Source organism: Adiantum capillus-veneris, chromosome 28, assembly GCF_014529385.1.
Source record: "Adiantum capillus-veneris isolate H3 chromosome 28, ASM1452938v2, whole genome shotgun sequence".
Taxonomy (NCBI): domain Eukaryota; kingdom Viridiplantae; phylum Streptophyta; class Polypodiopsida; order Polypodiales; family Pteridaceae; genus Adiantum; species Adiantum capillus-veneris.
The window spans coordinates 9,542,929-9,687,107 of record NC_140958.1 but is presented as its reverse complement, the minus strand read 5'-3'; the positions used below and the strand labels follow the sequence as shown (position 1 = coordinate 9,687,107).

Sequence of the window (144,179 nt, the reverse complement as noted above, 5' to 3'; positions counted from 1 at the left end):
CCAACCTATAAGTCTATATCTTAAAGGTTATTCTTTCTTATCACTTGGAGTGACCATGATAGGTTTTATATGGGGGTTTGGTTCCAAGCTCCACCACTTGTCCAAGCTAACTCTATTGAAACAGAGAGAGAAGCAAAGTTCCACCACTTTTCCAAGCTAGGCTCCATTGAAACATGGAGAGAAGGATGCTCCACCATTTGTCCAAGATAGGCTCCATTGAAACATGACGAGAAGCAAGTTGCACCATGTCTCCAAGATGCTAGGCTCCATCGAAAAACATTAAACCCATGATATGTCGTAGATGAGGGGTTTACATTCAAGGTCCAACACTTTTCCAAGCTATTATTGGTAGTAGCCTGAGTGGTTTGGTCTCAAGATTCACCACTTTTCCACTCTATGTCATTATATTAAGAATATGTGGGTGTTAAGGTCCAGCACTTGTACAACCTATAAGGCTACATCTTAAAGGTTATTCTTTCTTACCACTTGGAGTGACCATGATAGGTTTTACATGGGGGTTTGGTTTCAAGTTCCATCACTTGTCCAAGCTAACTCTATTGAATTATAGAGAGAAGCAAAGGTCCACCACTTGTCTAAGCTAGGCTCCATTGAAACATGGAGAGAAGGATGCTCCATCATTTCTCGAAGCTAACTCTATTGAAACATGGGGGGTTTACGTTCAAGGTCCACCACTTGTCCAAGCTATTACCGCTAGTAGCATGAGTGGTTTTGTCTCAAGATTCACCACTTTATCACTCTATGTCATTATATTAAGGATATCTGGGTGTTAAGGTCCACCACTTGTCCAACCTATAAGGCTATATCTTAAAGGTAATTCTTTCTCACGACTTGGAGTGACCATGATAGGTTTTACATTGGGGTTTGGTTCCAAGGTCCACCACTTGTCCAAGCTAACTCTATTGAAACATAGAGAGGAGCAAAGGTCCACCACTTGTGCAAGCTAGGGTCCATTGAAACATGGAGAGAAGGATGCTCCAACATTTGTCCAAGATAGGCTCCATTGAAACATGAAGAGAAGCAAGGTGCACCATGTCTCCAAGATGCTAGGCTCCATCTAAATACCTTAAACCCACGATATTTCGTAGATGGGGAGTTTACATTCAAGGTCCACCACTTGTCCAACCTATTATCGCTAGTAGCATGAGTAGTTTGCTCTCAAGATTCACCACTTTTCCACTCTATGCCATTATATTAAGAATATCTGGGTGTTAAGGTCCACCACCTGTCCAACCTATAAGGATATATCATTAAGGTTATTCTTTCTCAACACTTGGAGTGAGCATGATAGGTTTTACATGGGGGTTTGGTTCCAAGGTCCACCACTTGTCCAAGCTAACTCTATTGAAACCTAGAGAGAAACAAAGGTCCACTACTTGTCCAAGCTAGGCTCCATTGAAAGATGGAGAGAACGATGCTCCACCATTTGTCGAAGCTAAGTCTATTGAAACATGGGGGGTTTACGTTCAAGTTTCACCACTTGTCCAAGCTATTATCGCTAGTAGCATGAGTGGTTTTGTCTCAAGATTCACCACTTTCCCACTCTATGTCATTATATTAAGAATATTTGGGTGTTAACGTCCACCACTTGTCCAACCTATAAGGCTATATTTTAAAGGTTATTCTTTCTCACCACTTGGAGTGACCATAATAGGTTTTACATGGGGGTTTTGTTCCAAGGTCCACCACTTGTCCAAGCTAACTCTATTGAATCATAGAGATCAGCAAAGGTCTACCACTTGTCCAAGCTAGGGTCCATTGAAACATGGAGAGAAGGATGCTCCACCATTTGTCCAAGATAGGCTCCATCGAAAAATGAAGAGTAGCAAGCTGCACCATGTCTCCAAGATGCTAGGCTTCATTGAAATACCTTAAACCCAGGATATTTTGTACATGGGGGGTTTACATTCAAGGGCCGATACTTGTCCAAGCTATTATCGCTAGTAGCATGAGTGGCTTTGTCTCAAGATTCACCACTTTTCCACTCTATGTCATTATATTAAGAATATGTGGGTGTTAAGGTCCACCACCTCTCCAACCTATAAGTTTATATCTTAAAGGTTATTCTTTCTTACCACTTGGAGTAACCATGATAGGTTTTACATGGGGGTTTGGTTCCAAGCTCCACCACTTGTCCAAGCTAACTCTATTGAAACAGACAGAGAAGCAAAGGTTCACCACTTGTCCAAGCTAAGCTCCATTGAAACATGGAGAGAAGGATGCTCCACCATTTGTCCAAGATAGGCTGCATTGAAACATGACGAGAATCAAGTTGCACCATGTCTCCAAGATGCTAGGCTCCATCGAAAAACATTAAACTCACTATATGTCGCAGATGAGGGGTTTACATTCAAGGTCCAACACTTGTCCAAGCTATTATTGGTAGTAGCCTGAGTGATTTGGTCTCAAGATTCACCACTTTTCCACTCTATGTCATTATATTAAGAATATGTGGGTGTTAAGGTCCACCACTTGTCCAACCTATAAGGCTACATCTTAAAGGTTATTCTTTCTTACCACTTGGAGTGACCATGATAGGTTTTACATGGGGGCTTGGTTCCAAGGTACACCACTTGTCCAAGCTAACTCTAATGAAACATAGAGAGAAACAAAGGTCCAGCACTTGTCCAAGCTAGGCTCCATTGAAACATGGAGAGAAGGATGGTCCATCATTTGTTCAAGATAGGCTCCATTGAAACATGACGAGAAGCAAGCTGCACCATGTCTCCAAGATGCTAGGCTCCATCGACATACATTAAACCCACGATATTTCGTAGATGAGGGGTTTACATTCAAGGTCCACCACTTGTCCAAGCTATTATTGCTAGTAGCCTGAGTGGTTTGGTCTCAAGATTCACCACTTTTATTAAGAATATGTGGGTGTTAAGGTCCACCACTTGTCCAACCTATAAGGCTACATATTAAAGGTTATTCTTTCTTACCACTTGGAGTGACCATGATAGGTTTTACATGGGGGTTTGGTTCCAAGGTCCACCACTTGTCCAAGCTAACTCTATTGAAACATAGAGAGAAACAAAGGTCCACTACTTGTTCAAGCTAGGGTCCATTGAAACATGGAGAGAAGGATGCTCCACCATTTGTCCAAGATAGGCTCCAAGAAGCAAGCTGCACCATGTCTCCAAGATGCTACGCTCCATCGAAATACATTAAACCCACGATATTTTGTAGATGAGGGGTTTACATTCAAGGTCCACCACTTGTCTAAGCTATTATTGCTAGTAGCCTGAGTGGTTTGGTCTCAAGATTCACCACTTTAATTAAGAATATGTGGGTGTTAAGGGCCACCACTTGTCCAACCTATAAGGCTACATCTTAAAGGTTATTCTTTCTTCCCACTTGGAGTGACCATGATAGGTTTTACATGGGGGTTTGGTTCCAAGTTCCACCACTTGTCCAAGCTAACTCTATTGAAACATAGAGAGAAACAAAGGTCGACCACTTGTCCAAGCTAGGCTCCATTGAAACATGGAGAAATCGATGCTCCACCATTTGTCGAAGCTAAGTCTATTGAAACATGGGGGGTTTACGTTCAAGGTCCACCACTTGTCCAAGCTATTATCGCTAGTAGCATGAGTGGTTTTATCTCAAGATTCACCACTTTTTCACTATATGTCATTATATTAATAATATTTGGGTATTAAGGTCCACCACTTGTCCAACCTATAAGCCTATATCTTAAAGGTTATTCTTTCTCACCACTTGGAGTGACCATGATAGGTTTTACATGGGGGTTTTGTTCCAAGGTCCACCACTTGTCCAAGCTAACTCTATTGAATCATAGAGATCAGCAAAGGTCCACCACTTGTCCAAGCTAGGCTCCATTGAAACATGGAGAGAGGGATGCTCCACTATTTGTCCAAGATAGACTCCATTGAAACATGAAGAGAAGCAAGCTGCACCATGTCTCCAAGATGGTAGGTTTCATCGAAATACCTTAAACCCACGATATTTTGTACATGGGGGGTTTACATTCAAGTACCACCTCTTGTCCAAGCTATTATCGCTAGTAGCATGAGTGGTTTTGTCTCAAGATTCACCACTTTTCCACTCTATGTCATTATATTAAGAATATGTGGGTGTTAAGGTCCACCACTTGTCCAACCTATAAGTCTATATCTTAAAGGTTATTCTCTCTTACCACTTGGAGTGACCATGATAGGTTTTACATGGGGATTCGGTTCCAAGGTCCACCACTTGTCCAAGCTAACTCTATTGAAATAGAGAGAGAAGCAAAGGTCCACCACTTGTCCAAGCTAGGCTCCATTGAAACATGGAGAGAAGGATGCTCCACCATTTGTCCAAGATAGGCTCCATTGAAACATGATGAGAAGCAAGTTGCACCATGTCTCCAAGATACTAGGTTCCATCGAAAAACATTAAACCCACGATATGTCGTAGATGAGGGGTTTACATTCAAGGTCCAACACTTGTCCAAGCTATTATTGGTAGTAGCCTGAGTGGTTTGGTCTCAAGATTCACCACTTTTCCACTCTATGCCATTATATTAAGAATATCTGGGTGTTAAGGTCCACCACTTGTCCAACCTATAAGGATATATCATTAAGGTTATTCTTTCTCACCACTTGGAGTGACCATGATAGGTTTTACATGGGGTTTTGGTTTCAAGGTCCACCACTTGTCCAAGCTAACTCTATTGAAACATAGAGAGAAACAAACGTCCACCACTTGTCCAAGCTAGGCTCCATTGAAACATGGAGAGAACGATGCTCCACCATTTGTCGAAGCTAAGTCTATTGAAACATGGGGGGTTTACGTTCAAGGTCCAGCACTTGTCCAAGCTATTATCGCTAGTAGCATGAGTGGTTTTGTCTCAAGATTCACCACTTTTTCACTCTATGTCATTATATTAAGAATATTTGGGTGTTAAGGTCCACCACTTGTCCAACCTATAAGGCTATATCTTAAAGGTTATTCTTTCTCACCACTTGGAGTGATCATGATAGGTTTTACATGGGGGTTTGGTTCCAAGGTCCACCACTTGAATCATAGAGAGAAGCAAAGGTCCACCACTTGTCCAAGCTAGGCTCCATTGAAACATGGAGAGAAGGTTGCTCCACCATTTGTCCAAGATAGGCTCCATTGAATCATGAAGAGAAGCAAGGTGCACCATGTCTCCAAGATACTAGGCTCCATCAAAATACCTTAAACCCACGATATTTCGTAGATGGGGGGATTACTTTCAAGGTGCACCACTTGTCCAAGCTATTATCGCTAGTAGCATGGTTTGGTCTCAAGATTCACGAGTTTTCCACTCTATGTCATTACATTAAGAATATCTTGGTGTTAAGGTCCACCACTTGTCCAACCTATAAGGCTATATCTTAAATGATATTTTTTCTCACCACTTGGAATGTGCATGATATGTTTTACATGGGGTTTTGCTCCAAGGTCCACCACTTGTCCAAGCTAGATCTATTACATATATATTATACATACAATATTCAAATAGATTCCCTACCTATCATGTCTAGTAGCATGGATGTTGTAGCTTTAAGGTCCACCACTTGTCCAACCTATACTCTCTTATGTAAGAGAGATCTCGCTATAAATTCAAAACCTTCCCGCCTAAATTTAAAATTCAAAATCTGATTACCTAAATTTAAAATATCCCTCCCAAATTTTAAATATCCCGCCTAAATTTTAAAATATCCCGCCCAAATTTTAAAATTCAAACTTTTTTATAAAAATTTAAATTTTACCACTTAAATTTAAAATATTACACGCGAAATTGATTAAAATTCAAGTTTACCACAAAAAGATATCATTAAACCACCTAAATTTAAATATGCAAACCTCAAATCAATATATTGTACATAAATTCAAACAAATTCAAATTAACAAGCCTAAACTGATATTAGTTTGCATAGATATGAATTTATCACACCTAAATTATGTCACCATGTTAGAGAGAGTGGTTAGAGAATTTGAACAAGGTCCACCACTTGTCCAACCTAGATACCGAGAAGGATTGAGTGTACAAGGTATTGTTTGGAGGTCCTTATAGTCCACTGGTCTCAAGGTCCACCACTTGTGGTAAGGGTCACCAAAAAGTGTATATATTCATCCAAAGAAATACACGTATTTTTGGTCTACATGTCCTAGTTTCAACCATTTATGTCCATTAGGTATATCACTAAACAACACTACTATTTTTGAGAAACAGAAGTTACAATCATATCTACAAATGGATTAGAGGAAAATCAGCTCAGAATACATCCAGAACTCGCTACAAGAATCGACTTTAACAGATCACGCAAGTAAGTCTTCCATTCAAGTTTACTAGTATTACAGTGTGTTAGCTATTTGTGATATTTATGTATGTATATATACTATGTGTGCATATCGTAATTAAGTGTAATTGTGTATCTGCATTATGTATGAGTATTACAATGAAATAACACAAATATACATACATACACATAGATAACACAGACGCACACATACATGAGCATGTATTTTCAAGAGAGAGATAGCAAGATACAGAGATAGATAGATAGAGAGAGAGAAATACATGTTTTCTAGAGAGAGGAGAGAGAGAAAGATAACAGATTTCATTGTGTTTATGTATGTGGAAGAGAGGAAGACGATGTATGGAAATATGTGCACGTATTTTCAAGAGAGAGACAACAAGATAACAGATTTCACTGTGGTTATGTATGTGGAAGTGAGGAAGACGATGTGTGGGAATATGTGCATGTATTTTCAAGAGAGAGACAACAAGATAACAGATTTCACTGTGGTTATGTATGTGGAAGAGAGGAAGACGATGTGTAGGAATATGTGTATGTGTGCGGGGATATTTTTAAACTACGTATCTCTGTCTTTTGACGAGAGAGTGTGTGTGCAAGAAGAGTTACAGAGAACCATCTTCTCTATATGGAGAAAGACAGAGAGTGAGAGAGAGAGAAATACCTGTTTTTTCTCTATTCGTGAGGTGTGCAATGTCTCCTGAGAAGAAGCTATGCCCGATCTTGCCCTTCTGGAAAGCGTTGCGTACGCTGCTGTTTCTTTATCTTGTGCGCGAACTTTCAATCCTGTGCGCTCCACCTATGTGTTGTGTACGATGCCGGGCATGCTCCTCTACGTGCGCGTATACTCCAATTGTGTGCGATCCGTGTGCGATTTCTGTGTGTTTGCTGCTCGCCTGCTTTCTCTGTGTGCGTTGCTCGTGCGCTCTCTCTGTGCCTAATCTTGATAGGGTTTATTAGAATGCCACGTATGCTACAAGTCCATGTTTTATCACAGGATTAAAAAAAACAAAAGCAATATAAAACATTAACCAATTCACACAGCCAAAATTAAAGAAATCATGGTTGAAAATATGCAAAACATGTGTAACTCTATACTATGAATTCACTTTTAAAAAAAAAAAATCTTTGGGCGCTGCCCCTCGACCCCGCCCAGCAGTCGCGCTGAGAGGCGACAAGGGGCTGCCGCCCCTTGACCCCTCCCGGGGCGCTGCCCCGGACCCTGCCCAGAACAATATCCCAAAATCAGCCTCCCAAGCCCCTCCATCGAGAGCGCTATATTCCACATCCCCATCAAGAGCGCTACCCCCAAACCTCACGTGGAAGCGCTGCCTTGTCACCCCATTGTGGCATTGCCCTAAGACCCCGCATCTGGAGTGCTAAATGGGAACATTCTTCATTAGTGAAATTTTGAACATAAATTATATTTAGCATATACTTAAATATAATACAAATATTAACATATTAACTATCCTACTAATTTACTATAGCAGTTCTAGATTATGTCCCATACTATATTTAAGGTGCCAAAGGTTTGGCCTTATGGTCCTAGATTTAGCCAAGTGGTCAACACATATAGGACCAAGTGCACACTGTGCCACAAAACTTGGCCACCACTTCACTTGCCAAATTTTAGGCCACATGGTCAATCCTAAGTTTCCAATGTTCTTATTATGTCACCTTTTGCCTCGTGGAAAACCTAGGCTTGTTTTCACATACTCAGGCACTTCAAGCCATAATAAATTTTCATTAATCTTCGGCAACCCTTTTGTTCAAGTCTTTGACAAAACGTTGCTTAAGGCCACCCTAAACCATTTTCATTTAGGGGTGTCTAAAACTAGCTTTTTGGCAATTCGAGAAGAAAATGGTCAAAGTTTTATACTTAGTTTTAACCACTTGACCAATTCAAATATTGGAAAGCAAGGTCTTGTAATACTTTTCTTTGGACATCACACATTAAAACTAGGTCCCTCACTTGTCCAAGCTATGCTCTAATACAATAAAGGGCTTTTGGTTTCAAGATGCACCACTTTCCCAACCTTGATTCCATTAAAGAAGCTAGCTCTACTTAGACATTTAATAGCAAGGTCCTGTAGCAATTCACATTGAACATTTTCCATGGCAGCTAGGTCCACCACTTATCTAAGCTATGCTCTAATACAGTAAGGGGGTTTTGGTTTCAAGATCCACCACTTGTCCAAACTTGATTTGGGAAGCAAGGTCCTATAATAGTTTGCTTTGAACATTCACCATTACAACTAAGTCCACGACTTCTCCAAGCTATGTTCTAATACACTAAGGACATTTTGGTTTGAAGGAGAACCACTTGTACGACTTTGTTTTTGGAAGTAAGGTCTTTACATAGTTCACCTTGGACCTTGGACATTGGATACTACAACTAAGCCCACCACTTGTCCAAGTTATCCTCTATATATAGCCAAAGGGTTTGGGTTTCAAGATTCACCACTTTTCCAACCTTTCTTCCATTAAAGAAAGGAGGGGAATTATAACTAGGTCCACCAATTGTCCAAGATATGCTCTGATATAGAAAGGGGATTTTGGTTTCAATAATCCACCACGTGTTCAACCTTGCAAGACTCAAGGGATACTTGGACATTGGAAAGCATAGTCCTATAGTAGTTGATAGGTGGCAATGGGTATAACAACTAGGTCCAACCTATGCTCTCATATAGCAAAGAGGCTTTGGTTTCAAGGTCCACCACTTGTCCAACCTTGCTTCCATTAAAGAAATGAGGGGCTACGTAAACATTGGCAAGCAAGGTAGAAAGGTCCTAAGGTATTTCACCTTGGATATTGGGCATTATAACTAGGTCCACCACTTCTCCAAGCTATGCTCTGATATAGAAAGGGGATTTTCGTTCCAAGGTCCACCACGTGTTCAACCTTGCAAGACTCAAGGGATACTTGGACATTGGAAAGCATAGTCCTATAGTAGTTGATAGGTGGCAGTGGGTATTACAACTAGGTCCAACCTATGCTCTCATATAGCAAAGAGGCTTTACTTTCAAGGTCCACCACTTGTCCAACCTTGCTTCCATTAAAGAAATGAGGGGCTACGTAAACATTGGCAAGCAAGGTAGCAAGGTCCTAAGGTGTTTCACCTTGGATATTGGGCATTATAACTAGGTCCACCACTTGTCCAAGCTATGGTCTGATATAGATAGGGGATTTTCGTTTCAAGGTCCACCACGTGTTCAACCTTGAAAGACTCAAGGGATACTTGGACATTGGAAAGCATAGTCCTATAGTAGTTGATAGGTGGCAGTGGGTATTACAACTAGGTCCAACCTATGGTCTCATATAGCAAAGAGGCTTTGGTTTCAAGGTCCACCACTTGTCCAACCTTACTTCCATTAAATAAATGAGGGGCTACGTAAACATTGGCAAGCAAGGTAGCACGGTCCTAAGGTATTTCACCTTGGATATTGGGCATTATAACTAGGTCCACCACTTGTCCAAGCTATGCTCTGATATAGAAAGGGGATTTTCGTTTCAAGGTCCACCACGTGTTCAACCTTGAAAGCCTCAAGGGATACTTGGACATTGGAAAGCATAGTTCTATAGTAGTTGATAGGTGGCAGTGGGTATTACAACTAGGTCCACCACTTGTCCAACCTATGCTCTAATATAGCAAGGATGCTTTGGTTTCAAGATCCACCATAATTTCCAACCTTGCTTCCATTAATATAGCAAGGAGGATTTGGTCTCAAGGTTCACCACTTGTCCAACCTATGCAAACCTTTTCCATGTTGTAGCATGATTTTTTGTTTGAAGAGTATTTTTCTATAACTATGGATTTAACAATGTAATCTTTTTCACTTACAGGATGGACTTTGAATCTGGGGAGAAAGTACATATGAAACTTGACAATGAAATTGTTGGTATTGGCTGTGTGTGTAGAACAGATCCAGATTCCACTTGTGGTGGTACAAAGATAGGGCACGGAAATGTCTCCATACTAGTGGAGGAATGCTTGAAGGATGTGGTCCTACCTTTTCCTACAATGGATACTTCATCTCTCCAAGGCTCATTATGGAGTGCTGTTCGATGGTCAAAGCTTCTTTTGCAATCTTTTGTATTAAATGGGAACTTAATTGATCCACAGGAAAGCTACAATGGTGATGAAGAACATGATCATTCTGATCCTCTAGTTACAGATGCAATACCTATGACAAGCCCAGAATTTGAAGCAATGATTCGAGAGTCTTGGAGAAATCAGAGGGTCCTTTTAAAAGATGACACAATGATGCAAACCATGAATGAAGGGACCATCTTATATGTATTTCCACATGATTATGTCAACTTTCAGGAACTTGGTCCTGATTGTGTGGGTGTGGGTATTGAAAGAGAAAATGCAAGCATTGATGATGTGGTTGAAGTGGGTAGCATCACTTTGCTAAAGTGGCCCATCAAGCAGACAACAATGTTGAATGGGAGCCCATTACAACGATTTGTTCCTGTTGATGGCATGCATGCTACATATGAGGATGTATCCAACGATGACAATGTTGGAAAAAAACTTGATGGGAGTAATGTTGTCCAGTTGTCAAGGAAGAGATGATACACTTTCATGAACAGGACTCAAAAATCAAAAGCAGCACCAGCTTCGACTTTTTACCTTTCAAACAAATCAATTCAAAGGGTATCATGCATTGATTGTTGTGCACAAAAATGTTGCCAGTTTGCAGATCGTGATATGGTGACAAGGTTACGACAATAGTTTTTGGGAGAGTCTCAAAAATCACGCACTAATTATGTTTATGATGTTCTTTCTATATGTTATCAGAAAGATGAGAAGTCACGATACCAATTCAGGCTAAATGGCTCTATTGTTTGTTGTAGAGCATGGTATGAGCTACATGGAATACCAAAGACATCACTTTATCGATACAAGGAGAACTTTGAAAATGGTGTGCGCCAATATGTACATGGGAACACATGTACATTGAGAAGGGGACTTCAACATACTAGTTTAGCAAGAGCACTACTAAATGAGTTTGTGGAAAACAACTCTGAGAAGATGCCACATAGAAGTAAAACATTGCTAGATGGCTCAAGAGAGACTCAATTGGTGATTCCATCAACATACAAACAAGTGGATATTTTATGTGAAATCAATACGACACTTGACCAAATGGGCTATGAGAAGAAGCTATCCCAATCTTCTTTTGGTAGAATTTGGAACAAAGAGTACCCACATGTCACTTTAACAAAGACGAGTGAGTTCTCTAAGTGCAATATTTGTAGCTCAATCAAGGCAAGGTTAGAAGCTAAACCTTCTCTTGAAGAGAGAGCTCTTCTCTTGAGGGAGAGAGAAGTTCACATGGCACAACAAAAGAGTTGTAGAAGCCTATATTATGCATGGCGCACGTATTCAGAAACTCAACCACAAAAATATGTATGCATAATCCATGATAAGACGGATCAAAAGAAAACTGCCATTCCTAGATTACGCATTGTTCCCAAGGGTGTGGATTCATGATATAATCTGCAGGTGGCATTGATTGGCATGATCACTCATGGACATGGAGAAGGTCATTACGGACACTTTGTCTTGAATGGTTTATGGCCAGCTGATCCAAATCTTACAATTGGCTCAATTGCTAATTGTTTACATAACCTAGAGAGGATAGATAAGCATCCTCTTGGTGATCTAGTAACAAATGGACTTCCAAGGAGCAATATTTCACTACTACATGCTTTGAACTCAAGGGATGCTTTGGACTACCATAACTTGAGTGATGGAAAAGAGCCCATTGTGCAGTCGTCAGAAATTGCAGAAGAGGAATTGGGGTCAACATTTCGCAGATTGCCAGAGAACTTGTTGCTACGATTGGATAATTGTACAGGGGAAAACAAAAATCGATACTTATTTGCCTATTTGTCAATGCTTGTTGCAAGGGGTGTTTTCAAAACCATCCAGCTGGGATTTTTAATGGTTGGGCATACACATGAGGACATAGACGCCATGTTTAGTAGGTTTTCAGAGAAGCTGAGAGTTACACAAACCTATACTTTGCCACATTTGATGGATACATTACGAAACAGCTCATCTTCATCTCCAGCTCCATTTTTTCTCACAAAGATCCCCGATTTCAAGAAATATTGTGATGGCTATCTTTGTGATGGACAAGACATACTTGTTGGACATTCCAAACCACTTCAGTTCAGGTTCTTTATGCAGGATGAGACACCAATGATGCAATATAAGGCACATGTAGGTGTATCAAGTTGGAGTGGAAGTATTCGCCTTTGGAAAACAGACACAGAAGGCAAGCCAATGTTACCACATGGAGATCCACCTCTAGTACAAATGGCGGAGTATGTCAAGGCCCACGAAGAAGTCATTTTGGGGCTAAAGAACTATATAAAATCTTGGAAAAATTTAGGGAATGGTTCAAGTATTCCGCGATATTATAGACCCGTGATAGATTATTGGAGTAAGGTAATTGAAGAGATTGGAAAAGCAATCATATCATAGGGATTCTTGTATGAAATGTTTTGGCCAAAAACTCAAGAATATTCTCACCTACAAAGCACTACAATGAATTTGCAACAAGGAGCAGAAAGATTCCTAGGCCTTGAAGAGTTGAACGATCATTTTTGTGGGCCTCAACGAGATAGGCCAAGGGAAGAGTTTGACCCTATGTCTGATGTGCAGCAAGGTGACTTTCTTATGCTTGTTCCGAGTGACACAGAAATCTATCCAGTGTGGCTTGCAATGGCTTTATCTGACATTGATAATGAGCCTACATCACCAAACTACAGAAAACTCTTGATTCAATATTGGGCACCTTGTGCGAGAAAAAGTGGGATGACAGATACTCAAGCTTACAGCAATTGTTGGAAGGGTTATTGGGCTGTCAACTATAAGGACCCACAAGTGTGGGAAACTGTAGATGCAATTGTTTGGTCCTGGAGACCCAACAAAGAAGGACCATTTTCTAGAATAAAGATTCCAGAAAGGCATGCTCTAAAAGCCAAAGAAGGCCTCACTCGTGCACATCAACCACACTTGGATCAAAGTTCAGATATGGTATCAAATGTGGAGTAGAATTATGTGGAGCTTCTATTGTGACTATACTAGTCAGTTTGTAAACAAAATCTTTTTTGTATCTTCCTTTGTTTTATGTAATTTATATTTATTATTCAAATCCATGTGTTGTACATCCTCTTGACTTTTGGTGTTTATCAACACCACAATCCTATGAGATTTTCACTTTATTTACTAACCACACACCTCAATTTTTCCCACTTTAAGTGGAAAATTCCCAAATTACATGAATTTAGTCGATTTGGAGATTCCCATAATGTGAGATTTTTACCAAAATACCTAATATGGTCTTTGAACTCAACCTAAGTATAACACATCAATTCCAAATAAGAGTATTTTATTTGAATCTTTGAAACAATTGATCTAGATTACATTTACAAAGGGTTTTTCATTGCATTTTGGAAAAGAACCAAAAAATTTCTTGAGAAAAATATATATCAAAGTATGGAACAATAAGTTTTTTTATGACCCTTTGAGCGCATGTGATATAGATGATTGCTTTAGGTGAACAACGATGGGAGGCTCATGATGACCTGGTATTTGGACGAATCAATTAGATGGGCAATCTCTCTCTCTCCCTGTGTGTGTGTGTGTGTGTGTGTGTGTGTGTGTGTGTGTGTGTAACAAATTTACCTCAAAGAATTGATGTAATGTTTTTTTTTAATCCCATGGGTCATATCTGACCTTCGTGGACGATAATTAAATCTCTCTCTCTCTCTCTCTCTCTCTCTCTCTCTCTCTCTCTCTCTCTCTCTCTCTCTCTCATTCCCTCTCAGCCACTTTTTGACCTAGTAGATGCAATTCACTCTTTTTATTATAACTTCTTCATTTGAACTCCGATTTAGGTGATCTATAGCCTCAATCGAAGAGCATGACACCCTCTACGCATTGATGTAAAGAAAAAAAAATTGTGCAATGAAAGTCTTTGTTGTAACAGCATCTCAGAATTGAAAAAACTGTCAAAGATTTACGTTTTTGTTTCCGACTTAAAGGCAATGTCGGACAAAACTCGCAAGGGTGGAAAATCCATACTCGCCATGGAGAATCATACAAAATCCCCAAGGAATTTGGATGATAATCCAACCACATTGTTTACAACGAAAGCAATGATCATGGCTTATTTGGTCTCATTACAAGAAACTGTCAACAAGCAAGGTGAAGAGTTGCGCTCACTTGCAATGGAGAATGGCACTTTAAGAGTTCTCGTTGTGGAGAATGAGCACCTCAAGAAGGTTTTTGAAATGCAAACAACATGCTTGATGCATCTTGAAAATGAAGTTCAAGAATGTAAGCGCTCTCTTATTGACATGAATGTATTGAAAGAGCGCTTGAACAAAGTTGAGAGTGATCATGTATTGAAAGAGGAAACGATAGATACAATATGCCATGATGTATGTGAGATGAGAAATGCATCCAAATCATGGGCTGATATATGTAAGGATACTGTGGTTTCTACATCTCCGATCACGCAATCCGTTGTCCAAGTAAAGAATGTAGAGAACGTGGACACTCAAGAATTGCATGAACGGAAAAAACGCTCAAAGAACATCGTCATTCGTGGAATCAAGGAGGAAAGCATGGAAACACCCCAATCTCTTGTGGTTGCTATTGAAGAGTTTTTTGTTACATAGTTTGGCATGTCTGGAATCATGGCTTATGGTGCACATCGAGTTCGAAAACTAAGAGTCCTTCGTTCGGGAGAAAGACCTATTGTATGTACCATGGCTGATGAGGTAAAGAGAAAGATCATCCTTGACAATAGTTTGATCTACCTCAAAGGAACGGGTTGTAATGTTTATGAGAATCACACTCTTATGCAACAAAATGCACGTCGCAAAGCATATGAGGAAAGAAGCAAGAAGTTTAAGATGTCATCTCAAGAAGAAAAGTCACTTGTGGATGATACAAGTCCACCCAACAAATAGGGACACATGATCTATGAAACCAACTCACGCTTGAGAATAAATTGTAATGGGTATCCATGGAATGCGGGAATTTGCATTGATGAGCTTACCAATGACTCCGAATGTGATACTTCTTGTCGAAACATGGTAGCATGATGCGCAATGAATTCTTGGATTTGACAAATATGATGTGCATTCTTTGATGTGGACCAAAAATGCAAAGCAACGTAGAGGCCAAGGAGGCGTAGCATGTATGATAAAAAAGGGTTTGAAAGATGTTTCCATTGTCAAAGAAGATAAGTATAAATGCTACTTATGGCGAAAATCAGTCCACCAAATGGTCAACTCATGTTTGTGGCTTGTTGCTACATTCCTCACTATGACTCCAACTTTTATGCTCGCTTGGATATTGATAGAGATCGGCCCTTTGTTGAACTAGAGGAAGACATTGCTCATTACAAAGACCAAGGTGAAGTCATTGTCTTTGGAGATATGAATGCTCGCACATTGTCTTTGGAGACATTGTCTTTGGAGACATTGTCTTTGGAGACATTGTCTTTGGAGACATTGTCTTTGGAGACATGAATGCTCGCACAAATACATTACAACATGACACACAATAAGTCAACATGCCGTAAGTCTCAAGAAGAATAGATGACTCATACATGTATAATCGAAGTTCTAATGATGCAAAAGAAATGAATCACTTTGGAAAGTCACTTCTACATATGTGCAATAGTACCGGAATTCTCATTGCAAATGGTGTATCTTTATGGCAAGCCACCAATGACTTTACATGTAGAAAGCACAATGGTGATAGCGTGATTGACTATATGTTGTTTTGAGAAGCCTCTACAATGCATACAAAGATTTACACTTGGTGAATGGAATCCGGAATCGGATCATAGAATGTTATGTATTGACCTCAAGTGTGGTAAAAGACCCGAGCATGTAGCCTCCAGTCATGATGTAAATCATTCGTACCTACGTCTAGACTTCAAACGAGCACTTATATATGCTGATATGATGGACCAAATGTTAAGCATGATAAAGCATCAAGAGAGCCAAACATTAGAATGCAAGTGGAAAGTTTTCAAAGAAGTAATTTGCTCTTGTGCGAAGAAATGCTTTTCGGTGAAACACATGTCTTGCAAAAGGTCTAAGAAGGGTAGCACCAAGAAGAAATGGTTTGACATGGAATGTAGTCAAGCCTGAAAACACTTGCTAAGTTTGGATGCAAGCAAAGACAAGGAAGTTTACTTGGAACGTTCACACGCATACAAAGCACTTGTTCAAAAAAAGAGGAGAAGGTGGGAAGTCAAAAAACAACTTCTTTTAGCGCAAGAGAAAGCACATGCATGTGCCAAGTTTTGGTAAAATCTAAAAGGCAAGCGTGTGGAGAGCTTTGGTGACTTGACTCTTGAGGATATGTATACACATTGCAAGAACCTCTATGGGCAACCCAATGTTGATAAGATGGAGTGTTGTAGCTCCCTTCCGTTTATGCCTCCCTTCTTTACCATTGAAGATGTATGTCGTGCGCTTGAGAAATTTGCTACTCGCGAGGCAGGGGACCTTCAAGGTGTCAAGGTTGAAATGATTAAATAGACAAGCAAGAAAACACGATATTGGATACGTGATATATTTAACCTTGCACTTCAGCATGGCATGCCTCATGATTGGAGTGCCAACTAGATCAAACCTTTGCGCATAGGAGGAGATGTAAACAATGTGAACAACTATCGCACTATAATGGTTGGTTCTTTCATAGCAAAGTTATTTGGATGTATCATGGAGATGAAAATAAGTGAATGGGCTGAAAATAATGGCAAACGTGCGCTTGGCCAAGCAGATTTTTGAAAGCATCATAGCACTATTGATCACCTTGTCAATCTTTGAGTTCTTATGGAAGCGTCTTGATTGAAAGGAAAAAAGTTGTATTGTTGCTTTGTGGATTTCAAGAAAGCTTTTGACATGATACCGCGAGGAAATCTTTGGAGGCGTATGCAAAGCCTTCAAGTGTCGAGAGAATTTATGCATGCAGTCTTTCACATCTAGCAAAAAGTGATATGTCGACTACGTATGGGAGATGGAATTTCAGAATTTTTGCAAGCACCATTGGTGTCAAACAAAGATGCCCACTTTTCCCAACCCTCTTTGGGCTACTCATTGATGAATTGGAATGCATGGTTCATAGTTTTGTGCAGCAAGAAGGCATAGAAGAGGTCAAGATCGGAAATGCGGTGATCATGCTTTTGCTTTATGCCGATGATGTAGTGCTCTTGGCACATACTTTAGAAGATGCACAAAAGCTTATGAGGGTCTTGAAACGCTTTTGCCTACATAGCGGGCTGATCGTGAATGGATCCAAAACCAAGGTTATGCTTGTAAAGACCCTCGCTGAAAGAAATCCATACATTATATACAACAATGAGAAACTTGAAGTGGTAGATAGCTTCAAGTACCTTGGCCTTGAGGTTTCATCTAATCATAAATGGAAGGATTGCGCAATGCGTCGCTTGGAAGCCGGAAAGAGGGCTTATTATGCATTTGAGAACATGTGCAATTCTAGAGAGATCAAGTGTTGGGCTCTTGAAAAGTACCTCTTTCACACATTGGTGACACCGGTGTTTCTTTATGGAGTGGAGGTGTGGGGTGGTAGCATCGAGAAGTCTACTTGGAAAGAGTTTGAGAATGTCCAAAAGCATTTTCTAACCAACTTTCTCCAAGTCAAGACACAAACACCTTACATGCTCTTACTTCTTGAGTCTGGATCGCTTCCCATTGAGGTCTTGGGCATGAAAAGGGTTGTGGAGTACATGCGTAAGACACAACGTAGCCCTTTGTATCGACTTACTAGAATCGCATATGAAGCAAGTCAAAAGATCCAAAAGACATGCAAAAGCAAAATACTAAGTTTGGGGTGGATTTTTGACATCAACAAATGGTTTGGAAGATGGGATGCATGTCACTTGGTCAAGGATGCGTCGATCGACTTCCAAGTTAATGAGGCCTTCTTACAACGCCAATGTATCACTGCTTGGGAGAAATTCGGAGACTCTCGCTTTAGCCATTACACCACACACGTTACCCCAAACTACAAATCTCTCTTCTTCTCCGAACGAGGTAACCAAACCCATCCCTACATCCTTGAGCCCATCCTGCTGAGTGCGATCCGCACCATTACCTCCATTCATCTTAGCTTCCATTCTCTACATTCCGAGACAAGACATTGGGGCACTGGCGAGGAGTCTCATCGACTTTGCACCTTATGCCCTCGTCAAGGTGAGAGAGTGAGTACCACACACTACTTGAGTGCTCAGCTTTTGACCACATTAGGTCCTCTTTTCCCCATATATTGAGCCATGAGCTCTCCCTACATACCTTCCTCTCCCAACCACGATGTGGACTCTCTATTGTGAATGCTCATTTCAGCCATTTTTGAGCATCGAAAGTCACTTATGAGCTCCACTCACACCACGTGACATGGTCATTTGGTCCCATAGGTTATATTTGACCTCCGAGGACGATAATAGAACTCTCTCTCTCTCTCTCTCTCTCTCTCTCTCTCTCACACACACACACACACACACACACACTCACACACACACACAAACACACACACACACACACACATACACACCCCAAGCCACCCAGATACATCACATCCTAGACACTTTGTTGGTTGTATACTAATCCATTTGAGTATCTGATTTGAGTTCATGGCTCAATCAAATAATCTTGTGGGGTCTCATGAGTTATTGCTACCACTCCTCTTCTCTTCTCTTTTTCTTAGGGCCTAGGATGGCTAACAATCAAGACTACCATGGCTTCTTTAAGAGTTTATGCTATACCTATGAGAAATTGGGAGGAGCCTTGGTCATTCATTTGATGGGAAAATGTTGTGTGAATGATGAGGTACACACCATTTATCACACATGGTGGATATAGCTTGGAGAGGGTTTGCTTCATTAGGCTCTTAGATAATTGCTTTGTTTGTGAATGTTGAACTTTGCTCAAGATGAGTGCTCCGAACTGTCCTCAAGGGTTCCTTTTACTTACGGAAGGGAGAGCTTTCCGTTCCTTTAGTGAGAGAGTGTAATGGACACAAACAAAGTGGTGAACACTGTGACTGAAGGTGCATGGAAGAATACGACACTAGAATGTTGCCAAACCCTCCTTCAAAGGCCCCACTCTCTATGGCGAGAGCGGTCTACTATTGATTGCACAAATCTCTACAATGCTTTGGACTTGCCGACGATGTCGCCGACGATGAGGACGACGATGAGATGGGCTGAAATCTGGAAACGCTATGGGCTGAAATTTGCAAATATTTATCTGTTGAATTCTGACTCTATGTCGGTGATGATGTCGATGACGACGATGCGACGACAACGCGCTGAAAACGCAAATGCTAAAATCTACGTTTTTCGGGCTAAATCGGTAAACTACGCTGGATCTGACCGTGCGGTGTTAATCCTCACGGCTCACGGACACCATATCACCTACGACGGACGTTGTATTATTTACTTGGTAGAGTCAAGTATCGGGCTTGTCAGTCCAAGAGGAAAAGGGTAAGAGTGATCGCTGATGAGAGGCGCACTCTAACTAGAACATTCAAGGGATTAGTTGGCTAAGCATGGGTGCCCAAGTGTGAATGGAGTGAGTTCATATAAAGGTCAACTAAACCCAAAATTCACTCATTCTCTCATTTGTGCAATTGAAGAGTGCTCTTGCTCCATCTCCATCTTCTTCTTCATCATCTCCTTGTGTGTGTATGCGTGAGAGAGAGAGAGAGAGTGTGCGATCGAGCATTGTGGCAGCACGACGATGGCGAGGCGGTTGAGCGCGGCGTAGCGGCGTCTCCCTCTTCTTCACGGCGAGGAATCCTCCATGAAGCAAGAGTAGAGCGGTGAGTGATACACTATCGTCATCTTTGAGCTTACTAGTTTAGGCTTGTTGTGTGCTTGGAGCCATTTGTGGCTTGCACGCGGTGTATCGGCAAGTTCCTTGCATTGACATGTGCAACATACGCGCACATTTTTGGCACCGCTGCCGGGGAATGCCATACACTAAGCTTGAATGACACTCTGTGCTTCTTTCGTGGTGCAATTTCAATTGTAGAAAGGGTAGGGAAGGAGTGTGTGTGTGTTGAGAAGAAGGATTTGGCGTTGTACTGTGTATTTTTTTTGTTAATAGAGTTTTCAAAGGTACTGTGTTTATTCTGTGTATTAAGGTTGTTAGTTTTCTTTGTTAATGGAGTTTTCAAAGGTACTGTGTTTATTCTGTGTATTAAAGTTGTTAGCTTTATGTGTACAGTAGTAAGTAGGAAGTAGATCTATGAGAGCTAATAGACTGTGTTAGTGTGTAACAGTAGGTGTATTAGTTAGAAGTAGGTAGATAGAGTGTGTGTGTGTGTGCTCTCGCGCGGGCTGCGACGACCTTATCCTTCTTTTTTCTTCTTTTTTTATTTAAAAAAAATTAAAAAAAATTAAAGGTAGGACCGGGATCGGGAATATCTCCCAGACCCAAGCCCAAGCTCACGCTCAGGCCTAGGCCTCAGTCGCCTTTTAAAATTACGAATTTTAGCTTCACACGTAGTTAAAAATCAATTTTTTGAGGACCAACAGAACTTTAAATGCCCAAAAATTGTACCTGTAAAGCACACAGCGACCCTCTAAGTGATACGCTCGTGTCGAGCTATCACACACTTTAATCAAAAAAATAAAACATTAAAAAAATATTAAAAACGTAAAAAACACGAGTGAAAACGGACGCTTAAAAAAGGTAAGCGGTTAACCTTCAAGGTTATCGCTGATGCTTGTAGGGTGTCAAAGGTACATGCATCTGCGCTCTGGTCGTGTGCTAGAGACGGAGCAACTAGAGAGAATTTCGATTTACGCAAGTTCTCAATATCCACCTACTTTAGGTTCCGGGCCCTCGGCGGGGACCCAAAGTACAAACCAAGACCCGAACATAGCGGCTAGTGACTCTTCCTCTGACTACGATGTCATGAAGGGTTTCCCAATGCCTAATCCCGATAGATCAAGCCAAGACACACATGCCATGGGCCCGCGGTCCGGGCCGAGCCTGCTTAGCCGCTTGAAGGAAACCTTTAGTAGAGACACTCGCTCCGAACATGGAGCTAATGATGTAAATGAGGGGGGTGGGGAAGTAAATTCTCTATTCGTGACCAACATAGACCCTATATCCTTAGAGAATGTGCACGTGAATACTTCATTCACTTCACCTCCTAACTCTTCAGAGTTATTTCCCTCCGAGGTCATATTACCCGATGGTAGAAGCCTTGCCGAAGTGCAAGAGGTTGAGCGATATATCCTTGCAGCAAGGGAAAAGGAAGTCGAGATCTTATTATGTAAGGCAGAGCACCAAAGAGAGTTAAAAGCAAAAGCTCCTATGTCAATATCCTTGCTAAGAGAGCAATCGAGTGCTCCTAACTTAGCAACCGCTAAGGACCAACCCCCAGAAAGCAACATTGCATCTAGCTCAAAGGACACCCCTAGCACCTCAATCCTAGATGGAGTGTTCCTAAATGAGAACTCAGAGTACGAAGTACAAACGGAAACTCTGACCGACCTATACACAGGTCACACCTATCACGTGGGTTGTTTAGATGTCCTACAATCCACAATGGGCGCTACTAGTGTGGAGGATCAACAACAAAGAGTTTGTGAGGTCATCCATAGGGTCATTGAGTTAGAGAGACAGAACAAGGGGATCAACATGCCTTCAATGAGTCTCATGAGATTCTTGGATACAGGAAAGGCTAAACAACCGACCTTATCGCAAATGGAGACTCCCTCAGTAAATCCGATGGATCCTCCATATGTTGTTTCGCCAGGGGTCTCAGTGCAGTCTGAGCCCACAAGTGATAGCTTCACCTTTCCAAGTCTAGCTCATCTTTCCCTTGATGACACCACGGCTACCATGCCTACCCCAATGATGGGCATACCAAGAAACATGCCATGGACCTCATTTGTTAGTAAAGAACCACTACATGGTAGCTCAATGCCTGCAACAGTACCTACAAGTGTGTACCAATCGTATGCACCTATGGGTCATCACACTCATGTAGTCCCTACCCCTTCCATTGCCTCAACAACCTATGCTCCACAACCACAACACCCAAGCTCTTATTTTCATGGGACTATACCGGCTAGCATTAGCATGTCACATCCGACGTCTGCTATGCCTAGGGCCACCCATATGAACTATGGACCACCGCATGGCCAACATTGTACCCAACGTGGAACCCAAGGGCTTCGTATGCGCCAAGCCCGATGCCAATACCTACTCCACATGTAGTCTCTGGAGCACCCCACCCACGGTGCCTGCTCACTTAGGCGACTTGGCAACATTTGCTCAAGCTATCGGTCGATCTATTGCTGAGAATGTGTAACGCGCCTGATAGAGAGCCTAGAAGTAAGGCAGTACAAATAGCCAAGCTCACACAAAAATTTAGTGGAGACGAGGATGTGAGAAAGCATATCGAAGTGTTTGAACAAATATGCGATTCTCTAGGAGAACACAATGACCTACATAAGATCAATGATTTAAGCCTAACCTTAAGTGGAAAGGCAGGGGATTGGTATAGAACCCTAAGGGTGGAAGAAAAAACGATTTACCCTACTCTTAGGAGACTGTTCTTAAAAGAATACATACGAGAGAGAGTACTTTGGGGTGTAGCCTCTTAGCTCCAGAAAGCCCAACGAGAGGAAGGAGAGTCGGTGAGAGACTTTATTAGTCGCTTGAAGCATTTGAATTCTTGATGCAATCCAAATGAGTGTTTCAACAATAACCAATTGCTTGATAGATTCATTAGGGGATTACGACATGAGGATATCTACAATGGCCTAGTCATTAGAGGTATCACCACTTGGGAAGTAGCCACCACCAATGCGATCCAATTGGAGGATAATTTAATGATTCAAGGAGAAAGAGTGTCTGTTGAGTTTAAATCTATTAGCTCACAAGCATCAGGGCATCAGCCAATGACCCTAAAGCCTATTGCTAAGGAGCCAAAGATATCTGAGATGACTTTAGCAGATCTCACCAAGGCTATTCAAGAGAGTCTTAGTGACAATCGTGCTCCGTAGAACAATCATATGTATCCAAGAAGGGAGCAACAATGGTTCTCAATATGCTATGGACCACATAATACCAGTGAATGCCCTACTTTTAGAGTAAAATTCAATGGGAATTGCAATGCATGTGGAAGGTATGGTGATCAAGCTAAGGATTGCATAGTATTTAAGCGCGCGATGGCCAATAGACCAACCTTAGCATGGACAGACACACCTCGAGCACCTGCATTGATGTCGGCCCCACCTCTTGAACAAACATCACAACACATGGTCCCTAGGGCCCAAAATGTTGTTCAAACAACACCTTTACCACCTCCAGTGCTACGACCGCAACCACCACATCCGAGAATCACTTCTATGAATCAAGTGGGTTGTGAGTCATCTATTGCTGTCTTCAGAAGTTAGAACCACCATCATGTCCAAACTATATAAAGATCATGAGCTAGTCTCAGCTCTTCGAGCCTTCCTCAATGGAGAACTAAAGTTTGGGCTACCACAATTTGCACAGATGGATGGAGCTGGGGAGATGCCAATAGAGGAGGAACACTTAGATCCACAATCCAACCTAGATGAGAACCTTGTTATAGAAATACCTGTTAACAAGTTGGGACAATACTTTGAGGGTGATGAATCCAATGTGACCATACCAATCACTACTAAGGGATTAACTGTGAATGGAATCCTTGATGGTGGCGCTGGGGTTAGCATTGTGACTAAAAATTGCTGGGAAACTATGGGATGACCTCACCTTGCGACCACAACCATAGTAGTGAAGATGGCCAATGGGTCTATTGTTAAACCTATTGGGATGCTAGAAGATCTCAAGATCAAGGTCTTTGGACATAAAATAAGGATTACCTTCATTGTTATGGATTTATCCAAACATACTATGGCATCGGAGATGATCTTAGGACGTCCTTTCATGAGGGAAGCAAAAATGTGCATGACTAGTCTAAAAACCATGTCTACTTGCAGTTCCAAGATTCTGTTATTCGAGTGGATCTTGTTTACTGGTCGAGCACATCCTCTAGGAAACAGGTTTATAATTGATCATAGATCTGACACCACAGTTCACTCGGCCCCATTGCAGTATTGTTACGCGTGTAAAGCAGACACTGATGTTGGGGAAGATTCTCCTTATATGGATGCACTACCTGGGATGACTGAGTCGGACAATGTGGATTGGGTCCACCTAGCAGCAACCATAGACACTTGGGGAAACAGGGGGACGACCTGGGTAACACCTGAGAGGGATGAAATGCCACCACTCGTACCCTTAAATATGCTAGAGGCAATGCATATAGCTTCTTTCAAGACTCATCCATATATAACAAAGAAAACATACAAGTGGATCCCTAAAGCTTCTTTAGCGACCATAGCTAGTGCTAAAAAACAGAAGCCTTGTAAGAAACGTCCCACTCGCTCCAAGAAAAGTAAGAAAATGTTGCAATGGATTCCTAAACGACTATTGGAAGCCCAAGGCTACTATCAAGGAAATGATCAAATCTGGGTGCCAAAACGTAGATTGAATTCTTACTTGTCACCTGACCCATGTGAGCCCAAACCTGTAGCTCCAAAAAGAATTGACAATCGCAGAAAGAAAAAAATCACAGAATGCTACACACCCGCTCCAGAGCTAGTTTGGGTACCGAAGAAAGAACGATTTGTTCCACCTAGCTCAGGAAGGGGGGAGTCCTATGAAGCTTTTAGATCCTCATGTAATGCATCCATAGAGGTAAAAGCTTCTCCACAGCCTCCACCTACAATATTGGACCTCCATAAAGCTACAAAGAAATCCACACCTCCCAGTGTTCAAGAATCACCTGATGAACCACTTCAAGTTCGATCCTGGGAGAGTACCTCACCACCCTTGCAACTCGACGAGGCACCTAAGGTAATAGAAAACTACTGGCAAAAATCCTCACCTATTACCAATTGGAACGATTGGTTTCAAAGGGTGACAAGCACATTTCAAACGGTATGATCTACCCAAGGAAGGGGGGAGTGTTTGCTGACAGTCATCATTCACTCACTCCCCTCTCAACCTTCCTCCCTGACCTCTCAATCTCCCAATCTTAGGGAATGTACATATAAAGCCTTATACTCACAAAAAACAAAAATAATAAAGAGCAAGAGCAATTAGCAAATGAGTATGCACAATAAAAGTCAAAACATTGACCCAGACCTACACATTCACATCCGGTACACTGAAACAAAGACCTATGTCATTAAACACCTTTGATCCTCATCACTCGAGTGATGCAGGGTAGGTAGAATTAGTACGATAGAAGTGTTTCTGTTTTAGAGTTGAGTAATTAGCAAAGTCCTTTTTCCCACTGATGTGCCTCCTAGAGGTATTCTTTGTGTTTCCTAGTGTGTACAGGAACGTGTTGCTGTTGTTAGGATTTGGACCTTCATGGGATATTTCTCTCATTCAAACTTCAAATCAAGCGCGACCATCAACACAAACAGGTGTTTCTTGTCCATTAGCATTGCCCCTTATCTTTTTTGCATCCATGTTTGTCTGCTTTGATTGTGATTGATAGCATAATATCCAGCACATTTGCTTAGTAGCAAACATTTAATTCAATGTAATTTTTTGTCATAATCACTTGTCTAGGTTTAAAAATCAAGCAAGTCCGATTAAACTAGTTTGACCAAGTTAGGTGTTAGAGATCTTCTCTTAATACCATAGGGAATGCCTTCCTAATAATTAATGGTTACTTAGGTTCTTAATCCGATTTAGGCAGCATTGTGTGAAATGTACTAGGGCTTTCTAGTGGGCTTGACCCTATTGACCTTTAGCTTAAGTATTATAAAGGGAGTTTACTAGTGTGATGAGCCTGGGGAGGTGTAACACTGTTATATGACCCCCCAAAGTTACAAAATTAAAATGCTGAAAACGAAAAAAAAAAATCAAAGTGCCACAATGTAAAATCTTAAGCTGGAAGAGAAATCTCAGCTTGATTGGATACTCCACTCACATGTATCGCCTATGGTACTAGAGCCCTAGAGGTTCCCAGTGTAGGCGCTTTTTCTTGAAAAACCAAAACCCAAGACATACAAAATAAGCACACACATCAAAATTGAATCACTGTGAAAAGACTTTGGGGGGTCAAAGAAAAGGTAATCAGTCAGGCGATGATTTCATGAGAAATTCCTTTTATCGTAGCTTAACTACAAGGTCTTTTAGGTATAGCCTCTAGCCAGCCCTCGAACGTGAAATACTTGGCTCTCGTGATTAAACAACTTAATTGACCAGAGAAAATTAAGAAGCTTATCCATGGTATTAAAAGTCAATCTCTAGTGCCTTTCGATCGTTAAATTTGCAACCCCAGACTTGTTTAATTTTTTACCTTTACATATGTTTATGCATTTGATTATATTGCAATTTAATCTTTATTGCTGACAAATGGTTTAAAATTCTGTTACCAATCACATTGTTTGCCTACAACTGCATATTCTTTTTAATTCTATATGAGAATGCAATTACTGTGCCAATGTTGTTTGATTTTGCAGTGACTGAAGAAGGCTAAGGACATTCATCTCAAATGCTCTTCCGTCTCGACAAATGAGCTTCAACTCAATAGCTTTCGACGACCGAATCTACATCAGGAAGGGGGGCATGTTAACCCTCACGGCTCACGGACACCATATCACCTACGACGGACGTTGTATTATTTACTTGGTAGAGTCAGGTACCGGGCTTGTCGATCCAATAGGGAAAGGGTAAGAGTGATCGCCGATGAGAGGCGTACTCTAACTGGAACATTCAAGGGATTAGTTGGCTAATCATGGGTGCCCAAGTGTGAATGGGGTGAGCTCATATAAAAAAGTCAACTAAACCTAAAATTCACTCATTCTCTCATTTGTGCAATTGAAGAGTGCTCTTGCTCTATCTCCATCTTCTTCTTCTTCATCTCCTTGTGTGTGTGTATGCGTGAGAGAGAGAGAGGGAGTGTGCGATCGAGCATTGCGGCGACACGACGACGGGCGAGGCGGTTGAGCACGGCGTAGCGGCATCTCCCTCTTCTTCGCGGCGAGGAATCCTCCACGAAGTAAGCGTAGAGCGGTGAGTGACACACCATCGTCATCTTTGAGCTTACTACGTGGGGGTCCTGCTGAGAAGGTGCATATTGAACACGCGGTTCCTGCTGCCTCTTCTGCCCATAAGTGCCAATGCTAGATTTCTTATGTATTGACTTAGTGAATTTGCTCTACCCAGTTTTCCAACAAAAGTCACTTAAGAATAATATGTGAAAATTGATTAAAATAGGAAAAATAGGTCTATGCACTGTAAAAATGCTCCTAATACATTCTGATGAAAATCTGATGATCATGCTGTGTGCAACCAGAGAATATGCATCTACTCTAAGTGTCTGGGCATGCACGGTCTGCGAACAGACTCACAAAAGTGTCAGAACACTTCCTAAGCTAGGCTAACTGAACAGGACTGAACCCATGTCATGAAGTAGCTTGTCCACGTACACATAGGGTTAGATGTGCACGTGACATCCCCTCCTTTTCAAAGTGAGGTATTTGTACCAAACTGTATGGTGTTGAGAGAGATCGCCAACAGCGTCTGGAATCCTGGAAAGGACTCTTCGTCGGTCCGCTCTGATGTGTGGGTCATGCGATACTTGAACTTCATAAAGGTCTGCAACGCTTGCTTCTTTGGGTCGTGCCGAAAACGACACAAAGTCATATGTAGTTGCTTTCATGCTTTAACTTCGTCCATAGTCATGCGTCTACCTTCTTCAAGAATCTCCGAGGCTGAAAATTCCTAAAACCACTTCCAACACAAAAACATGAACATACCCATTCCATGTAAAGTGACTGGAAAAAAACTATTCTTTCAAAAAAACTGTGCATGCAATGCAGATGAACACAGAGACGGAGTGTCAAACCGTTCATCAAACACACGCAAACCATCGATTCGAAACTTGACTTTCTAATCTAGATCAATCAATTGTGGTAAATCACAATGAAAATCCCTATGCGTGATGCTCAATCCTTCTTGTGCTCTTCTTTATACTGTGTCATGTCAAGGAAGAGACATGGAATATGAATTCCTTGAATGCAAACATTTCAGTTTTTCATGAGTAATCCGCATACATCCGTACTCATTCATGAGTGAATCATGTTCATCATACAATATGGCATGCCTGTGAAAAGGAATCACATAAGGATGGTGACTGAAATACAAGAAAGCATCATGAATGAAACACTCAAACAATGCGTGCTGACTAATCATTCGAACACAGAATACTTCTTATTGGGGTTCTTTGGAACTCGACTCGAGAGCCAAGATCGGTTCGTCGTTATCTATCGAATCTGTAATGAGGTTAGCTTCACTAGACAAAGTATCAACTAAACCATCATCCTTGTGAACAATCACATCATTATCCTGCAAATTATCATGCTCGTGAATAATCACATCTTGCTCATGTAAATCATCATGCTTATCATTATCATGCAAATCATGTGTGTCATGCTTTGGAAAAGAAGAGACTGAGAGTCTCCTTTTCCGGATTCTTTGCAATCTTCGCCTGCACATTAGAAATGAGAGATGAAGAATGAACAACTTTCTCTCTACGAATGATAAGGGGAGAGTCACTTTTGGCATTGAAAATGAACGTATTTTCCGTCCAATCAATGAGAGGGTTATGCTCATGAAACCATCGAATGCTCAAAAGCATATCACATCTTGAAAGAGGAGAGACTACAAATTTTCTGCGGAAGGACACTTGTTGAACAGTGAACAAAACATCAAGGCACTCTTGCGTGATGAGAGAGTCCATACCGGGAGAGAAGCCTAACACCTCAAAAGAGATGTCTTGCTAACCTCCAAGCGGGCTCTTTCGACAAGAGAGTCACTAATCAAATCATGCATACTGCGTGGGTCAAACAATATGACAAAACGTTGACCCTTCACATGACCATAACACTTAATGAGAGACGAAGGATCATGAGAAACTTGGGTTACACTCGTGTTCTCATTTATTGCATTGACAGAGAAAGTGGGTTCTGTGGGTTCTTTAGTTTCATTAGATTTAAGCTTAGGACATGTTCTTTTTATGTGACCCTTAATGTGACAACGAAAACAACGACCTTCCTTAAAATAAATGCTTTGTTCTTCCGACGTGATGTATGCTCCTAAAATTCCTTGTTCTGCCTTTTCATATGGAGTGAGCTTAGGTTTAGTAATTGTATTAGCTTTACCCTTAGGTTCATTTGGAGAGTTCTTTTTTGAGAGACTATTGGAAGATTGGTTAGAAGAATTATCGTTCTTACCATTCTGAGGGTTCTGAGAAGTCTGGGAGGTACTTTGAGACGACTTGTTTTCCTTAGGCTTGCCCTTTTTGCGCTTCATCTCTTGGGAGAGAGCAATAGCTACCACCTCGTTGAGATCCGTGGGGTCGAAGACTTTCTACGTTAAACTTTCGTCCAACCCAAAAAGGAAAGCCTCTTTGCGCTCATCATCCGATTTGCGTAATTGGGTGCCGAGCTGCAAAACACGGTTAGAAAAAGACATGACTGGCATACCATTCTGCTTGAGATTGCGCCAATCCTCTTTCAACCGCGCTAGGTACCGTGGTGGCATAAACCGCGCCTTGAGCTTGTCTTGGAAGCCGGCCCAATTGAAGGAAAGGGGCGAGTCTTTGTCGGCTTCCTCTAGGTGCGCAGCCAAATATGCCTCTTGCCATGCGTGGTACCAATTGATGGCATCACGGGCAAGGTACATAGCTGTCGTCAAAACCTTGCTATTTCTTGTCTTCTTAGTTGACGCAAAATAAGCATTAAATTGATGGAACCAAGAATGAATAATATTAGCATCCATCTTACCATCATACTTACTAAACTGAATCTTCTTTGTGACAGGGTTGTTGGAGTCCCAATCTCGGCTTGCGCCACTTGATGAACTATCAACATCTTTGACTGGCTCGGACTTCAAAGTGAGAACCTGTCGGACCAACTCTTGTATGCGTAGTTCTCTCTGTGCCTCACGCTCTGTTTGTCTTTCTTCGGCCGTCAAGCGCGCTTGCTCCATGGATGCCTGTCGTTCTGCTTTTCTTTCTTTTCATTCCTCGGCCGCCAAGCGCACTTCGTGATCCAAGGTTTCTTGTTTGTTTTGGCGTTCACGCTCCACAACTTCCTGTCATTCTGCTTTTCTTTCTTGTCGTGCCAGCGCAACGTGATTAACTTCTTGTTGTTGTGCCATCATGTCCATCATCGACTTGACCAAAGCCTTGATAGGAGTTGGTGCAATCCGTGGCATAGATGGAGAAGGGGGAGGGTCAGAAAAACCTCCTGGTGGGGGAAATTCTTCTTCGCCACTGCCATGCTCATCACCTCCATGCGAAGTATCCATTCTGCTTCGGTGATGACCATACACCGAGATCTTTGGTTCTTAAGTTCACGAGTAACTTGGGTTCAAATGGGTTTTGGGTTCTTGGGTTCTTGAGAGTCTTGGGGTTCTTGAGGTTCTTGAGGTTCTCAAGTCTTGAGGTTCTTGAGGTTCTTTCTTCACTTGCAATCTGTGTTAGAGAAGGATTTTCTCTTACCCAAGCTCTTCTCTTTCCCATGGGCGTGCACCCCTTGGCGGCCTTGTGCTTACACCAAGGTTGCTTTTTTCCACCTCACACCGATTGGCCAGTCGCTAAGTGCATTGTCCGCTCTCAATGAGTGAAAAGAGAGACAAGGGGAGGCTGTACAAGCCCTTCTTTCTTGGGATTCCTGTCACGCTTCAAAAACACGATTAGGAATCGACACGCTCAAGAGGACTTGGGTTACGTGTGACCTCAACAAGCAAAAAAATTTATGTGGTTCTTTCCTTGAGTGATACAGAACACTGTCAAAGCTCTAATACCAATGTAAGGTGCAGCGAAAGTGAATGTTGAACTTTGCTCAAGATGAGTGCTCCGAACTGTGCTTAAGGGTTCCTTTTACTTACGGAAGGGAGAGCCTTCCGTTCCTTTAGTGAGAGAGTACAATGGACATAAACAAAGTGATGAACACTGTGAATGAAGGTGCATGAGACTGAGAGATAGAGAGAGAAAAATACGACACCAGACTATTGCCAAACCCTCCTTCGAAAGCCCCACTCTCTATGGCGAGAGCGGTCTACTATTGATTGCACAAATCTCACAATGCTTTGGACTTGTCGATGATGTCGACGACGATGAGACGGGCTAAAATCTGAAAACACTAAGGACTGAAATCTGCAAATCTTTATCTGCTGAATTCTGACTCTATGTCGGTGATGATGTCGATGACAACGATACGACGACGACATGCTAAAAATGCAAATGCTGAAATCTACGCTTTTCGGGTTGAATCGACAGACTACGCTGGATCTGACCTTGCAACGAGGATCTGCTGCGGGAAGGTGAGATCTACGAGGTTCGAGACTTCTACTACGGAGTCTTGATGCTGAAAACTCAAAACGTTGGTGCTAACTAAGGTTCTGTCGCGATGAATCTGCAAAACACTGCGTGGTCAGGCTGATCCAAAAACAGACTGAATTTTGTGTTGATATGCAAAAACGTTATCGATCTGCTGGTGCAAACTGCCAACGCTAGGACTGATTTGCTATCTAATGTCGCCAAGTTGCTACCAATGCAAAAATATTGGGCTTGTCTACAATGCTGAAAACACTAGGTTGCTGATGCAAAAAACACTAGGTGTCCTGCCTGAAAAATGTTAGGTGTCCTGTGGGGGTCTTGCTGAGAAAGCACCTGTTGAACACAAGATTCTTGTTGCCTCTTCTGCCCATAAGTACTAGCGCTAGGTTTCTTATGTATTGGCTTAGTGAATTTGCCCTACCCAGTTTCCCAACAAAAGTCACTTAATAATAATAAGTGAAAATTGGCTAAAATAGAGAAAATAGGTCTATGCACTGTAAAAATGCTCCTGACGGGTTCTGATGATCACGCTGTGTGCAACCAGAGGATATGCATCTACTCTAAGTGCCTGGGCATGCACAATCTGCAAACAGACTCACAAAAATGCCAGAACACTTCTTAAGCTAGGCTAACTGAACTGAACTGAACCCATGTTATGAAGTAGCTTGTCCACGTCCATTTGCTTAAATTATTCAAAAAGATAAGTTCTCTATATTCCAAGAAATGCATAACATACATCGTTTGCATTGAGGATTCTTCCAAATTTTGTGACTTCCGTATATATTTTATAGAGTTGTATTTACATACTCGACAATTGAATTTTTGGTGACGTAATAATGTGGAAAAAGCATTTCCAATTGCAGCTTAAGAGTAGGCTAGTATATATATATATATATAAACAACCTACGAATCATTAAGTTTCAGATCTCCACATCAAGCACAATTTGCTTAATGGCTTCACGAAAAACTATGGACTTTCAACCACCCATCAAGGTCCAGGGTCAGGGGGCAATGCATCTAAAGTGTTCATTTATTTGCCATTAAAAGGCGTAATCTACCACTTGAGCTGCTGGATCTCTGGCAAGTCAGCATTCATATTTTTTGCGCTGCAACAGGAAGATCTTCATGCTCAGAGACCACTCTTTGGCCTATCTCCTCTAGACCTTGACGGCCGGGAAAGGTCTTTTCCTTCCGCAATCACTACTCCTGCACGGCTCCCGGCTCCTCACCGATTGCCATGCAGTGGCAGTGATTATGGGGGAAGGTCAGTAAAGGACCTTTCACTACTCCATACGATGTACACACATTTTTTGTCCTTCGCATAGAGTTTATTCTTACAGGGCTAGAATTAAGCCTAATTGACAGCCACAAGTGGCATGGTTGGGCCTACCAATGATGTGCCATTGAGACTGCCCCAGTTCATGTTATTGAGGATGCTGTGTGTGTGTGTGTGTGTGAGAGAGAGAGAGAGAGAGAGAGAGAGAGAGATTCTTGGCATCTGTTCACTGGATTCCAAAGAGGGCTCGCTAGAAAATGCTCGCCAAAAAGACACTTTGGTAAGAGTGCTTACACCATACATGACTATAAACACCTCTAGATAAAAACTTAATGTTTTGAAGAAAAACTCACAAAAAATAAATCAGTGAGAAATGATTCTTAGCATACAATTTACCAAAAATAAAATTACAGCATGTACAGCGAAAGAATTGATCTAAAAATGATCTGAATGGCGCATCCATGTAGAGCTAGTGCTTGACTGCCTCATGTCGCCTGTCAAATGGCCTTGCGTAACATCAGCCGTCACCTCATGTTTCTCTCGTGCATGCCCTCCAAGTGATTCAAAATGCCTGATCTTCTCCAGGACAGGAGATGTCACAGCCACTGGTTTACCACGGCTTTCCTCCCAACCTTTTGTGATGAGTTGTTGGTTATTCTTTCTAGATTTAGAGTATCTTTCAGGCACCTGTGCTTCTTGACTGGAATTTTCATGATACTTATCAAGCAAAGTTCGCCTTGGCATGATCGAGTTCACAATATGTTTAACATCAGAGCGCATATCTAACTCCGCTTTCGGAAAAAAAGAGATATTCTCTATGTTCATGTCATGCAATCTAGAAATCTCCAACTCTGTTCTACCAGGAGTATCACTATCATGCACATAGCAATGCAGTCTAGTGATCTCCGGCTCTGATGCTGCATCATCTCCCTCCACATTGACAAATGAAGTGGCTATTTTTCTTTCTAAAACTTCATAATTTTTCCCTTCTGTGCCTGTCTCAATTTCCTTCATGATAACATAATCAGGTATATCAATGCCTGCCCCTTCCTGCCAGTACATGGATTCACCCATCGTGTTCATGGCATCCAGTGGGCTTTGAAACAAGGGGGGTGCAGATAAGGATGCTCTATTGCTCCGGGGGCTCGTCATCTCATGTACATAGATATCTGCCACCAGATCAGACGAGCTCGTCGCATCTAAATAATTGACTCCTGTAGAAATAGGGGGATCTTGGAATGATTGAAGGAGCTCCACATTGCTTTCAGTAACTTCTGGCACAGCAGCCACAAGAAAATTATTTGTATTTACATGGGCTCGATAACAGGAAGACAAACAGAAAGAGAAGTTATAGAGAAATTTTCAAGGGGCCAAAAAACGACAAAAACTGTTGGGACTAAGCTGTCCATGAGAGCAGATTAGATGAAAGTAGTAGCTTCTAATGTCCAATTCCATGGTAAAATGTGGCATAATGATAAGGCATAACACTTCATAAACCACCCCCCCAACCAAAAGAAAAAAGCAAAACAAAGTATTATAAAAAATAACCATCAGATTCAAAGTGGAGGTCACATGCACACTGGCTCCCCCTGGCATGTGGATGCTAAACCTACTTCAGAGCCATGGTATGGTCGGAAATCTGAGGGGATCTTAGTCTCACAACCTTGTGAGCCAGTTCACAAGACCTGCACAGCCCAGCAGATCCATTATATTAGTGTTCTTCAATGTACAAGAGTATTAGGCTGTTGTTACAGCTCTGTGGGTGTCCAACACATACAACACGTCTCCCATCTTGAGCCAATCAAAGTAGTCATCCAGACGATAAGCAATTATGTGCAGCACTAAAAGGCGTATTAGGTATAGTTACAAGGAATGGCCATTTTCAAGTCCCCGTTCCCATCCTGATTTCCCGTTCTGGATCCCCGTTCCGTGTTTCTTACGTGAGTATACGCAACAGGGAATGGAATTTCATGCATGTTGCCGTTCCCCGTTCCCCATTCCGATTTCCCGTTCCGGGTAGCTGAGGTATTAGGGTGTTGTTACAGTTCTGTGCGTATCAAACACGTACAACACGTCTCCCATCTTGAGCCAATCAAGTTAGCCATCCAGAAGATGAGCAATTATGTGCAGCACTACACTTGTTGGTACCACAGTTTTTCCATGCATCCGACTCAGACAGTGATAAGTACGGATCAGACCCCTTGACAATTCCATACGTTGGATTCCAGACGGCACACTAAAAACAGCCTCATATGTCACTTAAAAGAATACAGAGGCCCACAAAACCATAGATTGCAGTGGAACACCATAGAAATTTTAGAATCTAGGCAAAGAAGAAACTGAGGCCGCCAAAAAATGGAACCTCAACGTGAAAAATGGAGTCTTAAGATGGTAAAGTCCGAAAAAACCAATCATACATCAATCACACCCAGACCCAGAAATTTTCTGGGTGTAATTTTCAGCACATAACCTGAAAATGTTACTTGAGCACGTTCTAATGCCGAAATAGAGACCTTTTTCGCAATGAAATCGCACCAAACTTTGTGTACGCGTAGTGTAGGTAGAGAAGAACTAGATTCTATGAGTGCTTTGCTTAAATTCACCCTAACATAGATGATTAGGGACTGAAAACAGAGAATTTGCAGCAGCTAGGCGTGAAAGAATGAGAGTTTCCTTCTACTTTTTCGCGATGAATCTTCCCCCACAGCAGCCTATGATCAAGAGAAACCTTGTTCTAGGTGATGGGAGCTCCAAGACTCCACATACACCACAAGGGCCGATTCTCTAGCTTCAATGGAGAGCTTCGATGCGTAGAGCACGCTCACTTTTGGGGGGGTAGGTGCATTGCCAACCTGTGAAGAGGGGGAGGGGATGCTCCTAAATAGCCAGCAGGAAGAGGGGATGCTAGAGAATGAGGGAGGGTTGAGAGTGAGAGTGAGAGTGAAAGAGTCACTTTGCATTGATAAGTGGCACACTTTCTTAAAAACTTAAAAACCATTCAACTTTCACATTTTAAAAGTCCCTAAGCTATTAATAAAATGTGCAAGTCAACTCACAATTGTATACATAGATGCTACTAGTGAAATGTTAGCTGCTCCCCAAGCACAATGCCGTAACGACACTGCTCTGGCATTACCTGTTCGCACTTGTCCAGCCATTTGGTCCAGCACAAACCATTTAAAATATTTTAATTGACTTATCCTAAGGCCGTAAAAATAATTCAGGCCTTAATTCCTGTGCTTGCAGTGACGCGCGTAATTTTCTGAGCCTAAAATCTGAGGCTCCTATTTATCCCTTTATTGAAGACCCGATTTCCCAATCACTAGGGCTTCAGGGTATTTTCTGTTAGGGTCTCCCTGAGGTGCTCTAGCCCAAATTTGGGCGCACCTGAGGCCCTAGAACTGCTAGTTCTATTTTGATGTGCACACAACTAATTAGATAATTATTTTCTCGTAAATAAATTTATTATTTACAAAGTCTGACATTATTACATCCTCTGTTCCCCACCATCGAATGCATCAAAAGAGAGAGACCGTTGCGTTGCTGCATCGTGAGAAGAGAGAGACTCCACGTGGGATTCCAAAGAGAGAGAGCGCTGCCAACGTGGACGATTAGCGTTTTGCTAGAAGGCTACGCACGATGCAAACTCCTCTCTTTCCACGCGTTGCTTGCTGCAATATTGGCCTTTGCAATGTTGAGGGCTTATGTCTCTCATAGGCAGTCTCATTGGGAAAGGTACCTTCCACAGTCCATTCATGCTGATGTAAGAATTTGAGTCTGAATCCCCTACTGCTATTGGCTTAGAGAAATTCAAAGATCGCCAAGCCCGAGATTTCTTGTTTAATATGCAGAAAATGCTTGAATTGGCTAAGGACGGCTCGTGATTGAGTTACCACTTATGCTATTCAAAAGAGATCTGTAAGAAATCTGAAGATACCCAAGGATTCCAAGACTATGCGGACTGAAAAGCATTATAAGCTTTCAGCTAGGTTTTTTTGTGGTCCCTTCTTGATCACAAAGGAAATTGGCCAAGTTGCCTATAAATTGGCTCTTCCTTTGGATGTTAGAATACATTCAGTGTTTCGTGTCAACCGCCTTAAAGAAAAATTAGGTGAAGTCGACACTGTTGTGCCTATCAAGGAAAATGTATGGCAAGATATGAAAACTGAGTATATTTCTCGAGAACCAGAGGCTGTTCTAGATCATTGTACTGGTCATTCGTGCCGAAAAGCTTATGATGAGTACTTAATTAAAGGGAAGGGTCGATCTGAAAGGTTTGCTACTTGGGAATCAGTTACAGCTTTGAAAGCTCAGTATCCCCACTTCATTGATGAGGACATCAATGGTTTTTAAGGGGGCAAGTATGTTATGTCCCGTTTACAGGAGAAGGGATAGTCTAAGACACCGTCGGGATGGGGGTCCGCTGTCTGGGAAGACAGTGTGAACCCGGCCAGTGTGGCCGGCCACTTTTATGAAAGGGAGGCCAAGGCCTCATTTGTATCTATTGAACCCCACTGGTAGAGTGCCAGTGGTTAGCCCGTGAGGCTAGGAGTGCGCAAGGTCACCTCGAGGAGGTGAGGCCAGATGGTATGGGACACTTGGTCTTACAGGTGTACGCCTACGTCCTCGTGCGTTGGCCCCATTACAGGGGTGCTACCGGATGGTGGCTATGTCGCGTGGTTCGTCCGACGCGTATCTATAGGTGGTCCATGTAGCAAGGAGATCCTCTCCGCTTGTTCATTTCAGATAGAAAGATCATTTTACGTCTAATAGGGGCGAAAGTCGGCCTATGAGACAAATCAAATATATATGGGAGAGTGTCCTCCATCTATCAAGAAAGGAAAAAAATACAAAGTAAAAAAACGTGGTCCTATGGTAGGGAGGGAGGCGGTGATCCATGGGAAGCTAGGATACAAGATACATGGTATATGTTGGGAAGGAGGGGGAGGGATAGGGACTGCACGTATTATCGCGGTTGGGTCAGTCAACTTCTGAGCTGATCTCTCTGGGCTGCCTGGTGGTCGTGAGTCTAGAACTCCTGGATCTGTATGCGAGGATCAGTATGCGATGGAGTCTTGGTGCTCTGTATTTTATGTTTGCGAGAAAAGGGGTTGTAGATGCGCAATTGCTTATCACCCAAAGGAAGTACAAAAGCGAGGTAACAATGTGTAGGCTATACAAACATCAAGGTGGTCTGTACGATGAGTGTAAAATGAACCACTGTGGGGGTGGATAATGCCACATGATGTGTGCACGATCTTGACGGAAAAGAACTGACGACCTCGACCGTGTGAAAGAGGCATCAATACTGCTCCGTTTCCTTGGAGGAGCCGGCTAAAGAATTCTCCTAACTGCATAGAGTATGTAGCAGCTTTGTCCAAATGGCTCTGTCAAAATGGTGGACGTAGGGGAAGACTGTGAGCCAAGAATGTGGGCACATCGAGCCTTCCACATGGTCCAAAGCGTGACACATCATGCTGCATATTGTGGTGAAAACTGTCTCTATGGCAGAAATTCAACTAGTATCCAGCATCTGGGATCATCTGGAGAGTGCCCGGTCTATATCCTAAGGGAGTAAGCATGAAGATTGGATTTGTCGGCAAGCCCTGAAAAAGGTGTGAGACCCTGGGAATCACGCAAGCCATGCAGCTGCCCCCACGTCACAAACCCATCGAGGATTCGCATTCTAATCAACAAACAACAAATTGTCATCCACACTGGCAGCACATATGGACAAACCCAGAAATAGTGCCACAATGACTCTAGCTCTAGAGTACATCTCTGACAAGTCGGATCATGACCAATGACTGACCAAGTGCCAATAGGCAATCCTGCATGTGCTATCATCCACATGAACAAACATATCCTGAAGCTTGGGGGCCTCTCCTAGCTCTAACCGTCTCAACCTACTGTAGTTGCCTCCAAAAAGGAAGTTCACATTTTATTCATAAAAGAGGCCTTTTTATAGGATTATACAAAGACTCCTTTCTAAGGATACATACAAGACTGAAGAAGATACATTTGTCTACATTACCCATGATATCATTGGCAAGTTGCCTTTTTGCTTAGGGATCATACACATGAGAGTGCGAGACAAGCTTTCCCTCAACAACCGCCCTCTTGAGCTGATACTTACAGTGCTCCAAAGAAAGTTTTTGTCAATAACCTCCTTTAGGAGGTCTGGTGGTCCTCAAGGCTCTCACAGAGTTTGAAGCATTCTCTATATGAGCCCTCAGAGACCATAGTAGCATATTGACAATACTATTAAGGCTCTATGTCACGAGACGGGCACCACGTACCAATAGAAAAGAACAAACTGAACAGACTTTTAGCACTTCAATAACAATTGAGCTGAGAGAGAGAGAGAGAGAGAGAGAGCACACGCGACACGGAGTAGCGGAATTCCACCCCAGAGAGTATTGGCCCCAAACCTTGGCGCCCCTTTCGATGTTTCTTTATATTACTTGAACTCGGTACAATGCCGGTACTCACGCTCTTCACCTTCTCTAGGAAGAATGCCAAAGAATGAGCCCTTGGCTCATATTTAAAGGCCCTTGGCCATAAAAAACACTTACATGAAAATCTTTCAAACTCAAAAGCAGCTAGTCTTCAAAAGCAGGTTCTCAAAAGCTGCCAGCGCAAAAGCAGGAATGCATACAGCTCTGCCACGTCAGCAACCAACGTGAAACGTGGAAATCCGTCCAATCTACCACGTCAGCAGGCCAACACATAATCTGGAAATCCGTACAACAGCTGCCACATCATCAAACTACTCGCAAATCAGCTTGTGTGTGTGTGTGTGTGTGTGTGTGTGTGTGTGTGTGCTGGGTCCAGATTTATTTTAATGCCTTTATGTCACTTGGGCCCCATCGGACGGGATCCCATAAGTTGGTGGGAACTTCTTCCGCTTCTACTGCTTCTGCTTCTTAGGTTTAGGCTCCTCCGCCGGGATCTGAAGGTTGGCTCCATTCTTCAGTGACTTGACACGTCAACCGTTTGTGACATCCCCCCTTCTTGAAAGAAAATAATAGTCCGCGATCACAGCATATCTGCAAAACAACTCAAGTGTTAGGTGCAGCGGAATGAATGTTTGCGCTTTGCTCAAGATGAGTGCTCCGAACTGTGCTCAAGGTTCCTTTTGTTCTAATGGAAGGTAGAGCCTTCCGTTCTTAATGATAGAGTGCAATGATCACAAACAAAGTGAATGGACATTGTGCATGCAAGTGTATGAGACTGAGAGATAGAGAGAGAAGAGAGATACGACACCAAAGACGTTGTAAAACCCTCCTCCGAAGGCCCCACTCTCGTCGGCGAGAGTGGTCTACTTATGATTGCACAATCTGGTACAAACGGTATGCATGAGACTGATGCAAGTCTAGGCTGTGTCGGCGATGACGACGAGACCGACCTAAGGGCTGAAATCTGCAATCTTTTATCTGCTGTCCAAAAACGCTGATTCTGGGGGCTGTTTCGATGGGTCTTTGCGCTGAAAATCTGCAGGTTTAGGGCTGAAAACTGAGGTTCTTAAAAGCTGAAAACTAATGGTCTTTCCGGGCTGAATCTGATACTCTTCGAGGGCTGATCTTGTTGCTTCTTTAGGGGGCTGAATCCTCATGAAAACGCTAGGCTGATGGTAATAAAAAACGCTAGGTAGGCTGGGGTCTTCTGCTGGCGATCCTTGTTGATGCAAAAACGCGACACTGGAGGGCATGGCAATGATGTGCTGGTGCAAAAACGCCAAGCAATGCTGACGAAGAAACGCTAGGATGGGGGAAATCTGTTGCTTGGAGGAAATCCACCAAGGCTTGGTCTTGCTAAGAAGTTGCCTGCTGAACTTGGCTCCTGTTGCCTCTTCTGCCATTTAGTGCTAACTTTGGTTTGCTTATATATTTTCTTACCCAAATTGCCCTACCTACTTTTGTTGGAAAGTCACTTAAATTAATAAGTGAAAAATGTCAAAAATAGGTAAAATAGGCTAAATGCACTGGAAAATTCCCCTGAAGGATCTTGATGGATTCTGATGGGAATGCTTATGATCATGCTTTGTGCAACCAGAGGATATGCATCTACACTAAGTGACTAGGCGTGCACGGTCTGCGAACAGACTCACAAAAGTGCTAGATCACTTCTAAATCTAGACTGATTGGACTGACTGAACCCTTGTCGTGTTGTAGCTTGTCCACGGACACATAGGGTTGGATATGTCACGTGACATCCCCTCCTTTTCAAAGTGAGGTACTGGTACCGAACTGTATGGCGTCGAGGGAGATCGCCAATAGCATCAGGAATCCTGGAAGGGACTCTTCGCAGGCCCACTCTGATGTGTGGGTCGTGCGGTACTTGAACTCCATAAAGGTCTGCAAAGCTTGCTTCTTTGGGCCACGTCGAAAGCGACACAAAGTCTTTTGTGGCTCCTTCAATGCTTCAACTTCGTCTAGAGTCATGCTTCTTTCTTCTTCAAGAATCTCCATGGCTGAAAATTCCTAAAACCATTTCCAACACAAAACCATGAACATACCCATTCCATGTAAAGTAAATCGAAAAAATATTGTCTTCTCTAAAGATTGTGTATGCAATGTAGATGAACATAGAGACGGAGTGACAAACCGTTCATCAAACACATGCAAACAATGAGATCGAATCGTTCTGTTCTGATCTGAAGCAATCAATTGTGGCAAAACACAATGGAAATGCCTATGCTTGATGCTCAATCTTTCTTGTGCTCTTTCTACAAATGTATCATGCCAAGGAAGAGGCAGGGAATGTGACTTCCTTGAATGCATACTTTTTAGCTTTTCATGAACAATCCGCATACATCCGTGCTCATTCATGAGTGAAACGTGCTCAACGTACAATATGTCATGCCTAGGAAAAGGGATCACATAAAGATGCTGACGAAAATACAGGAAACGATCACGAATGAAACACTCGAACAATGCGTGCGTATCAATCATGCGAACACATAATACTTCGTGTGATGACGGTTCTTTGGACCTAGGCTCGAGAGCCAAGATCGATGCTTCGGAATCTATCGAATCTTCCTGTGGGGGTTCTATGGACCTCGACTCGAAAGTCAAGATCGATTCTTCGTGATTGATCGAATCTACAATGAGGTTAGCTTCACTAGAGAAAGTATCAACTAACACATCATCCTTGTGAACAATCACATCATCTTCATGCACTTGTGAGAAATCACATATTGATCATGCAAATCATCATGCGCAGCATTATCATCCAAAGCATCATGCTTATCATTGTCATTCAAATCATCATGCTTATCATTGTCAATCAAATCATCATGCTTCTCATAATCATGCAAATCCTGTGTGTCATGCTTTGGAGAAGAAGAGACTGAGAGAGTCTCCTTTTCCCGAATCTCTTGCATTTGTGCCTAAACTTGAGAAAAGAGTCGCAACATCTCTTGCATTCTTGCTTTGGTCTCGCGATCAAATTTTGCTTGACTTTCTTTTTCTTCCAAGTCATACTGACGTTCTATGGCTGCCACTTCTTCTTTGTAGTCACGATCTATGGCTGCCATTTCTTCTCCGTAGGCCTCTCTTTCTGCTTCTCTTTCTTCGCGTTCTAACTTTCTTTCCAGAAACAACTGGTCCAACTCCTCCATAGGAGCTAGCGCAATCCTTGACGTAGATGGGGAAGGGGGAGGGTTGGAAAAACCTCCTGGTGGCCAAAATTCTTCTTCGCCTCTCTCATGCTCATCACTTCCAAGCGAAGTATCCATTCCGCTTGGAGTGATGACCATTCTAAAGTCGTGGGTTCTTGTGGGTGTTGGGTTCTTAAGTTCACGAGGAACTTGGGTTCTTGGGTTCTTGAGGGTCTTCAGATTCTTGAGGTTCTTGAGGTTTTCTTTCGCTTGCAAACCGTGTTTGAGAAGGATCTTCTCTTCACCCGAGTTCTACCCCTTCCCGCGGCGCACCCCTTGGCGGCCTTGTGCTCACACCAAGGTTGCTTTTTCCCACCTCACGTTGACTGGCCGGTTGCTAAGTGCACGGTCCGCTCTCAATGAGTAAAAAGAGACATAAGGGGAGGCTGGACAAGCCCTTCTTTCCTGGGACTCCTGTCACTCTTCAAAAACACGATTAGGAGTCGACACGCCCAAGCGAACTTGGGTTCGTGCGACCGCAACAAGCAAAAAAAATCCTTGTGATTCTTGTGGTTCTTTCCTTGAGTGATACAGAACACTGCCAAAGCTCTGATACCAATGTTAGGTGCAGTGGAATGAATGTTTGCGCTTTGCTCAAGATGAGTGCTCCGAACTGTGCTCAAGGTTCCTTTTGTTCTTATGGAAGGTAGAGCCTTCCGTTCTTAATGAGAGAGTGCAATGATCACAAACAAAGTGAATGGACACTGTGCGTGCAAGTGTATAAGACTGAGAGATAGAGAGAGAAGAGAGATACGACACCAGCGACATTGTAAAACCCTCCTCCTAAGGCCCCACTCTCGTCGGCGAGAGTGGTCTACTTATGATTGCACAATCTAGTACAAACGGTATGCATGAGACTGATGCAAGTCTAGGCTATGTCGGCGATGACAACGGTGACGACGAGACCGACCTAAGGGCTGAAATCTGCAATCTTTTATCTGTTGTCCAAAAACGCTGATTCTGGGGGCTTTTTCGGTGGGTCTTTGTCATTGAAAATCTGCAGGTTTAGGGCTGAAAACTGAGGTTCTTAAAGGCTGGAAACTGATGGTCTTTCCGGGCTGAATCTGCTACTCTTCGAGGGCTGATCTTGCTGCTTTTTTAGGGGGTTGAATCCTCAGGAAAACGCTAGGCTGATGGTAATCAAAAACGCTAGGTAGGCTGGGGTCTTCTGCTGGCGATCCTTGTTCATGCAAAAACGCTAGACACTGGGGGCCATGGCGATGATGTGCTGGTGCAAAAACGCCAGGCAATGCTGAGGAAGAAATGCTAGGATGGGCGAAATCTGCTGCTTGGAGGAAATCCACCAAGGCTTGGTCTTGCTGAGAAGTTGTCTGCTGAGCTTGGCTCCTGTTGCCTCTCCTGCCATTTAGTGCTAACTTTGGTTTGCTTATATATTTTCTTACCCAAATTGCCCTACTTACTTTTGTTGGAAAGTCACTTAAATTAATAAGTGAAAAATGTCAAAAAATGGGTAAAATAGGCTAAATGCATTGGAAAATTCACCTGAAGGATCCTGATGGATTCTGATGGGAATGCTTATGATCATGCTGTGTGCAACCAGAGGATATGCATCTACACTAAGTGACTGGGCATGCACGGTCTGCGAACAGACTCACAAAAGTGCCAAATCACTTCTAAATCTAAACTGATTGGACTTAATGAACCCTTGTCGGGTTGTAGCTTGTCCACGGACACATAGGGTTGGATGTGTCATGTGACATCAAGTTAGCTCAAAAGTTTCCAAGGAACATTCCGAGGAACAATCAGTTTCTCATTCCAAATCGAAGCTCTTGATTTCCTGGGTCGTTGGCTTCCATGAAGAATCTCATCCAATAAAGAGTCTCATTCCATATCGGAACTCTTGATATCCTAGGTCGTGGACTTCCCAGAAGTATCTCATCCAAAAAGGAATATTCAGTGGTAGGCACATCACAATGCAACACAAATGCTTACATATGCATGCTACAAATTTGGCCGAATTTGGAAGTTTAGTTTGTGTTTTTGAGATAAATGTTGTAGTGAACTATGTGAAGAAACCAATGTGATTATTTTAATATAGGTTGGGATTTTTGAGTTAATATCGACATTTAAATGACATCGAAGTATGATCAAATGACATTGATCTTAGCATTATGGAAACATTTCTAAAGGAATGATGTGCCTCAGTAATTTTATGTGAAAATTTAAGTTAATAATGATAATATCTCATGCAGATAGTACTAATTAATGACATTTTTCTTCTTGCAAAATTCTCTTGATCAAGTGTTACATGTGACATGTATACATGAGTTTTTCCTTTGAAATTTATTTTATAAATATTAGGAATGTCCAAACCTAATCCCTAATAATAATACATGTTACATTAAACTAACAAGGTGACCTTTACATGTTAAAATCAGAACTTGAAAAAAAAATCTTCGTTGTGAAGAAATTCTTTCATTTAAGGACAATCTATAATTTTTTGTGGAGAAATTTATAATTTTTTTATATTTTACAATTCTTTCATTGTCAGTTGCGAAGAAATCATTGAATGTAAGGACAATTTATAATTTTTTAGTTGTAAATTGTCTTCCAATGGGTAGAAAATTCATAACAAAAAAATATATTTTAAATAAAAAAGTAAAAAAGAAAGTCATTAGGTCCTTAAATGAAGGGACCCATTTAGTACACAAAGACAAAAAATAAAGAAAGTCAAGTGAGCATTAAATGGAAGGACCATTTTACAATGATGAAAGAACAATTACATTATAAAAGGAAGGTATAATATTTATGAAACCTTCCTTTTCAACCAAAGAGGACACTTCTCCGCCATCAAAAACCTTTGTATCAACAGCTCAAAAGATGCACATTTTCTCAACCTTCCTCTATGGCCTTCTGCAGGCCAAAAAAAAGGTGCAGGTTGCCCACTTTAAAACTTAGCTACCGAACTTATAAACAAGGTCCACTCTGCATTTAAGTGATGTGGAACACCTTAAAAGCCACAAACAACCCCTACTGCGGTTAAGTCTCCCCGCTCTCCTATATAAACCACACCAGCTAGTGAAACGTGACATTCATGTCGCCGATATCTCCCTCCCGCACGTCAACCACTTCTCTCTCTCTCTCTCTCTCTCTCTCTCTCTCTCTCTCTCTCTCTCTCTCTCTCTCTCTCTCTCTCTCGTCAAATAGATCTTTAAGGTCTCTTGGGATAGTTTCCTACAACGTTCAATTCTCTTCTTCTTCTTCTCTCTTAGTACAGCTTCATTATTATACAATAGTTCTTGGGCGTTTTCCCCAAGCAAACTCCTACTACATACTCCCATATTCCTCTACACATCAAGCGCCATGGCATCACATGATGCTTCTCCGCACAAGGACGGCACCGCTAGCACGCATCAACCTATGGAGGAGATGTCTCTTTCTCCTCCCAATTCCACACACACGCACGGGCTTCGCCCCGAGGGTTCTTCTTTCCGGTTCTTTGCCTTCGACACATCTCTCGTCATTATACTGCAACAGCACTTAGCAAAGATGCAGAGGCAACTCGTGGAGTTGTGCTCTACACAAGTCCCGTTTTCACCCGTTACCATGGGTACCTTGCCTCTTCAACTCTATCCCGACCCCTTCAAAGGGGAATGAAAAGAGTGTGAAGAGACCACTATAAACTCGTGGTTGGTGAAATGGACCGCCTTCTTCAATATGCATCGTTTTACTAACACCCAACATCTTGGGCAGCTTCGATTTATGCTAGAGGGAAAGGCCTACTCTTGGTGGGCTGTGTTACGACCGCAACCCACAACTTGGGTAAAGTTTCGACCGATCTTTTCTGTCCACTTTTTGCAGGTCGATAGAATCGAGTGCTTCAAAAAGCTTTTGGTGGCGAAATAGGAAAGCGAACTCTGGACACAGGCCTTCAAGGATCTTCTCTGTAAAATATAGGCTCTTGATGACCCTACAATCAACATGCAAATGATGTACCTTTTCGGATTGCCGCCAGTATATCAAAACAAGGTTTTACGCAATCCGATCACATCTATTGAGGACATCTATAAGTTCGCCAAGATTTATGATATACCTTGGCGGCCTTTGGAGGTGGCCCGACGGATGGAGAGCCTCCTCGCCGTGGTCCCTCCACGTCAAAATTCAAGTGCTCAAACGCTTGGGCAGCCACAAGACAATTATCGGACCCTCCGTGAAAGAAATCCAAAAAAGACGGCAAATCAAGGGCAGCCCATATGAAGGATCAAAAGAAAAATCGTTGTTTCGACTGCCACCAGGCCGGCCACTTCCGCGGCGATAAGGCATGTCCCAAGCAAAAGAAGAAGCCGTCTTACCTCAGCACCAGCAACTACTTCGGTAAATGCAATCGACAATCCAGTTACTTTGCCTCCTTTTGATTCAAAGATTTTACATGTAAACGCATGTAGCTACCCAGGTTGTCACGTTAACAAGTCTATATTTGGCCCGCATGAAATTCTCCGTGTTAAAGGAGAGATCAATAGCCACGCTGTGACAGTTTTATTTGACAACAGCTCTACTCATAATTTCAGTTCTTCGCGTGTGGTGTAGGCACTTAAGCTCAATACGTCACCCACAGACCGTCCGTATGTGGTTCGTAGGAGCGATCTGAGGTTGTGACGCCATTCGACCTCCGAATCCAACATTACCACGAAGTCTTGGACTTCCGCTTCATGGGCCTCGAACATGTAGATGTTAATTTAGACATGCCATGGTTTTACGATAAGAGAGCTTCCCTATCTATCGATTATGCATCACATACAGTTTTCGTTGAGCTTGATTGAGTTACCACGAAGTCTTGGACTTCCGCTTCATGGGCCTCGAACATGTAGATGTTAATTTAGACATGCCATGGTTTTACGATAAGAGAGCTTCCCTATCTATCGATTATGCATCGCATACAGTTTTCGTTGAGCTTGATTGTGTGTACCATGTGTGTTAGTCCCTTGCCGAATCCAATCCTGCACACATGACGTAACACAAGCCAAACTCACACCAAGACACACGTAGTGAGGGGACATCAGACTCACCTCCCACCCATAGAGCCAATACGGGCTCACCCCCGAGCCTGGGAGCCTGCAACCAAGCGGGCTAGCCTCTGCCACAAGGGCCGGTGTCCCATACCACAGAGCCCACACCAATACGGGTGTGCGGGCAGAGCTGCCAAGGGCAAAGAGTCCAAGTGTGGTGATCACACAAGATGTCTCACAAATGAGGCTCAAGTCCTATTTATTGGACTTCATAACCAAAGGTCACACTGGCTGGACATAACTACATGCGCCCATCCTGATTTTTGGGGAGGTAACACTTCCCCCCTTATTTTTAATTGTTTTCCTCAGAAATATCCTCGGTTATAAAACCGAGAAAGCAATTCCTTAGCGATCTAATTGATTCCGCAATACCTCGTTTTGATAAGCCAACGGTAATCCAAAGCATTTGCAGTATAACCTACGGTTTTCCAAGGCTTTCGTTTTGTGGACGAAGTCCTTGAATTCCTGTGAGTAAGCGTCCAGGGTTTTCTTACCCATGTCCAACTTGAACAGCTTCTTGAAGCACTCGATCTTATCAACTTGCACAAAGCGAGTGAGAAAGACAGTCTGGAAGTCTGCCGAAGTGGTTTCCTTAGGTCGTAACCCAGCCCACCATGCATATGCCTTGCCCTAGAGCATGATTTGTATCTGACTAATGCGTTGAGCATCAGTAAAATGATATAAATCAAAGTAGGCCGTGCATTTCGCCAACCATGAGTCAATGGCGGTCTCCTCACATTCCTTCTTTTCCCCTTTGAAGGGGTCGGGATGGAATTGAATAGGCAAAGTGCTCATGGCCGCGGGTGAAAACGGGACCTGTGTGGCACGCACCTCCCCGAGTTGCGTCTGTATCTCTGCTAACTGCTTCTGTAGTATAGCGACGACAGATGCGTCGGAGGCGAAAGTTGGGGCAAAAGAACCCTCCGGACGAAGCCCGTGCATGTGTGTGGAATCGGGAGGAGAAAGAGGTGGTTGATGTGTGCTAGCGGCACCATTCTCGTGCGGAGAAGCGTTGTGTGATGCCATGGCGCTCACGTGAAGAAAGTATCTCTGTAAGGATTCTAGTTACTAATCCTTAATTAAGTACTTAAATTCATGATTAAGACTTAAGAAACTTAAACTTGACTCAGAGATAAGACTTAGAAGATCCTATGTTTGATTGATTGAATGATTGCTTGAAAACTGAGTACAATAGGCTCCTTATATAGGAGCCTTCGACACAAATGAAAAGACACGTCTCATGATGAAGAGACATGACTTTAGACGTAAAGACACATCCTTTTGGCGAAGAGCTGCAACCATTGGACGAAGAGTCACAACTGTAGAGCACTTTAGTTGCTGCAAATGAATCTTTGGACACAACTTGTTCTACTCATAAACCTTTATAGATGGATATATCTCCAAACACTATTGTGTTTCAGTCTACAACATCCCTTCAGGAGGATTTTACTCTTCCAGAGAAACCAATGGAATACCTTGCAGATTTCCAACAAGTGGTCATCACTCAACAGAAAACTCAAGGCAATTTACCAATAGTTTCACTTGAAGCAGATAAAGATTCAATCTTTTCTTGGACAAAGCTTGAAGTTACAAATGACTTTGACAAAAGCACTAATCAAGTTGCAGACGTGATACTGATACTTTTGACAAAGATGAGACAAGTTGCAGATATGATCCGTTTCCAGTTTGGCAAAATAGTTATGGTCAATAATAGTGCCATGACATGGGACTTAACAGAAAGAGCTTTGGATGTAGAAGCACTACAAAAATATATTTCCTTTCTCCCGAAGTTTCTACAACTACCTTGTGTTTTATTTTAAATGGGACGGAATGTCACGATTGTGACTATGTTACAGTATTACACCTACTCCTAATTGCACATATGCAAAGTGCCATGCCAAAGAGGACCCCTACGCTTGGATGGTCAGGACCCTTCGCTCAAGAGACATGCCTCTTTGCCAAAAGCCACACTCCTTCAACGATTGGTGTTGCAAGAAAATGCATCTGTTTTATCCTTTGCATCGTTGAAGGTAAGGACTGGAGTCTTCAAGTTTGAACAATTATCATTCACCACTGCATTGGGTATGTGTTCACAGATAGACTTTGTTTTGTAAGGGCGGTAATGAAGCGACTTTTTCTGCCTGGATCACGGCCAAAGGAGGGGTTATGTGCTTGTTGGTTGTCACACAAGAACCAGAATCTTCTGAATCTTCAATTGTTTCAGCGGGTATTAAGGCTTCCAATTGAGAAGGAGGAGGTTGAGGGAGTTGTTGCCTCTTAGACCTCTGAAGAATCCTCTTGCACAAGAAAAGGATCAATAAATCTTCAACTTTACCACCATCAAACAAGAAAGACTTAAACGTAGGGCATGGCTCGCAAGGGGGAACTCGTCCAACATCGCGGCATTCACGATCGGGTACAACTAGGGTCGGATATATGTGCCACTAAGTAAGCCCATCTTGATATGGCTGATTTCTTTATAAAATGAGATCCTTTGGAAGTTTCATGTTAATGATGATTCCAATAAAAAGTTGGTTGTCACGTGACACATCCAACCCTATGTGTCCGTGGACAAGCTACAGCACGACAAGGGTTCAATCAATCCAATCAGTCTAGATTTAGAAGTTATATCTGGCACTTTTGTGAGTCTATTCGTAAACCGTGCATGGCCAGTCACTTAGTGTAGATGCATATCCTCTGGTTGCACACACCATGATCATAAGCATTCCCATCAAAATCCATCAGCATCAGTCAGGAAAATTTTCCAGTACACTTAGCCTATTTTACCTATTTTTGGCATTTTTCACTTATTAATTTAAGTGATTTTCCAACAAAAGTAGGTAGGGCAATTTGGGTAAGAAAATATATAAGCAAACCAAAGTTAGCACTAAATGGCAGAAGAGGCAACAGGAGCCAAGCTCAGCAGGCAACTTCTCAATAGAATCTTGGCGGTTTCCCCCTCCAAGCAAGAACCCCCACGCTAGCATTTTCTACATCAGCCATCCTCTAGCGTTTTCAAGATCTACTCATCGCCAGCAAGTTCAGACACCAGCGTTTTGCATCAACCTTCATCACCAGAAGGATTAACAGGCAACTAGCGTTTTGACCTCAGCAGCTCCTAGCGTTTTTTATGAGAACATCAGCCTAGCGTTTTGAATGACCAGCACTTGCAGATCCCAGCCCTTGCAGATCCCAGCCTTGGCGATTCCAAGCAAAGAAGGACCAACAAGAACCAGCCCTAAAAAGGTAGCAGATTCAGCCCCAAAAAGACCTCAGTTTTCAGCCTTGAAGATCCTCAATTTTCAGCTTTAAACCTGCAGATTTTCAGCGACAAAGACCCATAGAAAACAGTCCCCCAAATCAGCGTTTTTGGACCCGCAGCAAATTTCAGCCCATAGCGTTTTTGGACAGCAGTACAAAGATTGTAGATTTTAGCCCTTAGGTCGACTTCGTCATCACCGTCTTCATCGTCGACATAGCCTAGACTTGCATCAGTCTCATGCATACCATTTGTACCAGATTGTGCAATCATAAGTAGACCACTCTCGCCGACGAGATTGGGGCCCTCGGAGGAGGGTTTTACAATGTCTCTTGTGTCGTATATCTCTCTCTCTCTATCTCTCAGTCTCATATACTTGCACGCACAATGTCCATTCACTTTGTTTGTGATCATAGCATTTTCTCACTAAGAACGGAAGGCTCTCCCTTCCATAAGAACAAAAGGAACCTTGAGCACAGTTCGGAGCACTCATCTTGAGAAAGAACAACATTCATTCCGCTGCACCTAACATTGGTATCAGAGCTTTGGTAGTGTTCTGTATCACTCAAGGACAGAACCACAAGAATCACAATAATTTTTTTTTGCTTGTTGCGGTCGTACGAACCCAAGTCCGCTTGGGCGTATCGATTCCTAATCGCGTTTTTGAAGAGTGACAGGAATTCCAAGAAAGAAGGGCTTGTCCAACCTCCCCTTGTGCCTCTTTTCACTCATTGAGAGCGGACCGTGCACTTAGCGGCCGGCCAATCGACGTGAGGTGGGGAAAAGCAACCTTGGTGTGAGCGCAAGCCCGCCAAGGGGTGCGCCTGCAGAAAAGAGTAGAACTTGGGTGAAGAGAAGATCCTTCTCAAACACAAATTGCAAGCGAAAGAAAACCCTCAAGACCTACAAGAACCCAAGTTCCTCGTGAGCTTAAGAACCCAAAACCGCCAAGAACCCACAAGAACCCACGACTTCAGTGGATGGTCATCACTGGAAGCGGAATGGATACTTCGCTTAGAGGTGATGAGCATGAGAGAGGCGAAGAAGAATTTTCCCCACCAGGAGGTTTTTCCGACCCTCCCCCTTCCCCATCTGCGTCAAGAATTGCACTAACTCCTATGGAGGCTTTAGACTAGATGTTTCTGGAAAGGAAGTTAGAACGCGAAGCAAGACATGCAGAAAGAATGGCAGAAATGGAACGCAGACACGCAGAAAGAAGAGCAGAAATGGAGCGCAGACACCAAGAAAGAATGGCAACCGCCGTCAAAGGAAAGAGCGACCAACACATGAAAGAGTTCTTGCAAGCTCAGGCACAGATGCAAGAGATTCAGGAAAAGGAGACTCTCTCAGTCTCTTCTTCTCCCAAGCATGACACAGGATTCGCATGATTGTGAGAAGCATGATGATTTGAATGACAAGCATGATGAATTGAATGACAATGATTTGCATAATGATTTGAATGACAAGCATGATGATTTGGATGTTAATGATGAGCATGATGATTTGCATGATCAAGATGTGATTTCTCACAAGCATGATGAGTTGCATGAAGATGATGTGATTGTTCACAAGGATGATGCGTTAGTGGATGCTTTTTCTAGCGAAGCTAACCTCGTTGTAGATTCGATCAATCACAAAGAACCGATCTTGGCTTTCGAGTCGAGGTCCAAAGAACCCACACAGGACCATTCGATCATTCATGAAGAACCGATCTTGGCTCTCGAGCCTAGGTCCAAAGAACCCTCACAGGAAGTATTAGGTGTTCGCATGATTGATATGCACGCATTGTTCCAGTGTTTCATTCGTGATCATCTCCTGTATTTTCGTCAGCATCTTTATGTGATCCCTTTTCCTAGGCATGAGATATTGTACGTTGAGCACGTTTCACTCATGAATGAGCACGAATGTATGCGGATTTTTCATGAAAAGCTGAAAAGTTTGCATTTCAAGAAGTCACATTCCATGTCTCTTCCTTGGCATGACACATTTGTAGAAAGAGCACATGACAGTATGAGCACCAAGCATGGGCATTTCCGATGTGAATTGCCACAGCAGATTGCTTTAGATCAAAAGAGAAAGATTCGATCTCAGTGTTTGCAAGTCTGTGGTGAACGGTTTGGCATTCCGTCTATTGGTTCATTTACATTGCATGCACAATCTTTAGAGAAGACAAGATTTTTTCCACTCACTTTACATGGAATGGGTATGTTCATGGTTTTGTATTAGAAATGGGTTCAGGAATTTTCAGCCATGGAGATTCTTGAAGAAGAAAGAAGCAGAACTCTAGACGAAGTTGAAGCATCAAAGGATCCACAGAAGACTTTGTTGCTTTCGGTGCGGCCCAAAGAAGCAAGCGTTGCAGACCTTTATGAAGTTCAAGTACTGCACGACCCACACATCAGAGTGGGCCGGCGAAGAGTCCCTTCCAGGATTCCGGATGCTGTTGGCGCTCTCCCTCGACGCCATACAGTTCGGTACCAGTACCTCACTTTGAAAAGGAGGGGATGTCACGTGACACATCCAACCCTATGTGTCCGTGGACAAGCTACAGCACGACAAGGGTTCAGTCGGTCCAGTCTGTCTAGATTTAGAAGTGATCTGGCACTTTTGTGAGTCTATTCATAGACCGTGCATGCCCACTCACTTAGTGTAGATGCATATCCGCTGGTTGCACACAGCATGATCATAAGCATTTCCATCAAAATCCATCAGAATCAATCAGGGGAATTTTCCAGTGCATTTAGCCTATTTTACCTATTTTTGGCAATTTTTCACTTATTAATTTTAGTGACTTTCCAACAAAAGTAGGTAGGCCAACTTGGGTAAGAAAATATATAAGCAAACCAAAGTTAGCACTAAATGGCAGAAGAGGCAACAAGAGCCAAGCTCAGCAGGCAACTTCTCAACAGAACCTTGGCGGTTTCCCCCTCCAAGCAAGAACCTCCATGCTAGCGTTTTCTACATCAGCCATTCTCTAGCGTTTTCAAGATCTACTCATCACCAGCAAGTTCAAACACCAACGTTTTGCATCAACCTTCATCGCCAGAAGGATTCACAGGCAACTAGCGTTTTGACCTCAGGAGTCAGCAGCCCCTAGCGTTTTTTATGAGAACATCAGCCTAGCGTTTTGAATGACGAGCGCTTGTAGATCTCAGCCCTTGTAGATCCCAGCCTTGGCGATTCCAAGCAAAGGACCAATAAGAACCAGCCCTAAAAAGGTAGTAGATTCAGTCCCAAAAAAGACCTCAATTTTCAGTCTTGAAGATCCTCTGTTTTCAGCCCTAAACCTGCAGATTTTCAGCGACAAAGACGCATAGAAAACAGCCCCCAAATCAGCGTTTTTGGACCCGCAGTAGATTTCAGCCCATAGCGTTTTGGACAGCAGTACAAAGATTGCAGATTTCAGTCCTTAGGTCGACTTCGTCATCACCGTCGTCATCGTCGACATAGCCTAGACTTGCATCAGTCTCATGCATACCATTTGTACCAGATTGTGCAATCATAAGTAGACCACTCTCGCCGAGGAGAGTGGGGCCTTCGGAGGAGGGTTTTACAACGTGTCTGGTGTCGTATCTCTCTTCTCTCTCTATCTCTCAGTCTCATATACTTGCACGCACAGTGTCCATTCACTTTGTTTGTGATCATAGCATTTTCTCACTAAGAACGGAAGGCTCTCCCTTCCATAAGAACAAAAGGAACCTTGAGCACAATTCGGAGCACTCATCTTGAGAAAGAACAACATTCATTCCGCTGCACCTAACATTGGTTGCCTAGAACTATAACATTTCCAAGAATATTCATGCTGAGACTTTTGTTGCTCGTACGAAGGTACTTTGTGTCTAGTTGTCTCTAAGAAACCCTCCTTTGGGTGAGAAAATTTGGGTTAGAAAACCTCTCGTTTAAGCGGTTGTCACGTGACACATCCAACCCTATGTGTCCGTGGACAAGCCACAACATGATCACGGTTCGGTTCAGTCCGGTCAGTCTAGATTAGAAGTGATCTGGTACTTTTGTGAGTCTATCCGTACACCGTGCATGCCCAGTCACTTAGTGTAGATGCATATTATAACCGGCCTATACAACGTAGAGGGCGGTACTTCTTTCAATTACCTGTTAACTTTACACAGAGCACTCGGAAGGGAAGAGACCACAATTGCGTCCAACGACTAGAATGTCACTGCGCACACAAGACCGACACCCTGTAGGCCCCAAAGACTGGCGCCCCTTTCGGTATTTCTTTATTCAAATTAACGTAGATGATCCAACCACTTCGCACAAGCTTTCACAAAGCTGTCCAAACCTGGCGAGGGCTGAAAACGCAGGTTTTCGACCTGATTTTGGCAACATAACGGCGCAAAAACCCCTGTAGGTCAAAAGCACCTGTCTAGGATGGATTCCCTCGCTATCTGGAAGCTTTCTGGTGAGCTGTCACAGAAATTCAGCGGGCTGTAATTCCCTGTTTTTCACTAGGTGTTCCCTTGCAGTTTAGGCGCGAAACCCTAAACCTGCAGAAAAACACAGCAGGCTGTAATTCGCTGTTTCGGATCGTTTTTAGCGCAGCGAACACGCCTACGCGTGTCCCAAGGGCTCCCGCACGCAATGGGACAGTTCCCCTGTGAATTGGACGAGTTTTCATGCGAGAAAACTCTCCGAACTCGCAATCTTTCGCGATGGAACTATGCGTACCTATGGGGGATTAGCAATTAGCTAATCCGGTTCCTGTTCAGAAGGCTCTTGCCTTGGCAAACGCGCATAAACCCCCAGAACTGTACATGTTCAATTGAGTAGCCCAACTAGTGGGGCATTACCATATGTGCCAAAGGGGAGAGAGAGATGTACGAGAGCAAATCATCGCGCTACATGAGACAGAGGAGAAGGCAAGCTTTCCATTAAAGCTGTAGACCTGCACCCACTACTCAAACACACACTGTAGGTCACTTATGAGTCAAATCAGACTCCCCTCTCAAATTGGGCGCCCCCTCTTGCTGATGGAAGTGGAAAACTGCACCAGGAGCCGCCATGTGTCCAGTTTGCCCCTTTTGAGTTAATTCTCTAGTTCCCACTAACTTATAAAGTTGTAAGTGACTTTCCGAGTGGCCCAGATTTCATTTGGCGCACACAGGCTTCCATACTCATCAGAATTCAGTGCTAACTGGCCCGACCAGTCCCAAACTGACCGACCCAGACTCCCGCTGTGAGAAACCTATTCGGCCGCAACCGTTTCACACTGGCCATGCAATGTCCACTTGCACCTTTTCAAGGGTTTCGGGGAAAACAAGTAAAAATAAAATAAATAAAAATATCTAGTACTTATTTACGGAAGACAACACCTCCTGGTGACACACCCCACCCTTGAAATACTGCAAGCGACCTCGCTTGCATGCCAATAATACATGCAGTATCTCCTGATATCACATATATTCTATGATGGGAATCCAAGATATACATGCTTCCGGAAATGTAGCGTTGGACGATTAAACAATCCCACGAACCTGGCTACGACACATATATCAAGCATAGAAGTCTTCTAGTGTACTCTCAAGCACAAACTTCTCTAGCTAAATTTTGTATGGAAAGAGTAGATACAATTGCTTAACTACTCTCTTCAGCATCATGAACCATGCTCTTGTCTTGCTCCAGAAAAGGCTACATCAAGTCACTGTGGGTTCCATCTGAAAGGCTTCAAGATACAATTGCAATAGCTGAGGTGAATCAACCAATTCAGACTCTTCCATCCATTTGGCATCCAACGATGGATAGTTCTTGAACTTCACCAAATAGCGTCTTGCAACCTTTCCTCTAACCTTTCTTTCTTTATGTGCCAATATCTGTTCAGGAACAAGGATTTCATCCAATTCTTCCACTTCGGGTTGTTCCTCATCAAGCATATTCTCTGGCACATCACCGACAAAGGGTCTTAGAAGGCTGACATGAAAAGAACTACGTATTTTCCAGCCTTCTGGTAGCTTTAACCTGTAAGCTACATCGCTGATCTTTTCTGAAATCTGAAAAGTACCATAATATCGCATACTGAGCTTAGGAAACAAGCGTTCCTTGCCTTTCCTTTTCCTTAACCTGGCCTTTTCAAAGCGCAAAAGCACCCAATCACCAAGTACAAGTTCACGACGGTGACGATCAGCAGCTTTCTTTTACTTAGCCTGAGTCTTCTCAAGAGCAATCTTTATCTTCCTGTATGTTTCATCTATATCTTGCACATACTTGTCTGCCTCAAAAATCTTATCCTTAGTCTACAAAATGGGCGGGACTTTCTTCCCTGCTTCCACTATCTCAAATGGTGCCTTACCTGTTGACGTATGCACAGTGTTATTGTAAGCATATTCAACCAATGGAAGATGGTGTTCCCAAGTTGCCTTGTGCTCTGACACATAACATTTGAGCAGGTCCAGGACAGTAGAATTTGCCTCTTCTGACTGTCCATCAGTTTGTGGATGAAACAAAGAAGAGAACTTTAGCGTAGTGCCCATGTTCTCAAACAATGCCTTCCAGAAAAGACTCGTCATACGTGGATCCCTGTCACTGACAATTGACTGAGGCATCCCGTGATATTTAAAGATATTGCTCATAAATATCTTGACCATGTGTTCTGGCTTTATCTTCTTCCTCACAGGAATGAAATGGGCCTGCTTCTGAACCTACAAATAATAGTCCAAATCCCATCATTGCCTGTTTGCGTCCTTGGAAGATCAAAGATAAAGTCCATTGCTATGCTTTCCCATGGCCTATCAGGGATCGGCAATGGCTGCAACAATCCCGGTTGCTTTTGTCTGTCAAATTTGACTTTTTGGCATACTAAGCATGATCTTACAAATGTGTCAACATCTTGACGTAAAGTTGGCCAATAGAAGAATGCCTCAACCCCTTTCACTGTCGCATCAATTCCACGATACCCAGCATAAGGTGGAGCATGACTTTCCATCAAAATCTTTGGCCGTAACTGTTTAGTAACGCATAACTTTCCATGCATCATGAGAAAGTCATTCTTAAGCATATAGTGCTCATGATGTTGCCCATCAACAAGCTGGTCATAGATCCTTGGAAAATCTGAATCTTCAGCATATTGTGTCTTCATTTCGTGTAGTTCACAATGGTACGGAATTGACACTGCTGAAATTTGGGGCTTTCGTGACAACGCATCAGCCACCACATTCTTTTTCCCTTGCACATGCACAATCTGAAAATGGAACATTGACAAGATGTTTGCCCATCGCATCTGCTTCTCAGACAACTTCGTCTGTGTGAGAAAATATCGCAAGGTTTGATGATCCGTTTAGACAACAAAATCAGCCCCTAGCAGATAGTGTTTCCAACTAGTGAGAGCATGAATTATTGCCAGCAATTCTTTCTCATAGACTTGCAAGTTCCTTTCAGTCTTCAAAAGAATTCTGCTCTCATATGCGACTACTCGGCCATTCTGCATTAGAATTGCACCAAGACTATGGCCACACGCATCACACTGAACCACAAAAGGTTTGGAAAGATCTGGCAAAATGATTACCGGATCTGAAGTCAGCTTCTCTTTCAAGTGTTTGAACGCTAAAATTTCCTTGGCTGTCCACTTGAGAGTAACTCCTTTTCCTTGTAGTGCATGGAGTGGAGAAGCAATCTCGGCAAAATTTCAGATGAACCTCCTGTAGTAGGAACATAATCCTAGAAAGCTTCGAATGTCATGTACGGACTTCAAGTCTGGCCATGATCTAATTGCTTCCACTTTAGCAGGATCCATGCGTACCCCATCCTTTGAAACAATGTGCCCAAGGAAGTGAATCTCTTGCAAAAAGAATTCACTCTTCTTCGCATTAATGAGTAGCCTGTTTGTACGTAACTCGTTGAAAACTGCAGTCAAGTGATCCATATGCTCCTCTTCAGACTTCGAATAGACAATCATGTCATCAAAGAAGGTACCCACGAAGTTTCTATGTGGTCTAAAAATTATGTCCATCATTCTATTAAACGTGGCAGGAGCATTTGTGAGACCAAATGGCATAACAAGAAACTCATAGAGACCAAATGTTGTCCTGAACGCAGTCTTATGGACATCTTCTGGCCTAATGCGTATCTGATGGTAGCCACTCTTTAGGTCTATCCTTGTAAACAATGACGCTCCCTCAAGCCGATCCAGAATGTCAGTTATCCTCGGTATGGGGAACTTGTTCTTGATGGTATTCTTATTCAAGGCGCGATAGTCAATGCACATGCGCCATGAACCATCCTTCTTCTGCACTAAGAGTACAGGCGAACAAAAAGGGGATGAACTGGGCTGAATCAGCCCCTTCTCTAAAAGCTCATTGACCTGACTCATAATCTCTTTCTGCTGGGCTGCACTAACCCTGTATGGTGGTCTATTCGGTGGACTAGAACCTGGCACAAGATCTATGGTATGATCCTCAGGTCTCTCAGGAGGTAACTCCCCTGGCAAAGAGTCCGAAAAACAATCACTGAAACCACTCAAAAAGTTGACCTGTCTTTATCTAAGGTAGACAAATTAGATACAACTTGACGTACTTCTTTTGCAAAGATCAAGTACGCAGAAAGATGATTCTTTATTACAGATGAAATAGCAGAAGCAGAAACAACTGGAACAGACTCGCCTTTAAGCTTTACATCAAGGACATGAGTCTTTCCTCTATGTACAAGGGTAATCTTTTTGTTGCAAGTATCCACCATAGCATGCAACCTGTAACACCATGGGATACCCACTAACACATCACAGCCCTCAAGTGGCATAATATGAAATTCTTCCGCATCCACATAGCTCTGAATGTGCAGACGAAGCTTTCCCAAAATGGGAGTAACGGGCTCTGAATGACCCGGGCATGCCAAACCTGCTTCCCCTGTCATACCCATCTCCTCTGCACGAATGCCCAACTTTGATGTCAATTTTGGTGATATGAAATTTGCACGGGCTCCTGGATCAAAGAAAACCAGCACTGTCTGGTCTCTAACTTTGCCCCAAGCTCTGCACAGCTCCGTGGCATCTGTGTTTGGCTGGTCTCCAACCAAATCTGGAACAAGTCCTGCACTTGGCTTTGGCTTCTTCCCTTTATGGTCTGACTTGTCATCCTTATCCTGTGACTTCTTCTGTGGGCATTTATTTGCAAAATGTCCTTCCTGTTCACAAATGTAGCATTTCTTGGCCTCCCTAAGAGCTTTCCTTTCTTCAAAGGTTTTGCCAGAAAAATGCCTTTTTTGTCCTTGTCCTCGTCCCGAAGAAGACTTAGACTGCTTCTTGGACGTATCACCTTCTTCAGTGGAGGGCTTCTTTGTGGGAGGCTCAGAAGGCTTTGCTGCAACATTGCCCTTGGCTGAAAACTGTTTGCCCTGGGACCCTTTCTTGTGGCTATTAAATCCATCGGAATCTCCCTTCGACAGATTGCTGGCCACTCTTGCATTCTCTATCAACTGAAACATATTCATGACAGTAGTCTTTGTGCAGTAGTCCCTGATTTTCTTGGGCAATCCGCAACAGTACTTATCAATCTGTTCTGACAATGGCACAAACCTGTAAGAGGTGACTGGCAACAGCGCGGCCCAAAACTTTTTATTGTACTCTTCCAAGTTCGCACACTGTTTAGCATTCAACTCGTGCCATTCTGTCATCACATCCACTTCAAAAGTATTTGTCAACGATGCAGCGCAAAAAGCTGTTTGAATTGGACCCACGTTGTTGGGGCTTGACCCTGGTACCCTAGTTCAACAATGCGGTCCACCATTGAAGCGCATTCCCTTTCAAGAAAGTGGCAGCCTTGCGTATCTTTGAAGATTCCGTGAAGTTTCCTCTAGCATAAGCTGCATCGAACTGCTATATGAAGGTCAAAGCCTTCAATTGATCCTCAGTTCCTCTGAAAGTTTCAAACTTCACTCCCTGCCCACCTTCCTTGTAATCCTTAAGCTGACTCAAAGGAGCCACATTATCATAAACAGGTGCCTGTAACAGTGGTGCTCCATGATTGTTCATTCCAGCACTCGCATCAACTGTTTTACCTGCGGTATCTGCATTTGGTACGTATGGCTGCGAAAAACCAGCCATACCAAATTGTGTTCCAGGCACTCGAAACTGGCCATAGGCACCCTGAAAACCCGGTTGGACACCCATGTTCGCGTACATAGGGCTACCCATGCCTGTTTGCATTGTCCCGAACACATTCCCTGGCATATAACCTGTGGAAGGTCCAGCCATAGCTTGAAACACTGAACCACCTCCAAAATAACCAGGATAAGTAATAGGTAATGGAAGGGTCTGACGCATAGCGTGTTCATTACTCCCTTGACCATTCACAATTGGTTCCTGTCCAGCTAAAGCAAGTTGCTTTGGATCATTGGACACTGCTAGTTGCTCAACCACATGGGCTTTCCCTCGAGCATCATGAGTCCTCTGCGCATTGGAAATCTCCTTTTCCTGCAACGGCTCAGTCGTACCCTGTGTAGGAGGCTGAAAACCGTGTGTCGGAGCCTATAAGAACTCCTGCATCCTTGGGTTGTTAGCCAACTGCTGAAACATGTCCATGCAGCAACGCAGTTGAGTTCTAAAACAACCTGTCCTCTTCTTGAAGAGTTGAAGAACTTTCTCCGTGCCATGTGAGGAAGATCCCTCTTCAGGTACTTGGTCTCTCTTCTCTGCCATATCGACAAGCTCTGTGTTGCTTTCACCCACAACAATCCACGCTGCACTTTTTGAAGAAAAGTGACTATCCCGTCGATGGAACCATATAACCGGCCTGTACAACATAGAGGACGGTACTTCTTTCAATTACCTGTTAACTTTACACAGAGCACTGAGAAGGGAAGAGAACATAGTTGTGTCCAGCGACTAGAATGTCACTGCGCACACGAGACCGACACCCTGTAGGCCCCAAAGACTGGCGCCCCTTTCGGTATTTCTTTATTCAAATTAAGGTACACGATCCGACCACTTCGCACAAGCTTTCACAAAGCTGTCTAAACCTGGCGAGGGCTGAAAACGCAGGTTTCCGACCTGATTTGGCAGCATAACGGCGCAAAAACCCCTGTAGGTCAAAAGCACCTGTCTAGGACGGATTCCCTTGCTATCTGGAAGCTTTCTGGTGAGCTGTCACAGAAATTCAGCGGGCTGTAATTCCCTGTTTTTCACTGCCGGGTGCCCAAAAGCCTATACACGCATCCCAAGGCTCTCATGAGGCTCCCCCGGTGTTCCCTTGCAGTTTAGGTGCGAAACCCTAAACCTGCAGAAAAACACAGCAGGCTGTAATTCGCTGTTTCGGATCGTTTTTAGCGGAGCGAACACGCCTACGCGTGTCCCAAGGGCTCCCGCACGCAATGGGACAATTCCCCTGTGAATTGGACGAGTTTTCACGCGAGAAAACTCTCTGAACTCGCAATCTTTCGCGATGGAACTATGCGTACCTGTGGGGGATTAGCAATTAGCTAATCCGGTTCCTGTTCAGAAGGCTCTTGCCTTGGCAAACGCGCATAAACCCCCAGAATTGTACATGTTCAACTGAGTAGCCCAACTAGTGGGGCATTACCATATGCGCCAAAGGGGAGAGAGAGATGTACGAGAGCAAATCATCGCGCTACATGAGACAGAGGAGAAGGCAAGCTTTCCATTAAAGCTGTAGACCTGCACCCACTACTCAAACACACACTGTAGGTCACTTATGAGTCAAATCAGCCTCCCCTCTCAAATTGGGCGCCCCCTCTTGCTGATGGAAGTGGAAAACTGCACCAGGAGCCGCCATGTGTCCAGTTTGCCCCTTTTGAGTTAATTCTCTAGTTCCCACTGACTTATAAAGTTGTAAGTGACTTTCCGAGTGGCCCAGATTTCATTTGGCGCACACAGGCTTCCATACTCATCAGAATTCAATGCTAACTGGCCCGACCAATCCCAGACTGACCGACTTAGACTCCCGCTGTGAGAAACCTATTCGGCCGCAGCCGTTTCACACTGGCCATGCAATGTCCACTTGGACCTTTTCAAGGGTTCCAGGGAAAACAAGTAAAAATAAAATAAATAAAAATATCTAGTACTTATTTACGGAAGACAACAGGAAAAATACACCTCCTGGTGACACATATCCTCTGGTTGCACATAGCATGATCATAATCATTCCCATCAGAATCTATCAAAATCCTTTAGGGGAATTTTCTAGTGCATTTAGCCTATTTTACCTATTTTTGACATTTTTCACTTATTATTTTTTAATGACTTTTGTTGGAAAGTAGGTAGGGCAAATTGAGTAAGTTTGTATATAAGCAAACCTAGACTAGCACTAAATGGCAGAAGAGGCAAGAAGAGCCAAGCTCAGCCAGCAACTTCTCAGCAAAACCAAGCCTTGGTGGATTCCTTCCAAGCAGCAAATCCCCCCCATCCTAGCGTTTCTTCATCAGCATTGCTTGGCGTTTTTGCACCAGCACACCATCGCCAAAAGATCCCAGCAGATAGTGTTTTTGCATCAGCATCCTCGCCAGCAGAAAACCTCAGCCTAGCGTTTTTGGTTTGCAGATCAGCCCCGGCGTTTTGTAGATTTACCGCGACGGAAAATGAAGGAACATCAGCGTTTTCAGTTTTCAGCAGTTAGCACCCGCAGATAAAGTCCCGAACCTCGCAGATCTCACCTTCCTGCAGCAGTTCCTCGCCGCACGGTCAGTTTCCGCAAGGTTTACAGTTTCATCCAGGAAAACGCAGATTTCAGCATCTGCGTTTTCAGCGTCGTCATCGCATCGTCGCCATCGACATCGTCATCGACATAGAGTCAGCATTCAGCAGATAAAGATTTGTAGATTTCAGCCCTTAGCGTTTACAGATTTCAGCCCGTCTCGTCGTCGTCCTCATCGCCGTCGACATCGTCGGCAAGTCCACATTGTAGAGATTTGTGCAATCATAAGTAGACCGCTCTCGCCATAGAGAGTGGGGCCTTCGGAGGAGGGTTTGACAACAATTCTGGTGTCGTATTCTCTTCTCTCTCTATCTCTCAGTCTCATGCACCTTCATTCACAGTGTCCATTCACTTTGTTTGTGTCCATTGCACTCTTTCACTAAAGGAACGGAAGGCTCTCCCTTCCGTAAGTAAAAGGAACCCTTGAGCACAGTTCGGAGCACTCATCTTGAGCAAAGCGCAGACATTCATTCCGCTGCACCTAACATTGGTATCAGAGCTTTGGTAGTGTTCTGTATCACTCAAGGAAAGAACCACAAGAATCACAAAGATTTTTTTTTGCTTGTTGCAGTCGCACGAACCCAAGTTCACTTGGGCGTGTTGATTCCTAATTGTGTTTTTGAAGAGTGACAGGAATCCCAAGAAAGAAGGGCTTGTCCAGCCTCCCCTTGTGTCTCTTTTCACTCATTGAGAGCGGACCGTGCACTTAGCGGCCGGCCAATCGACGTGAGGTGGGAAAAAGCAACCTTGGTGTGAGCGTGGGTGAAGAGAAGATCCTTCTCAAACACAAATTACAAGCGAAAGAAGAACCACAAGACCCTCAAGCACCCAAGAACCCAAGTTCCTTGTGAACTTAAGAACCCAAGACCACAAGAACCGACGACTTCAGTGGATGGTCATCACTCGAAGCGGAATGGATACTTCGCTTAGAGGTGATGAGCATGAGAGAGGCAAAGAAGAATTTTCTCCACCAAGAGGTTTTTCCGACCCTCCCCCTTCTCCATCTACGTCAAGAACTGCACTAACTCCTATGGAGGCTATAGACCAAATGTTTCTGGAAAGGAAGTTAGAATGCAAAGCAAGACAGGCAGAAAGAATGGCAGAAATGGAACGCAGACACGCAGAAAGAAGAGCAAAACAACAGCAGAAATGGAACGCAAACACTAAGAAAGAATGGCAGCCAAAGCAAGACAAGAACAGAGCAACCGACACATGCAAGAGTTCTTGCGACTCTTTTCTCAAGTGCCGGCACAGATGCAAAAGATTCAGGAGACGGAGACTCTCTCAGTCTCTTCTTCTCCACAGCATGATACACAGGATGTGAATGAAAATGATTCGCATGATGATTTGGATGACAATGACAAGCATGATGATTTGCATGATCAAAATGTGATTTCTTACAAGCATGATGATTTATATGATCAAGATGTGATTTCTCACAAGCATGATGAGTTGCATGAAGATGATGTGATTGTTCACAAGGATGATGTGTTAGTGGATGCTTTTTCTAGGGAAGCTAACCTCGTTGTAGATTCGATCAATCACGAAGATCCGATCTTGGCTTTCGAGTCGAGGTGCAAAAAACCCCCATAGGATGATTCGATCATTTAGGAAGAACCGATCTTGGCTCTCGAGCCTAGGTCCAAAGAACCCTCAAAGGAAGTATTATGTGTTCGCATGATTGATACACACGCATTGTTCGAGTGTTTTATTCGTGATCGTTTCCTGTATTTTAGTCAACGTCTTTATGTGATCCCTTTTCCTAGGCATGACATATTGTACGTTGAGCACGTTTCAATAATGGATGAGCATGAATGTATGCGGATTTTTCATAAAAAGCTAAAAAGTATGTACGAAAAGAAGTCACATTCCATGTCTCTTCCTTGGCATGACACATTCGTAGAACGAGCACATGCAAGTATGAGCACCAAGCATGGGCATTTCCGTTGTGAATTGCCACAGTTGATTGATTTAGGTCAGCACGACAAGATTCGCTCTCATTCTTTGCGTGTGTGTGGTGAATGGGTTAGCACTCCGTCTCTTTGTTCATCTACATTGCATGCACAGTCTTTGAAGAAGACAACATTTTTTCCACTCACTTTACATGGAATAGGTATGTTCATAGTTTTGTGTTGAAAATGGTTTCAAGAATTTTCAGCCATGGAGATTCTTTAAGAAGAAAGAAGCATGACTCTAGACGAAGTTGAAGCATCGAAGGATCCACAGAAGACTTTGTGTCGCTTTCGGCGCGGCCCAAAGAAGCAAGCGTTGCAGACCTTTATGAAGTTCAAGTACCGCACGACCCACACATCAGAGTGGGCCGACGAAGAGTCCCTTCCAAGATTCCGGATGCTATTGGCGATCTCCCTCGACGCCATACAGTTCGGTACCAGTACCTCACTTTGAAAAGGAGGGGATGTCACGTGACACATCCAACCCTATGTGTTCGTGGACAAGCTACAGCATGATCAGGGTTCAGTTTAGTCCAGTCAGTCTAGATTAGAAGTGATCTGGCACTTTTGTGAGTCTATTCGTAGACCGTGCATACCCAGTCACTTAGTGTAGATGCATATCCTCTGGTTGCACACAGCATGATCATAAGCATCCCATCAGAATCCATCAAAATCCTTCAGGGGAATTTTCCAGTGCATTTAGCCTATTTTACATATTTTTGACATTTTTCACTTATTATTTTTTAAGTGACTTTTGTTGGAAAGTAGGTAGGGCAAATTGAGTAAGTTTGTATATAAGCAAACCTAGACTAGCACTAAATGGCAGAAGAGGCAACAAGAGCCAAGCTCAGCAGGCAACTTCTCAGCAAGACCAAGCCTTGATGGATTCCCTCTAAGCAGCAGATCCCACCAATCCTAGCGTTTCTTCATCAGCATTGCCTGGCATTTTTACACCAGCACACCATCGCCAGAAGATCCCAGCAGATAGCGTTTTTGTATCAGCATCCTCGCGAGCAGAAAACCTCAGCGTAGCGTTTTTGGTTTGTAGATCAGCCCCGGCGTTTTGCAGATTTACCGCAACGAAACATCAAGGAACATCAGCGTTTTCAGTTTTCAGCAGTTAGCACCCGCAGATAAAGTCCCAAACCTCGCAGATCTCACCTTCCCGTAGCAGTTCCTCGCCGCACGGTCAGTTTCCGCAAGGTTTACAGTTTCAGCCCGGAAAACGCAGATTTCAGCATCTGCGTTTTCAGCGCATCGTCGTCCGGATCGTCGCCATTGACATCATCATCGACATAGAGTCAGAATTGAGCAGATAAAGATTTGTAGATTTCAGCCCTTAGCGTTTACAGATTTCAGCCCGTCTCGTCGTCGTGGACATCGTCGGCAAGTCCAAGCATTGTAGAGATTTGTGCAATCATAAGTAGACCACTCTCGCCATAGAGAGTGGGGCCTTCGGAGGAGGGTTTGACAACAATTCTGGTGTCGTATTCTCTTCTCTCTCTATCTCTCAGTCTCATGCACGTTCATTCACAGTGTCCATTCACTTTGTTTGTGTCCATTGCACTCTCTCACTAAAGGAACGGAAGGCCCTTTCTCTCACTAAAGTAAAAGGAACCCTGAGCACAGTTCGGAGCACTCATCTTGAGCAAAGCGAAAACATTCATTCCGCTGCACCTAACAGCGGTTCTTAGGAAACTGACTGTGTAGGCCTCGTGGAGCACGAAGAAGTATAATCCTAAAGCACGTCCAAACGTGATGCCATCGATGTAACAATAGAGATAGCTTGTTGGATCTGCCCTTTGAGAATTTCTATCGGATCTTCGGGCATAGTATAGTTGTCGCCATCTTCTGATCCGGCCATGCCAACTACTCAGCGAAAGTAACTGCTTCTGATACTTCGAGAGCAGGAATTGATACCTCTAGAACGAGTACCACCTCTGGAAGAAGTTTATTCTGAATCCCTCTGAATTGAGCAGTGTAGCGCTCAGAAATAGCAAGCATGTGCTACAGGTGTCTGCACATACGGGACCTTGCGAAAAGGTGCATGAGAGGGACACAAAGTCAGCGCTGAAGGAGGATAGGGAGGCAGCGTGAAAATTGGAATCGCTGGTTGGCTGATATCAATTTTTTATAAAGTTAGCATGTTGAATTTCAAAGGGTGACTTGGAAAGGGCGTTCACACGGGGGTTTTAAAAATATAGGGCTGACCGGCCACTTTCAAGCATTAAAAATAAGTATGGTGTATAGCTGAAATGCCTTGCGCTGCTGGTTTGTTTACGTAAAAACACCGGCGAAGAGGTGCAACCCAGCAATTCAGCCCAGCAACTTCATTAGTCCAATGTGTGGAAAAGCAATTGCGCAAAGGGGCATGTCGCTTGGGGGAAGGGGTGCAAGCGCCGGGGAAGGTGGAATCCGGCCGTCTTTGTGCCCTTTCCCGTGAAGGGGAGCTAGTACATGTTAGAAAGCGAAGAAAGAATAACAGCCATAGAGCGCAAATACCAAGAAAGAATGGCAGCCATAGCACGTGAGAGCGAGTAAGCACGTTTGGAAGCCAAAGAAAGACAAGCCAAATTTGATCGCGAGAACAACGAAAGACAAGCAGAATATGACCGCAAGAACAAAGCAAGACAAGAGAAGAGCGATCAACACATGAAAGAGTTGTGGCGACTTTTTTCTCAAGTGCAGGTGCCCTTTGCACAGAATTAGGAAAAGAAGACTCTCTCAGTCTCTACTTCTCCAAAGCAAGACACACATGATTTGTATGATGATTTGAATGATAATGATGAGCATGATGATTTGGATGACAATGACAAGCATGATGATTTGCATGATCAAGATGTGATTTCTCACAAACATGATGATTTGCATGAAGATGACGTGATTGTTCACAAGGATGATGAGTTAGTTGATGCTTTTTCTAGCGAAGCTAACCTTGTTGCAGATTCGATCAATCACGAAGGATCGATCTTGGCTCTCGAGCCTAGGTCCAAAGCACCCCTTCAGGAAGAACCGATCTTAGCTCTCGAGCCTAGATCCAAAGAACCCTCACAGGAAGTATTATGTGTTCGCATGATTCATACGCACGCATTGTACGAGTGTTTCATTCGTGATCGTTTCCTGTATTTTCGTCACCGTCTTTATGTGATCCCTTTTTCTAGGCATGACATATTGTACGTTGAGCACGTTTCACTCATGAATGAGCACGGATGTATGCGGATTGTTCATGAAAAGCTAAAAAGTATGCATTCAAGGAAGTCACATTCCCTGCCTCTTCCTTGGCATGATACATTTGTAGAAAGAGCACAAGAAAGATTGAGCATCAAGCATAGGCATTTCCATTGTGTTTTGCCACAATTGATTGCTTCAGATCAGAACAGAACAATTCGATCTCATTGTTTGCGTGTGTGTGGTGAACGGTTTGGCACTCCGGCTCTTTGTTCATCTACATTGCATGCACAGTCTTTGAGGAAGACAAGATTGTTTCCACTCACTTTACATGGAATAGGTATGTTCATGTTTTTGTGTTGAAAGTGGTTTCAGGAATTTTCAGCCATGGAGATTCTTGAAGAAGAAAGAAGCATGACTCTAGACGAAGTGGAAGCAAGGAAGGAAACTCAGAAGACTTTGTGTCGCTTTCGGCGCGGCCCAAAGAAGCAAGCGTTGCAAACCTTTATGAAGTTCAAGTACTGCACGACCCACACATCAGAGTGGGCCAACGAAGAGTCCCTTCCAGGATTCCAGATGCTATTGGCGATCTCCCTCGACGCCATACACTTCGGTACAAGTACCTCACTTTGAAAAGGAGGCGATGTCACGTGACATATCCAACCCTATGTGTCCGTGGACAAGCTACAGCACGACAAGGGTTCAATCAGTCGAGTCAGTCTAGATTTATAAGTGATCTGGCACTTTTGTGAGTCTGTTCGCAGACCGTGCATGTCCAGACACTTAGTGTAGATGCATATCCTCTAGTTGCACACAGCATGATCATAAGCATTCCCATCAGTATCCATCAGAATCCTTCAGGGGAATTTTCCAGTACATTTAGCCTATTTTCCCTATTTTTGACATTTTTCACTTATTATTTTTAAGTGACTTTTGTTGGAAAGTAGGTAGGGCAAATTGAGTAAGTTTGTATATAAGCAAACCTAGGCTAGCACTAATTGGTAGAAGAGGCAGCAGGAGCACTCGCTCAACAGGCAACTTCTCATCAAAACCCCTAGCCCTAGCGTTTTTTCTCCACAGCAACCCCCTAGCGTTTTTGGACCGGATCAACCAACATTATTGCTCTTGCAGATCCCTGGCGACAGAAGACTCAACAAGAAGCCTAGCGTTTTGCATTTGCAGGACATCCCGGCGACAACAGAACCATTTTCAGCCCTAGCGTTTTTTATTTGCGGATCAGCCCCAGCGTTTTGCAAATTTACCGCGACGGAACATCAAGAACCACCAGCGTTTTCAGTTTTCAGCCCTTAGACACCGCAGATCAACCCCCGAACCTCGCAGATCTCACCTTCCCGCAGCATTTCCTCGCCGCAAGGTTTACAGTTTCAGCCCGGAAAACGCAGATTTCAGCATCTGCGTTTTCAGCGCGTCGTCGTCGTACCGTCGTCGTCGACATCGTCACCGACATAGAGTCAGAATTTAGCAGATAGAAGATTTGCAGATTTCAGCCCTTAGCTGTTTCAGATTTCAGCCCGTCTCGTCGTCGTCCTCATCGTTGTCGACAGCGTCGGCAAGTCCAAGCATTGTAGAGATTTGTGCAATCATAAGTAGACCACTCTCGCCATAGAGAGTGGGGCCTTCGGAGGAGGGTTTTACAACGTCTCTGGTGTCGTATTCTCTTCTCTCTCTATCTCTCAGTCTCATACACTTGCACGCACAGTGTCCAATCACTTTGTTTGTGATCATTGCACTCTCTCATTAAGAACGGAAGGCTCTACCTTCCATAAGAACAAAAAGGAACCTTGAGCACAGTTCGGAGCACTCATCTTGAGCAAAGCGCAAACATTCATTCCGCTGCACCTTACAGGACGTGTTTTCGCCGGATTTACCAAATGGGCTTTCACTGTCTCATGGACCCGACCTTGATCAAAAGATACAGCTTTTTCTTGGTAGCCATCTTATCTCCACTACTTTGATGAGCGCGCGGCGTTGTGTGCAAGTGATAGAGCACGTGAGGAAGTGCAGTGTGTGTGCAGAGAGAGGTGGCGAAAGCTGGCAGGAGATATGGCGCTAGCAGAACGAAGGGAGAGAGAGAGGGTACGCTATTCGATAGCAGGGGAATAAGTGAGTGAGTTGTAAAACTCACATTCCCTTTACTAATTTGTATAGGACCAGTTTAAAGTTAGTGACCAAGTTCAATGTGAACTTGGCCAAAGGTTAGTAACCTTTAAAATATACATTAAAGGGGGCCATTTGGGCCTTTAACCCAACAACCTCCCACTTAAAAGCATAAATGGCGCCTTTAAGCTACGTGACTCCCACCATCTGTATATATAGATGATGATGTGCTTTGGATAAGCACTTAGTGAGAGTATCTGCTGGATTTTGTAATGTATGGACCTTAACCAATGTAATAAGGCCATCCTCAAGCACTTCTCGTATGAAGTGATACCGCACATCAATATGCTTTGTGCGTGCATAAAACATGGCGTTCTTTGCCAAACATATGGCACTCTGGCTATCACAACCAAGGATAGGTGCCTTGGCAGGCAAACCAAACTCACTGCATAGGCGTGCTAACCAAATAGCTTCTTTAGAAGCCTCAATGGCTTAAATATATTCAGCCTCTGTAGTAGACAATGCAACGATCTTTTGCAATCTAGAACACCATGAAACACCTCCCGCAAGAGTAAATACATAGCCACTTGTGGATTTCCGTGTATCCACATCACCACCCATGTCAGAGTCACAAAATCCCTTCAACTCCATTGGTCCTTTACCATAGCAGAGGCATTTGTTTTTAGTCCCTTTCAAGTACCTCCTAATGGACTTCACTGCATCCCAATGCAACCTGCCTGGATTAGCCATAAATCGGCTCACAACTCCCACTGCATGAGCTATGTCAGGCCTAGTAGCAACCATAGCATACATAAGTGAACCACAAGCTGAAGCGTAAGGCACACTTTACATGTCATTGGCTTCTTCCTTTGACTTGGGACAATCATCCTTGGAGATCTTGACATATGGCTGTAATGGCACACCAAGAGGCTTTGCTTCAGCCATGTTAAATCTGTCCAGCACCTTTTCAATGTACTTTTCTCGCGACAAATACAATAGCCGCTTGTCTCTTTGCCTTGTAACACGCACTCCAAGTATATGTTCAGCTGCCCCAAGGTCTTTCATTGAAAACGCAGATTTCAGATGCCCTTGAAGAGCATCAACAGTGCTTCTTTTCTTTGCAGTTTTCAACATTGAGCATAAGAATGATAGGGCTATCATCCTCATCACGTTTGGTATACAAACAATGGTCTACATGGCTTCTTTTGTAACCATGTTTAAGCATGAAGCGATCAAACTTCTTGTACCATTGTCTACATGATTGTTTCAACCCATACAAGCTTCTATTGAGCATACATACCAAATGTTCCTTGCCAAGAATAACAAAACCCTCGGGTTGCTTCATGTAAAGCTCTTCCTCCACATCACCATGCAAGAAAACGGTATGTACATCCATTTGGTCCATTTCCAAATCAAGAGCAGCCACTATGGCAAACAATACACGCAAAGTGGTCATCTTCACAACAGGAGAGGACACTTCCTGAAAGTCTATGCCCTTGGTTTGAACATATCCCTTTGCAACTATCCTTGCCTTATACTTGGGTATTGCATCAACTGTCTTGATTTTATACACCCATTTGTTAGGAATAGCTTTCCTTCCTTTGGGAAATTCCACCAAATCCCAAGTATGATTAGCATGCAAAGCTTTAATCTCTTCCTGCATAGCAAGCTCCCACTTGTCGCTGTGCTCACATTTCTTTGCCTCTTTATACGTAAGAGGCTCTCCCTCATCTGTTAACATAATGTAATGCAAAGAGGGATCATATCTGCTCACAAGCCGTCTTTGACGAGTAGACCGCCTCACCCGATGATCCACATTATCCGGCAATGGGTTTACATCAGATGGCATGATAAAATCATCAACAATGGGCTGCTGTACATCATTTTCAGCACCATTTTCAGCATTGTTTCTTGGCTGCAAATGCCCTTCAGGAGCCTCAATTTGCTGTCCAACATCATCTGGCTCAAACATCACTGGATCATCTACATTTTCAACCATATGTGGTGCATCCTGAGGGTCGAAAATAGGCCTAACTGGTGGTTGGTCATGCTGAAATTTGACCCTTTTATGGTCATGCTTTGAGGCACAATTGTTTTGAGGCAACCTTGCCTCATTAAAAACAACAGTACGGCTGCGTACAACCCTTTTGAGCTGAGCTAACCAAATCCTGTAACCCATTTCGCCTTCTTCACCATATCCCATGAAAAGGCCTTTAATGGACTTGGCATATAGTTTACTCCTCAACTCAGGTCTAACATGCACAAAAGCCTCGCAACCAAAAATGCGTAAGTGATCATATGAAGCAAGCTTGCCAGACCAAACCTCTTCAGGGATGTCACCTTTCAAAGACATGTGAGGGGATCGATTGCATATATGCACTGCAATTTTCAAAGCTTCTCCCCAAAATCCATGAGAGAGATTAGTTGTGGACAGCATGCATCTCACCCTCTCACAAAGTGTCCTATTGAATCTTTCAGCCACACCATTAGAAGAGGGACTGTATGGCACAGTAAGCTTCCTCTTAATGCCCAAATTTTCACAAAATTTGTTAAATTCAGCACTTGTGAACTCCCACCCCATTGTCCGTACGTAAGCATTTTAGCTTTCTGTCTGTTTGGGTGGTCACAAATGCATGAAATTTCTTAAACGCAGCAAAGGCTTCATCCTTAGACTTAAACAAATAAACCCAAATTTTCCTAGAATGATCATCAACAAAGGAGACAAAATAGCATGCACCTCCCATAGACTTAGTAGGCATGCTACATACATCAAAATGTACAAGATCAAGCACACAAGATTTACGAGAGACACCAGAGTAATAAGAACGCTTTACTTGCTTGCCATATTGACATTCATTACAAAAGTCGAGCTTTGTGCCTTTAGCATCAAGATTGTTCAAAGTACAAAGTTTAGAAAGGCAATTTTGGCTCATATGGCCAAGCCTCTTGTGCCACAACTCCATGTAAGATTTAATTTCATCCAATGCAATAAATTTGCCCAACACGACCTTTCCATACATGCAGTAAAGTGTCCCTTTCTTTGTGCCCTTTACAATCAGCCTTGAGCCTTTAGTCATTTTCCATGATCCTCTCTCAAACAAGACGATGTAACCATGCATATCCATCTGACCAACAGAAAGCAAACTCTTCTTGATTCCCGACACATATCTAACATCATGCAAGACAAGCTCATTTGTGCCATCTATGGAGAGATGCACAGTGCCAATACCCTCAATGGAACATGCATGATTGTTTCCAAGGTATACATGGCCACGCTTGCCTGCATCAAAAGTAGAGAAACACTCCTTGATAGGAGTCACTTGAAATGAAGCACCGGAATCAACAATCCAAGTCTGGGATAATGCATCATTGACAGTCAACAAAGCATCAATAAGATTACTCTTGGTGATCTGCATGTCTTGTGAATGAACATTAAGAGAGGCATCAAAGTCATAAGCATCATCATCTGACAAAGTGGCACACAAGATGTCCTCTACACCTGACAGCTCCTCAATCACAACACTAGAAGCCACATTGGCCTTCTCTTTGTCCTTTGAGCTATCATGTGCATCTGCCTTGACTTCCTTCTTCTCTTTCTTTTTGTCTCTGCCATTCTTTTTCTGTTCTAACTCGGCTTTGTAGCACCTGCAATCGGGTTTCTTGTGACCTTTCCTGCCACACTGATAGCAAGTCACATCACCCTTGCCTTTGCTGGCATTTCCCCTTTCCTTACTCTTACTCTTACTCCTTTGTGCATAAGCATTCTTCTTTTCTGTCCTACCTCTAACCATGTTGGCAAAGCTGCCTCCCTCTCCACTTGCTTTCCTGCTGATTTCTTCATTCAATATAGAACCCCTAACACCATCAAAGGTCAAATTGGGGTTATTGGATAATGAAACCACCAAAGTTTTCCATGACTTAGGCAAGGTCATAAGCAAAAAGATAGCTTTCAGCTTATCATCAAAAGGAGGCAAGCCTGAGTCTTGTAACTGTGACAAAGTACCTGCGAACAACGACAAGTGCTCTGCAGCGCTCTTGGACTCGTCTAATTGCATGCCAACAAGTTTTCGCATCAAATGCACTTGATTGACAGGCATTGTATTCTCATACATTCCCTTTAACTTCTCCCACACATCAAAAGCAGTTGTGAGACCTTTCACATCAATGACTGTCTCATTGGTCATGGATATTTTAATGTATGTAACAGTCTTTCTGTTCTGGCTAACCCATGCTTCATTTGTCATATTCTGTGGCTTTACCTGTTCAAGTGCCCCTTCGCAATCCTTAAGAAATAGGATTCCTTGAATCCTGTCTTTCCAAAGGTCGAAGCCTGTTCCATCGAACCTCCTATCTCGAAGAGATTCTTCACATCCGAAGAAGATGAGGCCATAGTTGCACGAATAAGAGGGCTAATACGCTGAATTCTTGGGCAAAATTCACAAAAAACGGAGTATAGCCTCACAGAGGTGTGCACTACAGCTCCAAATGGTCACAATTGGGGGCAAAATAGGTCGATTTAGGCACAAAAAACAATTTCTGAAATTAATGCGCAGGAAATTTCAGCGAGCGAATTTGTGCTCAAAAACAACAAATTTAATTGTTTTTAGCCTCACAGAACATACAGAAGGCTAATGCACAGCCTTTAGAAGCATGTAAGAGCAAAAGCACCAATTTGTAGCATCAAATTGCACGAAATTGAGCCACAAATGGTCATACATAGCCAAAATTTGTCAAACGTACGTAGATTGCATCAATTTGCACTTTCCCCAATGTAGTCGCATCATAAAAACACTTGCAAAAACCTGCATAAATCTGAAATTTACTGAAAACACCTGTTTTGGGACCTGTTTTTCGGCAATTTCAGTGTTTTCAGGTAGGGGGGACTTAACAAAAGTGTTCCCACACCTTAATACATCATTTGCAAAACCTGTATTTTGCTGTCATAACCTGTAATTTGCTGATTTTGACCTAATTTCAGCCTATTTTAGGTCAATTTGACTTGCCGGGAGCTCTCTAGTGTCCGGGGACAAGTCCTTTGGCGATGAAATTGCAAAATATCGCGTGAAAGTTGACCTCCTTGGTTGAAAATCAGCGTTTGCAGGTTTGGGAGCAAACCCTAATTGGGCTCTGATACCAGTTGAAGAGCGCGCGGTGGTGTGTGCAAGTGATAGAGCACGCGAGGAAGTGCAGTGTGTGTGCAGAGAGAGGTGGCGAAAGCCAGCAGGAGATATGGCGCTAGCAGAACGAAGGGAGAGAGAGGGCACATTATTCGATAGCAAGGGAATAAGTGAGTGAGTTGTAAAACTCACATTCCCTTTATTAATTTGTATAGGACCAATTTAAAGTTAGTGGCCAAGTTCAATGTGAACTTGGCCAAAGGTTAGTAACCTTTAAAATATACATTAAAGGGGGCCATTTGGGCCTTTAACCCAACATACTTGCACACTCCACCACCCACACACCTACTCTCTCTCTCTCTCTCTCCCCAACAAAAGGCCTCCTCAGATACAATTGGGCCTCTTCTATAGAGCGCAGTTACTACAATCAAAACTATCAATGATCACATCAAACATATAACATTCACAGAGTTGTTTGGACCCATGTAGATGAGATTTCACCAAAGTGGCATCACAACAAGGAGTCTCCCTCATAGATGATAGAATGTTCACGACAAGAGGGTTCTTTTGGTTTCACAAATTGACAAAGGAGGGCAATATTGGATATCACAGCTCAACACAAGAGCGCAGCACTACCCACCTTGAGGAAATCATGCAAGTCCTTACAAAAGGATCTTCTATGTACACTTTACTACATCCCCCCTCATTACCACATGATGAAATCAACTAGGACTGCATTTTCATGATGTACACTCCCAAACATAGAGGCTTGTAGTGAGCCCCATAACACCACATTGAAAAGAGCTCCATCCAATCCTCATGTGATTCCCTACACTGGTATAGGTGCAACACAGTGGCCATACTTTTCTCACTAGTGTTGACATTTGGATGAAGCCACATATTTACGTGGTTTCTGTCGTTTACTTTGGCATCTCTCTCTCTCTCTCTCTCTCTCTCTCTCTCTCTCTCTCTCTCTCTCTCTCTCTCTCTCTCTTAGAAAAAAAGAGCTAAATTATCAAGTGCAAACACCTGTGCAAGAAGGTGTTGGGGTGTGTTATGGAGCATGTCACCATGGTTTGGTGAAGTCAACAAAGTCACTTATGGTCTAGGTTGCGTGAGAATAGCGTGCAAAATGAACTCCTTGGAAAGAGGAAAAATGTCGGCTTGAGGCAAACAAAAAACAGAAATGCACGACCAGCACCTTAAGATGACCACTCTTGTGCTGGCCTGCTGATGAATCTTCACCGACTCAATAAAAGTACATGATACCACTGTCCAGATATTAGAACAGCAATAGATGACTCGTCACTGGTAACATGTAGTCAACCTGCACCTTCCCACACAATCGAGATGGGATATGGCTAGTGGTAAAAGTTATCAATTGCTTCCGCTGCATCTTATAGCCCGAAAGAGGAGGACGAGATAGCTAGGCAGCTTCAAGCCTATCTTGCAAAAGGTTTTATTGAACCTAGTAAGTCTCTATGGGGTGCTCCGGTTCTTCTCACCAAAGAGGACAGAGGAGTGTGCTTCTACGTGGATTACAAAGGTCTCAATAAAGTTACCATCAAGAATAAGCATCCGTTACCTTGCATGGATGACCTTATGGATCAACTCTCTCATGCTCGCTATTTCACTAGATCGATCTACGTTTCCTGTACCATTAGATACGGATACATCCGCACGATGTTTTGAAGACTACATTTTGTACACAGTATGAATAGTACCAATTCTTGGTTTTACCTTTTGGATTAATCAACGCTCCTGCCACGTTCCAACAAATAATGAATGATCTCTTTCATCCCTATTTGGGAAAGTGGGTTGTTGTGTTTCTCGATGATATCTTAATTTACAGTCTCAAGGAGCATCTGCAACACCTTCGTCTCGTCTTGCGTATTTTAAGACGGGAAAAGTTGTATGCAAACCAAACTCAGTGTGAATTTGTTCGCACAGAGTTGCTATATCTCGGTCATGTCATCTAGGCCGATGGCATTCGCATTGACCCCGAAACGATACATGTTATGTTGGATTGGCCCATTCTTCACACGATTATGCAAGTGAAATCCTTTTTGGGTTTTACTGGCTTCTTTCGAAAATTTATCAAGGACCACGATCGTATAGCAGAACCCTTTACTCGTTTGTTCAAGGGTATCCAAAGCAAAAAACGTAGTGTTAGTCCGTCTGTTCGATGGACCGATGAGCTCAATCAATGTTTCCAAACATTGAAGCGACTGGTTACTACTACACCGATGTTGCAGATTGTGGACAAACCCTTTGTGGTGGAAACGGATGCCAGTAACTATGCAATCGACGCTCTCCCATACCATGATAGGCAGCCTATAGCATTTGAAAGTCGCAAGCTCACAGACGTGTAGACATGTTATTTTACACAGGAGAAGGAATTGTTCACGGTCATTCATGCTTTGAAGGTTAGGTGCCATTACCTCTTTGGTGCCCACTTCGTGGTATGGACGGATCACCATTCTTTGAAATATCTATGTGATCAACCCGACCTTCGTGGTCAAAAGGCAAGGTGGGCAGAACTCATGCAAGAGTTCGATTTCGAGATACGCTACCATAAGGGTTCTACCAATATGGCATTCAATGCCCTTAGTAGGATCTCTCAAATAAATACTTCTTTCGTCTACTAAAATTTCGATTGACTTCTATCTTTCTCTCAAAGGGCGTTTCCAAAATAATCGTTACTTTGGTGCAATCTGACAACGAGTTCAAGATGGAATGCGTAGCCTGGAAAGCTATGGAATCCCGCACGTCCCTGGGCACGTCCCTGGGCTGGCTACGGAGAGAAAGGTAGCGGAGAAGTAATCCGTTCGTAATGGATTACTTTTCAAGCAAGGCAAAGTGTGTGTGCCCATCGATGAGGATATCCGCAAGTAAATTTTGTTCGAGTGTCATGATGCACCAAGTGTAGGACACCCTCGCATACACCGTACTTTGGCTTGGTTGGCCGATATTTCTATTGGCCGCACATGAAAGGTTTTGTTGATTAGTATGTACGGGAATGCACGCAATGTCACCTCAACAAAGCTGAACGTCAAAAACGTGTTGGATTATTACATCCTTCGCAATTTCGATCGACTCACCAAGATGGCACCATTTATCCCTACATGTTCCACCGTAAAAATCCACGAGTTAGCTCAGCTCTTTGTAGAACATTTATACAAATTATATGGTTTGCCTGACGAAATTGTTAGTGATCGTTATTCAAAATTCACAGGAAATTTTTGGCAAACTGTCTTCCAAAAATTGAAGACCCGTCTGTGCATGTCATCCTCAGATCATCTTGAAATTGATGGACAGATCGAGCGCACAAATCAAACTATGGAGGACATGCTACGAGCATATCTCTCTCAACGTCAATCTAATTGGGAGTATTATCTCCCACAAACTAAGTTTGCTTATAACAGTACAAAGCACTCGGCTACTGGCTATAGCACGTTTATGCCTGAGTACGGTTATGAGCCGAACCACCAATCGCCACCAGATTCAAGAAAATCAAGATGCAATCGGTAGCCAATTTCTTACCGATATACAGGAAATGCTCCAGATTGCAAAAGACAGGATAAAGACGGTACAATATCGTGCCACTTTTTACGCTAATCAGCATCGAAAACCCTACAAACTCTAGGAGAGCATGTGGCTGTACCTTAAGAGTGCCAAAGGACTCCGAAACGATCCCAACTGGTCAATGCTCAAAATTATCTCCTAGCTATTGTGGTCCGTTTCAGATCACAAAGAAGATAAGTAGAGTTTCTTACAAGTTAGATTTACCTCAAGGCATTGTTGTTCATCTTGTGTTCCACGTAAGCCGTCCAAAAGAACGATTGGGGAAGGATGACTTAATAATTCCTCTTGTGGAAGTCCCAAACTTGCAAGATACCACCCGTTATGTTCCACTTGAACCCGAATCGGTTCTGGATCAAAGGGTCTGCAAGTCTCGCAAGTCTTTGTACCCCAAAGATTTGATCAAGTGGAAGCATCGTCCTGAATCCCAAGCCACTTAGGAGTCAGTCAAATCGTTAAGAAATAGTTTTCCCAGATTTATAACCGAGAGTATTGCTGAGGATAGGAATTAAAAATAAGGGGGGAAGTGTTTCATCCCCAAACATCAGGATGGGCGCCTGCAGTATGTCCGGCCAGTGTGAATTTGGCCCTTTGGTTATGAAGTCCTATAAATAGGACTTGAGTCTCATTTGTGAGACATCTTGTGTGATCACCACACTTGGACTCTAGGCCCTTGGCAGCTCTGCCGGCCCACCCGTACTCGTGTGGGCTTGGTGGTATGGGACACCGGCCTTGTAGCAAAGGCCAGCCCGTTGGCTGCACAATGCAAGCTCCCAGACTCGGGGGTGAGCCCGATGTCTGCTCACTACATGTGTCTAGGTGTGAGTTTGTCTTGTGTCATGTCATGTGTGCAGGATGGATGCGGGGAAGGATTAACATGAAGATATTAGCACAGCCCCTGTATGATACCTTCGGCACATGCAAGAACTACACTGTCTCAATCTACTCCCAACATCAGGTAAAAAACATTCACCATCAAGTCTTGTAGTGGGCCACAAATCTCTCATGTGAGGGCTATCACTGAAGAAAGTGTGAAGTTCGTAAGGAAATTCTCCACCATACCCTCCTTGGCTTTCTTGCTTGCGTCTTTAGCCTTGACAAACATGGAGCGCTCGTCACAGACCACAAGATATGAGGTGAAAACAGAGATACAACAACAAATTACTATAAAGAAATGCATCTCCCTTTGATGTCTAGAATCTGTGCCACGATGGGCTTGTCGTGATCGAAATGTTCCTGACATAGGTACATTTACATATCTCTCATAGAGTAGAATATAAGTCATCTATTGTGAGGCATTGCTACCGAGATCCAATCATGTGAGTCCCAAAGGTACGTATATTTACCACCTTGGACACCATAGGAAGAGAATCCTGGGTGGTCACCTCCAAATGGTAGAAAAGAGCTTTAGCTGCTACTAAGGACACACTAGTCCCCTCTGCACACTTCCTCCAATTGTGGCCCTATTGCCACAATTATCGTAGTATCACTAAGCCTTCAAAGCCTCCTGCTTGGCTTCAACCCTCATAATGCAAGGCTTCCTGTTACCGCTTGAAGCCTTCCCTTGTCCAGCTTTCAATTTGATTTTGGCCTCGTTGCATCAAATCCTTGGTGTTGCTAGACCTCTAGAATCTAGATAGATGCAAACCGGTCCTCCTCATCTAACACCATACGAACTATCTGCTAGTGATCAAGGATAAATAAAATGTCGAGTACCACAATGGCCTCTTGTTGCATCAAAGCCTTGGTATTGCTAGACCTCTAGATAGATGCAAACTGCTCCTCCTCATCTAACACCGTACAATCTATCTGCTAGTGATCAAGGATAAATAAAATGTCGAGTACCACAATGGCGAGTTCACCAATAATAGAATGGCTGCACTTATCAATTTCCCTGCATGAAGGATCTTTTATTGACATGCTTGCATCTTGTTGATGTGTTCCTACAACAATGTATGAATTCAGAGGGTACACAGTTCTTTAACTGCAACTCAAGAAATTTTGTTCATGAGTGTAACACGCTAGTAGAGGCAGCACATGGTTGAGCACTCATGGCATACAGGTCAAAATGATGAAGGACCACACACACCAGTAAAAATCCACCCCCATACAGCACCCCTTTTTCCCCAATCTGGCTTTGCAATCTCCTTCATGACAAAATCAACATGGGTATCAAACACGGCCATCATCATCCTCCATGTGCCATAGTTGTTTCCATCCAACCAGCAGCCAGTTGGAAGTATTGGAAGAGTGGTACTCTTGACGAGTTGTTCGGTATTGTCAGCATCGGACTTAACCCAGCTTCAGGAAGTGGGTCAAGTTTCTCCTCACCTTCCTCCATGGAATCAGAAGGGATAGGTCGTGTGAGTTTACAACCTTGGCAAATGGGAACTCCAAAACAGCTGGCAACATCTCCCCATCAGAACCAAACAGCAGGAAACACAGAAGCAGCCAGCAAACACTCTTCTCGAATCTTCGACAAGAACGAGGACTCCTTATCAGCTAAAATCAGCCACCACCAGACTGCGCTCATCATCTTCTCTTCTCCAATTGTATTTCTTATCAACTTTAAATCTTGGTCAAATTTATACAAGTAAAATATTCACACCAACATTCTCGAGCTCCACACACACTAAAGATTTCAAGCACGATCAACACAGAGGACCTGCTGTTTGCTCCCTTCCAAAATTTGAAACATTTTCTTGCAATGCAGGAAGAGACCAACACAAAGTCCCAACTCAAGATATAGCTCTCTGTTGAAGGAGCATCCTACCCATTGGGAAGTGCTCTTATCAGCTAAAATCAGCCACCACCAGACTGCGCTCATCATCTTCTCTTCTCCAATTGTATTTCTTATCAACTTTAAATCTTGGTCAAATTTATACAAGTAAAATATTCACACCAACATTCTCGAGCTCCACACACACTAAAGATTTCAAGCACGATCAACACAGAGGACCTGCTGTTTGCTCCCTTCCAAAATTTGAAACATTTTCTTGCAATGCAGGAAGAGACCAACACAAAGTCCCAGCTCAAGATATAGCTCTCTGTTGAAGGAGCATCCTACCCATTGGGAAGTGCTATAAGTACTATTGGAAGAAGACATCAGCTGCTTCACCATGCAAGAGAGAACACTGGGCTTGTCCTATAATAAAGGTGGTCCACTAGCAACTCTACAAATGACACAGTGCCAATGAATTCGAACAAAAGCAGATGTTATGCATGGGGCCGCGTAACTACTAGATTGCCTGGCTAGAAAAACAACGTTAGTCTAGATTCAACATGCTCTCTCTTTGGAGGCACTTCTCCATAAGATTGCCCAAGAAATAGTAGAGATGCACACAGGCTTAAATTTTGCTGAGCTTGATGACAGAAAACTAAGACTAAGTGTCAGATGAAAGAGGCTTACTTGAGTGAGGCTGGAGGAGGTTTGTTAAAGAATGGACATGATTTTTCCAGCAAAAGATTTCTTGTTCTTTGGCAAGAAGCTTTGCCTTCGTCTCTTCCAAAAGTTGCTCAAGTTCCAAAATACGGTCTTCTTGTTGTGCTTCTAAAACCTCTCGCAAGCGACGGTCTAATTCAATAGCTGAAACACCATAATCCATTTGAGAAGCTGCCAACTGTGCTGAAGGTCTTCCTATACCAGAACCTTCAAGCATTCCATGTGAGCTTGTATCACTGTAATAGGAATTTGAACCCCCTTTAGAAGAAACCTGCAAGTTAAACTTAATCTCTCTCTCTCTCTCTCTCTCTCTCTCTCTCTCTCTCTCTCTCTCTCTCTCTCTCTCTACATTGAGAGAGATGGTGATAGAGGTGCACAACTGGCAGGGACATGGATTCCACTATTGTTATATGCTGATGATATTGTGTTGATCTCTGACTCTCCAGAGGGGATGCAACGTCACTTGGATGCTTTGCATAGGTTTGCCCATGAAAGTGGTTTGTCTGTCAACCTTGGTAAAACCAAGGTCATGGTATTTAATACCACCCCACAGTGGATCAGGAGGTCAGCACCCGCTTTCCATACGGCCAGGAGACAGTGGAGTATACAGATGCTTACACTTACCTTGGAGTGGGTTTTAGTGGACCAGCATTTTCATTGAGGAGAGCAGCAGAGACTAGATTGACCAGAGCCCATGCAGCATTGGGTAGATTGGAGAGGATGTGTTCACAGGTGCAGTTTCAAAAGCCTCGGACAAAGCTCAGGCTCTTTGACACTTTGGTGGCTTCTGCATTGCTCTATGGAGCTGAGATATGGGGACCTTCATTGGATCATCACGGGAGGACAGGTTGCACTGATGGATGGGGAGACATGGAGAAACCTCTGGTCTCTATGATCTCGCGGCTCATTAGAGCCAAGGCTTCAGTACCACGTGCCATCATCCGAGCAGAGCTAGCTGCCCCCCCACTAGTGGTTGAGGCACTCACCAAATCTGTCTCCTTCATATACCGCATGTGGGAACTTCCCAGAGACAGATATGCCCGCCTTGCACTTGAGTCCTCTCAACAGTTAGCCATGCAGGGAGATACAGCATGCTGGTATGGGGAGATGACATCATGGTTTCAGGCGCATGGGTTCAGCATAGACAGATTGCCCCCCTTCCAGTACTCACTGGATGCACCCCCTACACATGATAATGCCTCTATCCATACACAAAAGAAGTGTAGTACACGCCCATAGTCGAAGAAATTGATGTCGTCTCCTCTCTGCTGCCCTAGAGAGGCCTGCTGAAGAATCCCATTGGCTGCGCAAGGTATGCAAAAGTTCAGATCAAACTGCAGCCAAAGTAGTGGTCACATGGGAAGGACGACCACCCAAAACCTGAGCACAACGAGCCTTCCATATAATCCACAATACTATGCTGCATATCGTAGCAAATAGAATATCACGAGGCTGTATGTCAAACTCATGTACTAAAGTAGGCACCATGTCCAGTGTGCCTCGTCTGTATCCCAAGGCTGTTAGCAAAATACTAGATCTGTGGAAGATCCCTCATACATGGTATGTGAGCCCGGATGTCGCAAAAGCCAGGTGACGGCCCCCCACGTCACAAAACCCTCCTGAATCCCAAGTCTACAAAAAAGGCAGCAAACAGCACGCTATACATAATGTGCATGTGGACAGATCCAGAAACAATGGTGGAGCATCTCCTCCACCTGCGTGGAACAACACTGACAAGCAGGATCATGTCCTTCCCGAGCAGCCCAGATCCCAATCGGGAGACCTGCATGCGCTAGCATCCAGAGGAAATACGAAATATGACGGCTGACATGAAGGCCCCAAATGCATGACCAATACTAATACATGAATGCATGAGAGAGCTTCTGTTCCAACCAATGTTGTAGCTTGCGTGGTTGATGACGAAGTCTGGTGGCGAAAAATGATATCTCTGCCAATGCGCGCGTTGTACTCAAAAAATGACACCGTCTCCTCTACAATATGTCCCACCCACATCCACTCTCCCGGATCCCAAACAAGTTGTGCCAGTGGTAAACCTTCCCAAATCCACAACCTCCATAACGTTGCCTCCTCTGAAGAAAACACGGGGTCTACACATAAGCGCTTGCCGAACGCATCTACCACTCGAACTGGCTCATAATGCAAACCAGGTTACTCATCCAAAGGAGAAGAGCCCTGAAATGTCAGGCGCATGTGCCCTCTACTATGTCCGTGATTTGCAAGCGAGAACACAAGAGTGCCTCTGCACACCAAGCGTGGATGCTTGTCATCATTAGAAAAAGCCCACCGGCCCTCATGCATGGGCAGATCCGAGTCACCCTGGATAGCCTCCCGCCAATCCGGAGGAAGAGCATCCTCAAACTCTAGCATTCGGGTGGCAACTCCCCTAGGTATACCGAACTCAACGCTAATGAATTCCACATCAAGCAAACCTACCTCTAACCAGATCCGTACAGAAGTTGTTGGCCCATTATCCCATCTGGCCCAGTCAATATGAGTCCGCACCCCTAACTGACATCCCTCATGATCATGAACATATGCATTCCAAATCAAGGGTTGTCTCTCAATCTCCTCAATGCATCGCGGTCTTCGGCGAATCATACCCTGATGTATAGTCAACCAAACCTGTAAAAGTGATCTCATAAAAGGAGATAACTTAGTATAATCCAAAGGATCATCATTGAAGATAAAACGGATAGTTGTGCGCTAAGGCCCCTCTGCATCTAATGATCCAAAACGTGGCACTGCACGGGACAAAGCATGATACAAAAATTGTTTCCAAGGCTCGGCCCTAGGAAAAAAACCTCATAAGTTTGGACAACAGAGCATCACTGCATCTCTGGATCAATGATGCCCGACCCTCCCTCTTCGCGAGGCAATATAACGGTACGCTAGGCTGTCGCCAGCTAACTCTGGGACAAGTGTCGTTCATGCCATCCGAACCACCCCATAAATAGTTGCGCACCAAATGCCGAAACCGAATGAATACCCCAGAATGCATAGTCCAGTAAGAAGCGGTGATTCCTACAGACGAGAAGATATGCAGACTATCCAGAGAGGAGGTGGATGTTGAGCAGCTAAGGGAAGCGGAGGATGAGGAGCACTATGTATGTTGCCGCACGGCCCACTATGCCATCAGAGAGAGATACCCCACGTTGTTCAGAGAGCAGCGCTCCCTTCACCAGCTCTTGGGGTCAGCAGACCAGCGCATGCTAGTGAGGCTAGGGAGGTTTATGCTGGAGATTCAACCACACAGAGATCTCTTTACAGCAAGGTAGTACCGTACGTACGTACGGATGACATCCGTACGGTACGTCCGTACAGTACGGATCCGTACCGTACGGATTGCATCCGTACGGTGCAGTATTTTTTTTAAAAAAAATTGGCCAGCGCGTGTGGCGTCCGTTGCAGCGATATGGTAGCGTTTTATTTTTTCAGTAAAGCTCTTTACAGATAGTGTGCGCTTCTAGAGCAGGTGCAGAGCAGGTGCAGAGCAGGTGCAGAGCAGGTCTGTGAGCGCCTTTCTTGCAAAGAAAACACCATGCCTCGCGAAGCCAACCCCCTCTGGAACATTCACACTAATGTCATTGAGATTGTGAAGACTCCAGGGCAATCCGGATCAGGTACACACATTGGCAATGCAAGTATTGTGGGATGCAGAAGACCAGTACGGTCACTCGTGTCGTCAGACACTTGACGGCAATAGGATGTACAGCCAATTGTGGAGCATGCAAGAAGGTGCCGCCTGCTGTAAAAGATCAACTGATTGCAGAAAAATTTCCAGCAATGGCAGGAGTAAACAAAGGTAGGGGAAAACAATCTACACAAGATGCTCTTCATGATGCCCTTCTCGGAGACCTTGGGGAGACGGACACTCAAGATCAAACAGTGGGAAGTAGTGAACCTAGTGCACAGGCTCAGTCTAACACGAAGAAGTAGTGAGCCTGTGCACTAGGTTCACTACTTCCCACCATTTGATCTTGAGTGTCCGTCTCCCCAAGGTCTCCGAGAAGGGCATCATGAAGAGCATCTTGTGTAGATTGTTTTCCCCTACCTTTGTTTACTCCTGCCATTGCTGGAAATTTTTCTGCAATCAGTTGATCTTTTACAGCAGGCGGCACCTTCTTGCATGCTCCACAATTGGCTGTACATCCTATTGCCGTCAAGTGTCTGACGACACGAGTGACCGTACTGGTCTTCTGCATCCCACAATACTTGCATTGCCAACGTGTGTACCTGATCCGGATTGCCCTGGAGTCTTCACAATCTCAATGACATTAGTGTGAATGTTCCAGAGGGGGTTGGCTTCGCGAGGCATGGTGTTTTCTTTGCAAGAAAGGCGCTCACAGACCTGCTCTGCACGTGCTCTGCACCTACTCTGCAACTTTTACAGAAGCGCACACCATCTGTAAAGAGCTTTACTGAAAAAATAAAACGCTACCCTATCGCTGCAACGGACGCCACACGCGCTGGCCAAATTTTTTTAAAAAAAATACTGCACCGTACGGATGCAATCCGTACGGTACGGATCCGTACTGTACGAACGTACCGTACGGATGTCATCCGTACGTACGTACGGTACTACCTTTCATTGCGCTAACTCCTATGGAGGAGTTGGACCAGGAAAGAAAAGCAGAAATAGAGCGTGAACACAAAGAAAGAATGGCAGCCATAGAGCGTAACTACACAGAAAGAATGGCAGCCATAGATCGCGAGAACAAAGCAATAAGGCAAGAGATGTTGCGACTCTTTTCTAGAATACAGAACAAGATTGAAAGGATTCAGGAGAAGGAGACTCTCGCAGTCTCTTCTTCTCCAAAGCATGATAAACAGGATTTGCATGATTATGAGAAGCATGATGATTTGAATGATAATGATTTGCATGATGGTTTGGATGATAAAGACAAGCATGATGATTTGCATGATCAAGATGTGATTTCTCAAAAGCATGATGAATTGCATGAAGATAATGTGATTGTTCACAAGGATGATGTGTTAGTGGATGCTTTTCCTAGCAAAGCTAACCTCGTTGTAGATTCGCTCAATCACGAAGAACCGATCTTGGCTTTCGAGTCGAGGTCCAAAGAACCCCCACAGGATGATTCGATCATTCAGGAAGAACCGATCTTCGCTATCGAGCCTTGGTCCAAAGAACCCTCACAGGAAGTATTATGTGTTCGCATGATTGATACACATGCATTGTTCGAGTGTTTCATTCGTGACGGTTTCCTGTATTTTAGTCAACATCATTATGTGATCCCTTTTCCTAGGCATGACATATTGTATGTTGAGCATGTTTCTCTCATGGATGAGCACGAATGTATGCGGATTTTTCATGAAAAGCTGAAAAGTATGTATGTAAGGAAGTCACATTCCATGTCTATTCCTTGGCATGACACAGTTTCCGAACGAGCACATGAAAGTATGAGCACCAAGCGTGGGCATTTCCATTGTGTTTTGCCACAGTTGATTGCTCTACATCAAAAGACAAAGATTCGATCTCATTGTTTGCATGTGTTTGATGAACGGGTTGTCACTCCGTCTCTATGTTCATCTACATTGCATACACAGTCTTTAGAGAAAACTTTTTCCTTCACTTTACCTGGAATGGGTATGTTCATGGTTTTGTGTTGGAGATGGTTTCAGGAATTTTCAGCGATGGAGATTCTTGAAGACGAAAGAAGCAGATCTCTAGACGAAGTTGAAGCATTGAAGGAGCCACAGAAGACTTTGTGTCGCTTTCGGCATGGCCCAAAGAAGCAAGCGTTGCAGACCTTTATGAAGTTCAAGTATCGCACGACCCACGTATTAGAGTGGACCGGCGAAGAGTCCCTTCCAGGATTCCGGATGCTGTTGGCGCTCTCCCTCGACGCCATACAGTTCGGTACCAGTACCTCACTTTGAAAAGGAGGGGATGTCACGTGACACATCCAACCCTATGTGTCCGTGGACAAGCTACAGCACGACAAGGGTTCAGTCGGTCCAGTCTGTCTAGATTTAGAAGTGATCTGGCACTTTTGTGAGTCTATTCATAGACCGTGCATGCCCACTCACTTAGTGTAGATGCATATCCTCCGGTTGCACACAGCATGATCATCAGTATTCCCTTCAGAATCCATCAGATTCAGTCAGGGGAATTTTCCAGTGCATTTAGCCTATTTTTGGTATTTTCACTTATTATTTTTAAGTGACTTTCCAACAAAAGTAGGTAGGGCAATTTTGCTAAGTTAATATATAAGTAAACCCAAGTTAGCACTAAATGGCAGAAGAGGCAGCAGGAGCTTCCCGCTCAACAGGCACCTTCTCAACAGGAACCCCTCAACATCCCTAGCGTTTTTGGATCCCCATCCTCGCCGCAACTCAGCCTTGGCGTTTCCATCCCTTGCAGGATCGCCCTCACCTCCCAGTCATCTAGCGTTAGCAGATCAGCCCCCCATGCATCAGGTACTTAGCGTTTTACTAACGCTAGGAACACTTGCAGACAAGCTAGCGTTTTTGCCTTGCTGCAACGATTCCATTTTCAGCCACCAATGAGCAGAGCAACAGCGTTTTTCAGCATTTGACACAGTAGCAGATTCAGCCTAGACCCATTGCAGAAGTCCCCCCATTTGCAGCCCATGAAAACGCAGCCAAAACAGTCATTTTCAACCACCGAAACAGTCCCGAAAATCAGCAGTTAGAAGACTACATATTTCAACCATCAAGTCGTCGTTGTCATCACCGTCGTCGTCATCGGCATAGTCCAAGTTGCATCAGTCCATTGCATACGCATTGTACCACTTTGTACAATCATAAGTAGACCACTCTTGCCGACGAGAGTGGGGCCTTCGGAGGAGGGTTTTACAACGTCTCTGGTGTCGTATCTCTCTTCTCTCTCTATCTCTCAGTCTCATACACTTGCACGCACATTGTCCATTCACTTTGTTCGTGATCATAGCGATTTCCATTAAGAACGGAAGGCTCTACCTTCCATAAGAACTAAAAGGAATCTTGAGCACAGTTCGGAGCACTCATCTTGAGCAAAGCGCAAACAATCATTCCGCTGCACCTAACAATCAGTTTTCAGCCCTAAACCTGCAGATTTTCAGCCTCAAAGACCCACAAAAAACAACCCCCAAATCAGCGTTTTTGGACTAGTCGCAGATGTCAGCCCATAGCGTTTTTGGACAGCCGATAAAAGATTGCAGATTTCAGCCCTTAGGTCAGTCTCCTCATCACCGTCGTCATCGCCGACATAGCCTAGACTTGCATCGGTCACATGCATTCAGTTTGTACCAGTTTGAGCAATCATAAGTAGACCACTCTCGCCGACGAGAGTGGGACCTTCGGAGGAGGGTTTTTACAACGTCTCTTGTGTCGTATCTCTCTTCTCTCTCTCTCTCTCTCTCTCTCTCTCTCTCTCTCTCTCTCTCTCTCTCTCATACACTTGCACGCACAGTGTCCATTCACTTTGTTGTGATCATAGCATTCTCTCATTAAGAACGGAAGGCTCTACCTTCCATAAGAACAAAAGGAACCTTGAGCACAGTTCAGAGCATTCATCTTGAGCAAAGCGCAAACAATCATTCCGCTGCACCTTACATTGGTATAAGAGCTTTGGCAGTGTTCTGTATCACTCAAGGAAAGAACCACAAGAATCACAAGAATTTTCTTTTGCTCGTTGCCGTCGCACGAACCCAAAGTTCGCTTGGGCGTGCCGATTCCTAATCGTGTTTTTGAAGAGTGACAGGAAACCCAAGAAAGAAGGGCTTGTCTAGCCTCCCCTTGTGCCTCTTTTCACTCATTGAGAACGGACCGTGCACTTCGCAGCCGGGCAATCGACGTGAGGTGGGAAAAAGCAACCTTGGTGTGAGCGAAAGGCCACCAAGGTGTGCGCCCGCGGAAAAGAGCAGAACTTGAGTGAAGAGAAGATCCTTCTCTAACACAGATTGCAAGCGAAAGAAGAACCACAAGAACCCCGAGAACCCAAGACTCTCAAGAACCTCAAGACCCGCAAGAACCTCAAGAACTCAAGAACCCCAAGAACCCAAGTTCCTCGTGAACTTAAGAACTCAAGACCACAAGAACCCACGACTTCAGTGGATGGTCATCACTCGAAGCGGAATGGATACTTCGCTTGGAGGTGATGAGCATGAGAGAGGCGAAGAAGAATTTTCTTCACCAAGAGGTCTTTCCGACCCTCCCCCTTCCCCATCTACGCCAAAAATTGCATCAGATCCGATGGAGGCTTGGTGCAAGACAATGATGGACATGCTGACAATGTGGCACAAAGGAAGAATGGCAGCCATGGAGCGTGAGCGCGAGCAATTACGCTTGGAGGCAAAGAATTTGATCGCAAGTATGCAGAAAGAAAAACAGAATTGGATCGCAAGGACATTGTTCATTCTCCCGCTCTCATTGCTAAGATGCAGGACAAGATTGAAAGGATTCAGGAGAAGGAGACTCTCTCAGTCTCTTCTTCTCCAAAGCATGACACACAGGATTTGCATGATTATGAGAAGCATGATGATTTGATTCACAATGATGAGCATGATGATTTGGATGACAATGACAAGCATGATGATTTGCATAATCAAGATATGATTTCTCACAAGCATGATGAGTTGCATGAAGATGTGATTGTTCACAAGAAGAATGAGTAAGTTGATGCTTTTTCTAGCGAAGCTAACATCGTTGCAGATTCGATCAATCACGAAGGATCGATCTTGGCTCTCGAGCCTAGATCCAAAGAACCCTCACAGGAAGTATTATGTGTTCGCATGATTGATACGCACGCATTGTACGAGTGTTTCATTCGTGATCGTTTCCTGTATTTTAGTCAACGTCTTTATGTGATCCCTTTTCCTAGGCATGACTTATTGTATGTTAAGCACGTTTCATTCATGAATGAGCACGAATGTATGCGGATTGTTCATGGAAAGCTGAAAAGTTTGCATTCAAGGAAGTCACATTCCATGTCTCTTCCTTAGCATGACACATTTGTAGAAAGAGCACATGAAAGTATGAGTACCAAGTATGGCCATTTCCCTTGTGAATTGCCGCGGTTGATTGATTAGATCAGAAAGAAATGAGTAGATCTCATTGTTTGCATATGTTTGATGAACGGTTTGTCGCTCCATCTCTATGTTCATCTACATTGCATACACAGTCTTTAGAGAAGACTATTTTTTCCACTCACTTTACATGGAATGGGTATGTTCATGGTTTTGTGTTGGACATGGTTTCAGGAATTTTCAACCATGGAGATTCTTGAAGAAGAAAGAAGCATAACTAAAGACTAAGTTTCAGCATTGAAGGTCGCTTTCGGCGCGGCCCAAAGAAGCAAGCATTGCAGACCTTTATGAAGTTCAAGTATCGCACACCCACACATCAGAGTGGGCCAGCGAAGAGTCTCTTCCAAGATTCCGGATGCTATTGGCGATCTCCCTCGACGCCATACAATTCTGTACCAGTACCTCACTTTGAAAAGGAGGGGATGTCACGTGACACACCCAACCCTATGTGTCCGTGGACAAGCTACAGCATCATCAGGGTTCAGTCAGTCCAGTCAGTCTAGATTTAGAAGTGATCTGGCACTTTTGTGAGTCTATTCGTAGACCGTGCATACCCAGTCACTTAGTGTAGATACATATCCTCTCGTTGCACATAGCATGATCATAAGCATTCCCATCAGAATCCATCAGATCCTTCAGGGGAATTTTCCAGTGCATTTAGCCTATTTTACTTATTTTTGACATTTTTCACTTATTATTTTTAAGTGACTTTTGTTGGAAAGTAGGTAGGGCAAATTGAGTAAGTTTGTATATAAGCAAACCTAGACTAGCACTAAATGGCAGAAGAGGCAACAGGAGCCAAGCTCAGCAGGCAACTTCTCAGCAAGACCAAGCCTTGGTGGATTCCCTCCAAGCAGCAGATACCCCTATCCTAGCGTTTCTTCATCAGCCATTGCCTGGCTTTTGTGCACCAGCACATCATCACCATATCCCCCAATGCTTAGAGTTTTGCATCAGCACCCTCGCCAGCAAAGCCCAGCCCTAACGTTTTGACAAGACATCAGCCAACGTTTTTGGAAATACTAAAACCCTAGCGTTTTTGGATTTGCCCAGCGTTTGCAGATTCTAGCCTTTACAGCCTTCAGCCCGGCGATTTTCAGCATTAGAAGACCTACAAGTTCAGCCCTAAGAAGTAGCAGATTCAGCCCGAAAAGACCATCAGTTTTCAGCCTAAAGAAACCTCAGTTTTCAGCCCTAAACCTTCAGATTTCCAGCGTCAAAGACCCACAGAAAACAGCTCCCAAATCAGTGTTTTTGGACTAGTCGCCGATTTCAGCCAATAGCGTTTTTGGACAGCAGATAAAAGATTGCAGATTTCAGCCCTTAGGTCAGTCTCGTCATCACCGTCGTCATCGCCGACATAGCCTACACTTGCATAAGTCACATGCATTCAGTTTGTACCAATTTGTGCAATCATAAGTAGACCACTCTCGCCAACGAGAATGGGGCCTTCGGAGGAGGGTTTTACAATGTCTATGGTGTCGTATCTCTCTCTCTCTCTCTCTCTCTCTCTCTCTCTCTCTCTCTCTCTCTCTCTCTCTCTCTCTCTCTCTCTCTCATACATTTGCACGCACAGTGTCCATTCACTTTGTTGTGATCATAGCATTCTCTCATTAAGAACGGAAGGCTCTACCTTCCATAAGAACGAAAGGAACCTTGAGCACAGTTCGGAGCACTCATCTTGAGCAAAGCGCAAACAATCATTCCGCTGCACCTTACATTGGTATCAGAGCTTTGGCAGTGTTCTGTATCACTCAAGGAAAGAACCACAAGAATCACAAGAAATTTTTTTTGCTTGTTGCGGTCGCATGAACCACAAGGAAAGAATCACAAGAATTTTGTTTTGCTTGTTGCGGTCGCACGAACCCAAGTTCGCCTGGGCGTGTCCATTCCTAATCGTGTTTTTGAAGAGTGACAGGAAACCCAAGAAAGAAGGGCTTGTCCAGCCTCCCCTTGTGCCTCTTTTCTCTCATTGAGAGCGGACCGTGCACTTCGCGGCCGGCCAATCGACATGAGGTGGGAAAAAGCATCCTTGGTGTGAGCGCAAGGCCGCCAAGGGGTGCGCCCACGGAAAAGAGCAGAACTCGGGTGAAGAGAAGATCCTTCTCTAACACAGATTGCAAGCGAAAGAAGAACCGCAAGAACCCGGAGAACCCAAGAACCTCAAGAACCTCAAGACCCACAAGAACCTCAAGAACTCAAGAACCCCGAGAGCCCAAGTTCCTAGCGAACTTAAGAACCCAAGACCACAAGAACCCACGACTTCAGTGGATGGTCATCACTCGAAGCGGAATGGATACTTCGCTTGGAGGTGATGAGCATGAGAGAGGCGAAGAAGAATTTTCCCCACCAGGAGGTTTTTCCGACCCTCCCCCTTCCCCATCTACGCCAAGGATTGCATCAGATCCTATGGAGGCTTGGTGCAAGACAATGATGGACATGTTGACAACATGGCACGAAGCAAGAATGGCAACCATGGAGTGTGAGCGCGAGTAATTACGCTTGGAGGCCAAAGAATTTGATCGCAAGTACGCAGAAAGAAAAACAGAATTGGATCGCAAGGACATTGTTCATTTTCCCTCTCTCATTGCTACTATGCAGGAGAAGATTGAAAGGATTCAGGAGGAGTGTCTCTTCTTCTCCAAAGCATGACACACACGATTTGCATGATTATGAGAAGCATGATGATTTGATTCACAATGATGAGCATGATGATTTGGATGACAATGACAAGCATGATGATTTGCATAATCAAGATATGATTTCTCACAAGTATGATGAGTTGCATGAAGAAGATGTGATTGTTCACAAGAAGGATGAGTTAGTTGATGCTTTTTCTAGCGAAGCTAACATCATTGCAGATTCGATCGATCACAAAGGATCGATCTTGGCTCTCAAGCCTAAATCCAAAGAACCCTCACAGGAAGTATTATGTGTTCGCATGATTGATACGCACGCATTGTACGAGTGTTTCATTCCTGTATTTTAGTCAACGTCTTTACGTGATCCCTTTTTCTAGGCATGACATATTGTACATTGAGCACGTTTCATTCATGAATGAGCACGAATGTATGTGGATTGTTCATGGAAAGCTGAAAAGTTTGCATTCAAGGAAGTCACATTCCATGTCTCTTCCTTGGCATGACACATTTGTAGAAAGAGCACATGAAAGTATGAGCACCAAGTATGGGCATTTCCCTTGTGAATTGCCACGGTTGATTGATTTAGATCAGAAAGAAAAGATTCGATCTCATTGTTTGCATATGTTTGATGAACGGTTTGTCACTCCGTCTCTATGTTCATCTACATTGGATACACAGTCTTTAGAGAAGACAATATTTTTTCCACTCACTTTACATGGAATGGGTATGTTCATGGTTTTGTGTTGGACATGGTTTCAGGAATTTTCAGCCATGGAGATTCTTGAAGAAGAAAGAAGCATGACTAAAGACGAAGTTGAAGCAGTGAAGGAGCCACAGAAGACTTTGTGTCGCTTTCGGCGCGGCCCAAACAAGCAAGTGTTGCAGACCTTTATGAAGTTCAAGTATCGCACGACCCACACATCAGAGTGGCCAGCGAAGAGTCCCTTCCAGGATTCCGGATGCTATTGGCGATCTCCCTCGACGCCATACAGTTCGGTACCAGTACCTCACTTTGAAAAGGAGGGGATGTCACGTGACACATCCAACCCTATGTGTCCGTGGACAAGCTACAGCATGATCAGGGTTCAGTCAGTCCAGTCAGTCTAGATTTAGAAGTGATCTGGCACTTTTGTGAGTCTATTCGTAGACCGTGCATACCCAGTCACTTAGTGTAGATACATATCCTCTCCTTGCACACAGCATGATCATCAGTATTCCCATCAGAATCCATCAGAATCCTTCAGGGGAATTTTCCAGTGCATTTAACCTATTTTACTTATTTTTGACATTTTTCACTTATTATTTTTAAGTGACTTTTGTTGGAAAGTAGGTAGGGCAAATTGAGTAAGTTTGTATATAAGCAAACCTAGACTAGCACTAAATGGCAGAAGAGGCAACAGGAGCCAAGCTCAGCACGCAACTTCTGAGCAAGACCAAGCCTTGGTGGATTCCCTCCAAGCAGCAGATCCCCCCACCCTAGCATTTCTTCATCAGCCATTGCCTGGCGTTTTTGCACCAGCACATCATCGCCATACCCCCCAGTGCATAGCATTTTGCATCAGCACCCTCGCCAGCAAAGCCCAGCCCTAGCGTTTTGAAAAGACATCAGTCAGCGTTTTTAGAAATGCTAAAACCCTAGCGTTTTTGGATTTGCCCAGCGTTTGCAGATTCCAGCCTTTACAGCCTTCAGCCCGGCGATTTTCAGCATTAGAAGACCTACAAGTTCAGCCCTAAGAAGTAGCAGATTCAGCCCGGAAAGACCATTAGTTTTCAACCTACAGAAACCTCAGTTTTCAGCCCTAAACCTGCAGACTTTCAGCGTCAAAGACCCACAGAAAACAGCCCCCAAATCAGCGTTTTTGGACTAGTCACAGATTTCAGCCCATAGCGTTTTTGGACAGCAGATAAAAGATTGCAGATTTCAGCCCTTAGGTCAGTCTCGTCATCACCGTCGTCATCGCCAACATAGCCTAGACTTGCATCAGTCACATGCATCCAGTTTGTGCAATCACAAGTAGACCACTCTCGCTAACGAGAGTGGGGCCTTCGGAGGAGGGTTTTACAACGTCTCTAGTGTCGTATCTCTCTTCTCTCTCTCTCTCTCTCTCTCTCTCTCTCTCTCTCTCTCTCTGACGTTAATATTACATTTCAACATTTCAGTCTCATACACTTGCACGCAGAGTGTCCATTCACTTTGTTGTGATCATAGCATTCTCTCATTAAGAACGGAAGGCTCTACCTTCCATAAGAACAAAAGGAACCTTGAGCACAGTCGGAGCACTCATCTTGAGCAAAGCGCAAACAATCATTCCGCTGCACCTTACAGTATTCTTTCACAGACCCATACCACCTCCGGCAACCACACAGCAAGCAATTACCATCCAGAGAGCAAAGATGGTCAGAACCAACAGGAGACAGAGAGCACCTGGATTTCAGACACCTTGTCTCTACTAACGAGAGATGACAGAGACCAAAGACCAGTTCCACCTGGAGAATGTTGAGTGCCTGGCTCAGCTCAGACCACATCCTTCAAAGAATTGCTGGAAGGTGAGGGGTTACAACTTACATCCAAGCCGATCTGAAACCTCAAGTATTTACATGTCTGACCACGAGACAGCCAAGTGAAATTACCTAAGGCTCCTCATTGACAGTCACCCTCACCACCAATCCTAAAACCATGGGAATCAATCCGTTTATATAAGCAACAGATTATGCTGTATAAAACATAGTATCATCTGCATACTCCCAATCCCCCCCCCCCGGGAACCCCCAATGTGTGACACAAGCATTTACAATGCACAAAACAGGGGGACCCTACTACGCGAAGACGCTTTCATTGTCTCAACAAAGAGCAGGAACAAATAGGGAGCCAAGGAAGCCCTGTCTCACAGAAAAGAAAAGCTCAAATTTCTTTCGGACAAAACCCCCCAATGGTCAAAGCGCTGCTAGCTGGTCATTACAAAGTAGCGACCACCATAATCCATCAGGCAGGAAAACCCATTCGCTGAAGAGTCCCCTCGAACAACCCCAATCCACTTTCTCTTAGGCCTTCTCAAAGTTGAGAAGGAGAATAGCACTAGGCTGTCCAGAGTGACCTTAAGCAACAGGGAGGAGAGGAAGAAGAATGAAAGCAGCCCAGTGATGTGATACTCAATCTGTAAAATTAAACATGTGTACGCATTGGGCAAGTGGCGGCACACGGAGAAGGGATTTTCAAAGTTCTTTCAGAATTTAGATCATTTGCAATCACTAGCGTGTTAAAGTGGCAAAAGAATTAAGCACATCAACGCTGATATATGAATGGTCTACTACACATCAGTGATGTAAATGACAACTTCAAACTTTTTAACATGCATTAGGCCTTTCAGACACCCAAACCAGGTAAATGCAAATTTTTGTAACCAAACTCCCACCTCACCAGCGTCAAATGGGAGACTTTCTTCTGTCTTCATATTGAGCTCCATAAGTTCCAGTTCTGCTTCAAGCTCAGCAGCAAGTGCAGCCATTTGATCTTTCACCATCCCTCCCATTGCAGGTACCCGCTCTTCTAACAACCCATCCATCCTACAGTTTCTTGTGAGAATAGGCTGTTGGCCTGTGCACTTTTTGTCAGTACAGGAACTCTCCCTTGGGCAAAACTTGTCTTCCACTGAATGCCCATGGTGGCTTTCCAAGTCTTCACCATGTCGCTGAAGTGCTTGTTTCAGCTCTTGAACCAAGCTTTCAGTCTCTTCCACCGTTTTGTACAATTTCTTCATTTCCTCCTGACAATTAATCAACATGAACAACGCACCTGCTCCAACACCAACATTGAGGCTAGGATCACGCAGCTGTAATTTTGGAACACCTATACCATGAAAAAGTTCCATATTCAACATCAAGGCCAACACCAAAATCATGTAACATTGCTTTGAAACACCTAATATATCAACGACACCTGTCAGCACAAAGGACGTTTACCTAGAAAATTTGATTTAAAAGTAAAGGTCTTAATCAGCAAGCACCTCTCTCAACACATGAAAAAGGCCACTCAAATTGCACAGTCTCTCACACCCATAATAGCAAGTGGGTATATTTGACACACTGAAAAGAAAAAAAAAATTGCTGTCAGCCTACACTGCTAAAGCACGCTGCAGTTTGTTTATGCCAGTTGATATGGTTAGACATACAGTAATAGCCTCTTTGAAATAACATAATGGAAGTGTAAAGTAGTAATTGGCTAATTAAAACACGCAAATTCTTAATTACGAAAGTAATTCAGGCTAGACAATAATGAAGGTACATGGGAAAGCCTGAGCTTGAAACTACAACACAAATATACTTGATACTTGTATTCATGTGCGCCACTGCTGGCAGGCCTTACACCTGCCTGTATGCATAAGGGCACTTCATCAACTATGCAGATTAGAAGCATCAACGGAAGGAATGAACCATGATCCCCCTTATCCATCCTTACCATTATTATCCTTGAAAACACATTATCCTAACAGCTCAATCCAGTGACCCCAAGTCAAATGAAAAACAATTGCAACGTGACAAAACAGGACTGGTAGGATGTACACACTAACTTCAGACGCTAGTTTGCAAACTGTAACGTGTCCTCTTCATTTTAGCATGTGAGTGTCCCAGAGAGTGTGCTGCAAACTCTGCAGCCATGAGAAGATAAGCATCCTGCTTGAAGAAGGCCACAGCATAACTATGCAACAAGACAACAGAAGTACCTTTCTAACGAACCCAACTATACTAAGTCTTATAATCATAATAACGCTCATGGATAACACTCCCAAACAAGCACAATTAAGAAAATTCTTAGTTAAAATATAGAGCTTGGAGGTAAATCTTCAAGTTCAACCGTATAGCATTTTGATGCCAAATTATGTAATGTAACAGTCCCTGCTTGCTTTTGAACAAAGGTCTGATTGAAATAATTCATTGCAAGGGTCAGTCCACCCTTAGTGATCAATCCACAGGTGCCCATCCTTGAGTCTGGGGACTTAACAAGCCTGACTGGCCAGGCGTAGATTTCAGGCGCAGTACCCTTTCTCGTTAACATGGTTTGGAACAACCTATGACTGCCAACCCAAACCATCTCTTGTACCTTAAGAGTAGTTCCACACGCCCTCAGTCTATTCAAAGTGACACGGCAGCAAAAGTCCAATTCAAGCTAGTGATTGCCATTGATGCTGAAGGCTAAGGTCAATAGTCTACAGGCTGCTAATTTAGTACAAAATGCACTAAATTAGCAGCCTGTAGACACACGCCCTCATTCTATCCAAACCGACATGGCAGCAAAAGTCCAATTCAAGCTAGTGATTGCCATTGATGCTGAAGGCTAAGGTCAATAGCCTACAGGCTGCTAATTTAGTACAGAATGCACCACAATAACAAAGGGTGAGGCAAATGCCTCGCTTGAATGAGCTGAAGAGAGAGGATGGTTAAAAAGAAAGAATAGAGCTTACAGCTGGCTGTGGAGGCGCGTGACATTTTAGAGACATGGTAAGTTCCCTTGCGCTGCTCTCGCTTGGCCACAGGCATCTAGGGCCCCGCAAGAATCCTGCCCTGTGCAGTTGGAGTGAACCCAGAAGGCTGACTCAATGCAAAGAGAACACATACCAATCTGCAGAGAGGCACAACAGTAGTTGTTGTACAATAGAAAGGCGTAGAGTTCTCTTGAGGGACTGTGTGGATAACCTGAATTCGACCAAGGAATTAAAAGGGGGAGATGGCGATGGCGATGGAGATGGCCAGAGAGGCAGGCAGGCAAGAGCCGCTTTCTGATAATGAGTTTACGACGTACGTGTGCGTGCTCCTTTTGAGAACTTTACCTGAGGTCATTATGCTGCTGTCCGAGGAAATATTCAATTGCTGCGGAGTTTCTTCTCTTCTATCTGGATGTGCAGGGAAGTGGTCAGTTAAACTCGCTGCCGTGTCCGCCCTGCGTGCCATGACCCACAGTCGGCCCCTCGGAAAAGACCACGGTTTATAAAGGGAAGTCCTCAGTCGAGGGACTCGAGACTTGTTATTACGTACAGTGTGTGCACATTTTTTAGAAGTTGACTTCTGCGTCCGATTATGTGCCGCAAAGATCTTTAAGGTCTCTTGGGATAGTTTCCTACGACTTTAAAATACTACTCTTCTTCTCTCTCTCTCTCTCTCTCTCTCTCTCTCACACACACACACACACAAAGGCTCCGCACACCTCACCGCTAAGAGCCTCATAGGTGAATCTGCTAGTCACACGATGTAACACGAGATTATTGAACTTGTGAAAATTTACCTTCTTTTCCAAGTTCAAAGGTTATCGCCTCTATTTCTGGCTCCAAATTAGCACACGCTACTCTTTTGACCTCGATACCCCGTCGGCAATCCCATGCGCAGATGGTTCGCGAATGAAAATCGGTCATGAGCTGCTTTTTGGAGCAGTTACAGCATCTTGGTCGTGATCCTGTAAGAGCTACAAGTGCTAAGCGAGACGGCTTCTTCGAGCATTTGTAGCGCCTTGAGCCACTAAAGAAGCCAGGTGGGACGAGGCTCTAAGGAGCATGGGGTTTTTCAATGAAGCCTCGGTGGTGGGATCAAGGGATGGGAACTCGATGAGGAATGGGAGGCCATCCGATGCGTACTCGTGTCAAAATTCGTAAACTCAGGCACATTTTGTAAGCTAGGACACGGCAATTGACGTGGCCTTTTTTTCTAGCTTGGCATTTTTTTCCAGCTTGGCGACTGTCGTGGATGAGCTCATTGCATGAGGTTGGGGGGCTATCATGGCAGACTAACATCGTGGCAGGCGGGCCATTTGAATTTGGAGGCGGAGGGCGAGACCAAGGAGGGAACCTGGTGGAGTCGGAAATACCTCTCAAGGGGGCCACGGGTTTGAACCAGGTAGCCAAAGGATAGAATGAAGCAGGAACTATGGTGAAGTCAAGAAAAGTTGTCAAAGGGTCCATCGATTCGAACCAAGTAACATGTGTGTGTGTGTGTGTGTGTGTGTGTGTGTGTGTGTGTGTGTGTGTGTGTGTGTGTGTGTGTGTGTGTGTGTGAGAGAGAGAGAGAGAGAGAGAGAGTGGCTGAGACTGAGAATGAGATAATGTGTGTATTTGTAGCTTCCTCCCATTAATCATGAGCTTGATCTGCCATTGAGTGGATGTTTCAATTGTGAGACAACAACAAAAGGGGGTATCATTAGATGACTAGCCAAAAATTGATGATAGTGGCATGGATGATTGGCCAAAAAATGAGGGACTTGGGGCTAATATAAGGCCCAGTTCTTATCTATTTCCACATTCAATGTTCATGGGATGCACTAGATCCATTTCCATATACATAAAAAACATTTGTGTCTTTTGATGAGAAGACATACTCCATGACCAAAGATTTGGGAGGGGGAAAAATGGTCACTTGGAGTACTTCAAGATTGTACACTGTCTTGGGATCTTGATCTCTTGTGTCTTTTCTTGTGTTGTCTAGTAGTTTGTAGTCTTAAAGCATATTTTTTAAAAACCCTGACATTGGTGTTAATACAATGGTGAAAATGTACAAGATTTGGTGGTAGCATAGTACCAACTTGGTGCTATTCATTACAAAATTTGGTGCTAGAACAATACCAAACTTGATGCTATGCAGTATCAAACGTGGTGCTATGCAATACTAAACTTGGTGCTATTTAGTACCAAACTTGAGCTTTGCTTGTCATCACTTTGGTACTGGTTAGCTTCCTTTTGGTACTGGTTAGCTCCCTTTTGGTACATGATCTTATGCAAAGAATGCTACAATAAAAGTTTTGGTATTGCTTTGTCATCACTTTGGTGCTGGTTACCTCCCTTTTGGTACTAGTTAGGAGCAAGTTGGTATAGAGCTTGACCATTAATGTACAACAATCTCAGATACTGAATAGACGAAGTGAAGATTAACAAGAAAAACAGTAAATCATGAGGAGAAAAAGATATATTTCATCTAAGAGAAAAAACATTCACTTGCCCACTTAGGGGTTCTGAAATTGTGTTTCAAGTAACATGGATGCACCATCATCACTCTCATCATCGTCATATGGCATGCTATTGTATATGTTCTCATATACTTCAATAGATAACTTCAATCGATTAAGGACTCTTGCAATAGGCTCCATCAAGAAACGCATGGCCCTTACAAGATGTGTAGATCATGACGGGAGATGTTTGATCCAATAGGCTATATGTATCAGCTTTTCCTTTCACTTGGCCATAGTATAAGCCTTGAACAACCTTCCCTCCCCTAACAATCTTGTTATGCACTTATCCTTTTGTGATCTCATCGTCTGGTACAACACTTTTGTGCATTTGATAAGGTAGAAGTTCTCTTTAGCCTCGGTTGCTTTGATTGCAAAGTTATCGCCAATGGACAGCATTCCACATAACATTTTAGGGCATCCTTCCTACAGTGGTAGGTTAGAAACTTGGCTCATTAGCATAGAATTTGAATATTCAACATCCTCCTCATCATCCTCTTTGTCATCCCTTCTTGTTATTACTAGACTCTGGTAGTGGTTTGATGGAAACATATTTTCATTTTTCTATGTGCATTCTATTTTTGCATCTTCCCCATAGCCCACTCATACCTGAATCACAAAAGCATGAAAGTGTTTGAAAGAGTACGGTGCATGGGTTGTCCTCTGAATACCCATCAGGACAATGAAACGAGCGGGATCCCACAATGCACACACAATCCCACTGGAGATTGTGTTGCACATCATTTGCACCAATAAGTCAGAAGACTCTCTAAGTATTACACTTGTGAGACTATTCTCTTGGCTAAAAAGTTGCATTCATAAAGTTGACCACATCAACCGCACACTTCATAGGCCAGCCATCTGGTTTCAATTCCTCATGTGTCAAGGTTTTCTTGATGACTTCCCCTGCCTCATCATGCTCTATGGTTGGATGATGAGAAGTTATGCATCATGTGTAAGCTTGTCATCTGATAGTACTTGGCCACAAAATAACAAGGTCTATGGGCTTTGAATAGTGAAACAACACCATCTGACCACACCGAATGGTGCTACAAAACAATGTCCATGTTGTTTGAGTCACTTGCCATGAAGCATGAAACAATGTTGTACAAACAATGTGTCATGCTAGTGTCTTTTGAACACCACCTGTTGCATTTCTAACATAAGTGATGTGCACAAGTATTGTGACTTGAGTAGACACCAATGCATTGACTAAATCTCATGATTCTGAATTTTAAAAGAATAATTCTCTACAAAGTCAATAATGAATACAACGACATTGCTACGAAACTTGAGCAAACAATCCTTGAATTGATGGGATTGCCAACGGAAGACAAAGTTGTGCTTGATGAAGCTTGTGAGGTGGGCTAAAAATAGGTTAAGAAAAGACGCACTTTTCATTCGTTGCACAATCAAGTGCTTTCTCTTCTTCTCACTCCCACCTGCATCAACCTGTCCCGTTCCAACATCCATGAAAACCTTCACAGACGCCTCCCTGCTATCCTCTTCCATCTCATTGGGACAAAATGCCAACTTCTGTACACCACATTGTGAGACGTCCCCCATCAAGCATTCCTTGGCATGTTATTCACTATTTGGAGGCTTTGGGCACATGATGGATTCCCACATACCAGTGATGTGCTGACATACTTCTTGGTTTGCAAAACACTCTCATATATCATCACTTGTACAAAATATGGAGCAAGGTGCAAAGGTAACCTTTCCCGTGACGCACCAAACTTGTTTTGCGGCATCTGATTAAAAGCCTCTTTGAAATAGAACATATGCACATGGGATACACAGCAACAAGTATACCGCTCTTTCAACTTCCAAACAAAGTATGGCTTTAATGCCTCAAAGCATCTAAAAAACACTCCCACTACGAGCCTTCTTAAATCTTTGGTATAGCTCAACCTATGGCACCAAAACAAACGATTAGAAAATTTCTAGATGGTAAAATGCCACTCATGCAATAGTGCCAAAACTGGTTGTAGACAGTACCAAATATGGTATTGTAGAACCATCTTTGGTAGTCTACTAAACTTTAAAACTCCAGAGTACCAAAATGTCATGTTGGGTAACCATTGCCCCATGAAACAGAATAGCATTTAAGAGCTGGACACCACTAAAACAAGTCAAATTGGAGCCATTTGGTAATGCTAACAACATTTGGCATTTAATGAGAGGTATAATTTGGCATTGTCTTCATGCTATTTTGAACTCTTGCAATGCAGGAGAGTTCCAAATTGGAAAGTTCAAAGATGCTTGGGTACTATTCTTGCAACCTTTAGTACTATAACATACTATTTTCATATTTGGTACTATCTTTAGGATTTTAGTACTATGTACAACCATTGGCATGTAGGAGAGTAACAAATTGGGTAGTTCAAAGATGCTTGGGTACTATTCATGCAACCTTTGGTACTATAACAAACTTTTTCCATATAAGGTATTGTCTTTAAGCTTTTGGTACTATGTACAACCAGTGACCAAATTGGGTAGTTCAAAGATGCTTGGGTACTATTCATGCAACCTTTGGTACTATAATAGACTATTTTCATATTTGGTACTGTCTTTTAGGCTTTTGGTACTGTGTACAACCATTGGCATGCAGGAGAGTACCAAATTTTGGTATTGTCTTTAGGCTTTTGGTACTATGTACAACCATTGGCATCCAAGAGAGTACCAAATTTGGTATTTTACAAAGGCTTGGGTACTATACAAAGACCATTACTATTGTGCAGGACCAGTGCCATATAACAAAAATTCAGATTTGGTGTTATTTTTCTTCTTTTGACTCATAGTTGAACTCCATGCAAAAGAGTACCTATATCGGTACTTTGCGAATTCTTTGGTGATAAACAAGAATGATTTGGTACTATACAATAGGCTTTGGTAAAATAGAGCGAGGATTTGGTACTCTACAAATTGGCTTTGGTGCCTCTGGGAAAGAAAAGGTACTATACAGAGGCTTTGGTACTCTATAGATAGGCTTTGAAATTACTAGTATAAAATTGAACACCAAATTTGGTATTGCACAGGGGCTTTGGTTCTATGCAAGATAGCTTTGGGAGTACATAGGAATGCATTGGTATTGTATACAACCTTTGTAAGGTATTGTACACATCCACTGTCGTATAGCAGACTACCAAATTTGGTTTTGTCTTGACCAAATCAACCTTAAGGATTATCAAACAAATTACAATTGCTAAGAGTTGTTGGTACTTGAGAGTCATCAAGTAGATGCAAAGGATGTTTGACAACACTTTTCCTTCCAAATCTCTTTTTGCATATGTCTCTGATGTCCAAAAGGCATACACCAAATCTCTCGTTTCATTGGTTATAACAGTTCCTTGAGGCAATTGTCTCTCACATGAACTCTAATGGCAACACTTCATCCTCATCTTTATTCTTCATCCTTGAACTTGCAGTAGCTATATTTCTTTGATGGATACCCAGGACACTAGAAATTTTAGATTGGTTTATTGAGGTCACACCTATACTATTGTTCAAGATCATTTTCAAAGAGGTTTTCTTCACAAAAAGCTCACGTGCTAAGTGCGGGACCTTAATTTTAGTCAAAGTTGCGCACACCTGATAGAACGGTCTCTTCGACATTGCCAAAATTTGATTTTTGCAGCTCGGTGGTGGTCCAAGAGTTGTTGGAATATTTCCTTTTGTTCACTCCTTGACAGTCGGCCTCTAACTACAACTATGCTTGATGAGGGACAAGCATCCTGAAAAACTCTCTCTCAAGCTAAAGTTACATCAGAACAACAAAATATAGAATCTCAAAATGAAGAATAAATGAAAGATCGACTCGATGTAGAACCGCTACATCTAGAAGAGCAACACGTTGCATAAGATCCAAATACCAAAGTCTCCTCCATAGACTAAAGGACATGATGATACATCCCAAAAAAGGAAAGAGATGATGATAATAGATGTCCCTTCACTGTAGCCAATAGATGAGAAAGTGACGATGAGATAGTGGAAAATTTTGATCTCTGAGAGATCTTGCACATGATAGAACTTCAATTCAATTGTCACAAAACGATCACCGGGACTCAGACCAAGGAAGCTAAAGAGGCCAAAGCTACCACAAAAAAAGAAACTTAAGAGATAGCATAGCTCAAATAGATAGTGAAAAGTTTGCAAACAGATAAGCAAAAGCTACATATAGAGCTAGAGAAGGACAAGAAGGATGAGAAAGATACTTACAAGGATCTAAAACAGGAAATCAAGGTAAACAACCAATTTCAAGTGGAGCAGCAGCAAGCATTGGAAGAGGGTCTGGACAAGGAAAAGAAGAAGTACTCAAAGCTATATGATTCCTGAAGCACACTCTCTCTACCCTCCTCGCCAAAATCAGATGCGACACCACCAGCATCTACTTCTCTCCCCTCAACAACAAGTTTTGAAGAGCGTAAAGCACTCAAAGCACTCGCTCCAAACACATGGCTAGTGAAGTGAATGAAGGGGGTGGGGAGGTAAACTCACCTTTCCTGTCCAATGTAGACCCCACATTCCTTGGAAGTGCCCATTGAAATATTCCATCCACTACACTCCCTAGCCCTTCAGGGTTATTCCCCTCTGAAATTTTATTACCTGATGGTAGGAGTCTTGCAGAAGTGCAAGAGGTTGAGCGCTATATCCTTGCAGCTAGGGAAAAGGAAATTGAAAGCTTACACTTAAAGGTGAAGGCCCCTATGATAGCAGTCATGTCAGTCGAGCAATCAAGTACTCCTGAATTAGTAGCCGCTAAGGGTGAGACCATAGCCCTAGAGAGGGAGCCACATTGCATCCACATCGAAGGATACCCCTAGCATCTCAACCCTAGATGGGGCGTTTCTAAATGAAACCTGGGAGTATGAACTACAAACAGAGACCTTAACCGACCTATACACGGGTCACACATGCCAGGTGGGTTGTTTGTGTCATAATAACTAATATCTAATTCTCCTAAATGATTTTCTCATGCTAAACTGATCATTTAATATGGGGAAGTACCAGGGGAGAAAAAGCTAGAATATTGGTTAGGCTGGCAGACCGGTCACATAAGGGATCCAAAGGAGGGAAAATAGGGATCCAAAGGGGGCCATCTGCAAAAGAGTAATGTGCATAAATGGTGCTTCCAAGACCTTAGGGTTTAGCCCATTAAGACTTCCAAAATGCTAAGGTTCCAAAATTCAAAGGTAAAGTCCAAATGGTCAAGCTGAGCAGGATTGGATATTTTTGTGAAGACCATAGAGTCTTCACAAATCCCTAGATGGGAGGGGGCAAGCCCTAAAGGTAGGGGAAGAGAGAGAAGGAATCTAGCCCAGTTGCCCCCAATTCCCATTAAAATCCTATTGGATGGCCATAGAGGTGGACCAATGAGAATTAGGCTAGAGTAAATTTTTTAGTTTAATTCATTTAAAAACATTTGATAAAAGAACCAATAGAAATTAAGCTCTCTAGAAGACTATTGGACAGTCTACCAAGGGGTCCAATGAGCATTCAACAGCCCAATGGCTTGCTTGATTTCTATTGGCTAGAAGACTAAGAGGTCGAATGAGAGTTTAATTGAATCATTTAAATATCTAAAGCTCTCACAAAAGGGGAAAGGGGGACACATGTCACAAGACTAGCAATTATGCTTCTAATTTATGATTGGCTAAGCTTTACAGGGGCCAATGGGATGCCAGCATAAGTAAATAGCAAGAGGGGTCGACCCACACACACACACACACACAGAGAGAGAGAGAGAGAGAGAGAGAGAGAGAGAAGGCCGAATTTTCATAGGCATTATCACACACACACACACACACACACACACACACACACACACACACACACACACACACACACACTCACGCAACTCATGTGTGGAGCAGAGAAATCTCTCTCCTTCTCCAAGCTTTAATGGAAAGCTCATCATCTTCTCCAAGCTTTTGAGAAGGGAGGCCTACACCAACAACTCTTAGCTTTGTGATGCAAATCCAACCAAGAGCCAAGCTTCAATGCATGCTCATCTCCTCTACCATGCTAATTACTAAGCTATTCTAAGCTAATAAGAGTGATTATGTGAGGAGAAATACTTCTTTCTCGTAAGAATACTTCTTCTTGCTCTAGATCTACTCTCATACCCCGCTAGCTCTCACCATCTTTGAAGGTGTGTGAGGTCTTGGGTCTGAGAATGTGAGGGAATTGATGTTGTGCTTTTCAAGTGTAAGCTTGGGGATTGAATCTTCCATCTTCATTGCACCAATAAGTAATTGAAGGAACACAAAGTATTGTATTGTAAAATGTCTCCCTTGATGGGGGAAACCTATAATACAAAGCCTTTTGGAGGGGGGACCAGCTCCATGTAAATCAGGTCCTCAACTGTTGTCAATAGCTTAATTTCTCTCTCTTTTTGAAGTATTGTTCATGCCTATCTAACTAGGTGTTATGCTTTTGTTTCTCTCTCCATCCAAGCACTCTTGCTATGCTCATTAGGAATCTATTCTTAATGAAATGCTCACTATGTCTATGTTATTTTCCGCTACACACAAGTTACTAGACCATTAAATGTTACATTGGTATCAAAGCACAAGGTTTCTCTTTCTTGATCAAGAAGAGAGGTCCTCAATCTTGCTATAAACGGTTGGTATCATTAATTGCAATTGAGTAAGTAGAATAGGGATTTTTCAGCCTTGCAGTGCGCCTGCTTCATGCAAATAACGAAGCATCACTGCCAAGAGCTATGGTCTTAATAGTGGAGTCCTACGGGGCTTGCCTACGGCTTAACCAGTATTGAGCTACCAGAAGCTTGACAGGAGTCGGTGTTGTTTTGGTGGTGAAAGACCCTCTCTTCTATTCCTTGCAATTAATGATATTTGAGCCACAGGTACACGAGCTTGAGTGCTTTTCTAAAGGGTTAAGAGGAGTAGCAACTAGGGCTTGAAGTGCCAAAGTAAACTTAAAGATTTTACACCTAAAATTTGTTAGAATGGCTGGCAATAGTAAAGAGAGTGAAATTAATGCTGATAGCTTTGATTTTGTTAATGAATAGGCTACTAATGATGCCCCTATGCTTGTTAATTACCTTGTTACCAGGCTTCAACAAGCCATGGGCAATCCATCCCTCCAAGGTGAAGTGCAACGGCAACTACGTACTCATGGGATTCTCCAAACTCCTCACCAAGAAGAGAGAGTACCTAGGAAGCCTCCTTGTGAGACCTCCAAAAGAGGCCTCTCTCCGATAAGTGAAGAAGAGGAGGATCCGTACAAAGGGCTCAAAAATATACTACTTGACGATGCATCTCCTTCCCAAAGGAGAACTCAAGTTTTAATGGTAGAGCCCCCACCAAAATAACGAGAAAGAAGTGAGTCTCCTGCCACCTCGGTGGAGATGTCTCTATGAAGACGGCGGGCAAAACTCTCTCCAACACCCCCTAAACAGAGAAGACCATCGCACACTTCTTTACACCATAATTCAAAGATGGACGAGAGAAAACAAGAGAAGAAAAAGGTGAGAAAGAGGTCACCCTCTTCTCCATCTTCTTCATCTTCTTCCTCTTCTGAAGAAAGTGATGGTGTAGACAAGGAGGAACAAGGGAAGAAAAAGGCGAGAAAGAGGTCACCCTCTTCTTTATCCTCCTCATACTCTTCCTTTTCTAAAGAAAGTGATGGTGCAGCTATTGAACCGCCTAACAGAAGAGGCCATAGGAAATCCTATGCCACGTGGAAGAGGTCGTCCAAGCTCAAAAAGTTCAAAGAGGGAGAAAAGAACATCTCTTTCCTTACCTATGATGGCACCTTTGGTGCTACGGACAAAGTCTTGGCCTTCATCCAACAATTGGATGCGGCGTTTGGAGATGAGGGCTTGATGGAGCCCTCTAAGCTACGTCATGTAGCTATACATTTTCAAAAGTCCACCAGGCAATGGTGGTCTAGCCTACGGGCAAAACGGTGAAGCTCCATGAACATAGAAAGCTTTAAGAGCTTCCATCATAAAGCAGTTTTTGGCTACTGATGCCAAAGACAAAGTACTCATCGAATGGAAAATCTTGAAGCTCTCTCCCTACAAATCTATCCACAAATATGTAGACAAGTTTTGGGATTTACATCTCAAGGCCTCTGTCTTCAAAAAGATGGATTTTGGAGAGCAAAAACAACAATTTTGTGCGGGTTTAACTAAAGATATGGCGGAGTATGTCAACTCCCAAAGGCCACGCACCATATATGCGGTCATACACCATACCATGGTGGCTTTACAAATCAATTTCCAACAAGGGGCTAAGAGAGATATTAAGCCCACGGAAAACAAGGATTGTAATAACAAGCCTAAGGGGAAGGACCATGTCCAAAAGTCTCCCAAAGGCAACGCCAACAACAAGGAGAAGGGAGTTTATAAAGGCAAAAATAAACTCTCTCCTGAAGAGCTAGAGCGTTATCATAAAGATAATTGTTGTTTTAAGTGCATGGAGCAAGGGCATGCTTATCTTGCTTGTCCCCACAAGAATACGCAAAATGAGCCTCCTAGAGCTACCTTGGTCGAAATCCAAGAAGCGGATGCTCACCACAAAGGATCTCCTCTATGCCATGCTTGGGGAAAGGTAAGATAACATGATGCTTTTATTCTCTTTGACCCTTGTCCTACTTACATTTTCATATCCACATAGTTGGCCACCAAACTAGGCATCCAAGTCTATGAGATGGAAGATGTCCTACCTGCCAATGGTGCTTTCAAGGGACAAGAAGCCTCAGTCACTCCCTTAATTAGGAAAGTGAGACTTTATGTCCAAAGCTATGTGGACAAGGAGGATTTATTTTTCTCTCCTCTCAAGCACGAGGATGTAATCCTAGGGGAACCATGGTTTGATCGCATGGCAGCCACCAATGTTAAATTCCCTGAAAGGCAAATTTACTTTAGGTTCAGGGAAAAAGATAGATATTTTTATTGACGATATCCCTTGTGAATTACCTCCCAAACGAGGCAATGATGACCATGAAACTGAACTTCTTCCAGGAAGTTCACCGCCTAATAAACCTCCTTATAGAGTTTCCCAAGCTCAACAAGAGGAGATTATGCGGCAAGTGCATGAGTTGGTTGAGAAAGACATGGTTAGGCCTAGCTCATCTCCATTTTGTTCACCGGTTTTATTAGTGTAAAAGAAAGATGGCACATACCAGTATGTGTGTTGACTATAGAGCACTAAAATAGGATCACTATCAAAAATAGGTTTCCTGTTCCACGGGTAGAAGACCTATTTGATAAGCTACAAGGGTCGACCTACTTCAGTAGGATTGACCTAAAACCTGGCTACCATCAAATAAGGATAGTTGATCAAGACATTGTATAGACCGCATTTTGCACTACGTTTGGTCTTTACGAGTACATTGTCATGGCTTTTGGCTTGACCAAGGCACCAACCACATTTAACCGCTTGATGGAGAAGCTATTCAGGCCTCATTGAACCTTTATAGGAGTGTTCTTTGATGATATACTCATCTACTCTAACTCACTAGACGAACACAAGCAACACCTCCAGGTAATATTTCAAGTTTTACGAAGAATAAACTTTATATTAATCGAAAGAAAAGTGAATTTTTCTTACAAGAGATTCAGTATTTTGGTCACATTATCTCTCAAGATGGCATCCAAATGGATCCATCAAAGCTAGAGGCAATAAAAGGATGGCCTAATCCAAGGAATCTACATGAATGGAGAAGCTTTATATGTATGTGTGCATACTATAGACTCTTCGTAGAAAAATTCTCACAAATCGCAGGACCATTACATGACCTAACAAAGAAAAACGTTAGGTATACATGGTCTGCCAAGGAGAAAAATGCTTTCGAAAAGCTTATCTCTCAACCTATACTTACACTGCCGGATCTCTCGAAGCCATTTAAGGTCCAATGTGACGCTTGTGGTGATTGACTTGGAGCTGTTTTGCTCAAAGAAGGGCACGCCATAGCCTATGAAAGTCAAAGGCTTGACCCTGTTGAGAAAGCTCTAGGCATATATGGAAAGGAACTCCTCACAGTTTTACATGCCTTAGACTCGTGGAAGCACTATTTATTGGGGACTCCTTTCACTTTGTGGACGGATCACCAAAGCCTTAAGTACTTCATGACACGGACCAAGCTCTCCGACAAGCAAATGAGGTGGGCAAATTTCCTTTCGCAATTTCATTTTCATCACGAAGATCTTCACTGCAGATGAGTATAGCCTAGACCTACAAGAATCTTTACAAAAGATTAAGGATGCTATCTCTTTCTCACAGCAAAGGCAAAAGGCTGCTGATAATAAGCACAGAAGAGCTCAAGCCTTTAAACAAAATGATTAGATCTTGCTCAAGTTTCCCAAGGCTTGATTAAAGAACACAACGGGCAAGAATCCTATGGGACACCAAAAGTACTATGCTAAGTTAGCAAAAAGGTACTATGGTCCCTTCCAGATTCTTAGACCAATCAATGAGATGGCCTATCAACTCAATTTGCCCAGTCATTGGCTCATACACAATGCTTTCCATGTGAGCCTACTAAAGCCTTACAAAGGAGAGCCACCTCAAGAACCAACTATTGAAGACCCACCGGAGATCGAGGACAAGGAAGAGGTGCTGCAGCCTGAGTCCATTCTCCGACATGAAGACAAGGTATTGAGAGGCGGTAAGATTATCCGACGGTATCTTATTAAGTTTAAGAACTATCCTCTTGAAGATGCTAGATGGATGCAAGGCATACAATTAAAGGATAACCTAAACCTTGTCAATGCTTACAATGCTTCCCTAAAGTAAGAAAATGTAAAACTGTTTAAATGAACAAAGTTTTTGTCGTATAAGATTCTCTTTTTTTTCTTTATTGTGCACAAATGTTAAGAAGTATGCATTCTTAGATCAAGTTTGCAGAGGCGACGTCTCCCGAACACCAAGTAGACCTTGTCACTCTACTATGGAAGATCGATAGTACTGACACGCAGACATGCTTGCAACAGCTAAGACTCTCAAGCGCCAAATGGATTAGTCATCCATTCTTGAACGGTGTCGTAGGGTAAAATAGGGATCCTCTACCCGCTAGCAAACAAACTAATGACTAGGCTTTATCTTCTCTACCTCATAGTCAAGGACGACTATGATTTCAAGAGAGAGGTAATGTCATAATAACTAATATCTAATTCTCTTAAATTATTTTCACATGTTAAACCGAGCATTTAATATGGGGAAGTACCAGGGGAGAAAAATCTAGAATATTTGTTAGGCTGGCAGACCAGTCATAGTAGGGATCCAAAGGAGGGAAATAGGGATCTAAAGGGGGGCCAGATGCAAAAGAGCAATGTGCATAAATGGTGCTTCAAAGACCTTAGGGTTTAGTCTATTAAGACTTCCAAAATGATAAGGTTCCAGAATTCAAAGGTAAAGTCCAATGGTCAAGCTTAGCAGAATTGGATACTTTTGTGTGTGTAGACCATAAAGTCTTCACATATCCCTAGATGGGAGGGGGCCAAGCCCTCAAGGTAGGGGAAGAGAGAGAAGAGGTGAGATAACACACACACACACACACACACTCAAGGGTTCCCTTTACACAAAGGGCATAGAGGACACATGTCAGATTCCTAGCCCAGTTGCCCCCAATTCCCATTAAAATCCTATTGGATGGCCATAGAGGTGGACCAATGAAAATTAGGCTAGATTAAATTTAGTTTAATTTATTTAAAAACACTTGACAAAAGAACCAATAGAAATTAAGCTCTCTAGAAGACTATTGGGCAGTCTACCAAGGGGTCCAATGAGCATTCAGCAGCCCCATGGCTTGCGTGATTCCTATTGGCCAGAAGACTAAGAGGTCCAATGAGAGTTTAAATTGAATTATTTAAATACCTAAATCTCTCACAAAAGGGGAAAGGGAGACACATGTCACAAGACTAGCAATTATGCTTCTAATTTATCATTGGCTAAGCTTTAAATGTGGGGCCAATGGGATGCTAGCATGAGAAAATAGCAAGAGGAGTCGACTAAGAGAGAGAGAGGACTGAATTTGCATAGGCAGTATCATACACACACACACACACACACACACACACAATCACACAACTCATATGTGGAGCAAACAACTCTCTCTCCTTCTCCAATCTTTAATGGAAAGCTCATCATCTTCTACAAGTTTTTGAGAAGGGAGGCCTACACCAAAAACTCTTGGATTTGTGATGCAAATCCAACCAAGAACCAAGCTTCAATGCATGCTCATCTTGTGGGATGGGTGTCTAACCTCACTCCTATCTTATTGCAGATTTAGCAAGAACCACGATTAAATTGTCAATCCATGGGACGAAGCTGACTGGACTAGTACATAGAGGCTACAAGAGGTTGTCAATCTCTCGGAAAACAACTAACAACTCGCATCTAACTCAAGCTACACTCAAGTGACTGAAATCACCAAAATCCAATCGCTCATCGGCAAACATATCACATCTGTTACAACATCAAATGACATCCAAACGTAACGAAACTTCTAGGACAAGTTTATAAGACCTAAGCACACATGCTTATGGTCTCAAATCCCACTTTAGGTCAAGTGCCAAAATCGCGATTATTAACAGTAGTGGCTTTTTGACCTAGTCGTTTTCAACCCAGAATGCACATAAATGCTTAGCAATGATGCCCCAATACCCTGCCTATGCTTAGTTTTTTATATTGAAGTGTAAATTCCTACTTATGATGAAATTAGGCCGCGGGTCACTGACGCCAAAAGCTACAAAATACTATGAAATGCTTACGTCAATGCGTAGAGCTCTTATCTACGGTTGCAATGCAACAAACATGACTGCAATGTGACAACCGGGGAGGGAGTAGGAAGCGCGAGAAGTGAGTGCTGTTAGCTCACACTGTGTATTTCATTATCCAAAACTTAATAAAACCTTTACAAAGTTGGCTTTTATACCTTAGCCAAGGTCTGAAATGTGTAATGTCCGGCGTCCAAGACCTTTAAGGCTCCACACTTATTGTATCTGCAACCTAGGTACACTAACTGACCTATTCTTTACATCTTATTGAGCCCGTAGCATGTTACAATTATCACAATGGCTAAATAAATCGAGAAATTACAATACATGACCATTTTGGAAAAATGTGAAACGTGTGTAATTCCAATCTTCACTACTTCTTTGTATTCATCCTCGATATACATTCGTACGTCTTTGGTCTTTGGTCTTTAATAGCTTCTGTTAACTGACATTGACTCAGTTAACATTCCCCCCTTCCAATTTTGAAAAGTGTTCGTGGAGAGTGCGAAAGGTTTTGATTGGTTGTTGATAGGATGATTGTATTCATTTGTCATTGAATTTGTTGATGAGGTTCAATTTGCTACAACATCTTCATTGGTCCGAATATGTTTGATGTGAGAGATGATGTTGCATTTGTCCATTGTAATTTCATAAAGGAGGCTTCTGTTTATTTATGAAAAGTATGTACAAGGGAAGTAGAATGATGAGGTTCTAAATTAGGGTCTAATACCTAGATGACCAAACGAAAAAACCCCAGTGGGAAAAAAGTGCCTTTGGAATAGGCACATCATTGGAGTACTTATTAGCATTGGAAATATTAATAAAGGAATTATTTGCTGATAGATATGGAATTAAAAAGGCAGCTATATGAGAGGGGTATGATAGAACATTGGTTTGCATGTTGTAGTCCACTCAAGGTGCATAGGTGGAAGCAAAAAAGAGTGTCTAATGCATATGCCCAATGATGGAATATCCTATTTATGCATACACAAAAATGCATGGGAAACAATATGATGTGCAAGAAGGATTTTGAGGGGTTCTTCATAAAGATGGTGTAGCTATAAAAGCATCTGACATAGCTTTGCAAGCTGGCATCCCTTTAAGAATGGTTTTCATTGACGAGGATATGTGCTCTCATCTTATTGTGCACTGTGCGTGAGTGTTGGACTCTATGACACTTCACCAACTGTAAGTTAATAGATTTCGACTCTTATGCTCATCTCATCTAGCATGAGAAACATGCCTTTAGATATGCTCAACTCTTTCAGCTTGAGCTAAGCCTAATAACTATGACTCTTAGCACAGAGTTTAATATGACTTGAAGCTTTGGGACTAATGCTTTTCTCATTTCATGGCTCAGCAGCCCGACTCTGACTATGCCAAAGAGTATTTTTTCCACCCAAGCGACTTGACTTTTTACATTCTTATCTTATTACAAACATTTCTTCAGGTAAAAGTAAGCTTGAATCCTCAAAAAGAGGACTAGTGAAGGACCAAGTTGGCATTGAAGGTTTCTTTTGCCATACATGTTTTATCATCTTTGAATCTGCCTTCGCATTGTTTGGGTTGTTCTTCTTTGACTGTGAAGACTCCATTATCTATTTGATTCTCCAATTGGGCCTGTTGATAGGAGTCTTTGATGTTGTTGTAGGCCTTTGTTGGCTGTCGGCATCTGGCTTTTGACTACGAGCATTGGAAGACTTAGGAATCCAAATCTCTTGATGACCTTTGTATCTCCTTTGTTGACTTTGTTGAGCTCTAGGTCTTGTTGATTTCTTGTTATCTTCATGCAGGTCTGGTGTAGTTGCAGTTGGCTTGTGGTTGACTGGTAGCCAAATCTTTGTATAGCCTGTGTAGAATCCTTGTCTAAGAGGAAGATTCTTTGAGATCTGTCTTTGTTCTGTATCCTCTTGTGAGCTGTGGTAGACTTTAGCATCTTTCAATGTTGTTCTATTGTATACCTGCTTCTTAAGTATCCTAGGATATTGTCGAGGTTGATACCTTGTGGGCCTTCTTTCTTGGGAGGGACTTGAAGTTACTTCATATGCTCTAGCTTGCGGTTTTGGCACCCAAATCTGTCTGTTACCTCCATAGTACTCATGTTATTTTAAGCTCCATTGTGATCCTAACCATCCCATGTGTTTGTCTTTCTGTGTTGATTTCTTGTCTTTAATCCAAACCGGATCATTGACTTTCACTAAATTGCTCGGAACAAACACTTGCTTAACTTTCCTTTGCCTTCTTGAGTACTTTGGCTAAAATATCTCTGCTTTTCTGGGTGTCTCCTTAGAGGGTTCACTTGGGTCAGCACTTGACTTGAAGTTTTGAAAGCCTGATTTGCTAGAATTATCTGATCCATGAGGGTTCTTTGATGTAGAGGCGTATGCTGTCACATCTTCTTTGCTAATCGATGGAAATTCCACTTTAGCTTCACCTTTGTTTGCAAGATTTGTCTTCGATTCTTATGACTTTTGCAACTCTGAATTTAGCATTAATGGTATCTGTAACTGTTGCTTGCTTCCTCTTGGAAAAGAAAGTATTAGCATTGTGCTAGGTGCAGTGGTGGGCTATGGAGGTAGCCACCAGTGGGGAGCCATGGCTAGGAGAAGGTGCAAGCATGTAGCGAGAGAGAGAGAGAGAGAGAGAGAGAGAGAGAGAGAGAGAGAGAGAGAGAGAGAGAGAGAGAGAGAGAGAGAGAGATTCAATACAGCTTGAAGAACACACGCCTTTTTGATTGATTGATTGCTTGTAAAATTAACCCTACTTATAAAGGCAATTTGCCATGCACCACTTGACTTGCCACTGAACCTACCTGCATGTGATAAGCAGTGTTCCCACAAGCTAGACACATAAGGGATTGCATACCTAGTGTTAGGTAAAGGCGGTGTGCCTCACCGTGCTTTGCCCATGTCCGCCGGCCAGTGTCCGGCTACCCACATTTATCTCCTTATTCTTTATACATACAAAGAATAAGGAGCTCTCACTCACATTCTCACATGGTGCTCACACAGTGAGATTTGGGAGCTCCACTCACATCCTGTGTACTCTTTGCACACACACTGCATTCACGCACTCACAACTGGTATCAGAGCTTTGGCTTTGTGACAGATGGAGTGCTACAGAGAAGTGAGCTTTTGGCTATGGTGAGCTTGTTCTCGGTGGAAGCTTGAGATCGGTGAGCAACCACCAGATCTGTGCTCATGGAAGCGTGAGGGGCATTCCCAAGCTTGAGGGAAGAGTGTATTGCAAGTGTGTATGCTTTTTTGCAATCATATTTACAGGAAGAATACAAATTTTCATTTCTGCAGGTCATTTTTTGAGCCCCAAAAACAATGTTTTTTGCATAACTTTTGCATACGGAATGCAAGGTCAGGGTGTAACCTGTGGTTTTGGCACGCTCCGGACGTAATGGTGATGTCCATTTGAGCTGATTTTGACCTCTGAAATTTCTGCAACAGCAGCAAGTTTTTGCTGAATTTTTGAACAAAAAACAGTATTTTTTGGCATATCTTGCACACTCGGACTCAGATCTATATGATCTAGGGGTCTACCTTAGGGTTTGTTGATGTTCCGGACGCAATGGTGATATCAAAATTTTGAAATTATGATCTCTGAATTTTCTGCAGCAACCTGCGTTTTTTTGAGACACAAAAGATTTTACAGTTTAAGGGCTTGTATATTGCAAATCATTGTGTAGATTGCAGTTGGGGATATGTACGTCACATTGTGGAGTCCATTGGGTGCTGATTTAACTTGTAATTGTTGATTTGGGATGTGGTTCTTGGACTAAGGCACATCCGTATGCAGTTTCTCAGCATATGGTTTTGTGTTGATGTATACTCTATGTGGGAACAGATGTGGAGCCATCATGGCTAAGTATTTTGGATGGATGGTTGATGCTCGCAGTTGAGCACTTGTTTATGTGCATCCATTGAAGCTTGTTTATGCAAACAAGTTGATAAGTTTTGTCAATATTCCATTGAGTGGTACTCCGACTAGAGCGTGCTTGCTCTTTGTATGACTTTGTGAGGTGATTTTGGACGACTACATTTCCGGATTTGGCCATTTGGGCATTTTGTGTTGTCTCCAATTGTGGTTTACTGTTGAGTTTTTGCTCCGGTTACAAGGGAGACTCTACCAAAATTTTGTCAAATTTGTTTGCCTATTGTAGAGGCTTGTGAGCTTAATAGTTTGCTCACTTGTCTGCTTGAGATAGTGGTTTTCTCTTAGGTGGGAGAGTTTTGTGATCTCGAGCATTGTTTGCCATTGTTTGGCATGGCCATGAGAGATGATTTTTGTTCTTGACGACTGACATGTTGGTATTGTGGCCACGAGGGGCATATTAGGCGCCATTGCTTCAGGCGTATGAGGCAACGGAAGAGGCAGATGCATGGTGCTACTATGAGGACAGATGCTACAGAGTATGCATGTGACGGGCATGTCACTTTTGAGTCTAGCTTGCCTTCAAACTACTTTGTGTCTTGGGATAGCACATTGTCTACGCGTTTTCTACTAGACAAGCATGCAGTTTTTCACGTGACACCACGTCGTGATTTGTTTGGCTCTTTCTCTAGTGGGAGACTTGGTTGTGTGCAGTTTGCTAATGGTTCAGCATACGACATAGAGGGTGCTGGAGATGTATGTATGTCCTTGCCTAGCGGTGCATTGCTTACGCTACGAGAGGACTCAGCCAGAGTCTCATTTCAGTGCGTCATTTGCAGAGTAGTGGACATTGTGTACTGCTTAGAGAGCGGTCATTTCAGATGCATAGGGGATTACTGGTGATAGCCAGAGGTGCTAGGAGTGGTCTGGTATACCCTTTGCATATTTTTGACACACGAGGCGGTGTAGTCTCTGTGTATTTGCAGCCGTGTTTGGTTCGAGAGACGAGGCATGTCTCTTTTGTGGATGTGCTGCATGGAGAGCAGGTTGTGCATTTGTCTTGTGGTGATGTTCACGCAGATAGTGGTATCTCTGGGGATGCACAGCTTTGTCAGTCATCAGTTGAGGTGACATCAATTGAGCCAGAGATCGATGCATTGTTCTATGATGCGTCTGATACGTTTGAGGGCGACAATGTCCTTCAAACAGCTGTGTGTGATTGCAGTGGTGCTAATTTTTTGGTTTTGCAATCATTCTCAGCAGATATGCCTTTGCTAGAGGATGCTGACATGGTGATGCATAGTCAGGTGGTTCCTAATGAGGATGCATATGGAACTGAGGTTGCTGACAGGGATAGGTTGGCACACATAGTGCATGTTTCGTCAGCTTTCGGGTCTCTCATGTTTGACCTTTTGGTTTCGAGACCTGATCTTGCTTATGCGGTTGGTGCATTTGCAATGGGAGTTGTCAGTCGTGCGATGAATGACACTGGCATTGTGCATTGTGGAGCCATGCAGGTTGTCACTCGATACCTACATCATGAGTGTCATCATAGCTCTAGCCCTAGTGGTATGCATGTTGCATCTACACTAGAGCATGTTTGGAATGAACTAGTGGGCATAGGTTGAGAGTCGTCTTCTCTCACCTCTTGTATATACTAGTTGTAGGCTAGTCTTCGTGCCACTTATCGGCACACAGCCTTTAATGGGAGAATGTTAGGTAAAGGCGGTGTGCCTCACCGTGCTTTGCCCGTGTCCGCCGGCCAGTGTCTGGCTACCCACATTTATCTCTTTATTCTTTATACATACAAAGAATAAGGAGCTCTCACTCACATTCTCACATGGTGCTCACACAGTGAGATTTGGGAGCTCCACCCACATCCTGTGTACTCTCTCTCTCCCCCCTTCTCACTCTCTGCACACACACCGCATTCGTGCACTCACACCCAGCAACCCCCCCCCCCCTCAAGCCCAAACCACTGACAATGGACTCGAGACAGACAGACCATGGTAGAGTTCATTCACCTGAAACCATGAGTAGAAGTCCCCCCCTTGACTATAGCATAGGTGTGTGTGTGTACTTCCCTCAAACAACCATCAGTGTGAGACAGACCAGAACTCAACCAAAACAACAAAGGGGTGGTCTTACCATTTTATTTCATGGTAGTGTCTATAGCCCGTACAATTTCGACATGATGACAACTGACAAGCATGACAATGACTGACAACAAGGCTTTGACTAAAAAAAGTATGATTTGTTTTGACAATAGACTAAAGTTGACAAATTTATGACACTGAACAATTTTGAATTTTTTGTTGATCTACCGAATGATTCAAGAAAATTGTTGAGTGAGTCTTTACTTTTCCTTTTCCTTTGATATGTTGTAAAAACTTTGGACTTCCCTTGCTGTAATCGTTGCTTAGCAGACCGTGAGAACATCCAAAACCTCGAGAAGATCCTCTTTGCCACCATTTGGAGATCTTGCTAGATGTCTTTGGAAAACTTACCTTGTAGCTTCTCAATATACTGCTGAACCAGTTTATTGTTTGCTGATTACCACTGTTGAGCACCGTTCTCTCAAAACCGAATCTTTTTAAAGAGAAGCTACAGTCTTGAGATGTCGTCAAAACCTTGGTCAAGTCACACACTGACTTGAGAAGCCCTTCAATGGGTTGCATGCAAGACTTGCCGGTGTGACAGTGTGAATGGGTTCTCACTTAAATCCAAAGACTTCAAATAAGGTGGACAGTTTAATAAACAGGAAATAAAAAAACCAGAAATGGCGAATTCTATAGCAGCAAACAACGCGGATGAAAGATGTGGTCGCAACAGGCTGCAGAGGTGAAATAGCAGGCAAGAGTGTGTCGAAATTTCACCATCACGCCAAGGTGACCTTGTTGATGGCAGATTTGTTCAGTTTGCGGCAGGTTGACATGATGGTTCTCCCTTCTGCAAGCGGCCGCTCCCTCCAAGCTTCTTAAGCACAAGCCTCAAGGGCTCTGATACCAGTTGCTAGGTGCAATGGGCTTGGAGGTTGCCGCCGGTGGGGAGCCATGGCTAGGAGAAGGTGTAGGCATGCAGCAAGAAAGAGAGAGAGAGATTTGATACAGCTTGAAGAACACACGCCTTTTTGATTGATTGATTTCTTGTAAAATTAATCCTACATATAAAGGCAATTTGCCATGCACCACTTGACTTGCCACTGAACCTACCTGCATGTGATAAGCAATGTTCCCACATGATAGACGCACAAGGGCTTGCATACCCAACACATTGTATCTTCTTTGTAAGCCTTGTGTTGGTCTAACCACTGATATCCAAGGATGGCATCTACAAGCATTTCCTTTGAAGACTTTACCTGAAACTTCACCTGCTCTTCAAGATTTTGGATGCTAAAGGTAGCAACCATTTCTTTTTTACTTGTATGCAAACCTCGCATTGTTTTGCTATCATGTTTGCATGGAGTGATGTGGAGGATCCTTTGGATGTTCTTTGCAATCATATTGTACTTTGCTTCTTTATCTAGTAGAGTATTGCATCTGACACTTGCTCCATTTATACTACTGAGGACTATAGCTATTCTCATTGTTGGTTCTATTAAAGATCTCTGTCCTGCATTTTCCATGGTCTCATCTTGATCTAATTGTGTCTCTATGGAGGGTGGCTTGAGACTTTGTTTTCCAATCTGACTTACATTAGGTAATTCTTCTAGCAATGTTTGGACCTTTGGACTTTCTATTGCTTCCTGGTTGTGTGTAACCTTGTTCTTCTGTACTTTTGGCTTTGGTGGCATTCTCTGCTCAGTAGCTTTCCTGGTTGCTCTTTGCTCTGTTTGATTTGCACTTGCTATTGCTTGATTGTATTTAAGCTCTTCTGAAGTTCTGTTTGATAGAGATGAATCATCTTCAATAAGATTTGCTTTGGCATCGGTCTCCATTTTAACTGTGCTCGAGGACCTTGTGTTGTCGTTCGTGGGTGACCAGTCTTGGTCTTCATTCTTTGTTGTCTGCGATGACTTCGTCATGTTTGCATTCTGTATCTCTAACATCTTCTGGGCCATTGGCATTCCCATTATGATGTCGTCTTCTGACATATCCTTTATTGTGATCACGTGGAATTGAGCTATGATGATCTTTGAACTTACTTCAATGGTGGTGGAGATGATTCCCCAGCATTCTGCTCGTTTGTTTCCTGATATGCTCACAAATTTAGGAGCATCTTCCAGTTGTGGTTGGCCACATCTTTTCCAAGTGCAAAAAGACATGAGGTTCTTGTCTAGTTGAACGTCTAGCTTTTACTTTACTTGACATCTTTTCTTCTTTTTCACCAACAATGTTGCACTTGATCGTCTCAGGATTTATGTCTGAATTGACTGCTTTTGCTGTGGTAGCGTCCTTGAATTGAACTTTTTCTTCAACTTCTTTGCTTTGACCACCTGCTTCAATTGATGTTGGCTCCATTGGTTGTGATACTGCACCTTTTTGCAATTGATGAGCATTATTTTCCTGCATCTGAGTAACCTTTGACCTTAAAAGATCCATTGTACTTTCTGGCAGAATCTGTCTCTTCGGAGGAGATTTTGGTGGTGACCTTTGTGTAGCCTTTTGGACTTTAGATTTCATTGATTTTGACTTTTCTGTCACCTATTCTGGCAACTTGAGGCTTTGCATCATCTTCAGATAGTCCTTGACTTCAGGTTTAGCATCCATAGGGGCTTGTACAAGGTCATGATCTTGCTGATATTTGTTACCATGTGCATCTTGATATACATATATGAGCTTGGTCACATTAACTGTTTGAACACTATGGGATTTGTTGGATTTTGACTCTGACTTGTGGAGATTAGTTGAAACTTATGTCCCTGATTATCTTCATATAAGCATTTGTCTGCAGATTCTGAGGGAATCTGGGTCAACTGGAAACTTCCAACAACCATATGATCTTTCAATGGTTTCTACCTTGAAGGGGTCTGTTGGTTAGAAGTTCTAGGGCTTCAAACTGGTGTAGCATTTTCTAGTACATAAGCTGAGCTTGATGGATTTATAGCTCCCCCCTTCCTAGGGTGATCACTATAGCCTGCTTCATTGTAAGAGTTCAAAATTATTTGGCTCTGATTTAGTCTCACTTTCTGGGACTGTGAAGGTATCTTCGCCCTGATATTGTTTATCCCATGGGTCTCCTATGATATGAGCTTCTGTGATTTCAGGACCCATGGCATCATGGATGCTAGACTCTCGTCTATGTCTACGACTGTTTTGGTCAAAGTATATGTTCGTTTGGTCACAACATCCAAGCTTGATTTCCAATGGAGGAGAGTTTGGCTCTGAACATATTTTTGGGTTCACTCGGGTAATATCCTTCAGCTCTAGAGAGGATGGGCTATAATAGATTCTTTCCTCTAAAATGAACCATCCTTTCTGATCTATCACTGGATGCACTTCTATGAGCTGGTATGTGGGTTGTTCAAACACTGGTTGATCCTTTTTGTATAGTTTTCCTTTTGGTCTACATAGTGTGCATATGAATTATGTGTACCATACAATGCTAACAACATTCTGTTTGATGTGTACGTTAGACTCGTTAATGATTGCACACTTGTGTCAGTGGATGCAAAATCATTTGCAAACCCAACAGTCTTTTCAAAATTTGGTGATATCTCGACACATTAACTAAATTCATGCAAGAATTTGTTGTTCAAGAATCAATTTTAATATTTTCAGGTGTCTGTGCATCTTTATACTGATTTTGAACTTGCAGTGTTTTTACTAGTGCTTCTAATGGTAATGCACAATCATCTGATTGCATTAAAAGTGACGAGTAAAATGCACTTACATCGAGATTCGCATTTTTAATTTTCTCTGTACCTTGCTTGGCAGCTAATGTATCCTTGTTGTCTGGATTTCTTGGACAATCTTCAGTAAATGTCCACCTTTTCGTCCACAATCTGAGCAATATGCCATGACTGGGGGTAGTTCAATCGGTTCTGTCATATCAAGCTCTAGCTAAGAAGTTTCTGCTTCTATGTTGGCCAAGTTGTTGGCATCTTCTTTTAAAACACTAAGCATCAAGTTGTAGAATGCTCCGTCTTGACCTTTGTAGTATCTTTGGATCGGTTCTCCAATTAGACTGGCTTCAATTGGTTGATCTGTTGGATCTTCCATTTCTGGCTCTCGATTATAGATCTGACCAGTGCAATCCATGTACAATGATCCTGATTGTATATGTATCAACTGTATGTGTTGTTGGCTTGTGCAGATTTTTGGATAAACACTTGGGTTTATTTTTTGAACTTCTATCTGCACTTCATCTTTGAGCTTGCAATACCTGACTCCACTGAAGTCTATGAACATCTGGGAGTTCTCTAAATCTGGCTTTACTCTGATCAATAGGATCTTGGCTCCTGTGCTGCTTTTGTTGCTCATCAAATATCTATGGCCTTCTAAATCTGCATATAAGACTTTATCTCCATTGTAGCCATATAGTTGTAAAATTTACTCTGTTGCACTTGTACCTGTGTTACCACTACTACTGGCTTGCTCTACTGTACTTGAGCTCTCAGCTCGAGGTGAGTCCATGTCGACTGGTTGTGTAAAAACTATCTCCTAGCAGATTTTGGTATTGATTAGCAAAAAACATTTCTGCTCGGGTTTGATAAGATTGCCTTTGCCAAAGCACTTTTGGCAGTTGATTGCTCTTAGACTCACAAGAGTTGATTAACTCTAGCTCGAAAGTGCCAGAATTGATTGCAACCTTTGAAATGATGAAAATCTAGGGCTTGAATAACCTAACCTGCAAATTAGATTGTTATCCGTTTTTTCCACTTGACTTGATTTCAGCTCCTGTCAAGTTCCCAATTCTTTGCCTGCAACCTGGTTCTTCAATCTGAGCTAAGTGAGTCAGCAAATGAGATTTCCAAATTCTATCCTTGCAAGGCGCTAAAGGACTGATCTGCAATTTGAAAATTGAGTTATCATGTATTAATTTTGATTCGATGGAACCCAAACTTGACCAGTGGCCTTGTATTATGTTCTTCTAACACTGCACAAGCTCAAAAGTCCAAAATCTTTTTTCTGGGGCTCAAAAGTAAATAATCCCGATTATTTACTTTTCTCGGTTTCTATACGTTTTAGGCTTGTTTTGCCAAGTAATTACCTTGTTGCGGTCTCTGGACAAGTTTGGTTGAGTTTGATCAAGATTTGTCCAAGTTATCAATTGTTTAATGTCCACAGACTCTGATTCCAAGAATCTGGCTTAAGTCTCAATTTTGTGGTCCAAATTTCACCAAATTTGATTTGTGGAGTCTACTTGATGTGCTTGACCCTGTGGTATACTTAGTTGTGCAAAATTTCTCAATTCTGGAGCAAGCGTAAATAATCGCGATTATTTACTACTGGGATTTTTTTATTTTTTATTTTGGCCAAAATGTTGATACCAACTAGTTAAGCAACTAAACTTAAGCTCCCTAGCCAAAGTTTCACCAAGTTTGGATAATTACTGCTCAATTTGTCAACAGTTTTTGTCTGCCGCAGACTGACTTTACAAATCTGTCCACAATTTTCACTTAAGAGATCTAAATCTTACCAAATTTGATATGAGTGCTCAATATAACATGACAAAACTGGTGGTATGCTTAGTTGGTAAAAAAAATTAAAAAATTTGGCAAAAGTAAATAATCACGATGATTTACTTTTGGTAAATTTTTGCATATTTTTGGTCAACTGAGCATGTACACTTGTTTAACACATCAATATTATCCTATGAGTCAAGTTTGGTTGAATTTGAACAAGATTTACCAAGTCACACTCAAGTTCTCGACATTCAGTACAAATTTCAGTTTTTATCAAGGTTTTGGTTTGTTTTGTGATCCAAACTCTATGAGCCTTTACAAAAGATGTTTGCAATCATGCTTAGAGTCTCTGGTATCAACCTTGGTCATTCTTGAGCTAAAAGTAAATAATCACGATTATTTACTTTTGACCTAAAATGAACATTTTTTGCAGTTTTTTCAATACTCAGTCTTTTAGTGACATGTTTGACACAGATCTGTTAAGCACCTCAACTTAAGGTCTCTAGCCAAGTTTCATCAAGTTTGGACTATTTTTGGTCAAATGGTCATCAGTTTTCTGTCCGTAGACTAAATTTGCAAATTTGGTCACAATTTTCAATCCAATGATCCAAATCTTACCAAATTCAGTTTGTGGGCTTATTACGACATGGTAAAACTAGTGATATGCTGACTTGGTCAAAAAGGTTGAAAAATCGGGTAGATGTAAATAATCGCGATTATTTACAACTGGCAACTTTTTGCATCTTTTTGGTCAAGTGATCATGTACACATGTTTATCATATCAATATAATCCTATGAATCAAGTTTCATTGAGTTTGAACAAAATTTTTCCCAATTTACACTCAAGTTCTCGAAAGTCAGTACAGACTTTAGTTTTTACCCAGTTTTTGGTCAATTTGGTGATCCAAATTCTATGGTCCTTTACAAAAGTTGTTTGTACACATGCAATGAGTCACTGGTATCAACCTTGGTCATTTTTAAGCTAAAAGTAAATAAGTGTGATTATTTACTTTAGGCCCAAAACTGACACTTTTTTGAATTTTGCCACTGGACAGTCTTTTCATGAGCTATTTTAAGCCTCTGAGTCAAGTCAAAACCTAATTTGGCCTAAAATGTCAAGAAAAAGTAAATAATCTGAGTTTTTGCAGACTCTTGAAATTTTTACCTCAATGTGTCCTTGAGCTTACCCACTAGTTCTTACAACTTTTAAAGCGTATTCTCTAGTCGGATTGAGTGGTTGACAGTCTTCTGGTGCTATTTTTGACCGTAGTCCTGAAATTCTGTAACTTCACATAACAACTCACAAGTGATTCTTTTGGAGAGAGCAATGTTCAAAAACCCACCTCGGATTCTACTTACCCTACTCCTAGGTTCTACTGCAATGGGGTTGTGGAAAGTGTCTACAAACACTCGTTTTCTTGTTTTTTATGGTTTTTTGAGCCTTGATCTTAAGACTTGTCTTGTCTATCAATCATTCTCAAAATCCTAACCTAATCCTACAATCCTACAATCCTATCCTAAAGGCACTCAGCAAGTACGATTACTTCCAAACTACCTCTACACAACAAAAGACGACACTCTTAAGCTATACGATTTTAAAGAGAAATTTTAACTCTAGGTGAACCTAGAGGAAGTTAATGGACAACTACATGAGACGCTCATGTTTTTCCTAGTTTAGGTCTATTCATCCACGGAAACGACGCCAAATGTGGGACGGGTGTCTAACCTCACTCTTATCTTATTACAGATTTAGCGAGAACCACGATTAAATTGTCAATCCATGTGACGAAGCTGACTCGACTAGTGCATATAGTCTACAAGAGGTTGTCAATCTCTCGAAAAACAACTAACAACTCGCATCTAACTCAAGCTACACTCAAGTGACTGAAATCACCAAAAGCCAATTGCTCATTGACAAACATATCACATCCATTACAACATCAAATGACATCCAAATGTAACGAAACTTCTAGGACAAGTTTATAATATCTAAGCACACATGTTTATGGTCTCAAATCCCACTTTAGGTCAAGTGCCAAAAATCGCGATTATTAACAGCAGTGGATTTTTGACCTAGTCGTTTTCAACCCAGAATGCACATAAATGCTTAACAATGATGCCCCAATATCCTGCCAATGCTTAGTTTTTGACTTTAAAGTGTAAATTCCTACTTATGATAAAATTAGGTTGCGGGTCGACGACGCCCAAAGCTATGAAATACTGTGAAATGCTTATGTCAATGCGTAGATCTCTTACCTGCTATTGTAATGCAACAAACGCGACTGCAACATGACAACCGGGGAGGGAGTAGGAAGCGCGAGAAGGAGAGAAGTGAGCGCCGTTAGCTCAAGCTGTGTATTTCATTATCCAAAACTTAATAAAAACTTTACGAAGTTGGCTTTTATACCTTATCCAAGATCTACAATGTGTAATGTCCAGCGCCCAAGACCTTTAAGACTCCACACTTATTGTATCTGTAACCTAGATACACTAACTGACCTATTCTTTACATCTTGGAACTCTTATTGAGCTCGTAGCAGCACATTACAATTATCATAATGGCTAAATAAATCGGGAAATTACAATACATGGCCATTTTGGAAAAATGTGAAAACTGTGTAACTCCAATCTTCACTGCTTCTTTGTATTCATCCTCGATGTGCATTCGTACGTCTTTGGTCTTTGGTCTTTAGCAGCTTCTGTTAACTGACGTAAACTCAGTTAACACATCTCCTCTACAATGCTAATTACTAAGCTATGCTAAGCTATTAAGAGTGATTATGTGAGGATAAATACTTCTTTCTCATAAGAATACTTCTTCTTCCTCTAGATCTACTCTCATACATCACTAGCTCTCACCATCTTTGAAGGTGTGTAAGGTCTTGGGTTTGAGACCGTGAGGGAATTGATGTTGTGCTTTTCAAGTGTAAGCTTGGTGCTTGAAGCTTCCATCTTCATTGCACCGGCAAGTTATTGAAGGAACACAAAGTATTGTATTGTAAAATGTCTCCCTTGATTGGGGAAACCTATACTACAAATCCTTTTGGAGGGGGGACTAGCTCCATGTAAATCCGGTCCTCAACTGTTGTCAACAGCTTAATTTCTCTCTCTTTTTGAAGTATTGCTCATGCCTATCTAACTAGGTGTTATGCTTTTGTTGCTCTCTCCATCCAAGCACTCTTGCTATGCTCATTATAAATCTTTTCTTAATGAAATGCTCACTATGTCTATGTTATTTTTTGCTACACACAAGTTACTAGACCATTAAATGTTACAAATTGGATATCCTACAATCCACATTTGTTAACTGACAAGTCAGAAAGTGAAGTCAGCACAAGGCTTGGTGACTGCCCAACGCTCCCTATCGCTTGGTGTTGACCTTGGTGTTAAAGTCACTACATGCGAGTGTGGAGTCATCACCGAGCGAATAGGAGGCTTGGTGACTGTCCAACACTCCCTATCGCTTGGTGTTGACCTTGGTGTTAAAGTCATTATATGCGACAGTGGAGTCAGCACTGAGTGAATAGGAGGCTTGGTGACTACCCAATGCTCCCTACCGCTTGGTGTTGACCTTGGTGTTAAAGTCATTACATGGGTTACTGGAGTCAGCACCGAGCGAATAGGAGGCTTTGTGACTGCCCAATGCTCCCCATCGCTTGGTCCTGACCTTGGCAAATGGACGTCGGCCCAGTAAACATCCACGGATATCACATTGTTTTGAGTCAGGGACCGGGCTTGTCGGTCCTAAAGGTACTTGGGTGATCGCCGATGAGAGGCACACCACATATCGCGTTTGATACTATTTTTACTTTGACCAGCCACTATGGGCGCCCATGTGTGAATGGATTAAACTCTTATAAAAGGTCTATTTTGACCTAAAATCCTCATTCTCTAAGGTGTAAGCTAAGAGGTGCTCTTGCTCCATCTCTGTCTCCTTCTCCTTTGTGTGCTCATAGGTGTGTGTGTGTGTGCGCTAGAGAGAGAGAGAGAGAGAGAGAGAGAGAGAGAGAGAGAGAGAGAGAGAGAGAGAGAGAGAGAGAGAGAGAGAGAGTATGATCGAGCATTGCGGCCACATCGACGACGGCGAGACGATTGAACGCGGCATCGGCTGTGGCTCCTTCTTCTTCGCAACACAGGATCCTTCATGACGGAAGCATTGAGCGGTGAGACTGACACACCAATGTTTCTTTGAGCTTGCTAGGACTCTTTAGTTGTGTGTTTGTAGCCTTTTGAGGCTTGCACACGGTGCACAGGCAAGCTCCCAGCCTTTGACACGTATGGCAAAGCGTACATTTTTGGCACCGCTACCGGGAAAGCTTTGCATTAAGCTCAAGGAGCACTCAGTGATACCTTGGGAAGCTTTTCTTCCATCTGTTTTTTGTGTTTTGCTATGTTGTGTTGGTTGTTTGTGAGTGTGCAAAGTACCGTGCTTGACAGAGTGTTAGCAGAGGTAGTTAGCGTTAATTAGCTGTGTTAGTTGAAAAGAGGCTAGACAGAGTTTGTAGGAGGTGTTGTGTGTGTGTGGGAGCTCGGCGCCCACGTGGCCACATTATCCTCACAAAAGTTTTTTGTGAAAAAAAAGTCTTGGAAATATTGAGACCAAAAAGAAATTCGGAACTTATATGTAAAAGAAAGCTTATTCTAAAAGGAAGGATCGGGATCATTCCCCAAGCCCAAGCCCAAGCCTCAGTCCTCAATTCTCAATCTTATGATATACTACTCACACTACCTTATATATAAAGACTAGGGTCTCAAGTGAAGGGAGGGCATGTGGGACAAGTTCTTCAAGTCCTCCACCATCCCCTTCACACTCACCCTTTGGACTTACTAATTCTAGACCTCTCCCCATGTAAAAAAAGACTAGTTTTAGGATTTTGAAGGTTGTGCGTAACCGAATCAGGGGCAGTAAAGCACACCTCATCCCTCTAGCCAAGACGCTTGTTTTGAGCTATCGCACCATATTCCGTGGCTTGGTTAAAAAAGGGACAAAAAAAAAAACAAAAAATTGAGTTGTATACATATAAAAAACTAGGCGAGCGGCCTTCATGGGCACTCACCAACACCTCTAGAGTATTGAGGTCACATGCACCTATGCTATGGTCATGTGCTAGAGAAAGAGCACATTGAGAGTGTCTCCGTTTACGTGGGCACTCATTATTCCTCTACCTTAGGCTATAGGCCCTTAGCGGGAACCCAAGGTAGTACCACTCAGGACCCACATATTGCGTGTAGTGACTCTTCCTCTGACGACGACGTCATGGAGGGTTACCTAATGCCTAATCCTGATAGCGCAAGCCAAGACATGTATGCCATGGACCCACGGTTCAGGCCAAGCGTGCTTAGCCACTTGAAGGAAACCTTTAGTAGAGCCATTCATGAACAACGTAGACCCCATGCTCCTGGAGAATGTGCACGTTGTGAAGGATTGGGGGGCTGGCCTCTACAACATCTCAAACCAACACCAAAAAAAGAGGATGAAGAGTATAGCTCTCTCGAGATAATATGGGCTGATCTTCTCTCACTAATTTTCTCAATTTCACACACACTCAACCTTGACTAGCCTCGACTAGCTCCGACTAGCTTCCCTCTACATCGCTACAACTCCCACTACACTCCATTGCACTCAAAGACACCAAGGAAGCAATAAAATCAAGGAAAAAAGTGAGAAAAAAACCATGGAAATCTCTGCACTTTTGACCATAACTCAAAGAGCTTCACTTCTTTTCAAACGCCCTTCCATGTGCTAGTAGGGCTTCCATAGGCGCTCCCATATATACACATAGCTTGACCAAAACCCACTCAAATCAAGCTTAATTTGAAAATCCACAAAGTTCAGAAAAAAAAATCACGAAAGGTGATGGAAAACTTGAGGGAAACCTTGCCATTTGATATATGTACAAGCAAAGCATTGCAGCACATAGTTTACCCTCGACTAGCTGCACCACAAGTAGCTGCACACACCATAACCACCATACCTCAAAACAAGATGAAGAGAGGTCAATATGCAGAGCTAAGCACCCACTTTGATCAGCCCATTGAGGAGAGACACACTCTCAAATCACCACATCGGGCCCTCGACTAGCAAGACAGGCTGCTCTACTCCCAAACGCCTCTATCCCTCGCGGCAATCAGGGCTTCTTGCTGCTAGATCTTCCTCTGTCAAATCCCCCACTCACTCACGACCTCAAGCTGATAAAAACTCAGTTTTTGTTCATATTTTTCAAGTACTAAGTGACTCTTTCAAGTCTCAACACGTCTAGTACAAAAACAGTAAAACTATGTACCCAACACAACTGGCCCGCATGCGTAGAGACAGCTGGCACACACCACCTTTGTACACTTTGTACAAGCATGATTTATTTACATATAAGGGACCCAAAAGCATTAAAAAACCCTTTCCAAAGTCTTTGGGGTGGCTTGCATCATTCCGTAAAAACACGTCACATATTGCCCCCCCAACAAGCATGGAACACCTTCAAGTGGTTCATGTACATTTCTTGCTTCATCACATGATTCTGGTCACATAAGGCCTGATTCAGATCCCATTGACTCTTGCCTTATGCATCTTTCCATCCAAGTCCTTGAGCTGATAGCTTCCATTATCATACACCTTATGCACCACAAAAGGACCTTCCCACTTTGCCTTGAACTTTGTTTGAAAGGTATTGTCCAAAGCACTATTATACCTCATAACCAACATGCCTTCACATAGCCCTTTTTCCTTTATCTTTTCATTGAATAAATCATCCCTTCTTCTTCCCAATTTTTCATAGTATCTAATGGCACTTTCTCTATCCAACAAGAGGCTATGCATAGATTCCAGTCTCTCTTTTACATGCTCCTCCTCAACCAAACTATGCTTCAAAATGAACTCCAATGAAGGAAGCATCACATTAATCGGCATAACACACTCTTCTCCATATACCAAATGAAATGGAGTGAAGCCCGTGGATGATTTTTGAGTCACTCTACATGCCCACAATGCCCTCTCCAAATACATATCCCAATCTTTTGGATGTTCTTCCACAAGCTTGAACAATATCTTCTGTAAAACTCCATTGAATGCCTCCACCAACCCATTGCATTGTGGATGATAAGGAGTAGCATACCTATATTTGATCTCCAATTTCTCCACCAATTCAGTGATAAGATCATTCCTAAACTCTTTCCCTTGATCACTTACAAGCTCCAACGGCACTCCAAATCTACAACATATGCAATCAAAGATAAAGCTGCATACATCTTTGCTTGTAGCCCCTCTACTAGCCTTTGCTTCTGGCCATCTTGTCATATAATCCACTGCACTAAGTATGTAGTGCTTCCCATTTCTAGTGCCTGGAAGAGGACCAATTACATCCACACCCCACTTCTCAAAAGGTCCATAGCTTACAATGTGTCTCAAAGGCTCAGGCATCAGCTTTCTCTTTTGATATATTTGGCACTCGCGACAGCTTCTACACCAATGCACAACATCCCTATTCATACTTGGCCACATAAGTTGAGCATTCAATACTTTCCTTCTTGTAATTTCCACTCCAAAATGGCCTCCACATCCTTCCTCATGATATGCTTTTAAGCAATCAAAAACTTCATCATGGTAGAGAACTCTTCTCATGACACCATCAGCCCCCTTGTGATACATTTGCTCTCCAATCAAGACATACCTCATAGCTCTTCGTGTGATTGCATGCCTTTGTTGAGAAGCCAATCCCTTTCTTGCAAAACCCGTTTGCAACACATGTTCTTCCTCATGGAGGGATTCCCTTCCTAGATACCTTGGCTCTCTAATTATCACCGCATGCACATCCTTTGTGAACACCTGTTCCGCCAACTCATGAGCCGTTACATTCATATTTCGTGGTACATGCCATATTTGAAAGGAAGTAAAAGACTTTAACAACTTCCTCACTTTGAAAAACCAGCCCTTCATGCCTTCTTGATTTACCTTCCAGGTACCTTGAACTTGCCGCACAATCAACATAGAATCACCTTTGATTAAAAGCCTCCTTACATGTCTTTTGATACATTCTTCCAAGCCCAAACAGAGGCTTGCATACTTAGCCTCATTATTACATTTTACATCCACTTCTTGGCTTCCAAACCAGCACTCAATGCCATTTTTATCCACAAATATATAACCAATAGTGCCCTTATTAATGCTCCTTTTGAAAGCCCTGTCAAAGTATAAGGCACCCTCTACATCCTGAAGCTCCGCATGCATAGTTGGGCTTGGTGCTATCTTCTTTTCCAAATCTTTCTTCAACTCACTCCTTGCATGAATCTCTTTAAAAGTGAGCATATCCGCCATATTTGCTCTCACACTATCCTCCTTAGTAAAGCTCATGTCAAATTGTTGCAAGCTAAGTATCCACTTTTGCAATTTAGGACTATCCCCAGGATACCTTAGTGCATGAGGCAATAAACTACATGATGTTAACACCACAAAAGGCTTACAAATAAGATAATATTTCAGCCTTTTTGTTGCATATACCAATGCCCAAACCAATTTCTCGATCTCATGCCAAGATTTTTGTGCATCATTCTTCACTTTGCTTATGTAGTAAACCGGCCTCATATAAGAATGCTTTTTTCCTTTTTGCATCAGGGTGCACATATTCAGTAAGCATACAAAAAGACCTTGACAAGTACCTTAACTTTTGTACAAAGCTCATCAATTCCTTTGTACTTTTAGGACTCTCCATCATAAGCCAACATTCCACTTTTGCAGGATCTAGAGCTATTCCATTCTCACTTACCTCATGGCCAAGAAGTATCATTCTAGCTCTTGCAATTTTACATTTCAAAGGATTGAGTTGACCCCCATCATCATCAATCCTTTTAAACACCATATCAAGATTTTTTGCATGAAGCATTCTATCACTGTAAACACAAAAATCATCCATAAAAACTTTTACAAAGCTTCCAAGGTAAGGCCCCAATACTTTGTCCATCCAACTTTGGAAACTCGCATAAGAATTCATCAAGCCAAAGGGAATCACCCTATAGCAAAACACTCCCCATGGGTTCAAAAAGCTGGTCTTATTTTGATCTTCATATGCAATCCCAATTTGAACATACCCACTGAACCCATCACATACCGAATATCTCTCATGACCTGCAACAGTGTCCAAAATCTCATCCTGAAAGGGAAGGGGATAGTGATGCCGCTTTGTTGCCGCATTCAATGGCTTATAGTCCACACATATTCTCCATTTATTTCCCTTTTTTGGGACTATAACCACAGGGGAAACCCATTCTGCATCATCCACAAGGTAGAAAAAACCAGCTTGCAAAAGCTTACTCACCTCTATCTCCAACACCTTTCGTTGAATGGTGCCCAATCTCCTTAGCTTTAGAGCAACAGGCTTTGCACCTTCTTTAAGCTTTATTTCATGAACAACACTCTTTGTTCACCTCATTTGAGCATAATCTTTGGCAAACAACTTGGGATACTTATCAAACAACGCGTCATATGCTTCTCTCTCACGACTAGTCAGGTCACCTGCAAGCATATCCATTAATTCAGCTTTTGGTACATTCGGCTCATGATCACCCCCATGGTCATTTTCTGATCTCATAGCATCCCCTTTACCACAATTTTCATCATATACATGTATCCCACAAAGATCTACATCAAGATCAAGAAGACTTTGATCATAAACCTCATCGTCAGTACATGTAGAGGATGCACTAGAAGAACTGTCACACATGTCATAAGTGGATGGTGATAAATCCTGATGCATAGCTGGTTCATCATCAATTTCCAGCACCTTACATGTTTTCATATCATATCTAATCCTCTTCTCTTTAGGCCTGTCCACAAAGAGGTCAATACATCCCCTGTACCAGTCCTGCCGTGACCTCATAGCAATCAACCAAGGTCTACCCAATATAACTGGATATGCCCCAAGCTTTGCAGGCATCACATGAATGTCCATGACAGCCCTTTGACCCAAAACATTAAGCTCCAAGTCATAAATAACTCCCAAGCATTTCACTCTACTACTATTTGCCATCTTCACACTGAACAAGGATTTGCCTGTGAGCTGCAATCCCAATTGCTGCATTGTTTCCTCTGTCATAACGCACACTTGGGCTCCACCATCCATGTACGCCTTATTCACCCTCCTTCCATGTATCCAAGCATCAACCACAGGCAAAACATCAGTAACTTTATGAAGCTGCACTACATGTGCATTGCGTGTCTTTACCTTCACCCTTCTAACACTAGCTAGTTTATGCCAGTGCCTTCTCATACTTGAGCTCAAATGCAAGAGTTTCCCATATGATATGTCGGCCCTCTTGTTCTTCAAGTCTTCTAAGAGATTGTATGCTGATTGACCCTTCCCAAGCTGAAAATCATCCATGCCTATCTTCCTTCTTCTTGCCCTTACCTTTGCCTGCTTACTACTTTCAGCCTCTTCCATAGGTGCCTTGCCTTTATCTACATCTCTCCTTGGCCTTGTCCTTGATTTTTCCTCTTTGAAAATGCCTTAACTCCCTGATTTTTGTGCCCTTGTTCTCTTATTTGCAAAGACATCAACCTCATCATCTTCATCTCCCTCCTCAACTGCCTCCAAAATTCCTACGTTAAATTGCGGAGGTGCTTGAGCTTGATTTTGTCCCTGTTGTTGTGCAAGTCCTTGACCTTGGAGAGGTTGCACATTTCCATTTACATTGCCTTCATTACCTATTTGTCTTTGTATGATAGGGTATATACCTCATGGCTCTCTCCTGGGTTGATTGCAATTGGGCAATATATGCCCTCTCTCCCCACAATTGTAACACATCACATTATCACCTCTATTCCTTTGAGGCCGTTCTCCTTGAGGTCTTCTTACTTGTTGTTGGATAGCTTGCATAGCAAGGTTGAGGTTTCCTATTTGCTCTGTCAATCTTTGAATGTCTTGGTGAAAGGATTCCTGTCCTCTATTGTCCACTCTTGGAGCTTCTACATGGATTTCCCTTTCAACATACATATCCAAAGGCAAAGGCTCGAACACATTATTTGTTGATACATAACCATCCCTTTGATGTACATTTTCTTCTCTTTCCCTATTTGCCATTTCATGCCTTCTCACCTTCTTTCTCCATTGCTCTCTAGCAACCTTTACTGCCTCATTGTAGGTCCCTGGGTCCTTGAGCTCCACTTTGTCTCTAATGCTTTGATGTAAGACAACCAAAAACCTATCTTTCCTCAAGAAATCAGGGGGCATTTGATTCTCTTCAAGTCCCTTTATGATCTTTCTCCAACAAGCTTCAAACCTTTTATGTGCACATTGATGTCTTCATGTTCTCCTTGTTGCAGCTTGCTTAGCTCTCTCCACAAATACTCAGGATCATCCTCCTTCTCAAACTCTTCTCTCAAGGCATGAGAAAGAAGATTCCAATCTCCCTTTACACCACCTCCAAGCCTATCTTCATACCATTCACGTGCTTCACCTTCAAGTAGCAAACTCACCAAACGTACCTTGAATGCACCATCGTCCCTATTGCTCTTCAATGCAATCAATTCGATCCTTCGGATGAACTTGTCCACATCTTCTCCTTTCCCACCCTTGAAGACTTCATACCCATCTCCCGCCATAGGCCTTGATTTGATCTTCAAATGGATGCCAATCTGTAGATCAAAACCCTGTTAGAAGGATTCTCTTCTCCTCCGTGGGGGCACCAGTTTATGTGAAGGATTGGGGGGCTGGTCTCTACAACACCTCAAACCAACACCAAGAAAAGAGGATGAAGAGTATAGCTCTCTCGAGATAATATGGGCTGATCTTCTCTCACTAATTTTCTCAATTTCACACACACTCAACCTCGACTAGCCTCGACTAGCTCCGACTAGCTTCCCTCTACACCGCTACAACTCCCACTACACTCCATTGCACTCAAAGACACCAAGGAAGCAATAAAATCAAGGAAAAAAGTGAGAAAAAAACCATGGAAATCTCTGCACTTTTGACCATAACTCAAAGAGCTTCACTTCTTTTCAAACGCCCTTCCATGTGCTAGTAGGGCTTCCATAGGCGCTCCCATATATACACATAGCTTGACCAAAACCCACTCAAATCAAGCTTAATTTGAAAATCCAAAAAGTTCAGCAAAAAAAATCAAGAAAGGTGATGGAAAACTTGGGGGAAACCTTGCCCTTTGATATATGTACAAGCAAGGCATTGCAGCACATAATTTACCCTCGACTATCTGCACCACAAGGAGTTGCACACACCATAGCCACCATACCTCAAAACAAGATGAAGAGAGGTCAATATGAAGAGCTAAGCACCCACTTTCATCAGGCCATTGAGGAGAGACACACTCTCAAATCACCACATCGGGCCCTCGACTAGCAAGACAGACTACTCTACTCCCAAACGCCTCTATCCCTCGCAGCAATCAGGGCTTCTTGATGCTAGATCTTCCTCTGTCAAATCCCCCACTCACTCACGACCTCAAGCTGATAAAAACTCAGTTTTTGTTCATATTTTTCAAGTACTAAGTGACTCTTTCAAGTCTCAACACGTCTATGTACAAAAACAACAAAACTATGCACCCCGCACAACTGGTCCGCATGCATAGAGACAACTGGCACACACCGCCTTTGTACACTTTGTACAAGCATGATTTATTTACATATAAGGGACCCAAAAGCATTAAAAAAACCTTTCCAAAGTCTTTGGGGTGGCTTGCATCATTCCGTAAAAACATGTCACAACGTGAATACTCCATTCACTGCACCCTATGTAGGGAAAAGGAAATCGAGAGCTTAAGTAGGTAGAGCAAAAGAGAGAGTTAAAAGAAAAAGCCCCTATGTCAACATCCATGCCAAGCGAGCAAACAAGTGCTCCTGAATTAGCGACCACTAAGAGAGCCAACCCATAGAGAGCCACATTGCATCTAGTTCAAGGGATACCCCTAGCACCTCAATCCTAGACGGAGCGTTCCTAAATCAGCACTGGGAGTACAAAATACAAACGGAAACTCTAACCGACCTATACACAGGTCACACCTATCAGGTGGGTTGGTTAGATGTCCTACAATCCGCAATAGTTGCTACTAGTGTAGAGGATCAACAACAAAGAGTTTATGAGGTCATCCATAGGGTTATTGAGCTAGAGAGACAGAACAAGGGGATCCACATGCCTTAACCGTATCTCATGAGATTCTTGGATACAGGGAAGGCTAAACAACCAACCTTATCGCAAATGGAGACTCCCTCGATAAGTCCGATGGATCCTCCATATGTTGTTTCTTGGATCTCATGCCTTAACCGCATCTCATGAGATTCTTGGATACAGGGAAGGCTAAACAACCAACCTTATCGCAAATGGAGACTCCCTCGATAAGTCCGATGGATCCTCCATATGTTGTTTCACCAGGGGTCTGAGTGCAATCTGAGCCCACAAGTGATAGCTTTTTCTTTCCAATTCTAGCTCATCTTTCCCTTGATGACACCCACGGCTACCATGCCTACCCCAATGATGGGCATGCCAAGAAACACACCATGGACCTCATTTGTTAGTAAAGCACGCTACATGGTAGCTTAATGCCTGTAATAGTACCTACAAGTGTGTACCAATCGTATACACGTATGGGTCCTCGTACTCATGTAGCTCCTACCCCTCCCATTGTTTCAACAATGTATTCTCCACAACCACAACACTCGAGCTCTTATTTCAAAGAGTCCATACCGGCTAGCATTAGCATGACACATCCGATGTCTGCTATGCCTAGGGCCACATAGATGAACTTTGGGCCACCGCATGGCACAACACCGTACCAAACTTGGAACCCAAGGGCTTTCTATGCACCAAGCCCAATGCCAATACCTACTCCACATGTAGTCTCTAGAGTGCCTTTACCCATGTCTACAATGCCGATACTCATGTGTAATCGATGTGGCATAAATCATTTTATTGCCCAATGTCCGAATAATCCAAATGCACCAAAGATAACGTCATTGAATTTGATTGAGCTTATCGAGGAGCCATCACAAAGTACACATGTGGTACCAGTAAATGTACTCACACGATCGATGCTCCAAAAACAAAATTATATTCTTGAAGAAAGAGACACGGAATCAATTTCTCAATCTCTGAAAAAGACACGAAAGAAGAGATTGCAAAAAGCAACGAAATCAGACCCCAGTTCAAAGACCAACATAGGGACTGGTGACAACCTCGTATATATGAACGACATTGAAGAGGATTCCAATTTAGGTAAATCCAAGGAGACTTAAAAGACCATTAGAAAAGAAACAAACAACAAAGATTTTCATGAGTCACAATGGCCAGAACCAAAGAAGAAGATGTGAACTTACCCAAGCCCTACAAAGGAGATTGAGCGAGTCAAGCAATTAGTGGGTTTGGTAGAGGAGACCCAAATGGATCTAGAGCCATCACCTAAGCACATCCACATTACTAACACAGTGTTCCCTACACAACAACAATCTCACAAAGTCCATAGACCACTAGCCATACCTAGTGTCATCCAAGAGGAAAGTGACTTTAAGTCATGGGAAAGTGAGCGTACTTACTTCTTGTTGGAAAGCATGTTTACAGAGAGACTACCTATCAAAGAAATGGATATTCCATCTTCCCCACGTCAAGGGAATGAAGCCCAAAAGGTGCTGTTAAACATTGCCAAAGTGATGGATTTCTTGGCTTTAGAAGTTAGAACCACCATCATGTCCAAACGATATGGAGACCCCGAGCTATTCTTAGCTCTTCAAGCTTTCCTGAATGGAGAACTGAAAGTCAGGCTACCACAATTTTCACAGATGGATGGAGCTAGGGAGATGCCAATAGAGGAGGAATACTTAGATCCACAACCCAACATAGATGAGAACTCTGTTGTAGAAATACCTATTAACAAGTTGGGACAATACTTTGGGGGTGATGAATCCAATACAACCACACCAAGGGATTAACTGTGAAGGGAATCCTTGATGGTGGCGCTGAGGTTAGCATTGTGACTAAAAATTGATGGGAAACTATGGGAAGACCTCACCTTGGGACCACAACCATAGTAGTAAAGATGGCCAATGGGTCTATTGTTAAACCTATTGGGATGCTAGAAGATCTCAAGTTCAAGGTCTTTGGACACAAAATAAGAAATACCTTCATTGTTATGGATTTCTCCAACCACACTATGACATCTGAGATGATCTTAGGAAGTCCTTTCATGAGGGAAGCAAAAATGGTGTAGGACTGGTCTAAAAACCATGTCTACTTGCAGTTCCAAGATTCTGACATTCGAGTGGATCTTATAACTGGTGGAGTGCATCCTCTAGGAAACAGATTTATAATTGATCATATATCTGACACAACAGTTCACTGGGCCCCATTGCAATATTTTTACACATGTTAAATGGACAGTGATGTTGGGAAAGATTCTCCTTATATGGATGTTCTACTTGGGATGACTAAGTCTGACAATGTGGATTGGGTCCACCTAGCAGCAAATATAGACACTTGGGGAAATAGGGGGATGACCTGGGTAACACTTGAGGGGGATGAAATGCCACCACTCGTGCCTTTAAATATGATAGAAGCAATGCATATAGCTTTTGTTGACCTACAAGATGAAGGATTGACTGACATTGGAACCAGTAGCGTCTCACGAGACTATAGCCGACACGATTCAGAGTCAAAATCAACAGTTGAAATTGAATCTGAGGACGAAGAATCGGAGTTAAATCTTAATGCAAATGTGGGGACAAACCACTTAGGGCTCAGTGGTATCCTAGATAACAACCTATCCAGGAGAGCAGAAGACACAAGTAGCAATTCATCTAGTGACTCTTCACTAGAGATCAACCGTAATAAAAAATTAGACAAGAAGAGTAAGAGATATAAGAGGCAACGATATCAAGCAAATGTGCGTGCTAAAATAAATGAAAAGAAATCTACCGCAGAATGGCTTAATTATATAGGGGCATGTGATGCTCATCGGAAGCTGGTAGATAATTGTGGTGAGTACTTTCAAAGTGTTATGTGGTGTAGTCCACAAACCATTGACATCGCACAATTAGAGGCTACGTAGAAGCCAAAGTTGAGCCGTACCATAAGGAGACGACAAAATCAAGAGCTAGCTCAACAACAAAAGGAAGCGGAATTGAAATCACAGTCCACAGAACAACAAGACCCCACAGACTTACACCCTGCACCCGATCATTTCAAATCCTACACCACGGAGGAGCGTAAGGTTGTGTATATAAAGGCTCAAAGAAAACCTATCGATGGAAGCAATGGAGTCTATGATGGTCCAGTGATAGTTAAGGAAATAGAGTTAGCAGACCCAGGAGAAGAGTCCAACCTTGTTTTCATTGCTCAAGATCTGACAGAGACTGAGGAGTATGTACTCAAAGAACTTCTCAAGGAATTCAAGGATATATTTTCTTGGACATATCATGATATGAAAGGTGTTACACCTTCCTTGGTGCAATACACAATCCCCATGAATAGCATGGCTAAACCAGTTCAGCAACGACCCTACCAATGAATCCTAAGTACACAAAGACGTTCAAGAAGAGATTGAAAAGATTGTGAAATGCGGATTCATATACCCTATTGAGCACTTAGAATGCGTGTCTCCAATAGTGATTGTGCCAAAAAAGAATGGGAAACTCAGAGTGTGCGTGGATCTCAAGAAGGTCAATGCGGCCACTAGGACGGACCATTACCCCTTGCCGTATTCAGAACATGTGCTTGAAAGAGTTGCAAGGAAGGAAGCTTATAGCTTTTCAAATGGGTACTCTGGCTACATCAAATTAAAATTGCGCTAGAGGACCAAGCTAAAATTGCCTTTATAACCAAATTTGGAGTGTTCGCATTTTGTGTTATGGCTTTTGGCTTAACCAATGCCCTTGCTACCTCTCAAAGATTAATAAACATTGCTTTTAAAGAATATTTGAGGGAGTTTTGTGAAGCTTTCTTAGATGACCTTTGTGTTTATTCCTCTTGGAAAGATTATCTATCATGTTTAGGAAGAGTGTTTGAGAAGTGCAGATTGTATCGCATCTCCTTAAACCCTTTCAAATGCCAAATTTGGGTTAAACATGGAGTCATTTTAGGGCATATAGTGTCCAAAAATGGGATTTCCATAGATGAGGGAAAATTATAGCCATTGCTGAATTGCCACCGCTTGCGATAAAGGAAATACCTTAATCTCTATCTTGACCAAAACGGTGGAAGCTCCTCACACAGATTGGGATTTGAAGCTGACTTTAGCTCTA

General features: G+C 42.9%; 2 protein-coding genes across 8 annotated transcripts; both read right to left on the bottom strand.

Annotated features, from left to right (window-relative positions):
* Positions 1-33,375: 33,375 nt before the first annotated feature.
* LOC147420044 (uncharacterized) lies at positions 33,376-100,666 on the bottom strand. 7 transcript variants are annotated; one of them, XM_086504106.1, is made up of 5 exons: positions 100,225-100,666; positions 98,726-98,848; positions 98,179-98,612; positions 83,020-83,323; positions 33,376-34,347 (listed from the first exon to the last, which is right to left on the bottom strand). In XM_086504106.1, exons 3-5 carry the CDS (start codon positions 98,545-98,547, stop codon positions 33,509-33,511), a joined length of 1,512 nt encoding a protein of 503 aa, XP_086360232.1. In that variant the 5' UTR covers positions 98,548-98,612; positions 98,726-98,848; positions 100,225-100,666; the 3' UTR covers positions 33,376-33,508. The 7 variants fall into 7 exon arrangements, with proteins under 7 accessions (XP_086360232.1, XP_086360231.1, XP_086360233.1 ...); XM_086504105.1 differs by having other exon boundaries at positions 98,770-98,848; XM_086504107.1 differs by lacking the exon at positions 100,225-100,666 and adding an exon at positions 99,864-100,167.
* A 37,519-nt stretch (positions 100,667-138,185) lies between these two features.
* LOC147420043 (uncharacterized) lies at positions 138,186-138,536 on the bottom strand. Its single transcript, XM_086504203.1, has one exon. It carries the CDS (start codon positions 138,534-138,536, stop codon positions 138,186-138,188), a length of 351 nt encoding a protein of 116 aa, XP_086360329.1.
* Between the last annotated feature and the right edge of the window lie 5,643 nt (positions 138,537-144,179).

Excerpts from the sequence above, each read along its gene's own strand:
- LOC147420044 (XM_086504103.1), bottom strand. The coding sequence starts at position 100,300 with ATGCCTGTGGCCAAGCGAGAGCAGCGCAAGGGAACTTACCATGTCTCT. Across the intron at positions 98,613-100,224 it reads ACGCGCCTCCACAGCCAGCT|GTGTTCCAAAATTACAGCTG; the intron begins GTAAGCTCTATT and ends TTCATGGTATAG. Across the intron at positions 34,348-83,019 it reads CCTCCTCCAGCCTCACTCAA|AAGTTACTGAAAGCAATGTG; the intron begins GTAAGCCTCTTT and ends CTGCTGTGCCAG.
- LOC147420043 (XM_086504203.1), bottom strand. The coding sequence starts at position 138,536 with ATGGCGGGAGATGGGTATGAAGTCTTCAAGGGTGGGAAAGGAGAAGAT.